The sequence below is a fragment of the Haemaphysalis longicornis genome, unplaced genomic scaffold, assembly GCF_048455015.1.
Source record: "Haemaphysalis longicornis isolate Haplotype H1 unplaced genomic scaffold, Haemaphysalis longicornis Haplotype H1 scaffold_1, whole genome shotgun sequence".
In the NCBI taxonomy this organism is placed as follows: domain Eukaryota; kingdom Metazoa; phylum Arthropoda; class Arachnida; order Ixodida; family Ixodidae; genus Haemaphysalis; species Haemaphysalis longicornis.
Window position 1 is genome coordinate 318,575,256 of NW_027526203.1, and position 121,896 is coordinate 318,697,151.

At 47.1% G+C, this 121,896-nt stretch overlaps 2 protein-coding genes across 3 annotated transcripts in view; one reads left to right on the plus strand and one right to left on the minus strand.

Annotated features, from left to right (window-relative positions):
- LOC144151235 (nose resistant to fluoxetine protein 6-like) overlaps positions 1-21,221 on the plus strand; it is a 78,100-nt gene extending 56,879 nt beyond the window's left edge. Inside the window, exons 9-15 of the mRNA XM_077682305.1 lie at positions 4,462-4,627; positions 4,742-4,821; positions 7,156-7,278; positions 11,758-11,878; positions 12,721-12,907; positions 14,965-15,107; positions 18,903-21,221. Coding sequence (XP_077538431.1) covers positions 4,462-4,627; positions 4,742-4,821; positions 7,156-7,278; positions 11,758-11,878; positions 12,721-12,907; positions 14,965-15,107; positions 18,903-19,139 — 1,057 coding nt within the window. The 3' untranslated portion in view covers positions 19,140-21,221. The remainder of the gene's footprint in view (positions 1-4,461; positions 4,628-4,741; positions 4,822-7,155; positions 7,279-11,757; positions 11,879-12,720; positions 12,908-14,964; positions 15,108-18,902) is intronic.
- Positions 21,222-36,352: 15,131 nt separating this feature from the next.
- Mle (dosage compensation regulator mle) lies at positions 36,353-120,923 on the minus strand. Of its 2 annotated transcripts, XM_077682303.1 has the most exons (27): positions 120,656-120,923; positions 120,398-120,541; positions 116,729-116,908; positions 116,336-116,475; positions 107,183-107,229; positions 105,442-105,578; positions 101,553-101,657; positions 96,094-96,258; positions 93,561-93,638; positions 88,875-88,994; positions 87,113-87,184; positions 80,655-80,796; positions 80,468-80,550; positions 76,746-76,902; positions 76,544-76,647; positions 71,096-71,194; positions 69,541-69,750; positions 65,419-65,492; positions 62,943-63,095; positions 60,746-60,906; positions 60,512-60,623; positions 54,368-54,620; positions 53,959-54,057; positions 43,831-44,004; positions 42,274-42,389; positions 38,756-38,968; positions 36,353-36,856 (listed from the first exon to the last, which is right to left on the minus strand). In XM_077682303.1, the coding sequence occupies exons 1-27, from the start codon at positions 120,767-120,769 to the stop codon at positions 36,469-36,471; spliced, it is 3,840 nt and encodes a 1,279-aa protein (XP_077538429.1). In that variant the 5' UTR covers positions 120,770-120,923; the 3' UTR covers positions 36,353-36,468. The 2 variants fall into 2 exon arrangements, with proteins under 2 accessions (XP_077538429.1, XP_077538430.1); XM_077682304.1 differs by lacking the exons at positions 116,336-116,475; positions 116,729-116,908; positions 120,398-120,541; positions 120,656-120,923 and adding an exon at positions 110,582-110,674.
- Positions 120,924-121,896: the final 973 nt, after the last annotated feature.

The window sequence follows — 121,896 nt, forward strand, 5'->3', positions numbered from 1 at the left end:
CACCAAGAGTACCAGCCCAACTAAACCCTTCTTGAGGCCTCCACAAGGTCCAGCCCCATTTCCTAGGCGAAGCTTCGGCGCGCCGAACTCCAATTTTCAAAGTAATTTTTGTCTCGTCCTTGTAATACGTTATATGGATTCGCGAGCAGTCGGCTAACGGCACGCAAGATAAAAGCTCACAAGCTCTGATCACGGCAAGGAATGCTGTCATCGGCATGTTGGCGCCTTAGAGCTGCCTGACGCCAAGAAGCCTTTCTGATTTCATTGCCGTACTGTTCGGATACAGGTTCGTTCAACAAATCATTGCTGTATTTTAGTAGCTGTCTGCAGTTACGTTTCCACCGTGACATTACTAAGAAAGCTTAAAAAAAGAAAGTATAACATTTTTGTAGACAAGTGCTTAATTAAGCCACCGGCCCTCGGTTCAAAGGGATAATTTACCAATGCTGCTAAACTAAGATTCGGAACTAACTGTCCAGTAACACGTGTGTCACAACTGTGATAATGTTAGGAATTAAGACCTTAATAATTTTCCCAGAAGTATAGAGTAATGTTAAAGCACTTAACAGCATTACAGTTGGCATATAAACAAACTCACGGTGTTTTATCCGCATAATTAAAGTGTCACATCAACGGTGCTCGGAAAAAAGCAATGCGAAGGGAAGCACAAGCAGCAGGCGTGTCACGCATGGTCGCGTGCGGGATACGCGTGTCTGGAATACACGCGGGGTGCGTGTTGGTGAGCGGCCGCGTAAGTAGGTTCAGGCGCCTTGCACAGCCGTCACCTTGGCCGCCGTAATGAAGTTCGAGAAAGCGTGACTCCGGGCGCTTCGGGAAAAGAAAAACGGCGCGCGAATGGGGGTGCCATTCAAGGTTGTTAGGAATTTCTAAAAGGATAAAAAAAACACATCGTGGAACGGCTCACAAATCGACGCCTCCAAGCCTGGGCTGCCCTCAATATACGACACAGCTCGGTATTGTCTATGCGCGCCCCCCTCGTCTTTGGTTGTTTGCTGGTATGCTGAAGACCTCTCCGCGTTCACTAGTAGATTACATCTTTATCGGTAGTGCAAAGGCAGGAGACCTAGGAAAAGTACCAGCGTGGGCCCCCGTTGGTTTTGTTATGACGCAGATTACGTGGCTTGGGTCACGACAGCCACCATCAATACCGCATGTTTGATATTTAAAACCTCGGAGAGCAGTGCTCACGTTGTCAAGCTATATTGTAAGCTAGTGAAGGTTCGGGGAAACAAGGTGCTAACCGTTGGGTAAGCACTGTGGATCGACACCTCATGTTTTAGAAGTCACTGACGACTTCGTAAAACCACCAGCGGCTGCAACAAGGCCCTGACAAAAACCCATTTTTACCGATTTCCCAATTCAACAACAACAAACAATGTCTGGCCAGGAACCATAAAGCTTTTCACGGTTTTGCGGAATTCCCGAATTCGCGAAATCGATTGCGGTTCCCGTCGACTTTGTGAAGCTGTGCTTTATGCATGTGCTTTATGTCAATTCTCGTTAAAGGGGCCATAAAAGCAAAATACAAGTTTGTTTTATTCGATAGATTTGGTGTTTCATAGTTCTCCCATCGCTTGTCCGGCGGCAGCGTTTATTCACTGAGAAATTAAACAATTAAAGCCAAATTTCCGATTATCTTGCCGTATCGTGTGTTTCGTGACGTCAGCATGACGACATATTCAGGGCAGGTACTGAAGCGAACGTAGTATGCTGACAAGGGCTGCAGCGAACAGCCAAATACCTTGTCTACCGGTCAGTCCTCCTAGATGGAGCCACAATACTGCTAAGGCCCGGTGTCCGCACTCGCTTTGTTTTTGACCAGATTTGTACCTGGCTAATTTTTGTTACAGTTGATAATAACTGTTTCGTGAAACATTGTATATTCTCTGCAAGAAGACTCACAAAATACAACGTCGCTTATGCCAATTGAACAGTTGACGCGCCGGAAGGCTGTGCAGCTGTGCGCGCAGTACACACTGGTGCTTCTATGTTTGCATGTGCGTTCGTAACTTCCACTGTTCACCCAACCATTCTTACTGCTATAAAAAGAATGTGCATTAAATTTAAGCGCAAGTAGCTCGTTCTGCAAGCTTATAAGCCCTGCCTAACTTGCGTTTGCTTTTGCTGGCATCAGCCAATCGCACGGTTGTGCATATGACGCCATATGTTATAGTGCGGGAAATGAACTAGTGAGTCGCATGGCCATTCCCTTTTTCCTAATTATGAAGCTTATTTGAGCGAAGTTTACGTTAAAAGTGGTGTCAGTGTGATTCTAACGAGGCAATCTTTCGAATGAACCAAACTTGTGTTTTGTCTGCATGGCACGAGCGAAAAGGACACGACACGAAAAGCATGAAGTGGCAGCCTCAGTGCAATGCCGACGTTTCGACAAGAACGCTTATGTAATTAGCACGCTCAGTTTACTGCTGTAGGACTCAGTATATGTGTCTGGCAGGGCCGTAGCCAGAATTTTTTTTTTTTTTTGATGGGGTAATGGGTTATCGGAAGGGAGGAGATTTGCCGAAAGGGACACTAAGTGTTGCTCACGAGCTGCCTGGAAAAAATTTCGGGGGGGTAAGGGGGGGGCTCGAACCTCCCAACCTCCACTCTGGCTACGTCCCTGGTGTCTGGTATAGGCCTGCACAGGTATACTCAGTATACACGGGTTTCTATGTCGAAGGCCGCATTGCATTCACTAGGTCCTTCTTTAATGAGCATCTGCTTGACTTGCATTCCGTACAGTCAGGGTTTCGTTGTCCCCTTGGCGAAAATTTGGTACCGGACTGCGAGTGCTCCTATGGGGAAACTAGTTACGATTCTTGCATAAATGTATTGCGCGTCAGAAAAGCCAACAGTCAAGAACGTCAATCAGGACAAAGCTGGAATAGTCTCTCTCTCTCTCTCTCTCTCTCTCTCTCTCTCTCTCTCTCTCTCTCTCTCTCTCTCTCTCTCTCTCTCTCTCTCTCTCTCTCTCTCTCTCTCTCTCTCTCTCTCTCTCTCTCTCTCTCTCTCTCTCTCTCTCTCTCTCTCTCTCTCTCTCTCTCTCAGGTGTGAAAATAGGAATTTGGCAACGGTACGAAAGAAACAAAGCGTGAAAAAATTCGCGCTCTGGGCGGGATCCAAACCTCCAAACCACAACCTTCCGATGAGACGTCCGATATTCTAGCAATTGAGCTACAGCAGCGACTGAGTTCTCCAATTTCTTGTGTACTTGTGTGCATATAAGTGTTTCCTGCGTTCAAGGATGGTAGCCAGTGCTGCTCTGACAACTGCGGAGTAAAAGGGACCTTCTTCTTACGCCCGCGGCAAGGTTCCCAGCACGCTTTCTTACCTGCCCGAGCGAACCCCAAAAACATGAAACAAAATAAAAGAAAAAAATATGTCATATGCGCATCACGACAGGTGTCTAGATGGGAAACAGGTTCGTTCTGCCTCGCTTCGATACCTACGCCTTGCGTTATCCCTCTTTGTACCCTCTTTCTTGGTTTCGTCCTCGCAGGAATATACCTGGGTACATTTAACAAAAATACCACAGGGTAATCCTTACTCGTTAAACTACATCGTTCATGAGGGATGCCTAGCCTTTATAAACGATAACTATTGTTACTACCCCCTGAGTGTCGTCATTACCTCATCGTTACTGAATTTCCTTAAAACTTTCTCGATCTACTATCTCGTATCCATCCTTACTTCACATTTTTACTTCACCAGATTTGTTCGTGTCACTGTTCAGTTGAAAAAAAAAACGTCCAGACGTAAAAAAGCAATGGCCAGCTTTAGAGACGACAGTAGAAACACGAAGTCTATGAAGCACAACTTTTTTTTTTCTTTTTTCTTCAAAGCTAACCAATGCGAGCGGATGTACTCATGTGTCCAGCCGACGCACGGGTATGCTTAGCACCTCCTCCTCTCAAGTAGTTTGTGAGGTTGTGTGGTTCCCGGCTTTTTTCGGCATGACCAAACGCGCTGAAACTTGTTCTGTACGCGGTTGGAGGCTTATCCAGTAGCACATTTGCATGCATATTTACAAGTTTTATAAATGTGTCTGCCTCGTGAGTGCCATAGGAAAGTCGAAAAAAAAACTCAACTGAGCGCACCTGCACCACAGTAAATGTTCCTGACGTAGACAAGTACGGCAACGTGAGGACGACGCTGAAGCCCGAAACATAATTTGGATTGAGCAGGCGACGCCCACTGTGACCAGGAAGGGACGCCAGTTGCGTCAGTGTCTCCTCTTTTTGATCGCGCCTGTCCAAAGCGTGTAGCATAGAGTGTAGACATACTGCGTGCGGCGGGTCTATTGCGTCGCTCTCGCGATCGTAACGGTCGGTGTACTCATGAAAATGCGCGCATGCACATTTGCATGAAGAAAAAGTGTTTGTTATTTATGAAAAATTAATGCATCCACGACTTTTGCTTTCTCTTATTTTCTGAACGCAGGTTAACACCGGCTTTCATTCTGGTGTCTCTGCTGATGATCCTGCTGCCGCTCACCGGAAGTGGGCCTGTCTGGAACGAAACCCTGCAACCATACGCTAAAGCGTGCGAGAAGAGGTGGTGGACCAACATCCTGTACATCGGCTCCTGGTTCCACAGAGAGGACATGGTAACAAGCCTCGCAACACACTCTTGAAAGCTTGTGGTGCCAAACGTCAACCCGCCTCGAAAAAGGGATGCTGGTGCCACCTTTAAACGTGCGTTTGTGCCTTTCCCTGTGCAGTGTTTGCCCCACGGCTGGTACCTGTCCTGCGACATGCACTACTATATCATCGCTCCCATCATATTCATCGCGATGTACAAGTAAGTGATGCCCGAAGTTCGTCACGCATGCGTAATTGTGGTCGCGGGTTGCTTTCATCTTGCTCAAAATTTAGTGCTTTCGCGAACGCCGTTAAAGTGGGGACCACAATATACTTACCTCCAGAAAGGTTGGAGTCGTATTCGCGGTGGTAACCTTTTATAGTGACCCTGAAATGATTTCGAACATAGGCACATGGTTAATAAATTTATTAACCCTGCAGCACGACTGGAACAACAGACTATGCCGGCTTCCTTTTAGTTCCAACGCTTCACTTAGGGTCAGTGTGAAAGAGTACTCCCTTCGACCGTGGTCTCGTCCTTGTAATCTGACGGACTGCGCATGCCCCGTCGGTGTCTGGCAGACAAGAGAATGGGATTTTGCTAACAGTTGCAAGCGGATTAATTTATAAGTATCGCGGCGGTATGACAGCCTGTTGCGACAGGGAGACACTTGCAACGTGGCACGCACTTCGCATGGTTTCGAATTGGCATCTGCATAAGGTTCTATTTCTATGAGGAAGGTAACTTAAATGCAATGCCAGAAGTGTCACGTGATGCAAGTGGTGATGTAGTGTATATGGCCCTGCTTGTGAGTCGTAATCGACAATCCTGTCCGCCACGTGGTGCCATAAAGCAGCGCAGGTAACTAGACCGCCAAGAAACACGGCGAAGATGCTGCAAGGTGACTTGTTCGATTATTAGCAAGGGACTGATGCAAATGTTTAAGGATATGCGGCGGCATTACCAGAAGGTACGTTTCCTCAAAAAAGTGACCTTACCACACGCAACCTCCGTACAGTGCTGCGGAATAAAAGTGTAGTGCATGTGCAGCTGGTGCACTCTACTGCTAAAGAGAGACTGAAACGGGAAAAGAGCTTCTCATTCAAGTTGTTTTTATTACTTAATCAGTTGTTTCAGTGGTCCGCAATTAGTACTTCGCGCACTTGAAAGGGTCCGCGAGAGCGTTAACAGGAGTATGAGAATATCAGCGCCAACTCCTGCACGCCCCTTTTGCTTTCCTAATTTTTGCAAAATCTTTCCGGCAACGTGAAGAAACGGCTTTGCCGCATAGCACTTTTGACTTCCCGCATAGTACGCGCTGTAGTCGGCTTTTTGCACAACAGTTCCGCTGTGCAAAAAAGCAAGACACACCCACGGCGAACACTAAATAGGCGTACGGGCGACTACTGCTGCAAGGGCAAATTATTTGACAATAGTATCACACGTATCAGCATATTTCGTGATGATGTCGCCCCCAATTATAGTATCCCACAAGAGAGTCCCGGCTCATTTATAATTGAGAACAAGGGAATAAATTAATCCAACACCATACAGCTTCACAAGCTTGGTCACAAAGCTTGTACAGTTAAACCTGGATGTAACAAACCTCTATGTAACGAATTCCCGGATTTAACGAAGTTTTTCGATTCCCCATTGCCAGCCCCAATGAAAACCATGTGTTTGCGACCTCTATGTAACGAAGGCGTTGCGACGGTTAACCTCGATGTAACGAATTTGCTACGCTGGTGTGGCATTGTTTTTTGAACTTTTTCTGAAAAATCAGATGGAGAAATGCACTAAATTAGCGATTTTCGCCCGCACCGCAAACTACGGTGCGTTTCCAGTGTCAATGCGGTGCCGATTAGGTGCTAGGCCTGCCTGTCGACGTGTAGTCGCGAGTCTCCACTGCTATATGTGGTGTCGGTTTGTTTGTGATGAGTTCTTCTGCTGGAAAATGAAAAGTTTTGTCTTTTCAAGACAAGCTCCGAATTTTAAATACCGTGCCCCCCGGCGAGAAAGAAGAACGTCGCCCCCGGGTACAATATCCCAGCTAGCACCCTCTCAACAATTATGAGTGCGGAAAAAGGCATCACGTTCCCGAAAAGGCGCCCTTTCAGCATAAGTTTAATGCTTGAAACGGGCTAAGGCACCGCAAAATTGTCAAAAGGCATAAGTGATACTTAAGCTACGTTTGTGCATACGGGGGTAAGTGACCTTGCTTCTTTGGAGGCCTGTGCAGTGACTAAGTTTGTGGGAAACCAGCAGGCTCAAATCACGTGATTTTTCATGGCGAAATAAATCCTTATGAGTTAGTTCACCATCACTGATGTGTAGCATTTTGGTTTTGTTTCTGCTTCACTCACGCGATCCTTAACTCGGTACCTGCATGTAACGAATACCTGGATGTAACGAAAAATTTCGAACTGTTGTCAACTTCGTTATATCCAGGTTTAACTCCACCTTTTTGCTCCTCTTTTTGCCGTTTGTTCGGTGAGTGGCGAAAGAAGGAATTGCGCTTGAGCGGTGCCCGTTCCGCTCACCCGGCGCTCGCAGGAAACCGTCGCTGAGCTTCACGCTGCTCGCCGGCATGGGCGCCGCCTCCATCGTCGCCGTGGGGGTGCTCACGTACATGTGGCAGTTCCCGCCCATCCCCATCTTCGTGGACCCTGATCCAGAGTGAGCACCCAAGTGTCTTTGCGGCCCTCTTGCTTGTCCAGTAACCTGGATCATACATGAGCGGGGCCTTAGGAGACGTGGCCTTAAAGGTCACATCGCTGTACTATTCAGTAGTGCAGGGGAACGATAGAGGGAGAGAAATAAACGAGGGGAGAGGAGGAGGGGGCTGTCACCACGTTTTCAGAAACCGACTGCAAGTTTTTGTTTTGTTTTTTTAAATCTGAGGCAACCGGAATGGCTGCAGGTTTGCTTGAATATTTGTTTGCCGCTTAGAAAGGCGCTGACGCCGCTGTTCGTTACATGTGAGGCAAATATTGGCATAATCCACATCCAGTTTTAGACATTGGTTTTTTTGATCCCCTATCTAAAACTTACCTGCATTGGCTTATGTGGGCTGTAGGAGTCGTTTTCTGAATATGGTCTCGGGAGACAGCTGGAACTCGGAACTCGTATGTATGTATACGTACGTACGTACGTACGTACGTACGTACGTACGTACGTACGTACGTATGTACGTATGTATGTATGTATGTATGTATGTATGTATGTATGTATGTATGTATGTATGTATGTATGTATGTATGTATGCATGCATGCATGCAGGTACGTGTACGTACGTACGTACGCATGCATGTGTGTATGTATTCATGCAGGTACGTGTACGTACGTACGTACGCATGCATGTGTGTATGTATGTGTGTGTATAAGACCGAAATAATGGTTTACAGTCTAGAAAACCAAGGAAAGCAAAGGGGAGAATGTGGTAGGTCATTGAAATAGACAAAGAATTTGGAAAGCCAGAAAGAAAGTGCATGCATAGCGAGGGCCTCTGTTCTGGCAGTCTTGGTGCCATAGGGAGCTTAAGAGGGTTCAAAGCTGGTCGATCACTGTCGGCATGTCGTAGACACTCGAGTCACGGCCCGGGAGTTAAAAAGAAGGTCCCCTCCACCCCGAGTAGCCCGATTGGCGCTGGCTATCACCCCCAAGCGCAGGAAACAAAAATACCTTAACATAAATACCCCAGAAAGTGGCGGGGAAAATAGCCCCGCCGGTAGCGTAGTGGTCATCGCACCAGACCGGTATTCTGGAGGTCGTGGGTTCGTATCTCACCCGGCGGGCATTTTTTCCTCCACTTTCTTTCTGGCTTTCCAAATTCTTTATCTCTTTCGATTACCTACCACATTCTCCCCTTCGCTTTCCTTGGTTTTCTAGACTGCCAACCATTATTTCTGTCTTATTTCAACGAGCCCCTCATTTCCTATTCTGTGTTTGTATATGTATGCATGTACGTGTACGTACGAACGTGTACGTACCTACGCACACATGCATGTGTGTATGCATGTATGTATGTATGTATGTATGTATGTATGTATGTATGTATGTATGTGCGTGTACATACATACGTGTATGTATCGTGTGTATACGTGTACGTACGTACGCACACATGCATGTGTGTATGTATGTATGTATGTATGTATGTATGTATGTATGTATGTATGTATGTATGTATGTATGTATGTATGTATGTATGTATGTATGTATGTACAGTGCTCACGGATTGAAACGCTACACTGCGAGCGCGTGGCCGCCGGTACATGCAGCGCCGCCCGTGGACGCCCGTGGAAGCTAGGTGTTGCATTGTGGTATACCGCGAGGATGAGAGCGTGTTGACCGTAGACTAACTGCTTCCGGTTGTCAATGAGCGGGACTGTGGTTCCCCGCAGCGACAGCGGGGCGCTGCGAGCCTGGAGCGCTGGAACGCCTTTGTGCGCCGACGATAGAAGCCCGGCTGTGCGCGCAGTCGATTTTGCGACATCGTGTGCGTGCGCTCTTGTTACGCGTGCCCTTCCGATGCGACACAGTAATGTTCATGTAATGCACGGTCACGCTTATCTGAATAAAACGAGCGTCTGCAAGAAGGAGAAGCAAACTTTATTCCAGGATGTAAACTAAAAAAAAAGGAAAGACGCCTTTGCAGGCATGTTCGCGTGTGGTGCGGTGTATTAGTACTTCGTCGGCTCTCCTCTTTTTTTAATTTATATCATGGAATAAAGTTGGCTGTTCCTTCGTGCAGACGCTCATTTTATTCAGATAAGCATGACCGTGCCTTACATGCACATTATCTGTGTCGCATCGGAAGGGCACGCGTAACAAGAGCGCGCGAGCAGACGATGTCGCGAAATTGGCTGCGCGGACCGCTGGTTGTAGCCGCCCGGCTTCTGCGCCGGGCGACTACAACCGGCGCAGAAACGCGCTCCTGCGCTTCAGGCTCGAAGCGCACCGCTGTCGCTGCAGGTAACCACAGCCCCGCATATTGGCAACCGGAAGCAGCAAGCCTACGGTCAAAGCACTCTCATCCTCGCGGTATACCACAATGCAACACCTAGCTTCCATGGGCGTCCACAGGCGGCGCTGCATGTACCGCAGGCCACGCGCTCTCAGTGTCGCGTTTCAATCCGTGAGCACTGTACGTGAGCGTACGTACGTGTACGTACGTACACATGTATGTGTGTATGTACGTTTATATGCGCGTGTGTATGTATGACATGCGGATCAGCGATGATGATGATGAGGTACTGATGAAGGAGAAGAATCTGCTAGCCCATAGAATAATGCTCATAGTGTATCGGACAATCGGTGTTGCGTAATCGGCCTCCGAGTATGACGTCACAGGAAGAGTAGTGTGAGAAGAGCTCGCTGATGGAAATGCCGTCATGGACGCTAATTCTTCTTGGTGAGGACACGTAGACGTGGGTGACAATGATCACGTGGAGGAAACAGCGAGCTACGACTTCACAGCTCTTCGCGGATGATAACGTATAAGAGCATGTAAGTCCGTGCCCACGTCCAAGTGAGTCGCCCAAGCACCTGGATGCAGTTGCAGAGACCGCAATCGGTCGAGGTGGGGCCAGGTCACCCGCGCATTGCTAACTTTAATTGGATTCTGGAAATCAAGAGCGTTTAATACTAGAGGTGTAATGTTTTTCAGATTGTGGCGCACCTTGTCGGTCTCAGACATGGTTTGGTCTACCCTGCGCTCACATTAATAGCTGCGCAAAAGACGAAACACGAAAAGTACATAAGACAGGTGCCTATGTACTTACTTGGGCGAGTTAGAGTACGCTCATCATAATAACTGCTGAAGAGACGAAACGTGCGAAGCAGTGTACAATCAAGACAGGCGCCCGTCTTGATTGTGTACTGCTTCTCACGTTTCGTCTTTTCCGCAGTTATTATGATGAACGTACGCTAACCCGCCCAACTATCTGTATTTCTACCCTTTGGCAAAGGGTGAGGGCATCATGGATGCAGGAAGCATACGTTTCTTGGAACTGTTGTAAGCAGGTATCTAGCTTCCTTATGGCACCACCCGAGCGAACGGCTGACGTGCCAGTGAGGCGGTCCAGTCAGTGATGATATCTTCGTGATTAGGCAACCTCATCTTGGCTACGCCTGCCAGGTACCACATGAGGTACCACACGAGGTACCACAAATTGAAAAGATCGTTCCACCTGTTAAATTTCATCTGCCAGTTTTGAGATGTGATTTTCAAACCCGATCAAATTTTCGGCATTAACGCGTTGTTTTTGCTCGATTTGAAACTGACAATTGTTCACTGTACCCTGTCTTTAAACCGTTGCTCTTTTCACTGTTTTTATCGTCTTCTTAGTAAATTAATAAATGAATAGGCACGCAGATGAAAGAATGCATGAATGCATGAATGAATGAATGAATGAATGAATGAATGAATGAACGAACGAACGAACGAACGAACGAACGAACGAACGAACGACAGACTGACTGACTGACTGACTGACTGACTGACTGACTGACTGAATGAATGAATGAATGAATGAATGAATGAATGAATGAATGAATGAATGAATGAATGAATGAATGAATGAATGAATGAATGAATTGAGTTCATCACTCGCAGTTCTCGCGATGTGACATTTCAAACTGTTTTCGTGAAAATTACCCTTCCTGTAAAATTTGAGCATAGACCATTAATAAATGGTCTATGCTTCCCATTTCGCCTTACGATCACACTTTGTCTTATGATCTCTTATATGTGATTTAGTTAAGCCTTTTTTTTCTTTATTTTCACTGCCACCCGTAGCGGGTAGAAAAGATCATGTTAACTCCTGTACTTTTCGCCGTGCCAACCTATAGCTCATTCTATATATGTACGAGTATGCGTTATAATGGCAAGTATCACTATCCATATTGTGATATCGGAAGTCTCGCTCCCGAGAAAATAGGATGGCAAGGTTTAGCATGACTGTCGCCTTTGAGCCAGGGACTTTCTGTTAAAACCTACGACATCCTCAAGCTATTTCAATGAAGGAACAGCTTTTACGAGGGCAAAACATTTTTAAAATGAAGGTCACTCCTTTCCAGTCTCCAAAGCAGCGGGTCTGTTTCTTTTCAATGCGACTAACTGCTGTTCCTCTCTTTTCCCACTTCCCTCGCAAAAAGTCACTTCAACGAGTTCATGAGCTTCATCGGATACCGGCCTTACACGCACCTCACAGCCTTCTGCATCGGTATGGCTACGGGCTACTTCCTCCACAAGAACAGAACGCTGCACATGAATAGGGTAAGGACAACAAGTAGTCGAGGATGAGTGGGTGATACTGAAAAAGAGGTGAGAAGTGTGTGGAAGCAGTGACTGTACGGGTACCACGGTAATTCCCCGAGAACGGGGTGCCGACGTGCGTGTACAACGGCAAAAAAACGAAAAGTAAACCGAAAGATGAACGCTCATACAGGCCAACTTCGCATTAAAGCTTCGGCTTTTCGTCAGTGATAACACCCGTTAATTATTTGATGTTTCGACCTTGTCAGTTAATGGTCCTCGCGCTTTGTTAACTCTTCTATAGCCCTGTCGGGGAACCAACCCTTGATATCGAGTTAATTGAGAAAAGACCCCGAAGGGCCATTGGGGAGATAGCACGGACTCAGCAGTGCTAGTACCGATCGCTTTTCAATTCAATTCAATGTGTTATATTGTTCACAATAAAACTTTTGTTCAGTGTTATATGTGGGAGGCGGAGAAATTGCAGATTCTTGCTTGAGCCATATATCATAAAAAATCGGAGCTAATTTGCCTTTGTATGGGTCAGAGCACAGAACGCGGTGACTGATCACTTTCTCAGGAACGCCGATACGTGCGCGAGGGGCAAGATTCACGAGAAACTTGTGCACCAGTGAACTACGTCCACAGTCTGCTATGCTTGTCGTGCTCGTCTCGTGACGTACGGCCAAATCTTTCGCTGGAACTGGGAGTACCCATTCTGTGATTAACCATATATCCGAGAGAGCAACCGTTTCGCCTGAATTCCTCCGTCCCTTTCGGAAGGACAATCCAGAGCAAAATGCCGCTAATGAGCGCCGCGAGAAAGTACCGAGACGTGAAGGCCCCGTGCTTGTAACACGTAGGTGGCTCGCCTGCTGGGCTGGATGGCGGCGGCGCTGGTGAACGCAACGGTGGTGTTCGGCGTCTACAACTGGAACGCGTACGAGGAACCTTCTCTAGGCGTGGCAGTGGCTTACGCAGCGCTCAGCCGTACTGCTTGGGCGCTCGGCATCGCATGGATGGTGGTCGCCTGTGCCACCGGAAACGGAGGTGAGCTCTAGTAACAGCCAGACACGTGCCATGTCGTTAACCGAGGAGCGCTTGACAACCTGAAGTAGAACTCCGTCAGCTCACAATGAGTCAATTAAAATTTTTGGTTACGTTGAAGGTTCCTGAAACCGTCAAATTAACCGCTACGGAAGTTGGAAAAAAAAAAAACGGATCACTGGATATCCCCAACGTGCAGGAGTAGTTGAGACTAAGCTAGTAGTCTCACCTACTTCTGCACGTTGAGCTCCAACAATTAATACAATCCCCTTGCCGCTACAAAAAACTTCGAAACGGGACAAATGATTCTTCCCCCGATAATAATTTGTGTGTGAATAAGCCTATGTGGTTTGCCTGCAGCAGCGGGCTGAACACCTTATGCAGCACACTTCAAAAACTAATGAACGACACCGAACAGTGGCAATATTTGTCGACTCGCCGTGGTGGCTCAGTGGCTAAGGCGTTGCGCTGCTGAGCACGAGGTCGCGGGTTCGATTCCCGGCCGAGACGGCCGTTTTTCTGATGGAGGCGAAAAGCAAAAACGCCCTTGTGTGCGAGATTTCGGCGCACGTTAAAGATCCCCAGGTGGTCAAAATAAATCCGCATCCCTCCACTACGCGCTCATCATCGTCTGCTTGGCGTCGGCGCGTTAAACCCTACAATCAATCAAATCAAGCAATACCTGTCGTGAGAAAACGTTCAAGAAATAGGAGATTTGGGTACACTTAAGTAAAAACATTATGGTGAGGCTAACAAAGGCTTGTTTAGGGGCTGGTTGGTACAGTCTTAAATTCAAATTTATCGTGTGCTACATACTTCTGCGAGGGACATGGACAGTAAAACAGACAAACCATGCGTTGGGTGAGTATTACGCATGAATGTATGTAAGTATGCAGCACGCGCTAAATTCAAATTCAGTTATAATAAGATCCGCTTAGTTCAATCTACAGTTGCACGAACAGAGCCAGTCACATATACTACTCCCTGCGTGCTGTGTTGTGCTCAAGACTATGTTATGTACCCGTGAGTGGATGGCTCTTTCCAAGTCTCGGTCGTCTTTTAGCACCACCCGTAGCCACAACCTGAAGAGTCGCCGTCGGTGATAGCGTGGCCGGAAGTAATTTAACTTCATGTTATGACGTCACAACTAACAGCTGTGACATCACCACCCGTAACGTCAGTGTGGTGCAGAGCGCAAGTACAGGAGATTCGGAGACCGAAAGGGGGAAACTAGAGCGAGCGGAGTTCCCACTCAAATCTTTGTAATTACCTAATCAACCACTCAATCTAATAAGCACGGCTTGCCTGGCTGTAGTTACAAGCCTTCGCCACAAGAGTTTCTGCCGATTTTCTTGGCATGATTGTTGGAGATGATAATTCCTTGGAACGCGTACACTGACATTTCGATAGATAATTGCTAATCTGTAGCTTCCTGATTTTCCAATTTGAAGCTAAAATCCCAAAAAGCGCGAAATATATTAGCATTCCACGTCATTTCACGCATCCGAATGCGCAAAATGTCGCGAAACGCTGCGGTATATATGCTGCGGTTTGCGTGTCGTGCTAGCAGCGACACTGCGTTAAAAGTGTTGAAAGTAATATTCAGAAAACTGTTTACTGAATACCACTGTTGACACTTGGGCAAAAATAGTAATGCGCGTGGAAAAAACTACCATTTTTTTACCGAAACAATTAATGTTCAGCGTCTTCGGGGGGCGCACTTTGGAGCCAATTGTCACACGGAGCAAGTGCTCTTATTTGGTACCTCGCAGTGCGGCGACCGATGCCCTGATGAGAACGCTAGCATCGTTAACCACATTCGACTTGACAAACACGGCACAGTAGACGCAATCATTAACTCCCACGTTACGCGCGGCGGAACGCGCTGCGAGCTGCTTCAGCGCTTTGACGAAAAGCTTTGGATTGACCTTGACTCGCTCCTGTACCTGCGGGAGCAGCCAGCAACGATGCTATAGACAGCTTTGCGTATCCACGTTGTGGGTGTGACGCGTGCGCCAACGCGCAAGTTGTGCTCAGTGACACGCGTGCACGGTTCGCAGGGTTCATCAACAAGGTGCTCTCGTGGCGAGCCTTCGTGCCGCTGAGCCGGCTCACGTACCTCGTGTACCTGGTGCACCCGCTGCTCATCCTCTGGCACACCGCCTACCTCAAGAAGCCCTTCTACACTACGCAGTTCTTCGTGGTAAGGCCGCCATTTTTACCCATAAAAAGTGCCTCTTTTTTTTATAAATGCATAAATTGGTTGAAAAGGGACACTTTGCTCTCGAATATGGCTTTGGCAGCAATGCTGAAAATAAAAGTACCTAGGCAAAAGCAGAGTCCTTCAAAAGCATTGAAGAAGTCTGGCAAAAGCTTCGATTTAGTGCATGGCACATTCGCGCGTTCAGTCAAATGCTCCGGGACACCGTGATTGTCGCCGTGAGCAGGAATATCCGCAAAGCTCCTTGGTTATCATTATCATAATCATCATCCTCTATACATCTTCTGCAGACGACGGCCTCCTCCGAACTGTTTTAATCGCGTGCCATCCTAGCTCATTCTTGCACCCCCCCTCCAAAAAAAAAAAAACTGTGGTTGATTCCTCTGTCATAGGAATCGGTAAAATACGAAAGTGAAATGTGCAGCGAAATCTCAGTTAAGCATGATTTGCGGGTCGGCGGCTGTCTTGTGGGTGTGCTTGGCGAGAGACGTCCTGCTGCCGGGTCGCTTTGGCAAAGGTGTATGGCGTCATTTCCGTGACGGATATGACGTCAGTGAAATTTTGGTGTATCCCGGCATAAAACACTTCCGTGTTAAAATATAAAACCCGAAAACGAACAACTCTAAGTATAACGTACTCTTTAGTACTAAAGGTTGCTTCCCCACAAGAAGACCCTGTGTGCAGGGGTGCACCCTTTACAGGCCGCTTGCTTCATTGTACTGGCGTCTTTTCCGTGACGGATATGACGTAAGTGAAATATTCGTGAATCCCGGAATAAAACACTTTAGTGTTAAAAAGGCTTACTTCATCCCTCCACAGAATTTTGCGCCTTCCACCCGTTCCTCCCCCCTTGGTGATCCCCTCCCCTTCACTTCTAAGAGATGTTACTGAGGACAACGCCTTCCCCAGCAATGTCGCTCTGGTAGAAATTTGCAAATCGATACCCGTATTAAACTATCGAAAGCAACACGATGAAGCTTTCGACAAAAGTGAGGTAAACAAAAATTCGAGGAAATAGAACGTATTAGTCTAAGTGGCTGGAAATCGTTGCAGATGCCTTTCTCCTGCAGTGGACATAAGCAATCCAGTGATGATGACGATACCTTCAACATTAGGTGCAACAGAAGCGCTGGACACATGTACGACTGGTGCACGCGATTTGCATGCGACTGATCGTTACGACTGTCGCCACGACTAGTCGTACGCGTGAATTTGAGACACATGACCCGATGCGCGCATGCGATGCGTCGTCGGCGTCGCTCCGCCCACTGTTTTTGCTCCATGGTCAACTACGACGATCGCTGAGCTGAATTAGTAGATTCCGCGGGTTTGTTCGCAAGAAATGGATAATGAAGCGTTTTCTGCCTTCGGAAACAGTCCGCGCACACGCCGGCCGCGCCTGCCAGCTCGGCACACTCAGCGGCTCGAACCGGTGCAGACCACGGTAGCGACCGCTTGTCGCTGCTCTTCCGAATCAATCGGATCGCTAAAAAGAAGTTCCACATGCGAGAAAGTTGGTGGTAGTGTGGTGAAAAATTGTGCTAGGGATTGTTGTCAGGGCTTATTTTAAAAGCGGCGATCAGATATCTGCCGCGATGCAAGCCTACGGTGACTGGCCGTGGATGCCGCGGCGCGCGGTGCGGCGAGCGGCCGAGAGATGGCGATACCTGCGCGGAAGCATCGAAACAGGCTACGCAGATGTCTTGGTCACCGATCGCTCAAACGGCAGTTATAGCTGAAATAAAGTTCGACATTCCAGAAAGGGGATGATAGTGTGGTGAAAAGTTGTGTTACGGGTTGTCATTCGCCGTTGCACAGATAGCGGCGATCAAATATCTGCCAGGATGCTAAGCCTAAAGTTCCCATCACCCGCGCCGACCCGAGCAACGCGAGCCGGTTGCGGGTGGTTGGGGCTCAGCGGGCTCTCATTAGCCGCGTTTACATGAATGCGACAGAATGCGATAGGAGCGCGTCACATTTCCTAGCGCATCGCGAGTAATGCGATGCGCTAGCGTTTACATGTAGCGCATTACCCCTGCTGCGATGGTGGCGCCATACGGTGTCGCACATCGAAGGTAAAGCAGCATTTCTGGCGCTTCCAAAGCTTCTGGCACGGCTGGTTCTTGTTCTTTTTTCACGACTCGCATTTTCCGGCGTCTTACACTTGATTTAGACGTTTTTAAATGCAAAGCTGCGTTTGCAGGGCTTACTTTTCTTGTCGGCATAATTCCCAATGCGATGCGCTCGCGTTTACATGCACTTCGAAAGTCGACTTACGCGTCTCAATCCACCCCTGTCGGGCGCATTAATGCGACGCGCTTTCCTAGCGCATTAGCCCCGTTTACATGGATGCGATGCGCTAGAAAGTTGATGCGATGCGATGCGCACTTGTCGCATTCATGTAAACGCGGCTATTGGCTGTGGCCTCACGACGATCGCAACGATGGCACGACCACGGGGCACGACTGCATCTGGCTTGCCAGTCGCACGTCGTGAGCCTCCTCCGACCAGCGACCGAGGCCAAAACAGGTCCTAACGATCAATCGTAACGATCAGTCGCATGCGAATCGCGTGGACCAATCGTACATGTGTCTAGCGCAAATCTTAAACCTGGTGCTTTGAATATGCTTGAGCATGGCGGTCACAATGCCAACGACCCACGTAGTGGCGGAACCCAGGTTGGGCGCTTTTTATCGTTAACTGAAACCCGATCAACATGCCGATGCACTGCGCATTCCAATTTCAAACCTACTGCCAACTACTAAACAAAAACTGAGGTCACCTGGAATTGGTATCAAACTCAGCATCGCTGCCACCTCCAGACAAAAGAGGTAGGTTTTGTTTCTTGGAATAAGGCGAAAAGCTAAAGCGTCTCCGCTTCTTCAGATATTTCGGAAAAATGACATCAGCGCGAACAGTTGTTCGGATTAGGCATCATTTCTCAATGGAACGGGCTCCCGTTTAAAGAAAAATATTTTCGAGGTGCCATTTTTGGCATTTTGAGGCATTTTGAGGCTTGCCCATGCTTGTTTCTAGTAGTAGGCAATTATTTCAACATGAACTAATCCAGCTCGTCTTTGAGAAAGTGGCAAAAATAACTTGAACAAACTTGTGAAGTGAAGGAAAGTGTCTAAGCATGCATGCGCTCGAACGAGTTTGCCTGTAGCGTTGGCGAACTGCAGTGTACAGTCCTCAAAAGGGTTAACAACAAAGAAGCGGGTGCCAGCCCATGCACAGAGCGGCAGCCACCGGTGCATTTTCGACGGCTTATAATCGACGCTCACGAGGCTGACCTTCTGCACTCGGGTGCTCCGGCGCAAGCGCACTACCTCGCTGATAACCCGGGCACCATCGTGAGCAGCCGCTCTGTGCATAGGCTGGAACCCGCTTCTTTGTTGTTGTTGTTGTTGTTGTTAACACTTTTGACGGCTGTACACGTACCCTACAGGATGACATGCCCAGTCCAGCGCAGAAAATATTAGTAGAGTGTATTTTAGCATGAGCAACCCGCTAGAAGTCCTCAGAGGGCGCTAACCTACGTTCTGTTAGCGATCGATTCCCGAAGCAGAGGACAGAACTGACACACGAAAAAAAGAGTTCGTGAAAATAGAAAAAAAAGAAGAAAATGAAAAATGGGTGATTGATCAGTGGGGCTGAGAAACAGTGAGGGACGGCCTATATACTGTGTGCGCGGCAACACGTATACAATGCACATGATTCGTATTCTCTCTTAGCCGGAGTATAAAAGCAAACGTTGCACTGGTGCTTCTCCTGCAGGGCTACGTGTACCTGGGGCACCTGTTCTCGGCCTACTGCCTCTCATTTTCACTGAGCTTGACCTTCGAGTCGCCTTTCATCCTGCTCGAGAGGATACTCATGGGCAAGCCGGTGCACAGCAACGGCATCAAGGAGCCCGAGAGGACGGAGAAGATCTCGGCGCGTGACTTCTCCAAAGGCCCCGACGCAGTGACGGCCAAGACGTTCGAGAACGGCTCCAGCAGCTGCGTGGTCTGAGCGCGTCCCCGCCGGCCTTTTCCTACGAAAGATGTGCGGGCTCCGCCCAGTGAGTGATGAGAGCCGCCGTGGCGCTCTTGGCCCAGGACGTGTGCTCAAGAAGCGCCCGTGAGGAACAGTCAGCCCTCGGACCGAAGCGGGCCAACCGTTTTTCTTCCTGACTGCTCGTTCGTGTTCCTGTGCAGCGTTTTTCACTTTGGGTGCACTGATTTCGTGCGGATGGTTTTACTCTGGGTGCACAAACACCGTCGAATATTGTTACCTTGGCCTCGACCGTGTGGTTGCGCTACTGGAAATGGATGCAAGCGTGACTGGTGCGGCTAGATACGCCTACTGCTGTCTTTGACAGTTACGTTGAGAGTTAACTCGGTTTAGTATCTGAACTCAAGCGCCTCTGCATAGCGGCAACACTGCAGCAGCTTCTGGATCCCGTTGTGTTTAGCCGAATAGTCGTTTAACACATAATAGATTTCTCACGCGGTCGCGGGTTCGATTCCCGGCCGCGGTGGCCGCTTTTCTGATGGAGGCGAAAAGCAAAAACGCCCGTGTGTACGAGATTTCGGCGCGCGTTAAAGATCCCCAGGTGGTCAAAATTAATCCGGAGCCCTCCACTACGGCGCGCCTCATCGCCTGCGTTGCGTCGGCGCGTTAAACCCTACAATCAATCAAATCAAGATTTCTCACGCGTGGAGGGCAGCAAAATTATTTCTTGGCTCAGAATACCCGACTTATAGCTGTAGATATGACCCAGCCTTCATTTTTATTTGCACGCCTTCACGCCTTAACGCAGTAGGCCCAAGTGATATAAAGCTATAGCTTTGGTATATTAATGCATTTTAACCAGGCTTTTTGCGCTGGGTCTAAGCTTTGGGGGCTCTTAAAAGTGTCAGTGACAGGGATGGTGATGGTAAACGGCACGCCAGGGACCAACGAGGCAACAAGCTTGCCAGCTACGCCCCTCGAACTGCCGCAACCATTAAGGGACCACAATGCTCGCCCGACAAATGTCAGCCACCGAGCGCTCTGGTGGTAGCTCACCCGCTGAAAAGATAGCCTTAATACAAGTGCCTTCCGTGTTAAAAGCCTGAAATGTTCACCCCAAGAAAATACCTAGCTCCCCTGAACCTTTTATTAGCGACTACCACTTCCAAGAGCGCAGGGACGAAGGCAAAGAATAACCTACACTCTTAAACACCTGTGGGTACGTTTCGCCGCAACGCAACTGAATGACCAATCCCTGCTATCAAAGCAGCAAGGTAGGCCAATGACGAGGTTCAATATACGATTTAACTCAAAAATGTGCTACGCGCTATGGTACTTGGAGTGCAAGCATGGCATTTTTGCATTGCGTGCTGTTAGAGTTCCTGTATATAGCTCCCCTGTAGGGAGCACATACCCAACGTGCGGTCACTGCACAGACCACATCTTTCGAGCCAAATCGTATGCTCTGCCTCGTTATTCATATAAATTTCTCCCTTCTACGTAACGATTTGTCGATGGTCGGTCAGATGAACTGCAGCGAAGCAGACTAAGTTTTTTTAGAGTAGAAAGCAATCCCCACCCACCCCAACCCCAACCCCTTTTTCTGTTAAAAAAAATATCATTATGACTCATTAGCATTGTTTCTTGAGTTAAAATGGTGAATTGTACGACGGGCACGAAGCAGGTCGGCGTGCTGTCATACAAGGGCCCTACCCTGTAGCAATGTTACAATAATCGGGGTGATGAAACCAGTCCAGACGTTCTAGATAACGAGGGTTTCTGCCTCGTCATTGGTGCGAAGTTTTTGCTCTTATAATACCCCCGAGTGGAATGGGATCACTACAACGAACTTACTCAATTTTTGTGCTTTTCTTATGATGCGATGTACGTCGTACGCCCGACAGTTTTGTAGTGATGCGTGTTGTCACAGCCGACTGCATACCTCGTCGGCAGGAACATGGCCCACAGGGCTACTCTCGTGCAATTAGAGAACTGTGCTCTTTCGTTAGCCTTCCCTGCAATAGTGACGTCGCCGAGTACAAGTCACTGTTTCGGCTGTGATCATTGATGAATGAATGAATGAAAATTGTCTTCACTGCGTCCGGTGACTGTCTCTTGTTCATGAACGCATCTAAGCTCTTCCCTTCCATGTCGCGCACACAAAATGTGGTATTTCACCTGTCTATAGCGCCTACTGTGTATTACCTTGTTTGCCACCACTTCGGCATCGACGCCGAGAGGAATCGCCACACGCCCGTAGTGGGCATGCGACGAGGTCATCTCACACTTCACGAGCTTTTCGGATCCCACGCTGTACGTATGCGCAGTTCGTAGTGGTGTCCGCAGGCCGCTCAACTGCACTTGATATTCTCCCTCACAGAGATCGAGGCGTTCAACCTGATCCAAGGTTTTCGTTGTCGTTGTTGTTGTTGGCAAACGAGTATACGCACATGTGAGATGTGAAGAACTAAGTTCATTGAAATCAAAAACACTACTCTGTTGTATGTCACTTACATGCACGAGGTTTGCCGTTAAGGGGGTTCAAAAAACATAATTCACTGAAGTCACTCGCATGCACTAAGGTCACTCGCATGCACTAAAGTCATATTCGGTTCGCTTGCACGTGCGCAGATGGCCGGTACTTTTGTGTACCGTTCATCGCAGCTGTACGACCTGAGCATACGCTAAAGTTACGTACGAATGTCGACAGAAGCTTACGGACGCAGCCTAATAAAACCCCAGTACGATAGGACAAAAATGGGGACTGGGGTACATAAAGGTGCATAAAGACTATGCGGACCAACCACGTGTATTCTTATATATCCTGCGCAGTTCTTAGCGCCTTATTGACACTATACATACAACGAACATTTTTACCACCTTTCAAGATTTCGCTAAAGAGTGAGCTCCACTGAATATTACAATTAAGAATCTGTGAAGAGGCTGACATTGATAGCGAAGTCGTTTCCAAGTAGGGCCTCAATTCACTGTCTGTAGACATCGACATCGTGATGACTTTTGGTGCCCAAAAAGCATTACTGGATAAAAAAGCATGGAGGCCCGGTAGGCGAGCTGTGCGGAACGACTTTTGACACGCAATCACATCATTGAAATGCGACACAATCTCCGATGTCCATGCCAATGTACGAGGCGCTTGCCGGGGCTACCGATGACGTCACACTGAACTCCTTGCTCGGCGCCACGGCATTAGCGCAAGAACGATGCTATTCTCCATAGGATCAAAAATTCGCAAAGTTTCCATCCCGGCAGAAAGAGTCGTTTCTCAGTCAATGTCAGAGGGCGCATCAGAGCCAATGAGAAGCGGTGTTTTTGGTTTTCTTTTTCTTCTTCTTTTGCCACGATCGTGTTTGACAAGATTTAGATTATCTCAGCAACAGAAACAAGGGGCTTCATTGTTAAGGTAACCACCCCAATTTCAGCCACAAAAGGTTTGCGCAAGCATGGCGCAAGTTCTAAAGGCGAGGCTGACAACTTAGGTAACAAAATCACAGAAGATCGCAGCGCAAGCGAAGAGATTTGGGAAAGCTATCTCCCGTCGAGTAACTCCTCCTATTGCTGCTTTTTCATCGCAAATGGTGACACTGTGGTTGGCACTCAACTATGTTTTACAAGGCGCACACCGGCAAATTTGCTTCGGAAAGCCAAACATCGGTGGGGCTGTAGCACATGAAGCATAATAGGGACACTCCTGGCTCCGCGTATCCGTATCGTATTCAATATATTCTCTGCATCTTCTTCCAAAATGAAGAGGACGAATTTACTCGTATGAAGAAGGACATCGATACGCTTAAATTCTCCATCTTCCCTCGAGGATATTTTAATACAACTCAAGTCCGACAACAGTGACCGCTTATCGTTCCCGCACACATACGCGCTGCATCCTCACTCTGGACATCAAGGGCGCTTTTGATAACGTCTCACACGCAGCAATACTACAATACACATCTCTCGGATGTGGATAACGCATAAATGACTACGTGAGGGTATTTCTAATGGATCGTGCTGTAACAATTGGTCTTGGCTATCCTCGATCATCCACTTTCAAGATACAAGCCAAAGGTGCCCCGCATGGTTCTGTCACCTCGCCGCTATGTTGCTACGAAGGACCTCCAGTCGAAGCTTCAATCATTTTTACAGATTAAACATGCTTTATACGCTCAGGAACCTACCGTATGGACACCCACTGGCTCCACTAGAGAGCAGCACGATGTCATGGAGCAAGTGATTACCGTTACTATTCACTATTCACTACATCTAGACACGAAGCCTCCAGTGCGCACCCGAAAAATTGGCTTTGCTGACACTTCCCTCCCAGAGTTCTCACAATTGCGCTCGAGGTATAGTTGAGCCTCAGCTAACCATTGCAGAACAGCCAGTCCAAAATGTCCCGCACCTGCATGTGTTGGGTCTCACAATACCCCAAACCGGCGCTGGACTGTACATGGATTCCCCGTTACATAAAACAATACCCCTTCTCCAACGCATCTCCCTTCTGCAATGCACCACGCCTGAGCATCCACATGTGTTAAGAAACACATTCAGCGGCACAATTGGCTGAGCGGGACTGGACATCCTTCTGCTCGATGTTGGACCAGGAAACCACTCACTGTGTTACGTGAGTAACATATGTAACATTCCGTGAGTGTGTAAGCGAGTGTGTAACAGCCTGGGACTATGTTACGTGAAGAAGATGAGGTTGCACAGTAGCACACACCTCCATGCCGCCAATGTATGAAGAAGACGATGTACACAGTGCCTCGCAGCCGTGTTCATGCAAAGATGGCGACCGCCCATCAAAAACTCATCTCGTTCACCTTCAGTCATGGTTCACGCCATTAGTCCTGCCGTTACGTAACACCTTATCCTGACCTATCTAATATCCCTAGATGACTAAATTTGCACATAGCGCTCCGGGAGCAATAGGCGAGTGCTCCGCATGAGGCTTCAGCGGGGAATACATGTGATCTCAGGGTTCCTAGCGGCACGTGGGCTTCAAATCTCCGCTACAAAATAAGCTGCCATCGCTTTTTTCCGGGGTGGCAACTTCCTGCTAGGCCGCATATGACTTGTGGGCTTCAAAATTTTGCAAAGTGTGCGCCAGCTCCCGGAAATTCACATCATCTAGACCTCCGGACACGAGTCCTTCAAGGGAAACGAGGCGGCCCGCGTTCATATCCACCGGGCCGTTTCTCAAGAGGGCGAAGACACTCAGTCCCTTCGCTCTCCCAAACCTATTCCTCTTTCATCAAGCACAGAAATCATAGCCTAGTACCGCCACGAACGACGACAGCTCCCGCCACCGCACCCACATCTATCCAACGCTGGGGCGACCGCCTTAAATTTCTCCGGCTTCAGACGAACTCCTACCCCGACGGCACTCTCCTCCATGCCTTGTACCCTGGCCTCTGCTACGCTACCTGTAATTTCTGTCCCCAACTTGGCGCCCTATACCACATGGTATGAGTGTCAGCAAACCCCATCCTTGTCCCTAATCATCACCCAACCCATAGCCCAAACTAAAAGCAGTGGGCGGGCTAGCTGGCCAGCGCCGATCGAGCGTAGCCTGGTGGAGAGGGCCTGGGCAGCGAGCGCGGTCCAGGGATTTCCGGACTAGGGGAGGTCCCTGACGGGGCGGCAGCCCAATCATCAGCGCCTGACGTTCATTGCAATAAAGTTTATTCACACTCACTCACTCACTCATTCGGGGTGGTGGTCAATTGTGGGTTAGGGGACAGAAAAGTTTTACCCAAAGGAACACTAGAACTCACATGCGCTGCCAGGAAAAAAAAATTCTAGGGGGGGGGGGGGGGGGGGGACCCCGAACCACCCACCCCCACTCCTGACTACGCCCCTGGCTTTCACAAAGCGTGACCTCACGCGTTACCAGTTCACCGCTATGTGATCCCAATACACCGCTATGTGTATTGGGATCACATACCCAAGATCACAACTTTCTCGGCGTTACATCGGCAGATATTTGACTTGGACACCACACAATAGCAGTTCGAAAGAAATCGTTTCATCAACATTAGGGAAGGTGTGCAAGTCTAGTCCCCCCATCTCTCACGCTCGTGTGGAATGAAAATTCTGCGTGTGGAACGAAAAATCAAGGACTTCTGTTCAGCAAAAATTCACATAAAAATAAACAGCGTCTTAGGGCCTCCATATTTTGATATATGTTGTCTAATGTTTCCCCTAGAAAAATGTCTTCGCAGCAATGCATTTTTGTTTAGTGGTGAAGCCGGCTTTAAGATCGATGTAAGCTTGGTTTTTGTAAGCTGGCTTTCCCACATTGTATGCTGCGCAGTGGGGCACGGCAATCTACGGGGGGAGTACGGTTACAGCCCCACTGTATACTCTTCTCCACCGCCGCAGCCTTTTCCCGAGTCGCGTATACTGCTCGCAGTGATGTGATTGCGTCGAGTCATTTTGGAGCAGCTTTTGGAGCAGCCAAAAGTAGGTTTTGGAGCAGCAAAATCGGCTTTTGGAGCAGCCAGAACGAGCATTAACCCTTTAACCCGCAGATCAATAATATTGCAGACCCAAGAAAAAACCCCTCCTGTTCGAAACGCGCGCCTAACGTAAGCTTATATCGCTAAGTTTAGCGGCAACAGGACACATGTTCTTCATTTTAGTTGGTGAATAAGATGAGGGCTCTAGTTGATGCCTTGTTGACAAAAATCCAGCGGTTTGTGGTTTGCTGACATTCTCCACCTTGACGGAATTCTGCCTCGGGTTCCCAGAGCTCCTACGAGGTAAGCACATCGAGATTTTTTAAACATGTAGAAGAAGGTATGAGAAACCCGCTATATGAATATCGTGGTGTTATTTAGCCGACACGCTGAGTAAGCAGCCCGTTACCGTGGTCCACAAAATTGTTGAGCTGCCAGGCAAGGGTTGAGGAACGCCGCGCGTGCCGTATGGAGGGTTTGGCTGCTGCATTCCTCGGTTCGCGTGCTTTTAGCATAGTAATTATTGGTGGCTGTAATATTTTTTATCGCAGATAAAGCCGGATAAGCTATTGCGCAGGCAGTCAGAGCCATAACTATCCAGCAGTTTTTCACCATAAAAACTTTGGGCCGCGAATAAGGTATGTTTGAGAGTGGAAAGACGCGAGTTGGTTTTCGTATAACTCAGCGATCTTTTTCTTTGCAGGGATGGACAGAGATCTATGGAAAGTGGGGAACGGAGAGGGGTGTTGCTCTTGTTGCAGCATCCAAGTGACTCTGAACCTGACTCTAATGATGATGATACAAGTGATGAAACTGTGCACGCGGATACCTCAGAAGTGGCACCAAGAAACGGCGTGACCAGTAGCCCTGATCGCTCGACGAAAACCAGCCTAGAGCGTTGGAAACAATAATTGTCGGCTAGTGGCTCCTGCCCTCCATCAAAGAAAGCAAAAGGCGGCAATCATGCCCTCGTGCCCATTTCGGACGATGATGATGATAGAAACAAAGGTGGCACTTTCCGCTTTTCGCGTATTCCTTGGCCGTTAGCATAGTAGACGCTCGGCTTCTCTGCAATGGGGACTGATTTGCCCTGAACGAAAAAATTATGCATCTGAAGGATTTTCGCGTGTCGGTTTGCAAATCGCTGAAATCAGCGACCCAAGTTCTTGAACCACGCCCAGTTGGAAGACCTCGCATGAAAGCCCTGCAGCTTTCTGTCCCCAAGAGGAAACACACAATGCATCCTGATGATGCCCGTTACGACAACGTCAGCCACTGGCCAGTTGAAGCTCTAGAAAGTGCCTTTGGTTCTCCGTCGCACGAAGGAAACCAGACAAGAGGTCGCTGCTCCATGTGCAACAAGGGCGTCTCTGGATTCAAGTGTGCTAAATGTGGCGTTTTCCTTTCCTGAAGAGCGGAAACAACTGCATTCTCACTTTTCAAACCCGCTAACAATTTTTTAAAAGTGATAAAAAATCACCAGAGTGAAGGCGTTAGAAAGCTCCATAAATAAAGTTTTTTAAGCCCCGCCTTTTTACCGTTAACTGGCAGATAGATCAACAAAATTGTTGACCTCTTCTATCTTTTTTAATTTTTTATGAAACATCATGAAACTTGTTCCGGTGGTTCTGTAGTTGCTCTAAAGAAGAAATAAACCAGCAAAAAAAATTTCCTGTTTTTTCTTATCTTGCCAGTTAAAGGGTTAAAGGAATACTGACACCAAATTTTGACGCCTAAAAAATGATATAATTGGCTTCAGTAGTTTGTACAGATGCCTCACAGAAATTTTTGCAGCGATCCGATGCCGGAATCACATCTAAAATCGATTTTCATTGTCCCGGCCGCGAGCTTCCACAAATCGGCAGCACTAGCGAAATCGCTTTCGGCGTGACGAAACATCGGCCTGCGTGTCTGGCCGGTTCAGGGTGACGTCATTTTCGGAACCGGAAACGATATCCTGCGCTGCTGTTGTCGGTGGTATTCGTTTGGGCAGGGGACGTGGGTGTACCTGTGTGAGCAATGCTTGTAAACTTCGCGCACTTTGCGTGTTCAACGTCTTTGCTCTTCAGTTCGTGGCCGGCGCATGGTGTTCCCTTGCACTGGTGCCGAAAACTGCACGGTGCCGGCACCGCGCGGTGCGCGGTGTCGACGCGCACCGCGGCTACTACTCGTGGAAGCCCGTCCGCGCAAATCGACGCCGACGCCAAGATGCATTATTTTCCGCGCGACGACATGCAGCACTAAACGTAGACTGAGTTAGTGCGCGGCGGCGGCCGCAAGAACTGTCGCCCAAGCCAGCGGGCTCGGCGTTCCTCGGGTCAGCGTGGGTGCTGGGAACTTTAGGCTTAGTATCGTGGCGAATATTTTACCACCGCTATCTGTACAACTGCGAATGACCATCCCTTACACAACTTTTCACCACACTATCATCCCCTTTTTTCGCATGTGGAGCTTTATTTTGGCGATAATTGCCGTTTCAGCGATCGGTGACCAAAACATCTGCCGTGGCCTGTTTTGATTCTAGCGCGCAGGTGGCGCCATCTTTCGGCCGCTCGCCGCACCGCGGTGCCGGCAGTGCTGGGTCAGAGCGCCGAACTTCCGCTGCCGGTCAGCGTTGGCTTACCGTCGCGGCAAATATCTGAACGCCGCTTTTAAATTCAGCGCTGATACCAACCCCTAGCACAATTTTTCACCACACTAACCTCTACTTTCTTGCATGTGGAACTTCTTTTTCGCGATCAGATTGATTACAAGAGTGGCGACAAGCTGCTGCTATCGCGGTTTGCGCCGGTTCGAGCCGCAGTGATATTACAAAACGGACGCAGGCGAAGACGTCGCCGGCCTAATCATCTGGCCAAATAAAGTTCTGTCTGTGTGTCTGACGATCCGAGTCTGACGATTCAGACATGTCGACTGCGCAGGCGAGTGCGGACAATGTGCAATCGTAGCAGACGATGCGGCAAACGTCCCTGACGTCACGGAAACCGTGACGTAAGATTCGCCGTCCTGCATTTGAACGGCTGTTTGGCGCGCGACGACCGAATTTGAAACTGATTGGAATAAATGCGTAAAAATTAATTCTACGCTGGCGTCTGACAGCTTTTGGTTCGATTTTTGTAATTACAGGACCACTAGGTATCCCTTACAGCATAAAAACCGAAAGGGAGAAATTTAGTGTCAGTACTCTTTTAAGATTTGGGAAATTTTTTAGAAGGGGAGCAAAACAACCGAGAGGAGCCCCAAAAGCAGCATCCTGGGCACACAGAAATGATTAAACAAGAAAAATTTCTTCGGTGCAGACGAGTTTCTGCCGCCCAGATGTCTTTTAGCAGTGACTATGAAATGCCTCAAGACAAGCACCAAAAGAGTTCGTGCGAGTGTGTACATGCATTCACTGCATGAGCCAACAGATCATGAAAGAACTTGAAGTGTTATTTTAAAAATGACTATCGGGGTAGCATTCCAATCGGTAGGCTGCAGAAAGTTTCGTAAAACCATAATGAACGGAACACAGTTACACATGACAGAATGTACTGAGTGCATTTTATGTAAAAGTTTCTAGCGCCCAGCCTGAATGTATGTTTCTCTCCGGGTTCCCAAGACGAAATCGCATGCTACATGTCCTCTCCGACTTCTACACTCGCTTTCCAATTTGCAGGGGACTAGCTTTGCAACAATGGCAACTCTCTGGCTTTTTTGAGCAGTAAGACTGTCTTCATGAAGCGCCCACCCAGCTTGTGAAAGAGGGTCACCTATGAAAAAAATAAGTGAAAACGTCGACCACATTCTTCACGAAGAGTAGCTTTGCAAATAAAGTTTCATCATAAAATGCTTTCCTGAAGCGCTCCTGTAGTGTTCCTCCTGAACGACATGTTGAGTCTAGCAAGATCACTTTCTTGGAAGCTCAAAACTGTTCAATGAACCGCGGCTTACAGCTGGTCCCAAATTAGGCCTTCTTGAACTTTCGTCCCTTTCCCCTTTCCCGCTAGCTACCCTTGCAATTCCCTCTCCATCTCTACCCGTCGGAGTTAGTCACATGAACTCCTGCCAAGCTTTCATCATCATCATCATCATCACCACCACCATCCTATCTACGGCCACTGCAGGGCAAAGGCCTCACCCATAAATCTCCAATTATCCCGGTCCCGTGCTAACTCGCCAAGATTTACTGCATAGCACATAGTAAAGCGTGATCCGCATGGCGCGCTTTTACACGCAATTCGTGCGCGTCGGCGTTGCGAGCGCGATATTTCCACGCCTGCATCGACGATATCGCGCCCGCGGCACCTTCTACCTCGGTAAGAACCTGACGCGCGACGCGCGCGACAGTGGCAGGAGCTTGCCGACTTGCCCCAATGGGGAGGCGCGCGCCTCATGGCGGAAGTTTCGAAGCGCTCAAGACAGCCAGCTGGCTCAGACAGAGAAGATGTTTAGGCTTACTACCCCGAAAGATATTGCATGGTCGCTTTCGCTAGCGGCGCGGATTATGGTTTATAGTACCGTTTTCACCCCCATTATAAGCTCTTTTACCGCACAAGCAACTTCGTGTGTGCCTTGAGCAGTCACTCAAGATCCCCACACCACTTCGCGGCCGAAGCCGCCGCCATGTTGCCGCCGCCGGCAGCGCGCCTGTGGCGTGCGCGGCGCGTTTTCGCGAGCAGAAAACACTCCAAGATTCCCTCCTCTTCAACGCTCGTGGCGTAAAGAGCACGCCACATCGAGGAAGCCCGGCGAAACGAAGCTTCGGCGCAAGATTGGCGCAGATTGCTTGAAATCAGTCCTTGTAGCAGGATGTAGCAGGATTTACCTCTCGGCGCAGTTAGGCGCAATTGTTGCTGCTATCACATCACTGTCCTCGCCAAGCACCGAGTCTACCTCCACGCTGTCATTTTTATGTGTGCGTTTGGGGGCGGGGGGTCCCAGATTTCAACGTGGACGTTTCACAGCCCGATGCGACCGGACTGCTGTCATTCGTGGTCGAGCGGTTTGGGTTGGTGTGTTGCACAGATGGCGAGATGCCTACGATGCGGGAGGGAAACAGACAGCCTCATGTTTGTCCCCTTTTATAGAGCAAAGCTGCAGTCCTTCCAAGTTTCACTCAGCTAAGAAGTATGCTCAACCACAAATTAGAAACGTTTGTTTTGGGCACTTCATGCACTGCACCCGGCTTTGCTATCATCGGGCACTGATTTTTAGCATCTTTCCCATGCTTTCTAGTAACACCAGTCCTGCACAGTTTATTTACTTCTCCGACTCTACGACGCGCACTGCGAAGGCGTATACCACGCTACAGCCTCCTGGCATTGCTGCCCCTCTCGGCAGCAAATCTCAGAGCATAGGACACATTGCAGGCGCAGATATTGCGAGAACATCGGCATCCATAAAACAACATCCACGGTGGGAGCTATGATGAAATGAGATTTTGACGCACGTTAAAGGGACACTGAAGTGAATTTGTCAAGCTCCCGTTTTTGCTTGCACTGTGTAGACTGGCTCAAATTAGCACACTTTTCATCGTTTATCCGGTTGACAAATCGGTAATTATTTTACAAAGCGCGAAAGAAGAAAAACTACCATGCGCGGTTTGCGGCGGCCGCACAAACTAAGCTGTGACGTTGGGAGGAGGAGGCGCCGTGATTGGACGATGCTTAAGGTTAGCAATCAAACAAGTTTCGGTTTCGGTCTGTAAAACAACATGTTTGAGATTCGATGGCGTCGTTGGATGGGCATTCTCAATATCCCAGTTATCGTAGTACCGCGCTTCTGCCATGTTGTCGGCTGTAAAATGCATAAGATAAGCCTCCCAGGACGGCTTGGAATCGTAGCATTCACTATCTGAGGCCTACGCAGTGCATGAACGCCCTCCGCGTCCCCGCAGACGCTCAAATGCATGCGCTTTTCCCCCATATTTGGAGCTTGCCTCGCTCATGCCTGTATCGTAAAAAGCGTGTTCGCACCAGGCCAAGGGTCTGTTGATTCTGGCCTGTGCCCACTGCCCGCAAGCAGTCGGTGCTTATGGCAACAGCACGCCAACGAGAACTCGCTAGCGCGGCAGTGCGAGCCTGCGCGAGTTCTGTGGACTAGTTCGTGGAGCAATGAACGTTGCGGCCCAAAAAAAGGTGAACTCAGTATAGAAAACATCGGCGAAAAACGAAAAAGTTAACTCATAAAAAAAAAAGCAGGAACCCGCGGCGATTCGAACTTGTGACTGGCAAAACACTTGCGGTGACATACCCAGCGCACCAGACGACTAGGCCACAAAGGGCCGCTGGCGGCAATGGAAAATATCAGGTATATAATGTATAACCAGTTTACACTTTTATTTAGTTTTAGTATTTCAAGCAGCTTAGGTGACTATTCGTTGTATTGCGCTCGTGCAGTAAGCGTCCCCCGAGTTTCCACAATAGCTCACGTCTAGCAATTGCATTTCTTAGACGGAAAAGCGTTCGCAGATGCGTAGTCGTGCTGCTGACCGCTGTGCTTGTTCGCCCAGCGCTAAAAAGTGCTTCCCGCACCCTAGTTTACGCTGTACGGTAAAAATATCACTTGATTTTATTTCCTTAGTACCTATATTGACTTCGCTCACTCTTCTCCCCCTTCAAGAGGCCTTATATTTTCCTACTGGCGTACCAGTCAGCGAAGCGTCGCATGTGCGCTTGTGCAGCGCTTGTGTGAAGCGACCTTGACTTGGAGCTAGCTACAGTGTACAAACTAACGAAGTAAAGAAAGGCGCATTCTTCCATTCCCAAACGTGTTGTGGCTTAGTTTCAACTGATCGAACGAATTGCGAAGAGCCGTCGGCGGCCGGCGGACTAAACGGTGCGCCGACTGACTCGGTCGCGGAAGGTCGGCGAGCCGTGCAGTAGCGCAGCCAATTGTCAGCTCCTCTCCTGCTGACGTCACACGAAAACGCCACAGAAAATGGGCGAGCGTAAAGAGAGGACAGCATTTTCGAATTGATTTTTCTACTAAATAAATTCGCGTAAACGCGCACAGAGTGGTCGAAACAGGGCCCAGGGACTCCGGACTACAGTTTGCGCTCGTAATCCCGCATTGTTTACAAATCACTTCAGTGTCCCTTTAAAGATCCCCAGGTGGTCAAAATTAATCTGGAGCAGCGTTGGCACGTTAAACCTCGCAATCAATGGGCCTGTTCGATTTACAGGCGTTCTGGCAGCCCGCGGGCTGCCAGAAGCTTGCTCTCGCGCAGGATGTTGCGTCATGATTACGTTGTTCAAGTGCTTCGGGATATACCGGAAGCCGGGACCGAGCCCAGCTGCGACGAGCGCTGCGGAGCAACTTTTTTTCCGGTCGTCTGCTACAGTTTCAGCGGCACAATGTCAGACGACGCAAGAAGTGCGCTCGCTGCTCTCCCCGACGCGTTGTTTGTGAACCGCCGTCATCTTTAAGATGAAGAGTACGATTGCGAAGCCGACGTTTTCAATGTGTGCGTCGTCCTCGCAATGGTTCAGCGGGAAGAACGGTACTGCATACCCCTCTACGTGGAGAACGCTGTGCCGACCTACCTGGAGTTCCAGTTCAGGAGACTGTTTCGCCTGTCGCGACGTACAGTGGCAGCCCTGGTCGCCGAATTTCAACACTCCGAATTCTACCCCGAAGGCCTGCGAGGACGCCCCGAAATGCCTGCCCAGAAGACAGTTCTGATTGCCCTGTCGTGCATTGGTACACAGTGAACCATGTACATGATCACGAATTCGATGCGACATGAGCGAGTCATCTGTTCATGCCGCAGTCTACCGAGTCATCTGATTTGTTTATTTCTATCAGCGGACGGGAAATATTCTGGCCTGACTGAGCAGTATTGGAGCTAAACAAGCGGGCGTTCCACACTTGTTCGTCGAGGAAGCGGAGGACTGCCGGACATGATCGGCGCGATTTATGGGTGCCGTATTTCTAGACCCTCGGAGTCCGAAGGGAGTTACTACAATCGCAAGAAGTTTTACTCCATCGTACTCCAGGTTATCTGCGGACTATAGTGTTCATTGACGTGTTCGCCGGCTTTCATGGCAGCGCCGACTACGCAAAGTGCTGCGGGAGAGCTTTTTTCATTTCTGAAGGAATAAAAAAACTTTCATTCATGAGGCGCGGACAACGAATGTACTCGCTTAGAACCCCTTACATGAAGTAATAAACAGAGACATGCCTTCATCTAGAATTGCGGCGCCGTCCTCGCCCACGAGCTGAAATAGGCCCTCCATGTCAGCCAGAAGACGCACCGCAAATGACCGTTTAGGGGCGAATCGTATGTCATCTCACTTCTCGTTCAAAAAAACGGGTGTTGCAATAAGAAAAATCAACTGAAATGTGGGCAAAAATGATTTTTCAGATCAAATAAGTAAACTCCAAACAATCAAACCCGAAATAACGAAAAATATTCGCAATTTTATTTTGAAACTGGCCGTGCCGCTCTCCAAGTAAACTCCAAACAATCAAACCCGAAATAACGAAAAATATTCGCAATTTTATTTTGAAACTGGCCGTGCCGCTCTCCTTTTGTCGTTTGCTAGCAGCGTCGTCTGCTATCTGCCAGATCGGTGCCCGCTCGCCGCCAGACCACGAACGCCCGGGCGGCTCGCGAGGAGCCAGAAGTTGCCGACCCAGAAAAATCGAAGACGTTCTGGCGCCGCCGGAAGTGACGTTTCGGGCTGCCCGAGAAAAACGAATGACCGGCTCTCGCCTCGGGCAGCCAGAAGTGGAAAATCGAACAGGCCCAATACCATTTAGGGCTCGCTTGAAATGGACACTTGGAATCAGACATGAAATGGACAAGCTTGAGAATTCCATCTCTGATGTCTGCAAAGTGCTGATCATAAAATGGACAAGCTTGAGAATTCCATCTCTGATGTCTGCAAAGTGCTGATGCTATGAAGCAACTGGTTTTATTTGCTTTATCTTTGTTACTTTCATACTGTCACTCATTGGCTTAATGAATTGTTTCCGTGAGGAATGCAAACGATACCTAGACACTTCGACCCTGCTGCTCCCCTGTTACCTGCCTCCAGGCAACTATGCCACTGTGAAAAGGGACTTCAGGAGGCATAAAAAAGCTTCACTTTCTCTCTGACAGCACACACAAGGCAAGTAAATATTCGTTTTCTAACACAGTAAAGGGGTCGTGAAGAGATTTTCAAAAAAACTGTGTTGTGTGTGCGCTTATAAAAGTGGAACCTTGATAAACAAACAATGCATACCCATTTCGTTGCCAGATATCGGCAAATAGGAAAACAAATGCAGTTACCTCCTCAACTCGTGAAGTGATGTTTTAGTAAGTCAGTAAGCAGCCAATCACAGTTCTCCCTCGTTCGCACACTATGTCGGCATAGAGCGGGTTTGCAAAGGGTCAGATAAAGCTACAACATCGGCGCCATGATGAAACCCGCCCTGCAACTGAACGGGCGATGTCTGATCTCTGATACGACCAAGGAGGTTAAAAAAAATTGCAATTTTAACCTCCTTGGATACGACTGATCAACATGGTCGAACTTTCAGTAAACAACGCCGGCGAGTGGCGTAGGCAGAAGTAACCACATTTAATCGAAGCTGGGCATTCGTAAGCTGTTTGCGCTGTTTTGCACGAGTCTAAACTCTGTCGTTTTGCTAGCCGATATTCTTGCACTAGTTTGCCGACGTCTGTCTCAAGTAGCTGTAATGTGATGATGATGATGGTTAGAGTTTTTTGGCGCAAGGCCAGCTGGGGCAAAGAGCGCCAAACAAAGGGTAGCTGTAATGTGAGTTGCGCGAACGTGAAACTTCTGACCTGACGAGATAAATGACTGAACGCTTAAAATGAGAGTTTATTACGTAAACACGTTTATCAAAGGAACTTCGAGTAGTCGGAACTTAAAACCCATCCATCATTCACTCATCAAGCGCAAAAATAACTAGCGAGAAGGAGCATTACAGTGCCGAGTCGCCGAGTCCCAACATCACGCAGTTCGACGATTGCTTTCCTGTTTCCTGCAATACACAATGCTGTTAAAGCTGTGTCGTTGATTGTATACGCTCCGCTTTGGCTTTCTCCAGAAGCGCTCAACAGTAAGTTGGCGGTTAAAGCTCTGGGTTGATCAGAATTTATGAAAACACGACAGACTTCTGGGTTACAAATGCGAAGAGGCTTTTATGCAGCAGTTTTTCGCCGCGCACGCTTCTCACGTTGATAGTGTAGTGGATAAAGTGTCCGACAGGCTGGCCGAACGTTGGTCTGGCCCGGAGGCCGCAAGTTCGAATCGCACAAGAGAACTGCTTTTTTTTTTTTTTTTTTTTTTTTTTGCTTGAGAGGTCTCGGGCCATTTCATACAAAAAAGGTAACATTTCGAAGAGAATTTGGCAAAAGAACGTGAAATTCCGCAGGGAAACGGGCTAGAAACTGTACAAACACCCAGTCTGAGTACTGCTGCAATGGTTGCCAGACAACTGAAGCGGTCCCGACACCACTCACGTGGATAGAAAACTGTTTTTTGGCAATGAATAAAGGATGCATTATTTTTAAAATGTCGGGTTTGCAGCTTTGCAGAACATTATACACAAACAACATTGAACCACGTTGAACTCTCAAATGTACTTGACGTGACGTCATTCTAGTTGCGCTGCCGACCGACGGTGCGCGCATGGTCGCTTGTGATGAGCCTCAAAACGAGAATTTCAACGGCGCCTCCTAATATCCAGAAGCAATGAATTGTGTAAATATTTGGGATTTATGTTCTTACAATTTCGCTCAAGCAGACAAAATAAAGCAAATACAAATGCATTCTCTCTTCACGACCCCTTTAATGAATCACTGGCATAGAGCGTAAACATGAAGCTCAAATGTCTTTATTGACTTTTGACAACACATCCAAACACATGCAGCCCTTTCAGAAATCGGGCATGTTAGGGTTGCCCCCCCACCCTCCACGGAAGCCTCCCCGCCCTCTTCCCCCACCCCACCCTGACTGTGGGCTGTAACCTCCACCCATGTAGCCACCCCTGTTGCCAAAGCCACCATAGCCTCCATGGCTGTAGCCACCATTGTTTCCATAACCAGGGCCGCCACCGTTGCCGTAGCCACGCCCACTGTTGTAGCCACCCCTGAATCCACCTCTGAAGTTGCCTCCGCCATCAGGCCCATAGCCACCCCCAAATCCACCTCGATAGCCTCCTCTGAAGCCACCAGGAGAGTTGTTCGAGAAATCTCTTCCAGAGCCAGGGCTTCCGCCAATGGTGCTCAGCCGAGGCATCTTTCGCATGGGTTGTGGGGTCCCGCTGCAGCAGAAAAAGAATGAGCTCAATGGCACACTGCCCAGACGAAAACCTGATCGGTAGGCTACTGTAATGAGAAACACAATGGAAACCACAAAGTGCACAAGAATGCCTCTGGTACGCTGCCGTAATATTACAGCACCTACTGAGGATTTGAATACCCCACTGTTTGAGCTCCACGGAATGCTTTCGATGTGCTGTCACCTCTCCGGAGTAGCGCAGACTTTGTTACATTGTGTCGCTACCTTCCAGGCTTAAAGGGAACTGATACTTAATGTGGTGCAGCTCTCAGCTCAGGCAGCGGCACACAGTAGCCACTACTACTCTGCGTTTGTTTATCTCTGGTTCACAGGGCTCCAGGAAAACGTGCACCATCTGCTCTCTCAGAGATTTTATCCTGGTTCGCGCACCGCGCAGTTTGCTAGCCATGAGCATGCTTCCTGTAATTTACATACGGCTGGTTTAAGTGGAGAGAGCTTAAATTCACAAGGGACCAACACACAATAAGAGAACCTGAATTGAGATATGGCTTTGCACAGCGGCAGGTAACTAGAACTGATATGATGGATCGGTCTTCTGTCTGTTTCCTGCCATTCATTCGCATGCAAGCTGTGGTTTCGGCATGCCTACGCATGGCATTTCCTCATACGTGGACACCTCAAGTGATGACTAGCAATCTTTGCAGAACGTTACCACAGATACACGTTCTTGAAGAAAAAAATTCAGCCCTCACAGGGTTGCCCACATCTGACGAATGCCATGACGGAATGAATAGTCATCACACGAACACAAAAGAAAAATGACTCTTCGTTACCTAAATTCAAGAACTAAACACACATCCTTTAAGAGTGGTTTAAACAAGAGGAGCTCTCGCAAAAATGCAATTCAAACTAAATGATATAATGCAATGATGAGCTGTTACCAGTCCTGCTTACCTAACACAAATAAAATGTGGCTGAGCAATGGACCCAGAAAGCAGTTTTGTAAAAGTCAAGGTATGTTTTCTGCATTTTACAGGGTCCCTAAATATGCAACATAACTGCTTTCTTGCTTCAAAATCACCTAGGGTCATGTGTTATACCACTGTCAAATCCCTTGTAGCCTGGACACCATTGTTATAACAGCTGCAGGCATAATACAAACACAGTATACAGGGTAACGCCAGGGTGAAAGCAACTTTGTTCATGCAATCACTTGCATTCAAGATCATTATCTCCAGAAAAAATATAAACCTTCCAGAGTCTGTGAAAAGCTGCCTTCTTCAGAATAGTAATCTAGGATCACAAGCTTTGTTGACCGCGGCCTCACAATGCTTTCATTATGCTGAAGAAGGCTGCTTCCACCAAAAAAAAAAGAAGCTTGCTCCTACCCTGGATTTTCATTGTACATACAAAAACCATTGTAGAAAATTCGTTTCATGTTTACACACTACACAAGATACACAGCTGTCCTCAGGTTGAAGCCATCAACCATCCTTTGGAAGAGCTGGCCGACACTTCCCTACTGAGATTTGCCTCCACTGCTGGCAACAGCAACTTGAAAAGCTTAATCAATGCTACCAAAAAGACATACAGGGTTAAGGTGCACTTTTATTGCCCTTTAGGCCACCACCACAAGTTTTTTTACGAACAAATCATGTTCAGTTTTCAGCCCCCTGAACATATGGCCAAAATTTACCTTGTGCGATGATCGTACCATCAACTCTGTGCCAGTTTTTTGTGGGGGAAGGGGTTTCATTATGCGAACAAATAGGTAGTGCCACTTAGCACGGCACAAAGAGCTGTACTCGTGAAGCATTCAGCATGGCACTTCTACTCCTGCAATCCCATGGGACTCTCCAGGCAGGCAAAACTGGCAGGATTACCTAGCACACAACTGCCTATGACGGCCAGTAGTGCTCACCAAAATGTCTCCGTGACATCCTTGCCCTCGGTGCCAACCTGGATGGAGTCAAAGCGGCAGAGCTTCTTGACAGTGCTCACCACCCTGGAAAACTCTTCCGAAGGTTGCGTCAGCAGCTCGGGGTCAGCCGCCACGTCAATGATGAGGTTGTCCACCGGCTGCTGCAGGGACAGCACATTTGCCACAACCTGGGGATCCATTTTCAGGTTGATCCTGGGGCAAACAAGGCGACAGTCAGGGCACCACAACCACCACCACAGGCTCACCACGTTTCTTGACAGCGTCGTTACCATGGTTACGCCCCCCTGACTCACGAGTGTGCGAAGAATGTATAAGGCACGTCCGCTGGCTTAAAATAAGAGCGCAAAATGGAATGCTCACATCAGTACATCATAGAACCCCGCGTGGAAAGAATAGGCAGGGAGCACACGCAAGCGCTCGAAGCGGGGCAATAGTGACTGCCTTCTATTACTACCGTACTTTTGTGATTCTAAGCACCCTCCCCAACTTTCAGGGAAAAAAAAAAAAAAAAGTTTGCATGCAAATCTAAGCAACCATCGCATGGTGGATTTCAGATGCGTGGAAGCGTGCCCGAGTTGACATTGTGGCCAAGTCATTTACGAGGTTTTCCATTACAAATTACTTCAATGGAACGGAAGATGACCTGCTGGGGTATGCTGAGAGCGGCAGCCCAAGTGGCACAACGGACTCAAATGGTAGTGAGGGTGACCGGGTATCAGACGTAAGCGGTGGGTTTAATGTGTGCAGCCAAATAAAACATTTTCCTTTGCGCCCGTCTTGTCGAGATACGGTCGCGAAAAAAAGTGGCAGCGGGGGGGGGGGGGGGGGGTAATTCAGGTTTTTCGAATCTAAGGCATCGCGGTTGTGAAAAAAAAAAAGGGGGGGTGCTTAGATTCGAGTAAATACGTATTTCTATTTGTTTATTCTCTTGCTTGAGTCTGTAATAAAGTTGTTATGCTTACTTTAAAGAATAATATAATAAAAATAATAAATAAACAAAAAAAATAAATGAAGCATTATCTGGGCTCACTTGGTCAATACAATGGCAAATGCACGAGCCCGGTCAATCGTGGGGCCCCCTACAGTATGGTCACATCTAGAAGCCTCGAATGTGACGACGTAGCCAGTGCTGCATTTGCTTGTAATTATAGATTCGAAAATTGAATAACTTTCTTATGTCTGCACCGGTCTTGACCCTTCTTTTTACATCTATCTCAGCATGACAGAAAGAAGAGACATATGTAATGCCTGAAAAGTGCCTTAAAAGAAAAGCATTGCAAAGGTCCTTTAACGAACACCTGTTTTACCCAGTCTTTGTGCTAACCAGCTTGCGCTGTCACAGCTAAATGTGTCAGCCACGCTCCAGAGCACAGAGCAGGAAAGAGAGAAAAGCACGAGACCTGTCTCCCTGGCTAAAAAAAAAAATGTCTGACAGTCCTTTCTCCAGCCTCCAGATACCACCACTATGCCGCAGCTACAAGCACTTGGTGTTATCTGTCTGCCAAAAAATAACGAGCTCCTGCTTCTGAAATGTTGTCGCTTCAAAAACAAGACACGCACCAGCAGAGCTTTTACTGCACCCATTCTGGAAATCTACCGTATTTACTCACGTAATGAACCCACTTGCGTAATGAACCCTCCCCCCACTTTTCTTCTTGAGAATTTACTTTTTTTGTCACATTGAATAAAAAATGCAGCAGGAGTTTGTTTTTATCTCGGCATGGTTGCTGATGCCATAAACCAGTGGTTCTCAAATGGGGGTTCGCGAAGCCATTTCTAGGATCCGCAAAACCCTCACCCGCTTTTTTTTTTTTCCAGACTTGCATACTTGAAAAGCAAATACCGAAACAGGTTGAATGTGGCTGCAGATATGCAACTCTGTTTAAGCGCGACTGTGCGTGGCACGTTTGTTTGATGTTTTTGGTAGCAATAAAAGGCACCTGTTTCACGCTCCAGTTGTGTTAATTTACCTACGTACCCTCCCTCCCCTCCGCTGCAAGGGGTCCCCATCACTTCCACCAGTCCACCCGACACATCCATGGCTGAGAACCACTGCCATAAACGATCGCAGTAACTTGATATCAAGCTACAGTACGGGCAGAAATGCTGAAAACGCATTCCAAAAAAGAAATCTCAACTGTAGCCAGAGATGTGAGCGCGAATGCCGTGGCTCACAATTCCAAAATTGCGCATTTGTAGAGCGCCACCTGCTGAACACAAAGCAAACCTTCTTGCGCCATAGAAACGTTGCGGCGTGCGAACAAAGCACAAAACGTACTCCACACTCTTTCCCTGCTTTTTGCTGTTTCGGCTGGTTTTGGCGGCGTGCGAACAAAGCACTAACCGTACTCTGCTCTTGCTGTTCCGTAACGTCACCATTACACTCCGTGTTTTGTTGTTCAGCTGCGTTCTGGTGCATGCCGTATGATGGGCCAGCAGATGAGCTACACAGCCAGTTTTAAACTGAAGGTGGTGGAGCATGCGTTGATGCACATGGAAACCGTGCGGCTGGGCGGCACTTCAGTGTTGGCCCACTGTGTGTACCCTACGGGTGAAAACTAGAGGTTTTTGGGTGGTGAACAGAGATTGCCGTGTGTTTCGTGAGGCCAAAGAAGGAAGTTTCCCAGTGTCGAAAAAGATATTTTGGAGTGCCTTTACAACACGGAAGACTGTGCGCTGTGGGCCGACAACAAATCTGAAGCCGCAAGCGACTTCAGCGAGGAGGACAGCTCTATCACTAGCATGTTGTGAATAAAAAAGAAATTTGATTAGATAATTACATACAGTAAAGCCCGCTTATATCAAACAGCGCGAGGATTGTAAAATCGTTCGATATAGCAAAAATTTGATATAGAAAGTGAAGCAAAAAAATACTTATATGAGAGCAATCTTGCCGACGGAGTCACGAGATAACGCTGAGCTCTTACCACCCTGATGTTCACTATTGATACGACACTTTCTCGGAAAGAAAACAATCAGTTATTGGGGCAAAAGAACTGCTTGAGTGTAGCCTGCTTCTTGGAGCACAACGCTTTGCTGGTGACTGCTTGCTCCACGGTATCTAAACAGCTGGCACGCACAAGACCGCTGCCCTCAATGGCACTGCAGTATCGCCATAGCAGGGCCACGGCAGCGACGGCTTCGCTCGTTCTCGGAAGCGGTACGGAGTCTTCGGCGTCTTCGACAGAGCGGAGACAAGCATGGATAAGCGAATAACGGCGAACCCAGCGAACTGAGCAAGTGCGGGCAGCGAGTGGCGCGGACGTGAAGTTCGGTGACACCGCATCCCGCGGCACCCAATGTGGCGGTACATGTTTTTACGAAAATGGTAAGGCTCTGACAGCGCTTCTTCTAGCTTTCAACTTTTAAATCTCTTGCAATTTTTTCCTGCATAATGAACCCTCCCTCCAAATTCATGCCGAATTTTCTAGAAAAAAAGTGGGTTCATTACGCGAGTTAATACGGTATAATGAACCATGCGTCACAGGCATACGCACCAGCCATCAATCTGGACCACTCCATTGACTAGTTCCACGCGCTTGCACCCAAACAGCAGGATATGGATCGGTGAGATCATGGTCATCTGCTTGCATGACACTGCCCGGGTGCGGATCTGTAACAAGCCATACAACACAAAATGCGTCTTCCCCATGCCACAACTTAGGCACGCGCGCGCACACACACGCAAACACGCGCGCGTTTGACATGGGCACTCAAAATGGTTCCTTGCCACTGCTGCCACCAAAGTTTAATGAGTTGTAAAATTAGTTCCAAGCAATGCATCAAAAAATTGCTTCGATTATTGCATTCACCAGGGTTCACAGTACTGGAAAATATAGAGATTACAGTTTTATGACCAACACTGTTTTGTCTATTGTTTGACCAAAAATGGCTAATTACCTCTTATTATCTTGGGAACTAATTGACGAACTGAAAAAATAATGGCATATTTGAAATCAGTGGGAAAAAAGCAGAATGACTGACAATTTTCACAAAGTTTACTTGAAAATTAAAAGAAGTTATTAAGACCAGTGTCCCCCCTCAAATGACACCCACAACAATTGCCCATGCGACGTCACTTGAATTCACACACGTGGCTCTACAAAGAGTGAAACCAGAGATTCTGCCAGCCGTTACCTGGAATTTGCGTCGGCAGTGTCCCGAACGCAGCAAAGTCGGCCACAACCGGGCTAGAGCAGCAGACGCCGCCACTGTAGCCCAGCCGTGCGTCGGCAGAAAGAAAACGAGAGGAGCGCCTTTCGAAGGGCGAGATAGCGGAACCTAGCCATCCTGATGTGCTAGCTCGGTGCTACACCACCGCGCGACACAAGTGCACACACCGAAACAATTTGGCATGTGACCTTAGTGATTCCCATTTATGCCGATTAAAACTAGTTAGTTTAGTAAGTTTGAGAATTTTGAGAAAGCTGAAAAAACTTTTATAATCGCTATTTATCAGAACCAGTTGCTCCTTTAGCCTTTTGTAATACCTTTTAAAAAAACACAACCGAATTGGTATTAACCAATTCAGAAAAGGAGTCCCATTCGTGGCAAGCTGCGCAAAAGGTAGTGTTTCTCTAGTGACCAGATGTCTGTATGCGGTCTCTACATTTTGTTTTCCCGTCCTGCAAACCAATCCTTAATGTATCTCTGCCGTACGACCACTTAATTCCGTCGGGTTTGGGTTACCCAGGAGGTGCTGTTGAACAGGTTAATAAATCCGTGTGAAGGAAGCGCGCAATGGACACGAAGCTGTGGCGAAACCGACCCAAAACAATTGTCGCTCAAGCAGACCACAAAGTCTTACTGCCGACACGGCACTTTCGCGCAGGGAACGCTGAATAAATTCGCCGTGCTATCTACAGTGTGCTCCGTAAATGACCCCCCCCCCCTCACCCCCCCCCCCCCCCCCTCCCGCCTCCGCCGCCGCGTTAGGTGTTTATTGTCCCGCACGCCGTGGGAGAACCATTGGCTGGCAAAGGTAGAAAGGTTTGCTTTAAAAAAAAAAAAAAAAACTCGGAAGGTCGGGGCAGCATGTTCAAAGGCGAACTCACCTTTTCCCCAAAGACGAAGAAGGGGCTGGGGAACTTGTTAGAGGCGGGCAGGTTAGTGCAGTTCACTGACGTCTTGTGGATGAGGGCCGACCGGTTCTCAGTGGTGAGCACCTTGCGCTTCTCCTTGTGGTAGCAAATGTTGGGGTAGTGGCCCAGCACCAGCAGAGCCACCATCTGTAGTGCACACACACGAACACATTCAGAATACACATACTATTACGGGGACCAAACAAGTAGCCTCCTGGACAAACCTGCTGTGTCAAAGAGACGGCATACTAAGATGTACCAGCCTCGAAAACATTTTTATTTTACTAACTCCTATGCATTTTAAAGTCCAAAAAGTGTTTCAGCCCTACTTTAACAGGTGCCGACAGCTGCTGTAATCCAATGGCATACACTGACACCCCGCACTGGAAAGTCCGCCACATCTTGTAAATTACCCGCCGCGGTGGCCCAGTGGCTATGGCATTGTGCTGCTGAGCACAAGGACGTGGGTTAAATTACCGGCCGCAGCAGCCGCTTTTCTGATGGAGGCAAAAAGCAAAAACGCCTGTGTGTTAGAGATTGCGGCGCACGTGAAAGATTCCCAGGTGGTCAAAATTAATCTAGAGCCCTCCACTACGGCGTGCCTTGTCGCCTGCATAGCGTTGGCGCATTAAACATTATAATCAATCAATCAAACAGTCTTGCAAATTTCAAGAAGTCACAGAACTGTGCAGGCTAGCTCAATAGTACAACCATTTATAATTAACAAATTAATTAACTTAACAAATTCACTCGTTTGCCCCAGTTTGCAATACAGCTAAACTTACAAAACAAAATCGAAGCAGTACCCTGATTCATTCATTATAACCACTATTTCATTATAGCCGTGGTGGACATTCATTGCAAGTGTTAACTAGGAGTGCTGCATCCACCCCAGGTAAACAGCTCTCATTTTCTTCCCGCCTGCTATCACATCATGTGCAACAGAGCATCGGCAATAGATTATTTGCTACCTAGGTTTACAGACAGCACACTTATCGAGATGTCAGTCATTTGCCACCTTGGTCGTCTTTGTGCCAGATGCGGCAGCGTTTGGCATACCGTATTTACTCGCGTAATGAACCCACTTTTTCTTCAGAAAATCCGCCTTTTTCAAGACGCCACAGTGCATGCGCGAAGCCCTAGCGGTGAACGCTAGAAACTGTTTGGGGGGCCACCGCACCATCCGTCTGCAGCGTCCACCGATACTCGGCTGAGACCCATGCATCGTCGGCAACGTGAACTGCAAATATCTAGCAACTTTTGTGTCGTTTGAATGCAATGCCGCTTTCGTGTGCTGCGTACAAGTGCACCTTTTGGGCCAAGGGTGACAAGAACAAACGTTTTTTGCGCTTCCAATCAGCTACGCGTGACAGGCAACGCGGAGAAGCCTGGATTAGGGCTGTGAGACGCCAGTCTGAAAATGGGAAGCGGAAGTAACCGCAGTCAAGTTTAACCGTGGTTACGAAACTTTAACTGCGGTTATTACAAACTGCGGTTTTGTCTGTTACATACGAAATTCCGATTGTGGTGACCGCGGTCACTTGGTTGTGAGCGTAACAAAAATAAATTACTGCACTTCTAACTTAAAGGGACACTGAAGTGATATGTAAACATTGCGGGATTACTAGCGCAAATTGTAGTCCGGAGTCCCCAGGCCATGTTTCGACCACTCTAGGCGCGTTTACGCGATTTTATTTAGTAGAAAAACTCATTCGAAAACGCTGTCCTCCTCTCTTTACGCTCGCCCATTTTCTGTGGCGTTTTCGTGTGACGTCAGAAGGGGATGAGCTGGCAATTGGCTGCGCCACGGCTGCGCTACTGCACGGCTCCCCGGCCGACAGAGTCAGTCGGCCCAGCGTTTCGTCCGCCGGCCGCCGGCGGGTCGTCGCAACCAAGGAGGTTAAAAAAAAAATTGCTTGGTCGCAATTCGTTCGCTTAGTTGAAACGAAGCCAGGGCACGTTTGTGAATGGAAGAATGTGCCTTTCTTTACTTGGTTTGTTTGTACACTGTATCTAGCTCCAAGTCAAGGTCGCTTCACACAAGCGCTGCACATGCGACGCTTCGCTGACTGGTACGCCAGTCGGAAAATATAAGGCCTCTTGAAGGTGGGAGAAGAGTCAGCGAAGTCAACATAGGTACTAAGCAAATAAAATCAACTGATATTTTTACCGTACAGCGTAAAACTAGGGCGCGGGAAGCACTTTTTTGCGCTGGGCGAACAAGCACAGCGGTCAGCAGCACGACTACGCATCTGCGAACGCTTTTCCGTCTACGAAATGCAATTGCTAGAAGTGAGCTACTGTGGAAACTCGGGCGACGCTTACTGCACGATCGCAGTACAACAAATAGTCACCTAAGCGGCTTGAAATGCCAAAACTAAATAAAAGTGTAAACCGGTTGTACAATATATACCATATATTAGCCAGGCATTCGCGTCCCGCTCCGTGGCCTAGCAGTCTGGGGCGCTAGGATTTCACCCCAAATGTTTTGCGAGTCACGAGTTCGAATCCCCGCGGGTACGTGCTTTTTTTTTTTGTAAGTTAACTTTTTTGTTTTCCGCCGATGTTTTCTATATTGAGTTCACCTTTTTTGAGGCCGCAACGTTCATGGCTACACGAACTAGTTCACAAAACGCGCGCAGGCTGGCACTGGCGCGCTAGCGAGTTCTCGTTGGCGTGCTGTTGCCATAAGCACCGACTGCTTGCAGGCAGTGGGCACAGGCCAGAATGAACAGACCCTTGGCCTGGTGCGAACACACTTTTTACGATACAGGCATGAGGGAGGCAAGCTCCAAATATGGGGGAAAAGCGCATGACATTTGGGCGTCTGCGGGTACGCGGAGGGCGTTCATGCACTGCGTAGGTCTCGGCTAGTGAATGCTACGACTACAAGCCGTCCTGGGAGGCTTATCTTGTGCATTTTACAGCCGACAACATGGCAGAAGCGCGGTACGATGATTACTGAGATATTGAGAATGCCCATCCAACAAAGCCATTGGTTATGTTTTACAGAACCGAAACCGAAACCGAAACTTATGTGATTGCTAACCTTGGGCATCGTCCAATCACGGCGCCCCTCCTCTCAACGTCACAGCCTTAGTTGGTGCGGCCGCCGCAAACCGCGCATGGTAGTTTTTCTTCTTTCGCGCTTTGTAAAATAATTACCGATTTGTCAACCGGATAAACGATGAAAAGTGTGCTAATTTGAGCCAGTCTACGCAGTGCAAGCAAAAACGGGAGCTTGACAAATTCACTTCAGTGTCCCTTTAACGAGGAAAAACAAAAGAGAAGCAGTGTAGACAAAACTAAATATCGTTAAAGCAGTCGCTTCAGACCCACACGTGACGCACTCGCGCGCGGCGAGAAGAGGGGCTTCTCCAACTGCTCGTCACCGGCTTGGGTTGCTCAGGTCTGCTCGGTGTTGGGAACTTTAGGCTTAGCATCGCGGTGGATATTTGACCGCCGCTATCTCTACAACTGCAAATTACAATCCATAGCACAATTTTTGACCGCACTAACATCCACTTTCTCGCATGTGGAAGTTCTTTTCCGCGATCAGATTGATTTCGACGAGCGGTGATAAGCTGTTGCTGCCGTGGTCTGGGCCGGTTCGAGCCGCTTGCAGTTCCGTGCGGGCAGGCGCGCCGGCGTGTTCACAGGTACGGCCAACGTGCGCGCCGATCGTTTCAGAGTGCTGAAAACGCATCATGATTGCCTGGTTTATCCATTTTTGTGGCGGACGACGTGCGTAATTTACAAATTTAGCACGGCTTTTGTCGTAGTTGATCGGGTGGATCGGGAAACGAGCCGCTGCTGACGAGTCGCGCTGCTTGTGAGAGCGACGCAAAGAACGCCAGCGCCTCTTGGGGGCAGCGTTGGGGCGCCCACTTTTTGAGAACCTTCGTCTCCTCTGAACGCCAGGTGATTTTTTTTTTTTTTTCGCCTTCACTGATGCGCCGCGCCACTTGCGTCCGAACTGACTTGCGCGATTTTGAGCACTGCGGCTGCGGGAACTGCGGTTAGCGCGACTGAACTGAGGTGACCGAGCTCAGTTTGCATTAACCATGGTTAGCGGGGTAACCACAGTTTCGTCTGCCGTGTAATGCAACAAACTGCGGTTTCGTCTAACCCCGGTTCACTTAACCGTGGTTAACTGCGCCCGTGTAACTAGGGTCGACCGGGCCAAGTCCGTCCAGCCGTTGGTAACGGCAAGAAAGCCTCCCGGTATGAATTTCTCCCCTGGCGATTGCATGCTGATGCAGTTGCAGTCGTCAGGGGAAGTATAAGATTAAAAAAAGAGCGACTAGGTGAGACGTAAAGCTACCTTCTCTTCGAGCGTCGAGAAACAACGCGCTCACGCCGAAGGCAACAACCACGACGCACCGAGCTAACCTTGACCTCCGATCTGCTTTCCGTCGCTACCTCAAGAGGGCACCACACCGCAGTGAAAAAGGCGGATTCGGCATAAATATGGGGGAGGGTTCATTACGTGGGAAAAAGTTTGCAACGGATTTTTAAACGTTGAAAATTTGTACAATAAAGATGCTAAGAGAAGCGCCGTTAAAGCGCGACTTTTCTAGCAAGAACACGTAGGTAATTATGTAATGAAATTTCTTTTTTATTCACAACATGCTAGTGGCCCCCTACTCGCCATCGGAGCTGTGCTCCTCGCTAAAGTCGCTCGCCACTTCACATTCCTTGTCGGGCCACAGCGCACCGTCTTTTGTGCCGTCAAGGCCTCCAAAACTTCTTTTCCCACATCGGGAAACTTCCCTTCTGTGGGCCCACGAAACACACGGCGACCCCCTGTCCACCGCCCAAACCTTGTTTTCGCCAGTAGCGTACAACCACTTGGTCAACACTGAAGTGCACCCTGCCGCGCGGCTTCCATGTGCATCAACGCATCCTCCACCACCTTGTGCTCGCCCATTGCACACCACGCACCAGGAGCACAAGAAAAGGTCGGAGCACGGCTGAACAAAACCATGGAGCACGATGGCGAAGTCATGGAACAGCACAGAGCAGGGAAGGAGTGCGGAGTACGTCTGGTGCTCTGTTCGCATGCCGCCGAAACCAGCCGGAACAGCCCAGAGCAGGAAAGGAGTAGTACATTTGGTGTTTTATTCGCACGCCGCAGCATTTTCTGGGCGCATGAAGGTTTGTTTTGTGTTCAGCATGTGGTGCTTCACAAGCGCGCAATTTTTGAATCGTGAGCTTTTGTCGGGGAGTCGAACTCGTCGCGGCATCTCCCTCGTGGACGCCGCGAACCTCTCTGGGGCATTTTGGATGGGTCATTTCCGGGCGTGGGGAAACACCCTGTATCCCACAACGGCCCGCTTGGGCCCATCTAGCCCACAAGCCACACAGATTACTGAAGAACTACAGCGCAACCCACCCAAATGAACAGACAATCCAAATGCCTGAATAAGACAATCGCGGATAAGCTGTCTATGTACATCGACATTGACCATAAGATAAGGAATGAAGTTCTTCCATAAGTCACGTTTGCATACAACACAGCTATCCAGGAAACCATGCAGATGAACCTGAGCCTGTCTACAAAGACAGCCGACTACAGTCGAATCCCGCTACAAAGAAATTGACGGGACGTGCAAAAAATTTCGTTGAAGCGAAAATTCGTTGAGGAGTAGTGTGCACCAACACAGCACGGAAGGGCAAGAAAAATAGCCCCGTATATTTCCGCATATTGGCAGCAAAATACAGTGTTTAGAAAAAGGAAGGACACGCAGTAACGTCGTGTTTATTCAGGTAACAAACATACCAGTGGTTATCTATTTTTTTACCAGCACACAAAGAGCGTGATACTGAGGAGAAGGGGAGAGGTGAAGAAATGAAGAAATGCAGGCACAAAGCGTATTGCTGTACAGCAAGGCGTTTCCACCGAGCTGATTACTTGCAGATAGCTGCTAGGCGGTTGTCTTTATCTTATCCTCTGACTAGGCACTGCAGCAACTGACCTTGGCAGGCAAGCCGCGCTTGCTTGCATTTATCGCGACCGCACGCTCGCGACTAAACACGATAACATTATTTATGCTTTTGACTGTGAAGAATTGTTGAAGGAAAACTGCAACAACAGCTGCTCACAACGCATACATGACGGTGCGGCGCCAAATGCAGAGCACATTCGCGCGATTTCAACTGGATACGGATTGGCTATAGCTCCGGCTAGGCGAACCAGGCTTGCGCCTCATGTAAAGACTGCCCGCCGCATCGTTATCACCATCAAACAATGGCGTCCACCTGGGTTTGTTTTTGTTTTGGGCTCTATGGTTGTGGGTGAGTGGGGGCGCACCGCGCATGTTTTCGGTGAAACTAAGCGTCCTGAATGTATAAAAAGTTACAGATAGCTGGCGCTATGCTTATTTTATTGTAAAATAATTGTTCAAACCCAGCCCAAATGATTAAAAATTTCGTTGAAGCGAAAGCAAGCCAGACAAATGGTTCGTTGTGGCGAGGACTTTGTTGCATTGACTTCTATGGCTAGCTGACGGGTAATTGGAAATATTTCGTTGAAGCGGAAATTTCGTTGAAGTGGACTTCGTTGTAGTGGAATTAGACTGTACCATGCTCTACGACATGCTGCCCAATGTAGAAGACGACGACCTCAACATTGACGTACAAGGATAACTTAAACATGCAGAGGAGGCCCGCCAGCTTGTCAAGTGCACACAACGAACCTGCAGCTCAAATTCCAGATGCTACAACCTTCAATGCTGAGACACCTAGTATCACCCAGGAGATCATATGTGGGTTGGGAGTCCAATTCAGTTCCCGTATGTTAACGCGAACGTCCTGACCTGACGAGATAAATGACCAATAGCTTTTAAAAATGGTAATTTATTGCACGAACATGTTTATCGAAGGAACTTCGAAAAGTCATAAATTAAAAACAACCAGTTTTGTGGTCTCCCAACGCAAAAATAATGAGTGAGAAGAAGCATCGCCGGGTCTCACCACATCACGCCATTTGATTGGTTTTCTGCATTAGAAAATACTTAACGCTGTTTCGACAGTTGGTGGTTAAAGCTCTGGGTGTTAGAACTTATGAAAACAGACCGCAGTGCTGGACTATAAATACGAACCAGCTCTTATGCCACATTTTTCAGCCACGCACGCTCTTCACGTCTGCGGTCAAGTGGCTACGGCATCTGACTCCCAATGCAAGCCAGCCCATAGCCGCAAGTTCAAATCGCGTGCAGCATCTTTTTTTTTTTGCATGAGTGGCTTTGGGCTGCTTGATACGACAAAGGTAAGATTCCAAAGAGAATTCGGCAAAAAAACGTGAAGTTCAGCAGGAAAACTGTGCAAACAGCCAGCAGGTTCTAGTTCTGCTACAATAGTTGGCAGACAACTGAAGCAGTCGCGCCACCGGCAAAGCACATAGAAACTGTTTATGGCAACAGATAAAGGATGCATTACTTTTAAAATATCAAGTTTACAGCTTTACACAAAAGGCGCTTAACTTTCTAATGTTCTTAACATGAAGTCACTGCTAGTTGCGCTGCCGACCGAGGGTATGGCATAATTGCTTGAGATGCACCTTCAAAATGAGCATTTCAAAAACGTCCCCTAAATTCGAGAGGCAATGAATTGTGAAAATATCTCAGATTAAAGTTATTCAAAGGTTGCTCAACCAGAACAAATCAAGCAAAGGCAAATACATTTTCTTTTCATGACCCCTTTAACAATGAAAACAAGAGGACTGTCGAAGATCCTACAGGCACTCTGCAAATGAGAGTGCAACTCCAAGCAAGAGGCACCATTCAGGAACAGTAAAAACATTAATGTTAGCAAGCGAAGTGAATTTAATACATTAGCAGCTTCAAAATAATTCTCACTTGCACAATGAACAAAACCTCCCTAAAGCCAATGCGCAACTGATAGTATATTTGCAATGCAAGACAAGCCTCATAGCATTTTTTTTTGTATTGACCAAGTAAAGTGCTCACGCCAGCAGACAAACTGCAGCTCTTAGATGGACGTCTTACAGCTATGCGAACTCCACACTGCTCCTGCTTGTGAGTACCAGCTAACACCATCACAAATGCCCGGGTGCAAACATCTAAAAACGAGCATGACAAGACTGGGCCAAAAGTTCACTATATTAGGTGCTCGAATATGTTCAGGGTGCTTCCAAAAATTGTGCACTGCAAACCGAGATGAAGATTTCTTCCCCTTTAGACCAGGTTTCCCTCCCCATAATTGTGCAGATTTATTAAATCACAGTTTTCCTGCGTTCAGTCTGTCACTTTTGCTCTTCTTGTTCCAAGGTCAGACACTGGCACACAGGAAGAGTAGAACTGACATACTGGCCTTGGAGATAACAGCCTATGCACCAAGTGTAGGAGGACACCCTTTTACATCATCATGCAGCTACCCGCTCGGCAGGTCGCAACACACATACTGCTGCATTTTTTGCCCAAATTTGAGTACAGTGTAGACCGCTTATAACGTATGTCGCGGGAGCCGCAAAAATCCGCACTATAAGCGGTACCGCACTATAACCAAAACATGAGAGAATTCAACCACATCGCCACCTATCTCTCAAGTCAACCTATATTTATCATCACTCAAACGCACAGCGCTTAAAAACGAAGGCACGGTCTATATTTCGTATTATTTTTAGTATCAGCCGCTGCTGCAGGGCAAAAGCGCAGTCTCAAAACGGCGAGTGCGGCTTTAACTTCCGTTGTGTTTGTTTTGAAAGACCATGGCTGCGTTTTTAGCGTCTATGAACAGATGCCGCAAGACGTGATAAGAACGCCAGCGGGAGTGTTTTTTTTTTTTTTTTTTTTTTTTACCCCACCTTGTGTTCACGATTGACGAAGGCGGCTGCTTATCAGCGCAACGTACTGGTGGTGGAAATCTTCGGCTATGCGCGGCTCGAATGTTCCGAAAGGGAAAGAGCGGTGGCTTATCTGCAACAACGTTCTAAAGCGTGAACCGAGTGGTAGATTTGGTATCGCGAAAACGTGCAGTGCACGCCAGCACGGATACAACTGGCGTGGTGTGGGCGGCGCGGTAAGGGGCGGCAACATGGCGTCGGCACTGGCCGTGAAGCGGTGCAGGCAGTTCCAGTAAGTTCCAGCGACCGCTTCTAACCGCTCGCTGAAATGCCGCACGGGGCGCAAGCGAAGATGCTCATGCAAGAAAAGAGCTAATAATGTGGGCGAAAACTGGAATATAAACTGCCATCCACGCTGCTTGTGAAAGCGCTCATCAAAAAATAGCGCGGTGGTAAGCCTAAACATCTCTGGCGCGGCTAGCCGGCTCGGAGCGCTTCGAATCTCCCGCCATTAGGTACGCGTCTCCCCACTGGTGCAAGTCGTCAGGCTCCTCCCACTGCCACGTGAAGAAGCCACCGCGAGCGCGGAATCGTCGATACGAGCACAAAAAAAAAAAAAAAAAAAAAAAAAAACACGCCCGACGCTGATGTGCACGATTCGTGCGCGAAAACGGGCCATGCGGTTCACGATTAATAAAATCAACGTGCCGCGCGCGGATCTTGTCTGTCGCTATCTTCCGAGGTGCATCAAGCAAGGTCAGATGTGGTTATCAGTCAGATACGCGCGAACTATAGGGTGCCTTTTTTTTTTTTTGGGGGGGGGGGGGGGGGGGTGTCTACGTTAGAGGAGGGCAAGGGGTGCACGCTGCGTCAGATGGCCGATTTCATCCTTTTTTTTTTTCTCTTGCTACCCTAAAACGATGCCTCAGCTGCGCCGGTCGATCAGCAGACCCGCCGAAAAACCGCACTATAAACGGTATTGTGCTTCGGCCAACCGCATCTTAATTAAGCGGTATGTTTATGCATTGAGTTCTATGGGAGGCAAACCGGTGGTCGCAAAAACCCGCGTTATATCCGGTCCCGCACTATAAGCGGTTACGTTATAAATGGTCTACACTGTATTTCAAAACAAGGCCCATGGCTATGCCGAAAATAAAATTAAAAGTCTGCCCAGTGCAAGTAGGCCAAGTAAATGCACTTAGGGCTAAGAAAGCAGAAAATAAGTACGACTTGGTCTACATTACCCTAGCTTGAAGCAGACTGTAGTACAAAGTATTCTTTCTATCCATACTCACCACATCGAGGTTAGGGTCAGCCCCATTGAAGTTGTATGCTTCAGGTGCCACTGCCATCTCAGGAAATCCAGCCCCCATCAAGAGTTCCTTGATCTGGTTCTAAAACAATGAATGAAATGCTTCAGTATGCCCAAAAAGACCGGCATAATATGGATCACCAAAATCAAAACACGCACACCACTGGCAGTGTATGCTTTCCACAATTTCCCGTGCACGACCGAGATTCACTGGCTGCAAAACTGAACGTTCTTGGAGCAAGGAATTCACATCAGGTGTCCTTTTTGGCGGAGGAGTGTAAAGGAGGAGAAGAGACTAAGAAATGTGCAGGTATGTGCAGGAATACGCTACACTTTATTCAATGCCCTGCCACAAGAAATGCTCCCCCAACCCCCCAAAAACAAGTACTCGCCTTGGCATCGTGGGTGATGCGCAGCGTGGGCATGGAGACGGAGAAGCGCTCGCAGAAGTTGGCCTCGGAGCACTCGCCCTGCATGCGGGCCTCCTCCCACTGGCCAAAGACGTTCAGCAGGGTGATGTGGTCGCTCCAGCGGCCCGCAAAGAAGCGCCGCTGCACAAAGGCTAGCCGCTTGGGGAACGGCGTGTCGAAGGGCTCCGGGAAGGTGCTGCTGTTGGCCGAGATGGTGCACAGCGCATCGCCCGCCCTGCACATGTATTGCCCGCCCGACAGGCACGTCAGCAAAGACTCAGGAGAATTTATAGACGCTCGTTTCAACTCCCCTTTATCACAACTTGTATCAGAGCCAACATGTATTGCCAGCAAATCCGCAAGCATCCTTGATCTCGTGCGAGAAATGACACACCGCACGAGGAGCGAAGAAAACGCTGCCTTGGAGAGATTTACTTCCCTGCTGGCATACAGAGAAATGACCCAACATCTACGCCTGGCGCGACGCACCCTTCCCCCACCCCACCGACACCTACCTATAGAGCAGGCACACCACTACCGTGCCTTGCAAACAAACACCTTTCCCCACCCAAAAAGAGTCTGCCACTACTCCGAACAAATTACGTCCCCTAGCTGCCCCTTCTGAGCAGCAGACTGCACTCTTTTTCACATGGTTGGTGGATGCCCCTCCCACCCTCTCCCCAAACCGAATCCTTCCAACTCTCCCGACCTCTGGAGGCGTGCCCTGTCCAGCTCATGCTTGTCCGACCAGCTTTGACTGGTGGAGCGGGCTGTAGCGGCTGGCAAGGCATATGGGGTCCTGGGCTGAAGACTTAACCTCCTGAAGAGCCCATGCAATATATGCCAACAATAAAGATGTTTATCCTCCTCCTCCTCATTCTAACCACCCATCCCTCCAGCTTATTGTCGATTACCTATCTTGAAGAAATTAGAGACCATAAAGTTATCCATGCGGATTTCTTCTTTTCCCCCGGAAAGACGTAAAATGCTAAACAAAGCAAATTGTTTATATGATAAAGGCAACTATGGAGAAATTAATGAACTCAAAAACTTCTTCCCACATTTCGAAGCCAACTTCCAAGCCGATCCGTTAATGACAATTGGGTAGTTCTTAAACAAAAGCTTAGTGAGCTAAAAAATAGGTTTATTCCTAAAGGCTACATTTCGTATCACCCAGCAAAAGCCCTGGTATACTAAAACATTAAAGCGACTAAGCAACAAGAAAAAGTGCCTTTTCCGTCAAGCAAAAACTAAAGGAGCTCCATGCACGTGGGATAAATACCACTCCGCCGCAAACGACTATCTTGCAGCAATTCACAACGCCAAGCACGCATTTTTTAACATGGACCTACCGAACATGCTAAGTGATAACGTAAAAAATTTTTTGGCAGGTCATCAATCTCAAGCCATCACGCACCATCAGTCTCACTAACGAATTGGGTGAAACGACCACAGATGCCAAGTGTGCCAACATTTTTAACACTGTATTTTCATTAGTGTTCACCAAAGAGCCTAGTATGCCTTTCGTTCCCACAACTAGTCTGATAGTGTCCAGCATGCCCGCGCTAGCATTTGCCACCGACGGCATTTCTTCTCCAGTACAAAACTAATATTAAACTTTCCTCATCATGCGGCATTGACGAAATTAATTCAAAACTGTTAAAAACCATCACCAACACAATTGTACCATATTTGCACCTCATATTCTCACAGTCACTCGCCACTGGGGACCTTGACAACTGGAAAATTGATAAGGTCATTCCAGTCTACAAAGCAGGTGACAGTAACTCCCCACTTAATTATCGTCCCATTTCATTAACAAGCATCCCATGCAAAATCATGGAACATGTCATGTATTCTTGTTATCAACTTCCTCGACTCCAATAGTTTTTTTCACCCCCGTCAGCATGGCTTCCGCAAGAGCTTTTCCTGTGAAACACAATTAGCACTCTTTCTTCCCGACCCACATACAAATCTTGACACAAACTTGCAGACTGAAGCCATTTTTCTTGACTATGCAAAAGCCTTTGATACAGTTCCACACAACAATCTAATACAGAAGTTATCCGGGCTAAACCTCAACACCAGGGTGTCTACCAAGTTGACATTTTCGAATTCCTTGAGTTTTCCAGGTTTTCTCAGAGTCCTTTTGCTAAATTCCCTGAGTGACACAGAAATTTATTTTAGGTCAAGATAGGCTGACACCTTGTTTCCAAATGGTATCACTCTCCAAAAAGCATGTTATCAAAAAAAAAACGACAATCCTTGCCACGTAACAATATAGTTAAAATGGTGACGAGAAACATTTTCTTAAAAACAAAACAGAACGGAGTGGTTAGTAAAATGCAGAAGGAATAAAATACCCCAAATAGAAATGTTAAAGGAGCCATGAAGAGAAAATGCAAGTTGGTTTTATTCGAAAGATTTCGTGTTTTATAGTGCCCCCAGCGCTTGTCCGGATACAAACGATGCTTTATTCACTGAGAAATTAAACAATTTAGGTTAAAATTTTGATTTTCCCGCTAAATCATTTGTTTTCGGGGTCTGCAATGACATCACAGGAACCGACCACTCTGCAGCCTAGAATACCTTCATTCACGCATCCGCCGTACAGGGTAGAGACACGTATACGCTGGCGCCGCCATTTTGGGTCGCTCGCTCACCGCCGAAGCAAGTCATTGTGTCAAAACCGCGCTAAAATTACCGCCGCAACGCGGTTTACTGAAGAAGTTTGAATCATATTGTCTGTTTCGCGTTGCTATGTCTCGTGGGAAACGAAAAGAACAACGCGTTGAGCACGTTGGCCCAATTGCGGCGGCACGGGACAGTTCAAAGGTTGTCTCCACCCTGTACAGCGGTGTTGGTTTGTTCCCGCGTTTCTTTACGTTACCCGAACCTAGATGGCGCCACCATACCGTGGCAAGCGTTTGGTTTGTTTTTGCCCGTATTTAAACCTGGCTTGTTTTTGTTCTGGGTGAAAATATTCGTTCCCTGAAACAGTGCTCGTTCGACAAATGTGGTCAGGTAAGACACCGTTGCTTGCGTCAGTCGGCCAGTGTCGTCTGAGACAACCCCAAGCCCCGTAGTGCTGTGCAGCTAAACCAAGCATGCTGTGCGCAATAAAAACAGCAGTACGCATCAGTACTTCTATGTTTACATGTGCTTTCGTAACTTCCACTGTTTGTCCCATCATTCTTATTGCTTTGTAAAGAATGTGCCCTAAATTTAAGCGCAAATTGCTCGTTCGGCTAGTTTGTAAGCTCTATCTAATTTGCGTCTGCTTCTGCCAGCCTCCGCCAATCGCAGAGCTGGCTCGAATGACATCATAGGTTCTGTTGCGGGAAATGAGCTGGTGGGTCGCATGGCCATTACCTTTTTTCCTAATTATGTAGCTTATTTGAGCGAAGTTTACGTTAGAAGTGGTGTCAGTATGATTCTAACGAGGCAATCTTTTGAATGAACCAAACTTGTGTTTTCTCTTCATGGCTCCTTTAAAACCGTACTGCCATGTTTTCAGCCCATGCACAATGCTTCAGTGCTGTATTTCACTACTTCAAACAGTTCATTCTGGTTCGGATGAGGGACACCTGCATCTCGGCATCAGCCAACACATTTTTTTTTTTTTTTTCAAAGCGGTGGCAGCGTGTTTCTTATTGTGTTGCGGGAGAGGCGGTAGTAGTCAGTAACACGATAACAAACCTGCTGCCACCGCTTTGAAAAAAAAAAAAAAAAAGTGTTGACTGATGCCGAGATGCAGGTGTCCCTCATCTGAACCAGAATGAACTGTTTGAAGCAGTGAAATACAGCACTGAAGCATTGTGCAAGGTGCCATCCCTAAACCCCCTCGGAGGAACAACGGAATCCAACCGGAATCGCTCCCCGACCGAGCCCTTCTTTAATTTGTGGACTGTGCTTTAGTTTAATTTAAAAATGAAGCATACTGCCTAAATCCACAACCAATCTTGTGCGCTCTTCACTACTGACGTATAAAGCGTCCAGAATTTCGCTGCTGACAACTAGCATTTATTACATTTTCATTTGCAGTGACTGCACAAATTAGTTTCAAAGGTCAGAACTTGCAAACAGTTTGAAGAAGCCCAGCTCATCAAAGTAAGGGTGATGTACATTGTATCATGGCCCAGCGCAGCTACAAATCAAACTTGAGCTTGACAGCAAGGACTTACCGTATAAACCGGTATATAGGTCGAGTTTTTTTCCAAAAAAATCCGCACAAAAGTCACCCCTTGTTTTATATAGCCGTCATTGGCAGAATGTAAATTGTCTGGCAACAATGTGCAAGCGTAGTCCGTCGCCATCGCGCTTTGTGTCAGACCGCTCTCTCGCACTACCAGGCCTTTATTTGCTTTTAGCTTTTCTCTAGTTTTTCGTCTTTTACTCGTCTTGTGTGTGTGTGCGTGCGTGCATTTCTGTACGTGTCTGCTCCAAGATGAGTGGCGGAAGTCGACACCAGTTCACCGCTGCGTTTAAGCTGAAGGCGATTGAGTCGCCGAGCAGAATGGGAATATGGCGGTGCAACACCAGTTTGGTGTTTCAGGGAACAGTGTGTGGTACTAGCGGAGCCAGAAAGCTAAGCTGTGCGCGTGCAACCCCCGGAACACATCGTTCCGTGGACGTCAAGCGGTGCACCCCGAGTTGGAGAACAAAGTGGCGGACTTCGTTCGGGAACTTCGCTCATGATCGCTGTCGGTTACAGCGGAGGCCATCCACGGACCGGCTCGGCGAGCTGCACAATGAGTGGATAGTTAGCGACAATGAAAAGGCACCTACAGGCTGGCTGCGGAGACCATCCCTCGCGACCATGTCAAGCTGGGTGTCCTTTTCTTGGCAGTCACTGCTCGACGACATGGTTGCACGAGCGTTGAGGAAGTGCTCTATCAGCAACGCGCTCCACGGCACTGAAGATGACAGTGAAAAACAGTCATCCTCGGATGACTCTGACAGCTCAGACGAGTGACTTCGGCAGGCATAGTGAGTGGTAATGAAGGGCGTCGAAAATAAATATAGACAATGTGTGTGCGCTTCTGTGCCGAATTATTTTTTTTGTCAACTTTCCCACCTGAAGGTAGGGGGTCAACCTATATACCGGGTCAACCTACATTCCGGTTTATACGGTAATTTTCTAGATGAAAAGTAGGCAGAATGCAGCTGTACGGCTTTCCCTTCAGGTTAGGCACAAATTTCGGCGCCATCGAAAGACAAAGTCGTAGAAAACGCGCCAACGCTCCTGTGACACAATGCATGTTTTTTCCGCAACGACTGCTGTGCGCTATGCTTGAGTAGCACTGGACACCACAAGCTCCCATGTTCCCTACAGTCGACTCTAGTTCCTTCCACCCTGGCGGAATCAAATAAAAGAGTCAATTGAATCAAGCTGAAATAGATGGATTTACAACTTAATGGGGAACACTAAATTCACTGAAATCTAGAGATGAATCAAAGTAATCATGATAGAATGAACATGATTAGACTTTATAGTTTGGCTGGCAAGCGGGCATGCTAAGGACGAAAGGCAATGGTACTCGCATGGTTCTTACGGGGTGCGTACAAACTGGCTAATATTGAACAGTATTAACAAAAGCAACAAAAGCTCTTAGACATCTTTTCTGAGTGGAATAAACAGCTTTTTTGGAGTCCCTTTAACAAATGCTGAACACTTAACTGCTGAATATGTATTTCACAATGTAAAGCCACTTGCCCAAACAAAAACAGCTGGATTGGCGCAACAAGTATTCTGATATGCCAAATACCATCGCCTGTTGTGCTATATAGAAGAGTGAAAATTCTCAAAACGCTAAACTACTTGTAATGGCCAATTTTTTTTTTCTTGGCTAACAAGTGAACACATATATATATGCTTTGGCAATGTGGTGCCATCGACATGCATACAAATGTATTTACATTAAAAGGAGATCAGTCTTGCTGACAAGGAGCACTGCTCTTGTGACGACACTGAATTCTTCCTACAAATGTAGGAAAAGCTCATACTGGGTGCAATTTCTTGTTTAACACCACAGCATGCTGTTCTAAAACACCCTTTATGGCGCTGTAAAAAGGCCTTTTCAGGCTGGAGAAGATGGGATTGGCAGCAAACTGAAGGCAACTCACCCAAAAATGAGCCCGAGGATGAGCATCTTGCCAAGCCGGGGTTCAATGGGCAGGCGAGCCAAGATCTTCCCCAGTGGCGTCAGTTCACCAGTGACGGTCAGGGCTCCCATCTCTACACCAAACACAGGGCACAGAGCATCAGGCTCCACTGTTCCAAAACCAAAGTCACACACACACACACACACACAAAAAAAAAACGTGCCGGCAACAAACTATAGTTGCACACGCGCTCACCCCGAAGCAACACCTCGGACTCGATGACAGCATCCATGGGCGGGGGTTCCAGTGCTTTGGCCAAGAACTTGGTGATATCACCAAGCCGCAGAAGCTTGATGGCCAGCGCCAGCTCATGAAGCGGAGTTCGGAATATCTCGGGAGTGGTGTAGTTGTCCAACCTAAGAGCAAGCGAACATTGCTACAGGCTTTGTGTAACTCCAAAGAAGTGCTTTCTTTTTAAGTGATGGCCCAGTAATTTTGCAGTGCGCAGTACACAACCCATGCAGGCAGTCTCGTTTATCTTGAGCCAGACATTTTTATCGCCGTAATTACATCATACATGGATTACTACACACCAAAGAAACATTTGGCGTATGAGGTTCATCACAAGTGCCTGCAGTTTTTTCATGTGCGTTTTTCCTTTCTCACACCAAAAAATGTACACCTCTATTAGACAATTTTCCATAATAAAGAAATGATTGGTAATTGTTGATTGGTCAGGGCGCAAAAGCACCTCATCATTATTTTTAGTTGTTTATTAATTAACAGGCCAGGACTGACTAACATTTTATAACCAATACACTAGATTTCTTTTAATGACAACAATGTGGCTAACCTAAAAAAGGTGCAAGCTCTGCAGAGTTTGCAGAAAAAATTCCCTTGGTGGGATGTGCCGAAAACTTTACAGAAAAATGGGAGGGCACAAAACTGGCCACAAGCGCACGGCATGATACAGTTAATAAGTAAGAGAGCATACCAGAACGTGCGCACACATGTCCTGGACACATAAGCGACACTTTGTAACAACTGCAGTTTTTATGAACTCGTGAAATCCAACAATGACCAATACATGCTAGAGGTTAAAGTCCGCTGGTGCAAAGTTTCACAGCCCCCGAACCCCACCTGGTGTAAACGTATCCGAAGCTCCTTTCAAAGTGTGCTTCACAGGCCAGGTGTCCTAAATGCCGCATTTTCTCGCGTAATGAAGCCATTCACGTAATGACCCGCCCACTTTTCTTCTTGAGAATTTACTTTCTTGTCACCCTGCATAAAAACTGCAGTGGGAATATGTTTCATCTCAGCATGGTTGCTGATGCCGCAGACGATTGCAATAAGTTGATATCACGCCACAGTACGCGCAGAAACACTAGAAAACCATTCTAACAAAAAAAAACTAAACAGTAGCCGGAGTCGTGAGCGCAAATGCCGTGGCTCTCAATATAAAGATTGCGTGCTTGCAAAGCTCCATTTGCTGAACACAAAACGAACCTTCTGGCACATAGCGCCGTGAAAGCGCTGCGGCGTGCAAACAAAGCACCAAACATACGCTGCACTCCTTCCCTGCTCTGTGCAGTTCCGCGACTTCATCATTACACTGCATGGTTTTATTCAGCTGTGTTCCGACTTCTTCTTTATTTCTTTTTTTTTTTTTGTGCTCCTGGTGCATGGCATATGATGGGTCAGTACATGAGCTACACAGGTGGTTTTAAACTGAAGGTGGTGGAGTATGCATTGAAGCATATGGAAGTTGCGTGGCAGGGGGTACTTGGGTGTTGACCTAGTGCATGTACGCTACTGGTGAAAACAAGGGGTATGCGTGATGAACAGGGATCACCACGTGTTTTGTGCGCCCAAAGAAGGGAAGTTTCCCGGTGTGGGAAAAGAAGTTTCGGAGTGCCTTGACAACGCGAAAGACGATGCGCTGCGAGCCGACAACAATTGTGAAGAGGCAAGCGACTTTACTAAGGAGGACAGCTCTGTGGCGAGGAGGAGGACAATGGTGAGAAGGGGCCACTAGCATGTTGTGAATTCAAAAAGTTTCATTACACAATTACCTACGAGTTTTTACAAGAAAGATAAGGTTTTGGCAACACTTCTCCAAGCATCGTTATTGTATAAAATTTCAACTTTTAAAAATCTGTTGCAACTTTTTCCCGCATAATGAATCCTCCCCCAAAATTCATGAGGAATTTTCTGGAAAAAAAAGAAAAGTGGGTTCATTACGCGAGTAATACGGTAAATAAACTTTTGGTGGAAACTACTCAATCGTGCATTTAAAAAAAATACCAGCTAGCTTCAACCAGATACACAATTTACCTCCTCGATTCATCTCAATTGGCTAAGCAATGATGCCAGGAAAACATTGTGAACAAGCCCCCCCCCCCCCCCCCCCACCCCCCCCCCCCTTCCCCTCCATGTTGTAGTCCCGACGTACTTTTCGTAGCGCGCCCTGCTGCACAGATGGTAGCAGTGGCCTGGCCGAACACGCCCTGCACGGCCCCTGCGCTGCTCCAGGTTGGTCTTGGAGGCAAACACGGTGGCATAGTTGGTCATGTTGTTGTGCGACGTGAACAGCTTCATCTTGGCCCTGGGCACAGAAGAGCGCAAGCATGCTCCGAATGGGGCGCAGATTTTCTGAGCGATGGATTTTCCCACACAAGGACATTGTTTCAGCGTTTATGCTGGTTTGTACGACAAGAAGTCCAGTGTCTGTGAGTAGATTTTCTAAATAAGAGCAAGGTGCAGGGCAAAATGGAGGCTTGAAATGATGAGAAATAATTGAAAAATGGAAACATTGCCGAAGCCAACATTTCAACAAGGGGACTTGTATGAAGACTAATCAACTTGCCAAAATGGTGGCTCCAGCAACATTTACTTCTTCGCCGATTTTGTAGAATTGTTTTTTAGAGTTCCGCGGATAAGCCCTTTCAGTGTGTAGCAAAATGCAATCTCTTAATTCCTTAAGAAGATCAACCAAACAACACTCACTCAGTTTTTACACAGACATGTTTTTAAAATTTAGGAATTTTGAATGGTTTGAGAAAATTCCAGAACTTTCAAGGTCTTGAAAACCAGCTTTTTAAATTCACAGGTTTTCAAGATTTCCAAGGACCCAGATGAGCCCTGTAGTTCTGCAATACTAACAAGATCTACTTAAAGGGACCATGTAGACAACATTTTACTTGGAAGAAGTAACCTTTGATAATTTGCTCAACTCTCTTCCAGTCTTGAAGGATGCTTTTTTTCACACACACACACATTAATCCCTAATATGAATATTACACTCTCATGCTTCCCGTTTGACGGCATAGAAGGGACATACCGAAAGCTAAGTACTAGTCAGTATGTTATTTACATGTTACCCTTCAAGCGCCACCATACAACAAACAGGAGGCAAAAATACAATGGCTCAATCACGTTTATTGGCATTAGCTTTTGTCAGTGACTACCAATTTCGCAAACTAGTCCCTGTGATACCAAAGGGCTAGTGAGCTGCCACTCCTTCATCTGTTCACCTTATCACCTAGCTTAATTGCTTGAAGTTTGCATTAAAATTAACGTGACAGTTATTCTGATGTGGCACAATTTCAAATCAACATATTTTCACGTCCAATTAATCTTAGTGTCCTGATAAGAGTGCAGCAAAACACAACAGCATACCTATGTAAGCTCATAGAGTTTCATGCTCTCCGATTGGAACACCGCTATATTTGTCTCAGTGATTCAGAAATCTAAGCAAAATCTTTTGTGTTACCTCTGCCACTCTGTTGCCAAAATAGCAACACCCAGCATCGTTTTCGTTGATGTTTAAACTAGTTGGAGCACTTGGTCACTGAGTTCGCCCTCGAACACAGGCAAGCACAGCAACCTCACCAGAGGTTGAGCTTCCCGACATCACTCATTGCATAATACGCCCTTGTGACAGCACAGCTAGGCTGCTGATACACTGTACCCCTGGCTACAACTCTTAACTACCCTTCGATAGCATGAACTTGCAATGTGCAGTCCAACCTGCCATGTCACAATTTTTGAACACATCTGTCAGGCTTTATAAGTGTTACAGAAGAAACTGCATAACAGCATGCTCTCTGTGACGTGTACGAGTTAGGGCAACATGTGCTGCATCTCAAATCGTGAAAAGCTGTGAACCCAATTCAACACGGCGAGGCCGGCAAGCTGTCTCCCCGGAGAGGTTCAAGAGCAGTGCCCCCGTTTGACTCCATGCGTGTGGGCATAGAGGATCCCGTAGTGTGGAAGGAGAGATGGGTTTTCGGCAGTGATGGGCATGCTAATGTTCATTTGACCGTACTCTTGCAGCCTCACTATGTGCCTCTGCCTCTAGTTCCTCCCAGTCAAATGCCATTGATTGTAACTGCCTTCAACCGCCTGGCTCGCATCTTTTGGGGAGCCTTGAAGGTTTGACTGCACTTGGGCACCCCTATTCTCTTCTTACTCGCACGCTGGGCTGCCATCAATGCAGTAACCATGTGGTGAGCACATCGGTAATTACAACGTCTAGAGAATGTGCTTCCATAGCCTCAACATCATATACTGTTTACACCTTCTTCTGGTTGCCTTGAACACTGTATTTTTGTTACAGGAAGCTCCCCCACTGAAAATCCGTTACAGGCACAAATGGCATACATACAAGTGGCTGCGCATCCCTATTATAGTCCTTGCAGTGTTTTAAAGTGAACCAGTAGTTTCGCTAGAGTAATTGCATGCGTCCCTGTGGGCTATTAACAATGTACAACAGTGACACATACTCAATGGTGATTACTATTTAACAATGTACAACAGTGACACATACTCAATGGTGATTACTATAAAATACCCGGGTGTCTCAGTTTAAACTTGATTAGATTATGGACATCAACAGAACTAGACAAGGCACACTTAAGCAAACTTACTTGCACGAATCGATGACGTACACCACATCATTGATGGTTATGCTTGTCTCGGCAATATTTGTAGAGAGGATCACCTTCAAGTTCAGAAAAAAATGTTCCGCATTATAAGCAGAAAGGTTTGAACTAAAATGTAAGCACAGCAGTAAAGCAACCAGAAGACACTAGGCAAATTAGACGCAGCACTACTTAAATGCTAGAGACAAACAAACATAAAAGACCACAAATCCTTGATAAGGGGCCATAAATAGGGCCCCTCACTTTTTGCGGCGAAACATTTCAAATTCTGCGATTCTAGATAGGGGAATCTGCAAAATTCCACGGCAACATTGAAACGGCATAAGGTACATGTAACAGTTAATTTATTAGACACTTCAGACTCCTAACATGCTAGATTTTATTTACAACTGAAGGAAGCTGTTGTGGCTGAGCATTTGGTGATGCTTTGTTCTTTCTTCACCAAGAGAATGGTGCTTGTGAGGCACGATGTCACCATAGCGACTGAATGACTTTTCTGCGTCAACAGAGTTGATTGGCACCGACGGGTATTTAAGGGCAATGGAAGAAAGTGTTGGAGTCAGGTGTTCCATCCCAGCCCAGAAAGCCAGGACATCAAAATCTTCATGTGGCTTTTCTTGTTTAGAAAAAAAATGTGCCACTAGAAATTGTGCCACTAGTCACTAGACTTGAGGTCTTATGCAGACTTCAGGACACTTGCCATTCAGCAGCTAGGGTTATAAATCCAGGAACGGCCCCAAACTCTGATCTCTTCTCTGAGAGACACCCAACTTGCTGGGGATCCAAGCACCTCACACTCTTGAAGAACTGCCAAGTTTCAGAGTTCTCCAAGTATACTAGCACCTTGCTAGCCGCTTTACTCATTCCACCCTTCATTTGTTTGCAATCTGATCGGCCTTGTCGTGTGCAATGTTCTCTTTCTGTGGCTATGGCTACGCCCCTTGATTCGGGTGGAGGCTGCACCACCTATCCATTTTTATTATTTGATAAGGTAGGAATACACAGATGCAAATTTAAATTTTCAACAGTAAAAACGTTGCAGACAATTAATAGAAACTATTTCGCTATTGCTAATAGAAAATACCACTTTTCCGCCACATTTCACTCAATACATCATTTTGGGGACGTAGCGCCACACTTTTAACGGTTTTTTTGGAATTCCGCGAAAACACTTCGATTCCGCGATTTTTCGCAGAATTGCAGAATCGCGGAAAGCTAGGGGCTCTAGCCATAATTTTCCCGGCATCACAAGGGACCTTTTGCTAGAACAGGAAAAAATGAAGTGATCTATGTTAGTTGCCAGCAGTTCTTGTTTGTGGAGAGTTCCATGCCCTGAGACACCCTACAGGGGTGGAACTGATACGGGGCTTCTTGCGAAAGCTTGTGGAGCCTCTAGAATGCAGTTTAGGGGGCATCTATTTTTTCCTTACTTCTGTCAGCCATAACTATTTGAAAAAAAAAAAAAAAAAATGCAGTACCTCAAAGTGCAATATCAAGGCAGTAATTTTTAAAAACAATGTAGTACAAAAGAAGCATAGAACAAAAGACTAAGCTTATTTTTCTAGAAAAAGACCAGGTTTGCAAGGGCAGGGGTGAGGCAACTGAATCAGATTTGGCAGCACTTTTTGGAGCAGCGAAATCTCGATTTTGAAGCAGAAGAACCTTGATTTGGAGCAGAATAACGACATTTATTATGTCACCTTAGGAGCATAAAAAATAAAATTTTTGGCATCTCGGTTGGGGGGGGGGGGGGGGGGTGAACTTTTTAATCGGTGTTGAATGTACATAACACTGAAACAGCCTTTCAATAAAGTTTTTTTTCTACCAGAGTATCACAAGGTACGAACTGCACTACCTTTTTACAAACCATTTTTAAATTCTTAGGCTCTATGCACAGATAGCGGGGAGCACCGTTGAAAATATCGAATTGAAAAATTAAGCAATCATAAGGCATTTTTATTATCATGTGAATGCTGAAATTATTATTTTTGTAATCCGATACTCGGCTTTACGCAGGTGTAGAGCCACGGCAAAAGTTGCGCAAAACGAGGTGACAGTCGTCGCACCCCGCCAGCCCTCCCATTTCAATCCCCAAGATGTACGATCATAATTTGAGTAACGGTATGTTTAGCCACCTCCCTTTTGGCATTAAATTTCACTTCAGGTAGATGAAACATTATTGCTAGCATGCAATAACGGCCCGTCCCGCTATCGGACACTGCTTGAACATTTTGCGGCGATGTGGCCTGCGCCGCCACTTCTGCAGTGTCGATCGTCCCATTCCCACAGCTCGCAAGCTCGCTGTCAAAGGCAGCAATAACTCAGCATTTTACAACACCGCAAAGAGTCCGAAATTTCGCTTCAAGCACGCACCGCGCCTCACACTCAAGGCCGAAACACGGCGAATCTGCCAGCACCATGTTGGTTTTGATGAACTCCAGTCTTTCGAGTCACTCAACTTCCTACAACAGATCAATACTAAATGTAAACCCAGCCACTCTCATAGCCAAAACCACGGTATAAATCGACGAAGAGCTCTCTGCCTGAACCACAAGCAACTGCTTCATGCGGCGGCCATGTTTTCCAATCTTCACCGCACCATGATGGCGGCGCCCTGTAATGTCGTTCCAGAGATACGGCGTTCCGAAAATTGCCATGACAAACTAATTGCACAATTAGTTTGTTGTCACATGAATATCTTTTCTACGGGACTTTGCAATAGTTTTCGATGGGAAAACTTTAAAAACTCACATATGCAACCCGACATTGTGACTTTCGAAAAAACTATCTCGGGGACAGTTTTATGTGGTTTTTTTATTGAATGATCAATCAATTAAACCTTTACAAACAGCATCACCTTGGAGTTGCTGGAAAATTATGCCATAAGTAAGCATTTTTCCTCATTTAAACTGACGAGAGCGTTGAAATCCTCAATTCTCAGAGTGTTTTGGAACAGTTTGGCGCATTTTTTTGCAATTTTCAAGCTTTTGGAGCAGCCTGGCGCAGGAAAACAAATTTGTATCAAAACTGCGCAATATGTGGAGCTGTCTCACCCCTGCAAGGGCTTCCAGAAGCCTTTGCTGGCCCTTTTTCAAAAGTCCTGGCAACATTAAAACCATTTTAATGCTTAGTATTGGTTTGTGCAAGGCCACCTGGTGCAGAGCCAATGGAAGAGGAGAAGAGGAGGCTCTAGAATAGTCGGCGCTTGGCCAGCTCATTTTTGATGGTCCCGACTGCATTTGTGTCCTGTCTGCTGCTCCACAGTTAGAGGTAACGATGGATGCCTTGCTTTCTACGCATGGTACGAGTCGTCTTGTGCGAGAATACAGACACAAGAAAAGCGAAGCTATGCAACAAAGGCATGCAGTCACAATGGATGAGAAAAGGTGAAGCGGTTTGGCAACACTTCGCACAAATGCTCATCTCAAACCTTTCATTAGTGCCCGCCTGATCATAATGTGTAGTGCAAAGAATGGCCTGCTGAGCCAAACCTACCTGCACTGTACAAAATGGGACATTTTTCATAGTCAATAGGGACTGTATTGAACTGCATTTCACATTCAGAACTGGTAGTTCAACTCAGGGGTGTGCATGTACAAACGCGACATTTAGTCTGAATTTGGGACAACTGGCATGCATGTTAATCCCACACAGGGGCGGTATTCCCGTAACTGTCCCTTTTGAAAACGTCCCTTTTGCGCCCCTTCCTCGTGACGTACTTCCGGTTAAGCAGTGAGCGTTGGCAGAAGGTTTGCCCCGCTTGCGTTACGTCACTTCCGGTTGTTTGCTTTTAGCCAATCAGGGCTTGCCAAAAGGGACACTTTTGAAAGGGACGCAAAAGGGACAAAACTCGAGAATACTGCCCCAGATGGAAACATCGAAAGATACTCTACGATTACAAGGCCCCGCCTTGCCCCCGTAATAATAAGACAGCCCGTGTGGCCCACACTGAAGCATGGCACCATGCTCGATACACCTAAAGATGGCTACCCTTTTCCCGAGTTGAAGTTGATTACCACCAGCCAGTGCGGCCTGTTATTTCACGCCCCCCTGACAGAAGCAAAAGGCTGAAAGCCCGCAAGCAGAAAGCGCACACACAATACGAACCTTGGTGACATCTTCGGGCACTGGCCTGAACACTTTATGCTGGTCTTCTCGAGGAATCTGCGAGTGCAGAGGCAAGATCTGATACTGCGAGGTGCCAAAGGTGGGGTGCTGCTGCAGGTGCTTCAGCAGGGCAAAGATCAGGTTCCACCCCGGCAGGAAGATCAGCACGGCACCTTTCTCCGGAAGGTTCCTGATGTGCAGCAACAGTGCCTGCAGCGAGACCAGCGGGAGTTGCACCCCCTCGCAACCAGCAGTACGAGCAGTCGAAAGTGGCTGCTCCCCAATGCTGCCACTTGTGATGCCTACAGCGTTTGAAATGGCTCCACCAAGCTACAGCACATTGACAGAAATGCCCATGAAGCAGCCATTACTACAGCCAACAGGTGGTAGTCACGTGAATCATCCCACAGGCAGGCACGCATGCAACTATAGAATTGCTCCCTACGTTCCATTAAACAACCAGTCCCCCGACCCCTGTTGAAAGGCAGCATGTGAACTTAATCAGTGCAAAAAAAAAAAAAAAAAAAAAAAATCAAGTTCTGTATTTGCTTATCCCTAATATTTAAAACATGCGAAAAAAAATTTTAGCATATCAGCCACACTATTGACCAACTAATGCATACTTTTATCTATGTAAAAAAATACCGGTCAACTACACCCTGCTCATCCAGATAACGAAGGTGCCAGTGTTAACTTTTTTTCGAGCCTAAACAGTGAGCTTACCAAAGAAAATGAACCCATGGGGGGGGGGAGGAGGGGACACCGCTGTATTGCATGCCATATCCAGGGAGCTGATTGCTTGCAGATTGCTGCTAGCTCAACAGCAGCCCCCCTCTAGGTTGTGCAGGGCAGCGGCTTCCATCTCACGCTGTTCTAACCTTTGGGATCCAGCCTTTCGAAAGGCAAGCACACTAGCGATAAGATAAAATGGCAAGGGTTTTAATGAACACTAAAGCCGTTTAATTCGTTGCCTTTGACAGAAGCAGAAAGTTGCGATGATGGCTGGTGAGGACACATGCTTCACCGCACTGCGTAAAGCTTTATTTCGAGACAAAGTCTGCAAAGTGCCCACACCCCAAGTTCGATCGCAAGTCCCGTGAAGCCGCACCGCCTCACGGAGATCAGGAGATTGTGACAAGTGACTCCGAGTCCTTTAAGGAGTCCATCACTGCATGCCACGTCGTTAATGACAGCTCAACAAATGTGTTCTTACTTCTTGCTCCCTGCGGAATGCGACTGACACTAAACATCATCTCGCTGTTGCCTCACATTTTGCGGCATCGCTCAGGAGCACTTCCAATGCAGCAATGCGTTTTGGAGCAGGATGGCACAGGAAAAGTGGACTGGTGCAGCCCCTCTACCCGTGTGTTAAGTACTGCTGTATATTTACGGCAGCAACTCTAGCAGGGTTAATTAAGCCCCTTGTGGGCAGAACACAGGTGCCATTTCAGGTTATCCGAAATCAAACAATCTATGCAATGCGAACAATTTAGGAACCAAGCTTTCCAGGTTGCCATGCATATAATATTACCATGCAGACACCGAATGTACTCACCTCTATCAGTTCAAAAGACAAAGTCTTTTCATCCAGTTGAGCCATGGCCGTCTTAGTGGAAGGCTTGTAACGAGGGTCTATCACCTTGTTCAAGTTCTCCTGAAAATAAAATTGAGGACACACAAGCAGAAAACAAAAAAATTTACTTCAGCGGTAACAGGAAGAAACTACGATGGTGGCCAGTATCTGACTGGCTGAAAAACATGCCATAAAACATTTCCGTAGCTCATTTTACATTTCACAGTAAGGTGATCTTTGGTAGCCCATAAAATAGATAAACTACAAGCACATATACCTGGCTGGTCATACTTTTGAACATTAAAAATGAAAGCGAGTTTTTGCTTCCCAAGGAATGTGTGAATGCAATGAAATCTCAGTTTTCCACTAAACTTCAAACTTACGGCTTACAAAAGCAAGGCACACAATTTTTAGGCACGAGGAATAGTGACTTTGGTAACTTCAAATTGAACGGTTTGAATATTAGTGCTTTTGTGAACCATGAACTGTAATCATTTTCTAGACAGTGAATACTAGACATAATCTTTACAGGGGCCATGAAGACAAAATGCAAGTTTGGCTCATTATAAAGATTGCCTCGTTAGAATAACACGCACATTACTTATAACGCAAACTTCACTAAAATGAGCTACAGTGTAGACCGCTTATAACGTATGTCGCGGGAGCCGCAAAAATCCGCACTATAAGCAGTACCGCACTATAACCAAAACGTGCGCGAATTCAGCCAAATTGCCACCTACCTCTCAAGTCATCCTAAATTTTTTATCACCCAAACGCACAGCACCTAAAAACGAAGGCAGGGTCCTTATTTCGTATTATTTTTAACATCAGCGGCTGCTGCAGGGTCTCACACATTGCAAAAGCGCGGTCTTACAAACGGCGAGTGCGGCTTTAACTTCCGTTGTGTTTGTGTTTTGAAAGACCATGGCTGCGTTTTCTGCGTCTATGAAGATGGCGCAGGACATGATAAGAAAGGCCAGCGGGATTTTTTTTTTTTTACCCCACCTTGTGTTCACGATGCCGAAGGCGGCTGCTTATCAGCGCAACGTACTGGTGGTGGAAATCTTCGCGCAGCTCGCTTGTTCGGAAAGAGCGGTGGCTTATCTGCACAACGTTGTAAAGCGTGAACCGCATGGAGCGATTTCTCGCGAAAACGTGCAGCGCACGCCGCAGGCGCGGCGACGTCGGCGCGGATACAACTGGCGTAATGTGTGCGGCGCGGTAAGAGGCGGCAACATGGCGTCGGCACTGGCCGTGAAGCGGTGCAGGCAGCTCCAGCGACCACTTCTAACCGCTCGCTGAAATGCCGCATGAGGCGCAAGCGAAGATGCTCATGCAAGAAAAGAGCTGATAATGTGACCGCACAAGCTGCTTGTGAAAGTGCCCATCAAAAAACACCTCTCATCAAAAACATCAAAAAACACCTAAACACCTCTGGTGCGGCTAGCCGGCTCTGAGCGCTTCGAATCTCCCGACATTAGGTGCGCGTCTTTCCATTGGTGCAAGTCGTCAGGCTCCTCCCACTGCCACGCGAAGAAGACACCGCGAGCTTGGAATCGTAGACGCGAGCATGAAAAAAAATGCACGCGCAACGCCGATGTGCACAATTCATGTGCGAAAACGGGCCATGCGGTTCACGATTAAGGGGGGACGAGGGTCTTAAAACTAACTTTTTTATTTATGAGTAGAAACTTATGAAAATTTGCACACTGATGTGCTTTTCTCTGTAGATTTCAAATATGCAATTATATTTGAGCTGGTGCTGTTAGTTCAAAAGTTATCATACAAAGTCGAAACCGCAATTAGGTAATTTCTTACGCAGCTTTAATGAACTTTCGCATTGCATTTTGTCGCTTTTAATTACATGAATGGATAGCCAGAGAGTTCCCATACCCGATGACATTCTTCGTTTTTCTCTAAAGTCACGGCATCCTAAAAAAATATGTCAAGTACAAAAAATGGCAGTATTGGATATTTTGGCTCATCAAAATAACTGCAAGTCATCATTTATGCGTAGCCTAAACAGAAAAACTAAGAATGTCATCGGCTGCCTCAGGCTGTACTGAAAAAAATGGTACCAAGATTGACCTTATGAAGCAAAAATAAGTTTCCAAAAAGCTGCGTAAGGCTGAGGGAAGTGACCAAAAATATGAAACTGAGAAAACTGCATTTGAAGTTTGGCCATGTGTTATGAGATGAACCATCAGTAGTGTAGCTTCAAAATTTCCCAGTAACAAAGACATGTTCTTCCCATTTTCAAATCTGTCTTTGGATTCCAAAAATGTCAACTAGAACTGGAGATACAAAAGGCCAAGTAACGGACCCCAACAGGAATTTAGCAAAATTTATCGACTTCGAATCTGTTGGCATTTTGTTAGCGTTGTGAAATCTGGTGGTGTCTTGCTGGCGTCGTGAAAACTGCAACAGTCCTTCGTGAAGTGCCATCATCTATTACAGTGCACTGTGGTACCCAGAATATTGTGTACGGCAAAAGTGTGAGGGTGAAACTTGCTTTAGGTGCCCCCCTTTTTTGTTCTTTGGTGAGGCTATTTCATTCGCGGTTTTTATGCTGGAAGTTTGAGAGGATACAGGGGTGGGACACTGCGCAGTGCGTTTTCCGCAAATGCATCATGTTGTTGGCCCTCAAAAGAGTCTTTTGGGGAAAATAAATGTAGCTGGAAGGCAAACTTTCTTGGCCTCAGGGGATAAACCCATAGACGCCTTTTTCCTTCAAGCCGTGCATGGTGCGGCTATCTCCATCGGACATCACGGTTGTGTACTGCAGCCCATTCTTGGAGAGCGAGCGCTTGAACATTATCAGGGCTGCCTCTACCTCCATGCGTCCTGCACCACAGTCAATGTTTCGCTGACACTCATGGTCTGCCAGCCAATCTTCGTAGCCCTCATCTGAAGCTTTGGGTCTGATGGTGCAACCTAAGCAAAAGTTATAGAGGACTACATGATCAATCACCAAGCCGGTGTACACTCCAATGATGTAGCCCACTCCAATGTGTGACAACCGTCCCTTTGTCATCCACGTGCCATCAAACATATCATCTATGTTGTTTGGCGGCTGACCAAGGTGTACAAGTCCTTGATGGCACGCACACTATCAGCTTCAGAGGCTGCTGCAGTGTCCTCGCAAACCTGAACCACTTTCCTCAAGTGCGCTTGGAATGTCTTGTGGTGCAGGCCTCTGTGGGACAAGTTCATACCAGCACAAAAATCTGAAAGAGCAGTCACCCCCTTCCCCATGCTTTGAATACTTTTCAAAGCCCTCATATTCACTTCAAAAAGAGTGATATTGCCAGATCCTTCGGTCCTTGGCGAGGAAAAACGTTCCACACGGTGTTCACAAATCGAGCACGTCACCTCGAGCTTCACGGCGAGGCCGTACTGCCGGTCAGGCTTCCTCAAATCCGGCGCCGCCAGCCCGCACTTGCCGCACCTGACGTGCGCGAAAAGGTCCTTCAGCATTGCAAAATCCACTAAGACAAAATCTGTGCCGGATTCTTCCTCTGAGTGCGCCAAATCCACTTCAAGGAGGTCGAATTTCCGCTGCGTTGCTGACTTAGTCTCCGTTCCGCGCTTGACCTCGTCCGCGTGTTCCGTACGCGCGGCGATCTCCTCCGCCGTGTAATACCTCGTGTCAAGCCGGCAGGACGTGCTTGGACCAGGTATGGATTCCGGAGGTGGTTGGTCAGGCGATGGGGCAGGCGAGGCAATACGAGGCGGCGAACGATTCTCATCCGGCGGAGTCGAGCGGCCCGAAGTCGCACCACGCGACCTTGGGATAGGCGGACGACGCTTTCGCTTCCCGTGCGCATGAAGGGTCGTCTTCTTCAAGCGTGCGTCTCCTGGCATCATTCACGAAAGTACGCGATGGAAGAATTAGAAGAAACTGTAAAAAAAAAACTGCTCTAAGCGAGCGCTGCGCCAGAAGAGCGGACTCCGTCAGACGCGCGTAGCAGACGCCATGATGGCGACCGCCATGACAGCAGTCGCGCCGACCAATGGGAGGGGTCGTATGGCGAACTCAAACCGCGCGCGCCCGCTCTAGCCAATCAGCGGCCGAGAAGGTGCCTTCGGAAAACTGGCAAGGCCGGTCGTTCTACTCAAGCGACGCCATTTTGAGATATCGCAAAATGCGCACAAAGAAACAAGCTTCAAAACAAGACCAAGATGGCGGCGATCGGTCGGCTGCTTCGCCCGCGGGGCGCGCGGGAATTTGAAGCAACTTTTGCCCAATTCTGGGCATTTCGTGGCCCTCGAGGCGTTTCAAAACATGATTTTAGAGTATTTCCCGATGGAATTTCGCGTTGATATTTTGAAGGCAGGTGCTTGAAGGTACAGTAATTCCAAAAATTGGATTTTCTCAAAATCGATATTTTGGCCATTTTTGACCATTCTAAGACCCGCATCCCCCCTTAATAGAAACAACTTGCCACGCGCGGACGGGGAGTCGGTCGCTATCTTTTGAGGTGCATCAAGCAAGGACAGCTGTGTTTATCACATACGCGCGAACTAAAGGGTGCCAATTTTTTTCTTCTTTGTCGAAGTTAGAGAAGAGCAAGGGGTGCGCGCTGCGTCAGATGGCCGATTTCATCGTTTTTTTTTTCTTTTGCTACCCTAAAACGATGCCCCAGCGGCACCGGTCAATCAGCAGACCCGCCGAAAAACCGCACTATAAACGGTATTGTGCTTCGGCCAACCGCATCTTAAGCGGTATGCTGATGCATTGAGTTCTATGGGAGGCAAACCGTTAGTCACAAAAACCCGCGTTATATCTGGTCCCGCACTATAAGCGGTTACGTTATAAATGGTCTACACTGTATATAAAATTTTGCTACACTGTGACTATTACATTCCCATTCTCGACGTTGATTGACTATTACATTCCCATTCTCGACGTTGATTGTGCTACTGTCTTTAACACGTTGTTTTCATCAGTTTTTATTAAGGAAGACTATTCCAACATTCCCCTTTTCGATGACCTTGATGCCCATATATGCAACTGATTTCCATTCCTGTCGAAGGTATTGAAGCGCTAATAAGCAACGAAAAAATATCTACATCCGCAAGAGTAGATAATATAAACTCAAAACTTCTAAAAAACACGAAATCAATTTCACGCATGATCTTATATCCCATATTCACACTGTCATTATCTTCTGGCCAGTTGCCTAGAGACTGCAAAATAGCTAAGTAGTGCCAATACATCAATCTGGAAATAAGAGCATGATGCATGCACGCCGACAAAATAGCCCCTCCAATGGTGTTTGCATGCACAGTTTGAATGCTACAAAGTGGCCTTCAAGGCTGAGCTGTGCTTATAATTGTCTCCGAAACCCAAGTTTCATTCTGTAGAACTAAGGATGTAGCACTCAGCTTCAGGTACTCTGTTGAGCCCCTAAATGGCCCAGAACTCACATCAGGTTCATCTGTGTCAATATCGTCATCATCCCTCTTGCGCTTCTTAGAGTTGGGAGGAGGCACAAAGTTGACTAGTTCAATGCAGTCTTCCAAGAAGTACTCTGTAACAGAAAACAGCCAACATTTGCAAAGTAAAGAACCAGTGAAACAAAAACACTGCCGAAAATAGAAGTAAAGCTCAATTCAATCATTCAATGACCTTGCACAGGGTGTGCCCGTCCTTCAACTTCAATGATGGGGCAGTCCACAAAGTACGATTGGAACAGTGACACGTCAATGGTGGCAGACATCAGTATGACTCGCAACTGGGGAAAGGCCTGCACCATGTCTCTGATCACCACCATTATGAAGTCAGTCTGTAACGAAAAAGAGGGGCCAAATGAAATCACGAATTCCCCACCAGTGTGAAATGGCATAATTTCAGGGGGCATCACTAATGTCCACTGAGGATGCAGTTTGCGTTTGCCCACTAAGAAGAGCAGGATGAAGTGAATGCCTGAACATTAGTGAAAGTGGTAAACCTGAATATGCTTGAAAACTTCCCAAAGCGACAGCCTTTTATACACTGTCCCTTTGTGCAGTGTCGGCAAAGCTATGACATACCCCGTCCCCACAGTCAGTCAACAGGGGAGAGGGCCTGCGACGTAACTGGCAATAAACCAATGAGGGAGGCAAACGTATTGAGGCACTGCATGTGCCCCTACATCACGTGCACTTGTGTGGTCTGCTGAATGAGCAGGAACCAGGTGACGCACGTTAGGACCATTTCCTTCTGTGCACTGTTGCAAATGCTCGTTAACACCCAGCAGGTTTAAAGGGGCCATGAAGACAAAATGCAAGCTTGGTTCATTCGAAACATTTCTTCGTTAGAATAGGCAGTTTTAGAACAGGGGAAGCCGGCGTTGGGGGCCCCCAAGAAGTTAGGGGAACCCAACCGCAGGGCGCTCGCGCGCGGAGAGTTTTAGGAGAGGGGCGCCCCCAACTGCCCGCAACCTGCTTGCGTTGCTCGGCTCGGGTGATAGGAACTTTAGGCTTAGCATCGTGGCGGATATTTCATCGCCGCTATCTGTGCAACTGTGAATGACAATCCGTGACACAACTTTTCACTACACTATCATCCCCTTTCTCGCATGTGGAACTTCATTTCAGCTACAATTGCCGTTTGAGCGATTGGTGACCATGACGTCTGCCGTAGCCATTTTGATGCTTGCGCGCAGGTAGCGCCGTCTTTCGGCCCCTCGGCGCACCACGTGCCGTGGTGCTGGTCGGACCGCCGAACCACCACGGCCGGTCAGTGTAGGCTTAGCATCGCAGCCTATATCTGATCGCCGCTTTGAAAATAACAATCCCTAGCACAATTTTTCACCCCACTAACACCTACTTTCTCGCATGTGGAACTTCTTTTTAGCAATGAGATTGATTGGAAGAGTGGCGACAAGCTGTTACTACCGTGGTCTGCGCCGGCTTGAGCTGCTTAGTGGGCCGAGCGAACAGGCGCGGCCGGCGTATGCACGGAATCTACAAATTCAGCTCAGCGATCGTCGTAGTTGGATTGAGTGGATTGAGAAACGAGCCGCAGGTTTCGCTTCAGCCATGGTTCCCCGCAGTCTCGCTGGCTGCGAGAGCGACGCAAGAACGCAAGCTCCAGCTTTGGGGCGCCTGCTATTTTGGCAAAATAGCATGTGCGCTAAACGCAAACCCAAAACCCCAAGGACGACTTGGGTTCTGCGCATGTGCAGTACGGCGCCCCAAGGCGCCTGGGGACCCCGGAGAGTTGGGGGCCCCTATTCTAAAACTCCCTAATATAACATTGACACCACTTTTAACGCAAGCTTCACTCAAATAAGCTGTATAATGAGGAAAACAGAGACCAGCCATGCGACTCACTAGCGACTTTTCCGCCCTGACCTGATGACACAGTCAAAACTCATTAAAACGAACTTCAAATGTAATAACAACCCCGATGTAATGAACCACATAATTTTTTTTAGCTTAAAGTGTACGCACAAATGTATTTTCAACCTCCGTGTAATGAAGCCTCGTTTGCGGAAATTTCAACGTAACGAAGTTTCATGGACAATTACGCATAAAATTTTGGTTTTAGAAGATTTTGGGAGACGCTAGCACTGAAACGGGGTCTCGATAAAACGTGAACGGCAACAGGGGCCGCCCACTGCCGCGAATGCACCGAGCCACGGAGTCCGTGAGCGAGCGTAGTGCCCACAAGCGCCATGCCTACAAGCTGCGTGGAGGAGTCTGCGAGTCTGGGAAGTATGCTTCACAGAATGGCCACTAGAGAACACCTGCGCCGCCGCCGCATGCTGTAGCGTTGTCCTTCATTCGTGTTCGCTTGTGCTTGTTGGGTTCCATTCCGTCATTCCAGTAGGCGCGCGGCGAAACATGTGTCGCCAGAGGTACCACCTCTTCTCAGCCGCTACAAATTATTGTTTAAAATCTCCCTGCAGACCCCGTGGAGCTGATCTGGACTCCTGCAATACAGGGCTGGAGGGCAACGTGCAGCCATCAAAGCAACTCAAGAACTCGCTATCCGAGCAGGCCCAGCCTCATCCCCTTACATAAAGCCCGATCAGCCCGACACAGCTTGCTTAGCTATCGGGGAAATAACTGCACATTACCACATTGCCTGCCGGCTCATCGTAACCTCTCTCACTCTGAACAACACTTATGGCGCCTTTGGGATCCAGCCTTTCGAAAGGCAAGCACACTAGCGATAGGCGCAAGCTGCACCTAATTCACCCCACCCTATATCAATCTACCAACTGTACCGCATATGGCTTGATGGACACCATCCTTCATACCATGTGGGCATGTAACAAACATCCTTTCCCATCAATCTGTATGACCGAGCAATGGGAGGTGGCACTGGGTAGCTCTAAGCACTATACAACCCCAAACCTTTAGAAGAAAACAAACTTGTATTTTGTAGTCATGGCCCCTTTAAAGGGACCCTGCAACACTCTTCGAGCAGTGCAAGTAAACCTGCGCGACGTTTAGATTACACTGCCAGGACTACCTGAGCCAAATATTACACGTGCACGTGAAGCGGTGAGTGCGCAAATCGCTGTGAAAGACGCGGAAAAACCAACCGCGCTCTCTTCAGTTCTCCTCATTATTCACCCCTGGCATGGCCTCTAAGCGACGTCACTGAGGCCATGGCTGCCCGATCGGCTGTCACTGGTCAACTTCGCGGCTAATTTCTCCCATTTCCGCCGTCGTCATCGCTGTGTACGAACCTCTTCTATGCCTAAACCTGTAGGCACAGTTTTGCCGTTTCTTTGGTGTTTTGAGTGCGCGCAGAGTTTGAGTGATGAGCTCAATACTTCCCTTTCAATGTGACCACTCGACTACAAACGTTTATTGCTTCAAAAACGCCCTACCAGCCCGAGCGCGCGCTTGCGAGCAGGCAGCTATGCCTGCTTTTTTGTGGCACCAGACCGGAAATAGGTGCTTCCACGTTGCGGAGAAAAGGAGAAAACTCCCCGGCCTGTGATATATCGAAGGCCGCCGAAGAGAACGCCGCGAGCCGCCCCCCTCTCCGGGAGAGAGCGCGCAGCTTTCGTCGCGTTGTCCGCGGTCGAGTAGAGAGGGAACTATTACGCGTGATTTCTTATCGCGCATAATTTCGGTGATAGTGAACGGATTTCGGGAGGAGATTGCTGGGACTTTACCCCAAAATACATTCCTAGCGGCCGCTGGTAACTGTAGCAGGGTCCCTTTAAAATGCTAAGTGCAACCGAGCATGCACACTATGATACAAGGTGTGCATAACCCAATGTATGCCTGGCTCTGAGCAGAAAACTGTGTGGTTTGAGCCCTGCAGTTCCTGGCTTATGCAGGCCATCATTTTTAAAGCCCCTTAGGGCCAAAATTCACAGTTAAATATTGCATCTCTAGACTTACGTTGACATCTCGTTCATGAATTTCGTCTATGATGACATGAGACACACCCCGGAGGCCAGCCTCCAGCTTTCTCAGCAGAACACCTGCGCACAAAGTAGCAACCAGGCATTTGGGACTAGGCTCATGTTGAAGAAGGCCAGTTGTGTAAAAAAAAATAAAGGAAAAACAGAGGCAGGGAACCACTCACCAACTGTGCAGAACATAATGGACCCATATGGGCGTGGAAGCACAGACTCAAATCTAACACTGTAGCCAGCACTCTGTCCGAGTTCTTCTGATCGCTCTTCGGCAATTCGTTCTGCCACTGATACCGCACTGATCCTCCGTGGCTGGAAAAAAAAACATAACCAACACTCTCAGTAAACAATATCTTGCCGAAATTTCCGGCATCCCAAAAACAAAGCATTCCTAAAATTTTTATTGCATGGTAAAACAAATCAAACCCCACAACAGTAAAATTTCCAATACCATGAAATATATTTGATTCCCTATCAGTTATATGAATTACTGCCCATCAATGCTTTTTAAAAACTAAGGATTGTATTTTTCCATTTATTTTAGAACTAAAATATGCAAAATTATGCATCAATGTCCTTGAAAATGTGGATACGTCAACATTAACAAAACAGTACTGCATTGTTTACCCTGAAACAGCTTCTAATGTCGCGAAACATACGGCAAAAGTTAATCAACCCAATGGCCCCTACAGTGACAATGCAGCTAGCTCAGGGGAGAACAAGTGAAAAAATGCATGTCAAAATACAGTACAGCTAGGGTTGTTCGTTTTCGGGTAAAACCCAATTTTACCAGATTTTCACACGCCGAACACGTTTCGGGAGAATTGGGTTAAACCGGATTTCTCCCCGAATGGAGCTTTTCAAAGTAAGCGGTCTCAACAATTGTGCACCGACAGTCCGTCGTTCTGAACCAGCACCTGCTGGAAGCAAGCCCCACAAGCACAGATCCCGAACTTTTTGAGTACTGGCCCGATTCTACTGCTCGCTACCTCAGGCTGGCAAATGCCTGCACTGACAGCCTAGCTGGTGCAAGCTGTGACGTCGAGAGAAGTTTCTCCCGGCTGAGATACGCTCGACGATCGGACTGGTCTCGAATGGAGACTGACACGTTGCGCATACAGACAATAATGTATGTAAACAAGGACGTTAAAAAAAAATCGATGACCACCTTTTCGTGAATAAAATGTTTCATTTCATACAAGTTATCAATGCTCTTTACTGTCATCATTATTGATTCATTTCCAAACAAACGCCAAATTTAGAAGAGCATTTGCTAGAAAACCCTGATGTCACCCCCGATTATCAACTTAAAACGAACACCAATTTTAACGCATTAGAGACAAGAAGCTCGTGATACCCTTAAAATAAATTGAGTATTACTCAGTACATCTGCAGATTTAACCCGACAAAAAAAAAATCGCAATGGTTTTATAAGAAACCTGATTTCTCCCCAATTATCAATGTAAAAAATAGCACACGATTTCTGCAACTTGATTTAAAAAAAATATAAATCCACAAAACGAACAACCCTAAGTATAGCCCACTTATAGCGAACCCGGTTTCAACGAAATCCAGGTTGTCACGAACAAATATTAATTTCACATTACCATCCGTATACTTGCAATGCAATTCAGTCCACTTTTAATTAATGAAAAATCCCGGGCCATCTCCACTAACGTGAGACCCGGAGAGGGGCGAAGCATGTAGTGTGTGCGCCGGTGTTTCCCACAGCAAAATCACTGCTAATGGGCAATTAGAGACAGAAGGCGATTTTGTTTAAACAATGTACATCAGTAAATTTATTATATGCAATCCTCAACGGCATAGCTAATCCCAGTCAATGTGCATAATGTATTTCTTGGGTTTTTCTCCCTCGTCCTAATGCTCCTGGTGTTGATGAGGCTCCTGCGCTTCCAAGTCGTTGATCGTGCCAAGTTCAGGTAGACGTATACAGCTTGGCTGTAGAAGTCTCGTGTCTTTGAAGCACGAAGCATTCTAGCACGAGGCGTTGGAAAATGAGTGTCCCGATATGTTCCTTTAGTACACGTTTTTGCCCACAGAGGTAAAATGTTCTAGCGCAAAGCGATGGAAAATGTGTCCCAGTGTGCTCTTTTAGTGCGCGTTACGTTCTAGCGCAAGGCGTTGGAAAATGAGTGTCCTGGCGTTTCAGTACTGTGACTACAGTTAAACCTGCGTATAACGAACCTCCATACAACGAATTCCTCTTTATTACGAAGTTTTGATATTCCCCGGCGCTACTGCATAGAGGCATGTGTATTTCTGACCTCTATGTAACAAACTAGCAGCGGCGGGCACCCTGGAAATAACAAATTTTTCCGCCAAATACCTCGCCATTTTGCACCTTTTTTTTTTTTTTTTTTTTTTTTTTTGCGTGATGGACAGCCGCATTCATCTGCTGCGCGGCTGCCCCGGCGCCGACAGCGCGAAACGATGTGATCGCGCACGGCGCGCACAAGCCGCGGCAACGGTCTCGCTGCTGAGCTCCCGCGGGGTGCCGCGGTGCCACCGGCGCCGGCGCAGCCAACACCCTTTCAGTAGAGAGGGTGTGGGTTGCGGAGAAAGAGGAGAGGGCTGCAGAACGCGTCTGCCACGCTCTCCCCTCTTTTTTCAAACTGCATTCTGTTGCTCCCTGGGCGGTGCTACCCGTGCTCGCGGGTCTTCAAAGGCTTTCGCGCCGGCTACCGGAGTCCTCTTCAATACGCTATCCCCGCACCACGTGACGCTAAAAGAAAAGCTCCATGGAGAAAAAAAAAAAAAGGAGGGGGGGGGGGGGGGGGGGGGGCATGGCGTCAGGCGGCCAGCTTTCGCAAGCGAACCTCCTCTGTCACCGCTTTCTCCTCTCTTCACGATCGTCCCGCGCTCTCTCTGTTCTGTGGCTGCGTACTGGAGAAAACACACGCCGCACTCGCTTTCCGCGCTTTCCGTTCTTTGCTCCCTTGTGCGTATCAGTACTCCTCCGGCATTTTTTTATTCGCGCGTGCGAGTCGGCTCTTGCGTCCTCGCATCTAGGAAGTGTGCGGTTGTAAAGATGAGTGCCTCGATAAAGAAACGAAAGACATTGACTCTTGAAGACAAGGTAGCCGTTTTGGACGCCGTTGCCGCAGGTGAAAAGAAGAAGGACGTCGCTGCAAGATTTGGCATCCCGGCCAGTAGCCTGTCGACCATTCTGAACGCCAAAGATTCGATTCGCAGTGCAGTGGAGGCTGGCACCAGCGGCAAGAAGAAGAAGCTGAAGCAGTCCACGTACGCCGACGTTGATAAGGCCGTGTATACGTGGTTTATGGATATGAGGGCTCGGAATGTCCCCATCAGCGGCGCCGTTTTGCAGCAGAAGGCAAAAGACTATGCTTGCATCTTGGGATGCGACGATTTGAAGGCGAGCAACGGGTGGCTGCAAGGCTTCAAGAACAGGTACGGGATCGTCGGCAGGATGATAAGCAGCGAGTCGTCCTCTGCGGACAGCGAGGGTGCTGCTGCTTGGGTTGAGCAGAAGCTGCCAGGAATTTTGGAGCGGTACGAGCCTCGCGACACGTACAACGCTGACGAGACGGCTCTATTTTATGAGATGCTCCCAAACCGCACCCTTACGCTGAAAGGAGACCTCTGCCACGGCGGCAAGCAAAGTAAACGTCGCCTCACTGTCCTCCTGTGCGTAAATTCAGACGGGAGTGACAAGCGGGTTCCGCTGGTCATTGGCAAGAGTGCCCGACCGCGGTGCTTCAAAGGGGCACCCAGAATGCCTGTCACATACGTGGCAAACGCCAAGGCATGGATGACGCGGCACATATTCAGCGACTGGCTGAAGGAGTTCGACGCGGACATGAAGAAGCAAGGACGCAGAATTTGTCTCTTCGTAGACAACTGTACAGCGCACCATGTCGAAGCCCTCCAGCTGACCAACATAGAACTGCAGTATCTGCCCGCGAACTGCACGTCGCTGATACAGCCCCTCGACAGAGGAATAATCAACAGCGTCAAGTGCTCCTACCGGCGGAGGCTAATTCAAAGGCTGCTTCTGGACCTTCGTTTCCAGCGGGAGACCAAAGTGGACATCTTCCGTGCGGTTGAAATGCTTGAGGCATCCTGGCGTGAGACGAGTGCGGACGTGGTCTTGAACTGCTTCAGAAAGGCCCGGATAACAAAAGAGGTTGAAACAGCTGAGGAATGTCCGGAAACTGGAGAGGAGGAGTGTTCAAGCCCGCCCGATCTCGCCGAAGCTTGGGTGTCACTGCGCGCAAACGGAGCAGTGCCGGGCGACGTGCAGCTGTGCGACTTTCTGCATGCCGACGACTGCGCCGTCACGACGGAAGAAATCTCCGACGAGGCGCTCGTCGAAAGTGTTCGAGATCAAGATGACGAGGACGGACCTTCGGAAGTCGAGGGATCACGTGACTTGCCGTCCGCGGCGGAAGTGTTAGATGCGATTGACGTTTTGCGCCGCGTCACGGGATCGCTGGACGATGGCGGGGCAACGTTGTGTGCGTTAATCTCATGCGAGCGTTCCGTGCTGCCGTCCCTCATGAACAAGCAGCAGAGCAAAATAACTGTTTTTTTCCGCCAAATAAATGTTCTAGATGATGCCGACCTCCAGTTATACTTTTGTTTCATTTGTGCATTTTCCCCCCAAATTTTTATACCGAAACTGCATATAACGAAAACCTCCTTATAGCGAAATTTTCCGAGAATTTGTCAGCTTTGTTATATCCAGGTTTAACTGTACACGCGACGATAACAGGGGACGCTTGAGCCCAAGCCCCTAAGGTGCTTCGCTCCTAAAATCTTGAAGGTCCAGCCCGGATACAACGAACAAAACTCGCCCAAAGAGTGCCAAATTCTGTGCAAAAAGGCCGTTAAAAACAGAAAATAAAACAGCTGCTGACCCACAGCTTGCGAACGGCACCTAATGTGAGTGTATAAAGCGGAGAAAAGCGTGCCAGTCACCATGTTCGCACTGCGGAGGAGCAGGATGCCTCACTGAAAGTCATGCTTCATGGGTAGCTCCAAGCAACGCCGCTGACCCACCATAGTGTTGACCATTGAGACCGGCTCCATAGCCACTATTCGCAGCGCTCACTGCTCTTCCAGCGTTTGCGTGCCCCTCGTCTTTTTACTGACATGGTGCTCCCCTGCTGGACAACCATGCCAAGAGCCGGCATATCAACCGTGAAAAAAATGTTTTATCTTTAAATGCGAAACGCGCCATTTTTGATGAAGTCCGGTGTAACGTTAAGAAGTCTGAAATAAGTGCAATAAGCAGTAAGTGCCTGCAGAAAACAAAATGTTACCACTTCATTGAGGCTGCGCCGCTCGTCGTGGTATGTACAAAATGCTTGAGAATAAAAGAATAAAAAATTGTCCGTGTATGCAGCGCCCCCGTTCCCACCGAGGCATAGCGTTCTTTGATTAATGTTGAATTCCAATGGCAGATCCGGAGCGGTCACCTCGCTCCACCGTGGAGCACGCCAACTCCGTGAAGAGCAGGTAATCCGAAGCTGCCTTTGGAACGCAGCCGCTCCCGCCAGAGCAAAGTGCCGAAATGTAACTGGAACAGGAAATCCTTAACATTTTTTGCGTCGCACATTCCTGAAATCGTCTAGTTCCCGCGGGCGTGTTCATCTCGCGCTGCGTGGCTGGGGGAGGCAGAGAAAGCGAGCACTGGCCGGAAGCGCAGACAACGGTGACGTTGGCGACGTCACGTGGCAAAAGTAAGCGCCCTAGTGAGTTCTGGCCGACTCCGCCGATTTCGGCGGAGCAACTTTTCTTGCTCCACAGAACGATCTCGGCTGCGACGGCACCCCCGATCTGCCATTGAAACAGGATTTGGTTGCTCCCGATCTGCCATTGGAACGCGTCTGCTCCAGACAGAGCAGAAAAGTTGCTCCGAAGTGCTCCGGATCTGCCAGTGGAATTCAACGTAAGCAACCTTGGCGCAGTGTGCTCGCTATCTTTGCTCCTTTCCCTTGATGTTTGTTGCTGTGGCCTTAGGGAGACCATAGTCATAGATTTGCAACGTGAACGCTCTCGGAATAAATCGAGAAAAGGAGTCGCATGAATGGTGGGGAGGACGAAGTGGTGCGTCCCGACAAGAGCTCATTACAAGACGTGCACAGTGTATATACTTTTAATTTCTGCCCAAAAATGTCAAGATTGTTATGATCGGGGGTGGAGTACAAGACGGGTAACGATGGTAAAACATCTGTCTGTAGCTAGCCCTTTTATAATCATTTGTAGTGTGTATTTATTTTACAGATATCGGGAAAAGCAAATATAAAAAACTGATTTGTTTCCCAATGTGTGTATAATGTTGCTGCGACTATGCAGGCCACAGTGTCAGGTTTGTTGTCCCCACAGCAACAACAAAAGACTTGAGTCCCTATGGCTTAGTGTGCGAGCAGAGCCCTTGTCTCCACCGTGAGCACCAATTGTACTGTTTTAGGGTGCACTACCTGTATTTACTGGCAATAATTAAACCCATGCCTGGGTCTTTGGTTTCTGCTTAAAGATTAGTATGGCTTGGTAGCTCTTACTCTAGTGTAGCTAGCCAAGGTATCCCCGCGATCCGTAGCTAGCCCACACAGCATACGTCAGAACAAAAAATGTAACCAACCTGAGTCACTACAATGCAGCATTCAGCCCCACGGCCTTGGTTTATGAAAGAGTCCAATATGTACTGCGGTACCTGGAACAATGGAAGACTTTGAAGCTCAATCCATACACAATGTTTAGACAAAAGTCCAAAGGTTACAGCACTAATAGCCATACGCAAAACAACTAACCATAGCACACAGTCCAACAGTGAAATTCTTTATAAAAATTCTGTGGCAAGAAGGTAGATGAAGGTAGATGTTGCTATGTCAGCTCATGCAAGCCATATGGGTTACTGAGAGGTCTTCTAGGATGTTTATCATAGGTAGCAAGTAGAGCACTGCACGGGCCTGATTTTAAGGCCTGAGCCCGGCCCGAGCCCGCTTCGCGAAGCCCGAGCCCGACCCGGGCCCGTAACACCTAGCCCGAGCCCGGTCCGGGCCTGGGCAATCATAAGTGAGCCTGGCCCGAGCCCTGCCCGGGCCCGCCATCTCAAACCCAGGCCCGGCCCAGTAATTTATTTTTTTGGCCTAGGGAGGGCCCGCCGTGTGTGACCAGGCCCGGTCTTTGATGCTGAATAAAGTTTGTTTATTATATTCCGGGCGATCAGATGGAGCATCTAGTCTGTACAAGCACGTCATGAACTAAAACGTCAAACATAAGGGTTTAAAAGTGCACGTAGTTTAGCTTTCACCATTTGCAGTTCACGCCACATTGGCGTAATAATAGCTCGTATTCTTACATGAGAGACACCATCACCTTTGATGACCAGACTCTTGGCAACTTCACGTCGTCGTTTGATTGATTGATTGTAGGGTTTTAACGCGCCGACGCAACGCAGGCGATGAGGCGCGCCGTAGTGGAGGTCTCCGGATTAATTTTGACCACCTGGGGATCTTTAACGTGCGCCGAAATCTCGTACACACGGGCGTTTTTGCTTTTCACCTCCATCAGAAAAGCGGCCGCCGCGGCCGGGAATCGAACCCGCGACCTCGTGCTCAGCAGCGCAACGCCTTAGCCACTGAGCCACCGCGGCGGGTAACTTCACGTCGTCGTGTCGGCCACAAGTTGGTATTGCTTAAATTTTTTTATCCGCATTTGAATCAATGAGTATGTACGCGCGTTGAAATACTTTACCTGCAGTGGTTGTTACGCGGTGGTGTTTCTGTGGCAACGAGTTTGATTCCCGAATACGGCAGCCACATTTTGATTAGTGCGACATCTAAAACACACGTGTACATACATAGACATAGGTGCACAGCTCCAGGATGTCTGAATTAATTCCTTTCCCTCTTGGGCATTCCTTGTAATTGCATCTTTGGTATGTTATACACCAAAATATAAAATCTTGATGCAGTACAAGAAATGTCATTAAAATTGCAGTATAGGGACCATCAGACCTGCAAACCACGTTTTTAAAACAATGCGGACAAATAACAGCAAGAAGCGCGCAAAAATAAACCAAAAATATTCATTTTAATGCTCTTTTCTACACTTCACGTCGGACCTATTAACAGCCGTGCCTATGAATTCAAGCGCGAGCCAGGCCCAGGCCCACGGTGTCGAGCCCGAGCCTGGCCCGGGCCCGCGGCATTGAGCCCGGGCCCGCCGATAATCGACTTCGGGCGGCCCGGCCCGGGCTCGCGCAGTGCTCTAGTAGCAAGTTCAAAGCCCTCATAAGGTATGATCTTAAGGGCACACGCCTGAGGTCTACTGCAAGTTGCTATTCCAAGGCAAACTGACCCTTCGCCACCTCAACATATGCATGCACACTTGCTATTTACCTGCGTCGTTTTCCCGCATCCAGTAGCACCTCGAATAATGACAACAGGTGAGAAGTTTATGGCATCCAGGATGGCGTCATATGAATTGTAGACCGGAAGTTGGTAGCGCTCATCCAACATCTAGAAGAAAAATTTGTGCTTAATTACAAGCTGCCCATAGATATTAACAAATGTGCTCAACTGGGGATGTTGCTTCTAGAACCATGCAAAAGATGAAGGCCATGTAAACCTGGATGTGGCATAAGCAAAACTTGCATTACCCATGTCATTTGCCTTTTTCATAGCGCAACGAGAACAGCAAAAAGCAAATTCCTTGCTGACTCCATGCCAAAAGCAAGCTGTACGGTTTAACAGGAACTCGTCCTGTGTTCCCTTTCCAAGCGCTCATTCCAAGTGCTCGTCCTGTGTTCCCTTTGTTCGTGTCGCGTTTTTCAGTGCTGTGCTTTCGGAAGGTTTCAAAATGAAAAAAGAAACTGGAAGTAGGCCTATTTCTAGTTAACCTAGTATATATAAAAATAGTAGGACACCTAAGGACACTGTATGACGTGAATACGAAAGCACTAGTATTCCATTGCCAAATGGATATACAGTTAAACCTTGATATAACGAAGTCGTACTTGGGGGCGCAAATTTCATTAAATTGAGAATTTCGTAAAATCGAGGTTTCGATTTTACAGTTCATTTAACCAATTACTGTTTAGCCAATGTTGTTCCAGTTTAAATTAGTGCAGTAGCGAAGTGACACAACAGTGTACAAAATTTATGCAGACATACAGCAGCTTAGATCATGTCCCTGTTCTTCACAAAGAGCAATGTGTGCATCTAACCACAGCTAATCACTTCAGCTTTTTAACCAAAATCTATTACACCATAAATCATTTCATAAACAGAAACTGACTAGCAGATTTCACGAAAATACTAGTGCTTTTATAGCACTAGTGAAATCTGTTAGTCAGTTTCTGTCAATTTAAACTTTGACAATCCAATTTTACAACTCAGTTCTATCAAATTTAAGGGGGGACGTGGCTTTCAAAATCAACTTTTTTATTTCTTTGTGGATTTTGATGAAAATTGGCACAGCAACTGGAAATGCTTCTGTGATAACACCATAAAAATTTGAAGTTAATATTTTGATAACTTTTTTTTGTATGAAATTTTCTTTCTGTTCCGCTTGTACCGAGCTTGAGCGGCTTATAAAACACGATAGAAAACTTGTTCAAAGTGCTTTGCATTCCCAAATGAATGGACGAGGTCGTGACAGTTTTAGAATTTTTTTTTTACAACACAGTGTTTTTTAGTTTTCATTTTTTTAGAGGTTAATGTGCAACAGGCATGTCAACTGTGAACGATTATTTGAATAAAAAAATCACAAAAAACAAATCTGGAAAACTAAGAGTGTCACGACCTGAATAGTTCATCAAGGAATGTAATGCAAGAAACGGAATGAAAATAGACCCAGCAGTCACGAAGAAATCCCTGGGACAAGCGACACAGGTGGCAAAAAAAACTGTTTTGAGAAAACGGCTTCCGAAGTTGCAACATAGGTTTCACATATCAAAAGTCGTCACGGTTGTAGCCTTTCATGTCCTTTTGAACATGGGGCTTCTGGAAGGCCTTGCCTTGAAATTGGAGTGCCTTTTCAGCCTTTCTCTTTCCAGAAAACATCATTTTCAGCTCCTCCGTGAAGAGTACCGTAAAAACCCGCGTATAATACGGACCCGCGTATAATACGAGGTGTCATTCTGCGACAGCAAAATCAGAAAAAAAGTTTTCATCCGCATATAATGCGAGGTAAAGACCGCAGAAAACATTTATTTGAACTGCAGTTACCGTACAGTCATTGTCAGTTTTCGCTGGCACTGTCTCCCGATGTCCGTTCAGTAATCGTCAGGTTCGCTGCCGCTGTTTCCTGAAGCCGCCTTGTCGGAAATGTCTTCCCACAGAAAGTGGTCCTTAGTGCCATCAAGGGCGTTCGAGATGCCACATTTCTTAAAAGAGCGACTAACGAGCTCCTCTGGGATGCTGGCGCACGCATCCGCGATCCAGCCACAAAGCACCGCTGGAGAAGCCCGCATCAGCCATCCGGTAGCTCTCACTTACTGGTCTCCTGACCTCATCCACTCTTGGTACCAGGACCTGATGCAGACTTTGAAAGGCTTGTTGATGCAAACGTCTAGCGGTTGCAGCTGGGATGTCATTCCTCCTGGAATGACAATCAGTTCGGTGCGGGGTCGCGCAACAACTTCTTCACGGAATCGGCCAGGTGGCAGCAAAAGGCATCCAACACGAGCACTGACGGGAACGCCCATGAGTGCTCCAGGCCGTCGACACCACACAGACTTTATCCAGTCAAGCACCAGTTGCTTTTTACACCCGCGAATGCTGCGTTCGGTGACGCCGAACAGCCGTCCTGCGGCGCAATTCCTGATGGTCTCGGCACATAAAATAACTTTTCTTTTACTTGCAGCCGAATACTGCCTTCGTGCACCCGACATCGTGATAGACTTGCGGTCAACGTGCCGATCCTTCGCGTGGTCAAAACAATCAAAATGGCGCCGGCAGAGAGAAGCAGCAGCCAGCTAACGCCACCGTAAGATGGCCGCGCACCCACCGCTGAAGCCGAAACTGAAAGTGCAAATTTGTGGCTGAAAACTTTGGGATCCACATATAATACGAGGCACAAATTTTACATAGTAAAATTTGGAAAAAAACCTCGTATTATACGCGGGTTTTTACGGTACATACCCCCCTTTGCAAACCAAACGGAGGGGAGATGGGTTTCAATGGGCTTTCAATGCAAAGTAGGTTAGTTGGTTGGCTGTATCGCACTGGACAACCTCCTTTTGCAGTGTTGTCACCATGGCAACAAGTTAAGCATTTTTTAAACTTAAATTTGAACATTTTTGGCTTTTTTTTCATGTTTTATCTTTCCTGGCACAGCAACTTAGTACTCATAGTGCAGGTGTTCATTGCCAAAAGTTTGCATACCACAAGGTTGAAAATGAGCTACTTTGAAGCTTGGTAGAGTATTCTGCATAACTCCCAACTTCAATGCAAGAGCATATTTTTTTTACTACTTTTGACATTCAAGGCATCCAATATTTCTCGCAGCACAGCCAGTATGCCCTGAGCAATGGTATCAATAATTTCCCTAAAAAAATCACTGTTAAATGCTGCCACAGTAACGTACATTTTTAACGCAGAGAGCATATTTTTATTCTTATATTACTAACTCAAACCTGTTTGCATGAAAATTACAAGTGCACGGGAAACGTTGCGCAAGAAAGGCGATATGGCTCGCGCGCATCGCAGCGCACGCTTACCGCGACATATCGAGCTTTGATTATACCTGATATGGCTGGTCAGGTCGCTTTTAAGATTAAAACTAACGTCGCAGGCATTAATTACAACTACTGGCGTTCAATCGTAACCGGTTGCCCAGTCATGTGATGCTACAATGCGCGTCGGCTATGCCGTGCGCGCCGCAGCGTTTGACGCGTCGACCGTTCCTTTCTCAAGGCTAGCGAGCCCACAGTCAAAACACAGCAATAACTAAGCGTGTAAACATCGCAAATCCGACTAAAAGTTCACTTCACGAACCGCTATCGCAAGCGCGCACACCGCGTCACCCTCCGGGGTCTGGCGACGGTGGAGTCACGCGCACCACGAAGCGTTCGATGACCTCCGCCTTTCGAGCCACACAACTTCCCGTAATCTGGCTCGTTATCTCTGGCATTCCCATCGCGATAACGTCCGTGTTGAATACCCCAGATTGAACAGAAACTCGGCCGAGCGAAGCGGCGAAAATGAACTCAATCCGCTCGCTACGCAGCTCAGGCGGCCGCCATCTTGCGTTGCGCCCGCGACATCCAATCAGGAGGGTTGTCGTTCTGCGCCCCGACCGGAGGACCAATAGCGCTTCAGCATCTATTTCTATCTTCGTTTGTGCGTCGTTTCTTTTCTGCCGTTTGTGCGTTTGTGAATGAACGAAGATAAAAGAGACGAGCGGAACCGGAAAGACGATCGCTCGGCCGATCTAACCATATCAAAACGGCCGCGCCCGGTGGCACCGTTGCGGAGATAGAGCGCTCCGAAAATTGCCGTTTTTTCGCCCTTTTGCGCTGATAGTTTGTCACCGCGCCTGACAAAAGTATTTTTTTATGCCACTTTGCGACGCTTTTCAGCGTAAAAACTTTGCAGACGCACAGAATAGGAAACATAGAAGCCGAACATGCGGGTTACAAAAAAACGATGTTTTGGTCATTTTTCCGAAGTTGAAAGCCGCGTCCCCCCTTAAAGGTTCTGTTACAGTATAAAGATACACATTTCGACTTTGCTTCATTCCATTTTTGTCTGCTTCAACCAAATTTGAGCCCTCCCAAGAGGGTGGAACTAGCATGTCAACATTTTCATCTGTGAGCTGAAACAATCCAGTTCCATCAACTAACTGCACCACCCATTCCATGAACTTTCTTTCAATGGCAACAAGAATGGCAAACTTGAAGAGGGCTCATAAAGTTATATCACTGAAGTAGATGATTTTACAATATCTAATTTCATTATTTACTTATACCAGAAATACTTTACTTCAACAATAAAAAAATGTTTTGCCCGTACCCTAAAATTCATTTTGCAAAAGTACAGAGCCAAATTTGACACATGGGCTTAGACTAAAGCCAGAAATACCTTCTTGAGCTTAGGGTCATGGTCCACCTGATGATTGTAACCGTTCAAGATGTCCTCACTGATTTCGGCAAGCGTTTTCTGGAAGGAAAAAAAAAAAAAAAACACTCAAAATATGCCGTGTTTACAGAAAGACGTGCTTTCAATTCAAAAACACAAGTTTGAACAAGGGCAAAAAAAAAAAAAAAAAAAACTGGGCAAAAGTATTTACTTATTGCATTCCGCCCCCTGGAACGCAATATTTCCCAAGTCAATATGTTTTATGATCAGCAAAAAGCCTCAGCCCATTTAAATATTTAAAGTCAGTGAGCAACGTGCCGTCACTCACTGACTACCAGGGCTGAAGTGCCGATCATGCTCCACAGCTGTAAACGTTTATGTTGTTATTCTTATTTAGTTACTTGGATAAGTGCCCACAAACAGCATGATGCCTTTAATTTTTGCAAGCAAATCAGCTCCAGGCGATCTGCATTGTGCACACTGAGTTGCAACGAAAGGGCTGGTAATGGAATGCACCACACTGTTCAGTGACGTGCACGCGCTTGGCTAGGTGAGAAAACCATGTTTTCGATCTTATCTACTCATATATCACGTCACCATACACAATGTGCACAGTACGAACATTTATCATTCTTAAAATCACTCATCTACAAATGGCAACCTGCTGACAAGGAAGCACGTGCTGCGATGCGGGCCGGCTCGCTGCAGCATCGTTGGTAACAGAATGAATACGCTTCCCTTGCGCCGTCGGCAAACAAGCTGCTCCATTTCATCATTTCTTTCTGTTTGCTGCTGATCTAAAGATAGACACACCCTAGTGTAGCCTCAGGCGTAATCATACCGCTAACGCTACCGTCTCAGCAGCCGGCGGGTGCACTAAGCCTACGTTCGTCCCGGCTTGGTACTTGCGATAAGTCGCTGCCAGACACAGAGAAAAACGTATTCTAGGCCCCTTTCTAATACTGCTCATTTCTTTCTTTTGGTTTTCAATAGATGTATTTACTTTGTTTTTACACTGTGTAGTGCTTTTGCGGGTTCTCCTATGAAAGCACATGCGTCATTACACTGTGATGAGGGTGCTGAGCAGACGACCCACAATGCCCAGCCAATCAGATTGCGCCCCTGCGGTCATGTGCAGCCACTAGCCAATTGGGTGGCCCGTTCCGTCTTTTTTCTACCCCGGCTTCACTCGCAACCAATGGACGAAACGAAGTGGTTCTGGTGGGAAATTGAAAACGAAAACATGCTCTTTTGAATGAGTCCAAGATGGACGCCATAGCGCATGTAGAACACGAGCGGCGAGTCAGAAAAAAATATATTTTCTCGTCAAATCTTCGTCGATTTAGGCAGTCGTCGGTGCTATAAACTAACATTACAGCTCAGATAAGTACTCTTCGGTCTGGATATTGGGCTGGCTAGAAGAAAAATAGCGCTACTTTCCAAAAATGACGATTTAATTCGCATTCTGCACTGCACAGAAAGTGCAGATTCTGTACCTATTGGGGATTCGACTGTCGCATTGCGCACAATGTTATTTTCATTGCTATGTGGGGTTTTCTTTTGTTTCATTATGTACAGGCTACACCTAGGCTATGAAAGGAGGGCTCCAGATTATTTTTTACAACCCAGGGATCTTTAACACGCCACAAAATTTCAATGCACAAGCGTTTTTTTTTTTTTTTTTTCACCTCAATTAAAAAAATGGTCGCCACTTCTCAGCAGTAGTCGCTCCTTGGGTTCAGCAGGAAAAAATAAAATATGCTATGTGCCAGAATACAGCAGCGTTGAACTACCACAGCATTTTCAGCTCAACTTCCCTTTGTAAGAAATTCTATCATATTTTCACTGAAACACTAAATACAGAAGACTCACGATAATTCAAACTATCAGCTCATTCAAACTTCAAAAGATTGGTTGGCCCACTATGCTTTCAATGTAGTTTAAAGCCTCTTAATTCAAACCACTCCGTTGGATAAATTTGGTTAATTCGTACTTTTTGCTTGTCCTTCCCGAAAAATATCTGCTGAAATGCCACTTCTAGCTGCACATTTGCATCCTTTCAGCACACTGCTGGGATCTGGAAGTTCTTGACAAGTGCAGAAAACTCTCGAAATAAACTGGCTGCCCTTGCTGGCATCAAAAACTGTTTTGAACTCTTGTGCAAAGACGAAGCAGTCATCCATTCGCGATTTTTTTCAGAGCGTGAATAGCACTTCAGTATTGTGTGTGAATCATTAAATATTTGTGAATGTTTCATTACAACACAAGTTGGTTATTGCTCCGAGTCATATTTATGAGAACTTCTGAAAAGTCAAACTTCTGATAATTCAAACAAAATCCTGGGGTCCCTTCAAGTTTGAATTATTGCGAGTCCACTGCATATAATACTCGCAATTGTACTGCCACAATGAGCAGCAGTGCATGATTCAGAAGCAATGCATGCAGACTGTGCTACCCCAATCACCCGCACTCCTCCTAAAGCAACACTGCTCCTCCCGCCTGCGTAAAACTGAGGGAAATGCAAAGCTCCCCATACCGTGGCCAAAGGACCCTCATCAATGTTGCACGAGGTCCAGGGGTTCCAATTCTGCTGCGGCGGGGACCAAGGCACCACTCCTCCTGGCATTGTTTGGGACACCACTTGCTCCGCTTCGAGGTGTCTCGGCACTTTCAGGGAGAAGGGCTCGCTCTTGGTGCCCTCCTAGGGAGGAGGCACGCATGTTAACAACGTGGAATGGGCTTTCCTTACTCTAACACTGGTACCCAAAAAGTGTTCAAATAGCAAGAAAAAACAAACAACAAGCTGCGCATGCCAACTCGATTGATTGATTGATTGAATCTAGGGTTTAACGTGCCGACGCAACACAGACGATGAGGCACGCCGTAGTGGAGGGCTCCGGATTAATTTTGACCACCTGGGGATCTTTAACGTGCGCCGAAATCTCGTACACACAGGTGTTTTTGCTTTCCGCATCCACCAGGAAAGTGGCTGCCACAGCCGCAAATCGAACTCGCGTCCTCGTGCTCAGCAGCACAACGCCTTAGCCACTGAGGCACCGCACCGAGTGTGCATGCCAGCTCGCTACATCAAATCAGTCTGCGAAAATGTGCAGGTAAATAATGATCTGCACATGAGGCTTGTCCCATTCTCCAGACCGCCAGCCACATTTAACAGATACGCAACTCCAACTTTTACCACACGCATCCTCAGTTTTCCAGAGTCAACTGGACGCAGACAATGCCCTTGGCGGGCAGCAGCTGTAACTCGGGCTTTTCTCCCTTGACTTCTTTGCACCTCGCTACCTTCCCACCTCAGCTTCACGCAGAACGTCTCCATGCACTTTCGGTGCTATACGTTGTATTTACTGGCGTGGAATGCATGCGGGCAACCATGTGAGTGCACCGTTACTGGTTACATCGGGCTCCGTGGGACGGCAGTACTTGTCCGTGCTAAGCACATGAAGTGTGCTGGACGTTCCAAACTCTACCCCACCGAACGCAAAGTATTGCCTCCAGTCCAATGTGAGTGCGATTAATAACATCCCTATTGACACCACTGTTGAGAATTGAGAATCGGGTTGAAACGGAGCAGACGACACATGCCAGTGTTTTTTGTTGTTTTTTTTCTGCGGTGTGCTGCCACTGTGGCACTAGCCGTGTCATGTCCGTCTGTGCGCTTCAGCCACGTCTGTGGCCGTTTCCAGTGTTGCCAAGCAAAGAAATTGACAGCTAAACTTCTCAGTGAATACCAGCTATAGCAATTCTGGCAAGTATGGTTCTAACAGCCATCAAAGCAGCCATGAAGTATTCTCTGCTTCTTCCTCTCACTGAACCACCTCATTAGTGTGAAGTCCTTACACAGGGTTCATACAGCCTTCAAAGGCAAGGGTTTTGAAGGGTTTTCAAGGACCCCATTTAATGTTTTATCTTGAATCATTAAAATACAACTTATTCAACCCAATGCAAAAGTTGTTTACTGCACAATACTCAAAAACATTAGTGCACACTACTTAAATAAGTGCTCGAGTTGCTGAAAGCTCCCTCAGCCTATTTTTAATTCTTTGTTGGTGTTTAGCAGTTCATTCCTTGTTTTTGCTACTTTTCTCAGGCAGTTTTATTTCACGATATAGGTTTTTTGTTGTTGTTTTTTTAGGTTTAACGCGCCGACGCTACACAGGCGATGAGGTGCACCGTAGTGGAGGGCTCCGGATTAATTTTGACCACCTGGGGATCAATCTGGGGATCAATGCGCTGAAATCTCGTACACACGGGTGTTTTTGCTTTCCACCTCCATCAGAAAAGCGGCTGCCACAGCCGGAAATCAAACCCACGTCCTTGGGCTCAGCAGCATGACACCTTAGCTCCTGAGCCACCGCGGCGGGTCTTTTTCGTTCACTCCTCGTTTTTTGTGCGCAAGTTAGTCATGACTTGATTTTCTTCGGTGCGTGTAAGTTTGCAATAAGGTGGGCTATTAGATATTCGGCTCATGATCACCGACTGTACGAGTCTTACCGTTTCTTCTCTCATTCCTGCTCTTCTCTTACTTAGCTAGGTGTGCAATAGTATGGCAATTGTTTAACAGTTTGCTCTTTTTAAGGGGGGAGGGGGGCGACTGGGATATCGCAGGAACACATGCTGGGGTGGTCCCGTTGTTCCCAGGCACCTTATCATCCATAATGCACTTTCGATGCTCAGCACTCAGCGTCTTAGGCCTTGGCGCCTTGCCGTTTTTACCCAATGAGATGAAACCGTTGGGGGGTAGAGGCATACAGCTTTGCTGTAAAAGTCTCTTGTCTTTGAAGCATGAAGCATTCCAGCACGAAGTGTTGACAAACGAGTGTCCTGGTGTCTCTTAGTACCGTGACTACATGACACGGCGCCAACAGCCAGAACCCCCTAAAATCCACTAAATGTGTCGTAATTTAGAGCAATACAATAAAGCTTGATTATTACAATCTTTTTTTGCATTATTAAATCTTAAAATCCGTGCTAAACAATTTAAATTCTTGTGAAAAAACCGAGCCACTGATTATCACATTGAAAATCAAGGGTTTTCAAGGACTGCTAAAAAATTTCAGGACTTTCAAGGCCTTGAAAATGACACTTCTATTCCAAGTGTTTCCCAGGACTTGTGCAAAGCCTCTTGAATGCAAGTACTTCAAACTTGGCTGCGCGTCCATGTGATGAACAATGTCACTCTTGATCGCAAGTACTTCAAACTTGGCTTGTTAGTTCTGTGCACTTATTACACATCCACACACAAAACGTTTTGGTGCAGGTTCAGCGCAGATTACTTGGAATGTAGCAGTATTTGTCTTTTGGTGCGGGAATCACATCACTGTGAGTGGCAAATATAAACAAGACAATGCTGCTGCTGATAGTGAAGTTAAATTAAATAGACCGTAACATACGGTCTTCCTGCAAGATTTGGGCAAAGTCCTGCAAACGTGTCGCTTGTACCTGAATGCAATAACTGCAATAATTAAATACCGTATTTGCACGAATATAACGAGAGTTTTTTTTTCGAAATTACGTGCTCCAAAACGCACCTCGCGTTATATTCGGAATTGAGTTCAGCCACGAGGCGCGCGAGTCTGGAGAAAGGGGAGAAAGCCATCCCAGTTGAAGGAAACGAGGAACGGGAACATCGCGCCAAGTGAAAGGAGGAAAACCGAATCTGGAAAGAACTCGTCGCCCTTCTGACGCACACGCAAAAACACGGCGCGAGAGAAGCGCGAGGGCGAGGCGCGAGCGGGATGAGGGAGAGGGCGAGAGTGAAGGTTACCCGGTCGCCCCTCGCCGCTGCCGCCGAGTTGAGGTGGTGTATCGTGTTCTGCACATCGTCAGCGTCACGCCAAATGGAACTCGAATTTCTTTGTTCCACGTCTGTTGAAGTGCTTTTTTCCCCCGTCTTCTCGTCTCGAGAGTCGTTCGCGTTTCGTGTGTTACGCGCACCCATGGACCTCACATGGAGAAGAGGACTCAGTACGACGCATCCTTTAAGAAGAAGGCAATCCTCCTGTCCGAAGACGTCGGCAACTTGTGTGCGGCGCGACGCCTCGGAGTGAACGAATCGACGATCCGGGGATGGAGGAAAAACTGCGATCGGATCTTCCGTGCCGCGCCTACTCAGAAGGCCTTCCGTGGACCGAAGCGCAGTAGTTACCCTGATCTAGAAAAGGGACTCGCAGAGTTCGTACCGGAACGTCGCGGCTAATTCTTGCCCGTGAATGCGGAAACGATTCAGTTGAAAGCGAGGGGGCTTGCACGAGAGGCTGGTCTCTCTCGTGACACCTTCAAGGCTAGTCGCTCTTGGGTCCAGAAGTTCATGCGTCGCGCTGGTTTTTCACTTCGTCGGAGAACCTCAATATGCCAAAAGCTCCCAGCCGACAACGAACAAAAGCTGATAGCATTCCAACGTCATGTGATCCGCTTACGCACAGCCCGCAAGTACCTGATCAGTCAGATCGGCAATGCCGACGAAACGTCAATCTTCTTGGATATGCCGTCCAACTACACCGTGGACGTTCGTGGCACGAAGGAGGTGCGCCTCCGTACAACGGGAAACGAGAAGACTCGGGTGACGGCGATGCTGGGGTGCACGGCTGACGGACACAAGCTGCCGCCCTTCCTCATCTTCAAAAGGAAGACAATCCCGAAGAATGAGATTTTCCCTCCCCGCATGCACATCAGGTGCAACGAGAAGGGCTGGATGGACAGTGCGATGATGCGCGAGTGGCTTCGCGTCGTGTGGGACCACCGCCCGGGTGCGGCGTTGGCGAAGATGTCCATGCTCGTGCTGGACGTCCTTCAAGTGTCCTTCAGGGGACACTTGACTGACGAAGTCAAGAACGCCATCAGGGAGGCCAAGAGCGACCTCGTGGTGATTCCCGGGGGCATGACTTCACAACTGCAGCCTCTCGATGTTTGCATCAACAAACCCTTCAAGGATGGCGTGCGAAGAGAGTACGAGGAGTGGCTGGCCGAGAATAACAAGGCGCTCACACCGACGGGACGCGTCAAGCGGGCGTCGATCTCACAAGTCGCCCAGTGGATCGCGAACGCAAGGGAGGCTATGCCGTGCTCAATTGTGTCGTGCGCCTTCCTCAAGTGTTGCATCACCAACAACATTGATGGCACGAACGACGACGCGATCTTCACGGACAGTGACAAGGAGATCAGCAGCGACGACGAGTAGAATAAAAACGAAAAACGTACGTCGACGTTCGGTCTCTTTCCACTTTTTTGTGTTCTCAAGAGTTCGCGTTATAATAGTAATAATATTTTTTTTCTTATTTATGCCATCAAAATCTACCCTCGCGTTATATTCGTGGTCGCGTTATATTCGTGCAAATACTATTTTGATGGGGAAACATTTGAAGCGAAAAAGTAATCATGAGGACTAGTAAAAACATTTGCATTTAAACGCTCCTGGTGCCAATGAGTAAATTTTAGCTAGCAAAAATGTTTTCAGGCCATGTGACACACCTACAGTTGTAATGACAAGTCAAAATGAAAGTGCAAATGTGGCACCCAATGTTGTCACATTTTCAATTCCACTACTTTCGATGGCAGATTAAAATTGTTTTTAATTTAACTGGGAATTTTTTAGGTGTCTTGTGATCCGCTTACGCACAGCCCGCAAGTACCTGATCAGTCAGATCGGCAATGCAGACGAAACGTCGATTGAAAATGCCAATTGTCATATGCACTAGCGAGTGTATGCTCGGGCAATTTCAGCTGTTGGTCCCTGTAGGTAGCCCCCCTCCGCTAGGTGACGGCGGCTGCAGATTCATTCCAGTGCCTTTTACTCGTTTGGTTCTTGACTTCACAATGCTAGAGAGTACCATGACAACTAACAATATCCAGTTTGCTACATATACTGTGCTACCTGCACAGCAAACTAACAACTCGACAGAAAAGAGCAGACTGGGGCTGCCGACACAGGGCTGCTTTCAAGTAGCTCTGAGCAGTTCAAAATGAGAAATAAGAGACCTTGACTTCTTCTGGGACAGTAACAGTCTCGATGTTCAAAGTCGTGATAGTATCCTTCAGCTCCTCTTGGATTTCTGGTTTCAGGGCAACCTCGTAAGGCTCCAACTGGAAGTGGGGGAGGATCAGTGATCATTTCCATGTTATTTTTAGCGCCTTCATAACACAGAAATAACAGCTTTAAATAGGACGGTCATTGTTCAGATTGAAGATCTAGAAACGCCAGGCGCTAAGGGCTAGAAATAAAATCGGCAATCAACAGCAGGTGTAAAGTGCTCACAGTAGCATCAGCACATGCGTGCACGCACAAAGAAAGAGACAGCACAAAGTTCAAATGGCTACAGCGAGTAAGCTCACTTTCCTACTTTTTCCGGGTCAAACAGTGCGCTGCCCTTTTCCCCTCCAAAATTAAACCCGCAAAAGTTTCAAGTGTTCCCGCTCCCGCAGCAAGCCACATACTAGGCCTCTGAAGAATAGGAGTCTGCACGCACTGATTTATTATCACTGGTGGGTTTGATGCACGTGCTGTACAGTGCATTACGGAGAGATAGCCCACCAAAGATCGAGAGCAAATCGAGAGAAAATATGACGTGGGCTAACTTTCGGCGTGCATTAAAAAAAAGTTGAGCAATGTATCGCAGCCAAACAACGAACACGCATTTATTAGCGCTGTATTCATTCGTCGTCAAAACCGTGGAACGAACAGTCGCTCTTTCGGTGTTTTTGAAAAAATGGAAAATCGTGCCAAAAACAGGGGTGGGTTATCTTTCAGTGGTGGGGCATCTCTCGGGATTTTTACGGTAGGTATCTTGGGCAAAGAATTGAAATTAAAAATATTAAATTTTTCTTCTGCACAAGTAAATAATTATTCAGGGTGGCATGGATCATCTCACACCATTATTGTCGTTTGGTTAGTCACAAATTACTTTAAAAATTGGGCCCATCTCCCCGCGAGGGGGACTCGAGTAAATGCGTCGCATAGGGGGTGGGTGTATTGCGTTAACGTTTAGTGTTTGGGGAGTTGGTGGTAGTGAATGCGTTGTATCAGCAGCTTCTTGACATAGTTTGAATGAGTCAAGGATATAAGGCGCATTCGTAGCCTCCCATTCTGTGTCGGCTTTGTGGCGCAGTGGGTAGAGCACCATGTACATTGCGTTCCGCCCGCAGGGTCGAGGGATCGAAACCAGGCGCCGGATAGTATTTTTTTTTATATAGTGTAGGGGGAGGGGTGCGGACTACGACTACGGACATCAACGCGGGTGACATCGTGAGTTACTGAAATGCTCTGCATTTAAAACAACTGACTTTGTAGAGAGATTCCAGCCAAACATGTTCAATTACAAACCTGCACAGCGTAAAAAGAAACAGAATGCAGCAGTTTCCATTAGGGGTGGGCGATTGGTCGATTAACCTTCCGATTAATCGATTAATGCTTAAGTCGCGATTAATTTTTTTAATCGGTTAATCGGTTGAAGTGTAGGGCGCCACGGGAGAAAGGCCTGCTGTCTTCAACCCTGCAGGCGACTCGGCGTTTTTTTGGTTTGTTTTGCGTTTTTACGTCTTATGTATTAGCCTTCTCCTTTCCATTAGCGGCCGCCACCCTCAACTACCGCGTTGCCTTTGTCCAGATCGTCACTGTCAGTTCCGCAGGCGAAGGGGGAACGCCGTGCTGTTCACGCCACACAGCTCTGGGAAGAAAATGCTGTTTGGGGGTTCGTTTAACCGAAACAACATGCTTCCGCATCGGGGAACCCTCGCAGTGGAAGTGATCGGCGGCGGCTGTACAGCACCATTGTACGCTGGCCAACAAGCCCTGCGTCCCAAGATGTTTTCCCAAAAAAACCGCCTGCGACGATCTCCGTCTCACAGCGAGAAAGCTGGGCGATGCGCTTGCGGACAACAGCACTCGCTAGTGGGGACTCGCATGTGTCGAGACGTCGCTATGCGCTGTAGATTGGTGCCTTTGAACTTTTTCGTGTCACGTGCTTTTACGCCTCGTCAATTACCCATGGACCTCCCGGGAACAGAGCTGCCTTTGATGCCTTCCGCGCATGCGCTTTCCTGGTTGCGCTCAGCTGCTGGTGTCATTCTCCTTTCGGTGTAAAAATGCTGCTGTGTGTTCCGGTAACTTCAACGCCATGCGAGCGTGTGTTCAGCACAGCCGCCGGGATGACTGTCAACAAGCAAAGAAACTCTCTGCTGCCTGAAAATGTTAACAAGCTTCTTTGTCTCCGCAACTGGGTGAATTATCACTGATTGTCTAAAACCATTTGTACAAACTAGCATCGACAACATGAAAATGAAAACAACCATAAAGAAAAACTGAACATTCCGTGTCTTTTAAGCCTTATTCACCTAAATGAACACATCCGATTAATCGATTAATTAACCGATTAAAGGAAGCCGGTTAATCGGATTAAAATTTTTGACCGATGCCCAGCCCTATTTTTCATAAAAATTTCATAAGCCTAATAGAAGACCTCGTCCCACTTCAACAAACAACATGCCCGATCCAAACCAGGGGCTGACGAAGTGCATGCTCAGCACACTGTCACATTTGACATTGTCATGGTGCAACACGCACACAGCCGCCATAAATATTTGCAGGAACATGAACTCTGGTAATCAGCGTATTGTTGCTCTACAACTCTGTATTCAAAATTTTCACCGAGGTTCACCGATTAGAGTCACGAGAAATCCGAAACTTGCTTGCTATAACCAAAATTTTGTTATATTTGTACCCTATAAAAGTAGGGTGCAAAAAATTTCACAGACATGCCAGAACTCCTCACATGTGGTACAGGTCATATTTCACCCCATGAATACATGTCCTCTGAATGCATCCGCCATGAGCTTCCGACAGCAGCTGCCCCTGCCACTGACCAATTCCCTCGAGTGGGTACGTAAGAATGGTGGGCAGGTATGTTGGCAATGCCACAAAACAAATGGATGAAGCGGCCGTGAGCTTCTGATGGCAGCTGTCATCACCACTGCCCAATCCACCTGGACGGGCATTTTGTTAAATCCACATTCAGCTTTTAGAGTGGGTAACCTTAACAATGAGCCGACTTGCCAAGTAGCGTCAAACTTTTTGTACATCAAGCTGCGGGTAGCGGTTGATTACGGTAGTCCCCAAAGCATAACATTAGGCCTAACATCAGGCCATCCCGCACCCATCAGGAATATTTTGCAGTAACCTCAATATTTTTCTTCCCTATATCCATGAGGGCTCCTTAATTTCCTTTGTTAAAACAAGACACACACAAGAATGTAAAATCGTAATTGCTTCACTGCAGTTGCTATTCATTATTAAAAACTTTGTTATAAGCAGTCTCCACAGTACTTTGGTGCTGAAAATTTTTAAATTTCTAATTCTCGGTCCAAGTCACTTGAAACACCTTGTAGATACACCGAGTGGGGATGCTGTGACGTGGCTGCTACACAACCTCCATTAATTTTTGCACTACCGCTGCCTAGAGTGTGAAGACTGGAACCACAAAGTATTTTACCCACACTGGTTGTAACAGTAGCACTGATTTTTGCAAAGAAATTAAGGCCAAGGCCAAGCTAGAAAAAAAATACATTTTCTTAGAAATCCAAAACAGCACAAATATTACAACAAATCAAAATTGGAATTGCCACAGAGCATGCTCTTAAAACTAGTTTTTTGCTGCAAGAAGCAACAGCTGTGAAAAAAAAAATGCAATTAACCAATTTAGAATTAAATCAGGGAACCCAAAATTCACCTGCACCTTTACACGCTGACAGCACGCTTGCAGTAACACTGCTTACACCACTCAGCACACTAGAATGGGCAACTCAAGCATCCAACCATGCTGCCAACACCGATACACACTTGGGCATAGCAGGTAGTACCCAAAATGCTTCAAACCTTGCTTTCAGTCTTTTTCTTGGCAACGCCCGTGTAGGCCTCAATGACCCCGAGGTGATACAGCTGGCGCACAAGAGACAAGGCGCACGACTTCGACGCCATCTGCTTGTTGGAGCCTTGCTCCTTTGCCATGATCTCTGAAAAAGTTACACACCAAACTCATCGCACCAGGGTTGAAATAAGTTTCAAAAAGCGCACAAAGTCTCTAATCCATTACATCTTCAGTCTACCTTTAAAGGGTCAAAACGCTTTTTACAATTCAAGTTGCAGATGCTTATGTTAACTCCTGCCGAGCTTAACGATTAAAAGGACTTTGGTTTTCTGAGTGGTTTACACGCGTGTGTTTATTTGAGTCAAGCTCTCTGAACCCGCACTAAGCTCAGTTGACCAGAAAAACTGATATAAGGAGCACTGTAAAGCTACCAAATGCACCCTTTCCTGCAGCAGTAATGGTGCAAAGGTAACCTTGCTGGACAATTGTTTTTTCTTCTTCTTTTCCTCTCTAAGCCCAAACGTCAGCCATAGGTAAGTGAACAACTGCACATCAGCACGAGTGCTTATATGCCATTGTAGAAACTTATCCCAGCACCTTTCTAACATATACGACATTAACGGGCCCGTTTTAATTAAGGTAGCTCAAGAAATTAATGCTTTCGGCCCATACACAAAGCAAGGAAAAGTTCGAGGCCAAGCTAGAATGAGTGACACGCTGCCAACCTGGTAATCTAGCCTAACTTCTGTGGCCCATGACTGCATGGCGTTACACACTGTGCCATGCATTAACTCAGCTAAGAGTTGTAGAGTAACAGTTAAACTCAGCGTCGTGCAGATTTAGCGGTGTAGGCATCAGCAGTTATGTCTAAGGTACAGGCAAAAAGAAGAAGCGAATGCATGGTGAAAGGCCCATTTTTAACTATTTACAATTAGTTCACGTCCTTGCCTTTATGAGATAATTTTAAGCAAGGCAAAAACGTGACAAGCAGAAACACTAACCCCCACTTCACCTGGGCGCAAATATAATTCGCAGTCTCTGAGGGGCAACCACAGTTGAGCAACGTGGTGCAAGATAGAAGTAGCCAATACCAAATTCATCTTACACTCTAGAATAATATATTTTAATCAAGCGTCACACTTGCTGACTGAGCATTTCCAAACCACAACAGAACTGATTGAAACACACCGTCAAAACTACCCGCAACTCCACTATGGAGGGATGTAGTTCTGAATGAAACAAGAGCAGCTCAGAGCTATGCATTAGGGGATGGCCATTACATCGTAAACACAAAGATCAGTAGCATGGTGTAAGACTACCTTACACAATCATCAGAAGCCAGTAATCAGGAGCCAGGCACAGGCACAGTGCAAATCTGCCTATCTGCAACCTTCACTCTTGCAGGTAAGCACATGTTATTAACCCCACTACAAAGCAGAGGAGGCGATACAGCAGCCTTCATTTTGTACAGAAATGGCTGCCTTTTGCACGTTATGTTTTTGCCATTTCTCGTTAAACTTTTCTTGGTCAGGTGGGGGCAATCTCTGAATGGTGGGTGTGAGCAAACAAAACTAGGGTGGGAAAAGTATAAAGGGTCACATCACACGCACACTCCAGTTCTATGTTTATTTTCCTTACTAGGGACGCCTGTCTTCAAGCACCTTTTTTTTTCTTAGCTTTCTCAAATGACATTTGGCACAATGTGTAGTAGCAGTTCCACCACTAAAATAGTAAAAACTTCCAACTCACTTTTGTTCAACTTGCGCACAAAAAATCCCATTTCTGCAAAAAATGTCCTGGAAACAAAAGTATTGCCACGATCACACAGTATACAGTAAAAAATCTCTCACTTAACTGCACATTCCCTTTTTGTGCTAACTTCATGCATGCCAGAGAGCCATGTGAAACTGCTAGCATTTGCAAACAAGCTAACAAGCTTCAGAAAGGAGGTACCTCCACTTTGGTGCAACTGAAGCATCATCGCTCTGGTCCTTCCCCGTCACCGTGTTTCCAGACTTTTGTGATCAGATCAAGAAAGCCCTAAATCCTTTCAGTTTTAATAATAAAAATAACCCTAATCCAGAACTGCCACGTCTCCCACGCAGTCAAATAAATACTCTGCAGTCCATTTCACTAGCCAACTGCACCCGTGAGTGAGCTGGCACTACTCGAAGGATAACCGAGTCGATCGTGCTTACCCATAAGGAGCACATGCAGTTGAAATGAGACCCTGCGGTGATAACCAAATTCTGTTCAGACATGAGCGTCCTTGTTCCCCCCTTTTTATCGGGATTTCGGCGCTTTGTGATAACTTACGTGTAGTATCACGTGAGGCACCTTGTCAGCACCTATATATTATGTACTGTTTTTTCAATAAAAGATTTAGTTCTGAAGCTGCGCTCTCTTGTGCCTCTCTCTTGTCCTCGTCCCAACACAGTTCAAAATTTCAAATCATGACTCGTTGAGATGACTTTTCTTTGCAGTTGTTTAGTAAGGCACGAAGTTTCTGCCTCCTATGTCATTGCCGGTAATCCGCACTGGCTATATTTCACTTTTCAGTGATAGAGGTAGCCTGTTATTTATTATATGAGAGTGTTTGGTGACCGCACCCCAGCCCATACCTATTTTGCATCAAATTTCCTTCTTATGATTAAGACCGGCGCTGACACCCTGACGAAAGCAGTTGTATTCATCTACATATTTCAACATTTCATTACCTAGGGTGAAGAGGGTGCTTTCTGCATGCCTATGTACCATTACTTGTGATTTATTCCTTTATCTTCAACCCTACAACCAAGATTCAGGGCATGAAGCAGGTCCTGAAGGGTGTTCATCGGACTCGCCGAACAAGGTTATGTTGCCAGTAAATCCCAAGGGGCTCAAATATATCCTATTCATCCATAATCCAATCTTACAAAGTGCACTGAACAAATATTTATTAGGTTCAAGCCCTTTTTGCTTTGGCTTTGTAACCAACAGTTGATCCCTTCAATGGATGACCACAAGTTAAGTGGGCTCACTGGTCTTAGACCAAAAAAGTTTATTTTTGCAGTTATGATGATGAAAATTGGGGGGCACATGTAGTTTCTCATTCTGATTGTAGATATAAAATTTGTTTTTGAGTAAAATGATAATATTCAAATTTATTTGAATTTTATATTCAATGTTTTGACAGCCTTTGTAAAAAAACTGCTGGAGGGATGCAGCTAAACAGGGAACCAGTGAACTGTGCACAAATCAAAGAGTGCAATAAGACTAACATTATCGTTCTATCTGGTCTGTAGCAGAAGTTACGACCATTTGAAGTTTGGGCTTGAAAGGTGGCAACCAGAAAAACCGGTTTTGCCTTCCAGGCCCAAACTTCAAATGGTCGTAACTTCTGCTACAGACCAGATAGAACGATAATGTTAGTCTTATTGCACTCTTTGATTTGTGCACAGTTCACTGGTTCCCTGTTTAGCTGCATCTCTCCAGCAGTTTTTTTACAAAGGCTGTCAAAAAATTGAATATAAAAATTGAAATAAATTTGAATATAATCATTTTACTCAAAAACAAATTTTATATCTACAATCAGAATGAGAAACTACATGTGCCCCCCAATTTTTATCATAATAACTGCAAAAATAAAGTTTTTGATCAAAGACCCATGTGCCCCCTTAAACCATAAATTAACAGCGACATTTCCGCTGGTTAGAACAGACATCATCATGCCGTATACTATGAAAATAGTTGGTGAAGACAACATGTTAAAAAAAAAAACACTGCAGGGCCCTTTTATAAGCACAAGTCACGTCTTTTACTGAAGGGCACATTCACACCTGCAAGTCGTGGAGGTTGCACAAAAGATTTCTCGTGTCTTTATTAATCAATCACTGATTGATGTTTCCAGCTATGCAAAAGCCACAAGCCAGGTAGCCGAACGTTGCCACTGCTTTGGTAGGTGTAGTATGCCGGCAATGGCTGCCCTGCCGGCACTTTTGGCCAAACCAGCCACTTGCCAAGGATGTTTGATGGTCCACACATAACCGACCAGATGGATGAATAGAATGATATTCAGGTAGTGTGAATATTTGGGCTGTATTGTGAAAGCAAGTAATTTTCATGGATATAAATATGAATGGCGACTCAGCACAGTGACTTCCCTGGCTTTTTTACACTTGCATTTGCACATACTCGACGAGGTCGTATACACCTAACAATTCAATGATGGCAAAAAAAAAAAAATGCTTCTATGCTCAAAACCTCACCCTGAAAACCATAACCAGCAAAGTCCTGTAGCATGGGTTTTATAGTGGTTTCTACTAGTTCATGTACCAGCATAAAACTTTTGACAATCAAGTGAAAATGGAAAGTTGAATGAGCATGGAAAGTTGAATGAGAATCGTCACACAGAAAGGCAACAACCAGGCTGCCGACTGTGAGCAGTAAACCCCATTTTATTGCGCAATGTAGCTCACTGGCAATCGCGTTACCTCCAAAACTCACAAAAGTGAACATGCCCTAAAACCCTGCAAGTTGCTGCGGCTGCCTGCTTACAAAAGTAGTCCCTATTTGCTTCTAATTCATCACTGTAGGGGGTTGGTAAATGAGTGCAAGAGAATAAGTTGAGTGTTTCCATGTTAGAGAAATTAAAGCAAGCTATCTTGAATACTCCTCACAAAATCACATACATATTCATGAGTGCACAAGCAGCAGCACATGAATAGGTAAAAGAGCGTACAAAGGTTGTTGAGGAGTCTTGTCTGCCCTCGTCTAGGTGGACTGTGCTTAGTCCATGTGAGACAGCCACGTTAAATGACCTACTCCCCAGTGTAAAAGCTTGGCAGCCTGCAACCATTGTGAGCCCCAGCAATAGCACTAACCCAATTTCATAGATGTTAACCTCCTCCAGCCATATATAACATCTAGGTGGGTTCTAAATTTTCTTCTGTACCACTGTTAAACCTGCCTCTCATGAGCTGGCCATAAACTTTGTTAAATAGCAAAAGGAAGCACTATGACAAGCTGCATTTGTTCCCAACCAAAACACTTCTACTTGGTTGGGCCAAATGCCAGCACGCTCAATGGAGCAGCAAGCTCCACTAGCCTACAGTTGTGCCACACCTGGAGCACAAGCATTGAGAAACAGAAACAAGAACCGCCGCATACCCAAACCAAGGCCCACCAGCTCTGAAACCACACTCTCAATGTCCAGCAGCCATGAACCGTGCAACAAGACGCTGCCTCCACATCTCAAGAGGCAGTACCAGCATCCAGCCACCTGTAGAACACAAACCAGCCCAGCAGTTTCAGTATTGTTCTGTGGTCATCAAAAAAAAAATGTCACGAGAAGCTGCTGGGCTGGTCTGTGTCTGGCCCCCTCCCAAGAGTTTGCGTCAGGTCAAAGAAGCTATGCCAGTACCAAGCAATCCTTTCAATAAACCCAGAGTAAGTCGCAGTAGCTATCAATCTTTGCACACTGAGGACAACTCTCGTCCCACCTCACTAACAGCTGTACGAGTGTGCAAAGTTAATTTCAAAAAATTGAAGAGAAGTTTCTTACGAACTGTACAATTATATTTATAGAGCAAATTTAAATGGCTTTTCCAAACAATATTACTTTCTTTGCAGCCACAGCCAACCTTCAAGTATGTCTACGAGCCACGCTACAAGAGTGTCTATAAGAACGGAATGCTCCGCAGCAGCAATCCGTGCCACCCCACTCATTCAAGTGCAGCTCGCCTAAACAACAGTGCCAAACTTCCTTTATACAGTGAAAGCCCGTTAATTCGAACTTCAATAATTTGAATTTATGGATCATTTGAACTGTACAAATGCTTCCGGTCAAGCCCCGTGGAAGCCTCTATATGAAAAAGCCTGTTAATTCGAACACGACTACGCTCCGCTACAGATAATTCGAACTAAATGCCACCACGCAGGCCCCTTTGTCCCTTTGTGCCTGGTACACAACCAGTGAAACGCACCCACTGCTTATTCAGGAGGCCATGTCGCCTCCGGGTCTGAGAGAAGAGTGGAGAGAGAGAAGGTAACATCAGGAAATCCAATCGAAAGACCCCATGGCAGGCAATTTGAAACACTTATTCTTTGCTGACTGCATCAATGTAGACGTGACGGCAGTAATGTGTGGTGCACCGACAGACAAGGACATCTTATCTCCGGTCAGAAGCGCAGAACCTGTCGCTGCCAGTGATGAGGAGGAGGAGGAGGAGGAGGAGTGCGAAGCACCAGTGCGGCCGTTTGCGGAAAACTCATGACCAGATTGCATACCACCCGTCTCTTCAGTTTTGAATAAGGGGGAGAGGAGGCCTGCCACTACATGCCCTAGTTAGAGTTAAAATTGCTTTAACTAGTGCTCTACCTTCAAGGACAAGAACGCCGACTGCAACCCCGGACTTCAAGAATTGTTTACATGCTTTACTGCTTCCATGTTGCAGTTTACTGTTGTCATTCTTCACTTCATTAGCTCGAACTTTTATTCATTCAAGCTGGGGTAATGTCCCCTCGTGGTTTGAATTAACAGGCTTTTACTGCAGAATGTGTTAGTGTGAAACTCTACGACTCCAACGTCTCGTGCTTCCTTTGGGCTGCCTACGGCTGTCAGCTGATTGTTCTACAAACAAGCGCCCTCAGCTGATGCAGGCCTTCGAAACAGGGCTCTAATTTTGTGCACCCAGCCTTTTAGCCATCGCAGGAGAAAGAAAGCCAACACAAGGTAGCGGCACAAAGTTGGCAGCTTTCTTGTCCCGAAACAGCTAGCACACACTTCAGTGGACACGAGAAGTAGTGCTAGTACAACCGTTCAGCCGCTGCTTGGCAGAACCACCATTACTGGCATTCTGCCAGATTATATTAAAGGTTTCGTGCACCAAGTTTCTCTAATAAAGGTGATTGCATTCTTCTGTGCAAGTCCGCAGCTGGCATGGTGAAATGCAGTCTGAGTGTGTTCTAGGAGGTTTCATTATCCGGCAAAGAGTTCCTTCAGGATTGAATTTGTAAGTTTTCCATTTCATAAGAATGTACGGGTGTAATCAAGTAATCAAGTTCACAGAATCCCAATTCATGAGGCTTAAACGTGCTGCCGTAGGCTTTGCTTCTACTTTCAACAACACTCTGCTATGCGCATCACATATAGGGTACTTTAGAAACAATCCCGTATTGCATGAATACATTAGTGTTGACAATAGTTACCCCAGCAACCTGAAACGAGCAAGGATTACCCAGTACTGGCATAACCCTAAAGCGTCTGCTATTATCTTCCTGACAATGTACAGCAGTGGAAAGCCCCCCGAGTTTTTTTCCTTTTTTTTCACAGAAAAAATCTCGTGTGGGCTTTTCAGCGCACAGAACACCACCCAGTACAGTGAGATGAAAGCCGTCTGCAGGGCTTCTACACCGCTGCCTCAGCCTTTCCATCAAAGACACACAGCAGCTCAAAAGCCAGAAAACTGAGCTGACATGTGACATGCACCAGAACTCGAAGGTCTTCCATACAGGTCATTAGGTAACTAATTACAAGCTGTTTTAGCTGACACACGTTGACCGAAAGGGCCATTTACTAAATTTCAACACCTTAAAAAATACCCAGTAGAATACACAAAACCACACACTTCTTTGCACTGCTGCATGATCCTTCTAAGGATGCCTTAAAGCACATTCATGTTCCTTAAAAGGACACTAAAGGCCAGAAGCAAGTTGATTTGTGTCAGCAGAAGAACACACCAAAATTACAAACACACTACCCTATCTTATAAGACTACCTTTTGCAGAATTGAAAACATCAAACAACAAATGGCGACAGGGGCCTGTTAACAGTCTCTGAATAAGAAAATTTTTTGTGTAGAACTGCGAACAGTTAAAAAATGCCCCCGGCATCATTCTGTAAGTGGCTATCTTACTCTTATCGGGCATAAACAAACTTGGTTCACCCTCAATGTCTCTTGATTTGAATTTTTCATACTGCACGACAAAAACTTGACAGAAAAAATAATTTAAACGACATCAAACTTTGCAGCCCTTCAATAACTACATCGTGAAATTTAGCTGCTACGTCAAACGACTCAACCAATCATGTCTTTTACGCCCATCTCAATGACACTTCACTAGTTGCACATAAACGAGGAAGGGGCAGTTTTCGCATCATTCTCAGCTGCACAGCTCTGCAATGTAGCAGGCACTGCACACAGAGCAGGCTTTTAAAAGAAAAGGGTCACCAATAGCAGAAACATGAACAAGAATAACTCCAGAAAGGGATCAGTGCAAAGAAGCATTGGTAGGGACAAGGACAAGCAGGACTACACGGTGCAACTACCCTGCAGAGAAGAGCAGGCCCAGGGGAAAATTTCCTGTGGAGCAGAACCGATAACAGGAATGCAGGCAGCCAAAATGTGAGACTGGGAATGGGATACGGACAGAAAGGCAAGCAAGAATAGAGGCAAGCTCAGTCACCACACAGAGCCGTCACTGCAAAGAAATGCTGCAGAGAATGGGGAACTTCGTGCACAGAGGAGTGAAAAACTCGGACAGTACCAGTACCACAAGTGAGATGGGGAGAGGGATTACGTGGTGCGGGTAAACGGGCTGCAGAGTAGAGTCACGGACCTCTAGCAATAAATTTCTTTACGCCAAGCTGACCCCCAAGAGCAGGAGGCGAAAATTCCAGTCATTGTGCATATGCAAAAAAATGCAGCATGGAAGGATCTTGAGGAAGGACAGTCAAATGGGGTGAACTTCCACATATGTTAAGTGCTATATGCTTTGTAGGACATTTCCATTCCTGCTCTATGGCAGCCTGCTCATGATTTTTCCAAAGTTCAAAAGGCACCCCAGAAAAATGTGGGGATCCCACAAATACGTGCAAAATGACAGCCTTTAATGACCTTTTCCTGATGGCGACCAAATGTACAACATTGTTACAGTAATCCCTCACTACTTGAAGTCCTAAAATCCACTGAAAATTCCGAGATAACAGGAGTTTCGAGTTAAAGGGGGCAAATACATGCCCCCCTAAGGAAGGCACGGGGAAAAAAAGTTTCGAATTGACCGATATTTCAAGATATCCGAGCTTGGGTTAACGAGGGATTACTGTACGTGTCCCAACCGTTTCAGTGACAATCCGCAAAATTTCTGCCAAAAACATATCTGCAGAAAGTTTCATGCCCCCTCCCACGCATGCGAGGGTTCAAGCTCCCTCGGCTATTTCCAAGCTCAATAGGAATATTTTAAATAACTTTAATGTCGCTTCATTCCAACTGCATAGAGAAATGAACTGAAGTAAGGGTCATTTTATCACGGTTAAACAAATTGCTTGGAGGGAAATTGACGTCATCAAGAGTGTGGTTTCAGAGAGGCACTAAAACATTTAGGAATTAAACCTCTAAAATATACTGAAGCAAAATGGAGAGACGAGCTAGTTGGTGAACATCCATGAGTGAAGCTTAAGCGCAAACTGACCCAGGGACGAGAATAAGTTGGTGTCGTTTCCCTTTCTCGTCCCTTTGTCAGTTTGCGCTTATGTTTCACTCTAAAATATGATTAAGTTCTCTGGCATTGTGACGAATTAGCCTGTCACTAGAAGTTCTTAATGCACGCAGCCTAACATGTAGGCCCATGATATTTTTATGACGCACAATTTCAAAGAGAAAAAAAAATGAGTACATGTAGCAAAACAGCACATCATGCAACACAATTTTTTGTTAAAAGAAAGATGCTCAGAACTGTCGTCTATGTTACTGCCAGTCCATTCAATAAGCACAAGAAAAACAGGTAAGAGCCCATGCATTCTTTGAGCTCCATCCTGAGCTCCAAACTTAAACAGTTCAGACCAGCAGTGCTGTCTCCTCTCATTAAATGCTACAATAAAAAGTTATATAAAAGGAACATGAAAAAAAAAAAAAACAGCAAAAGAAGATGTCTGGAGGTGCTCTTAATAAATTTCCTTCCACAACATTGGTTTCATGGCTGCCCCTTAACCTGAATGCATGTGAGCAGTTCTGAGGTCACAAGAACAGCTCGCACTGAACATCCGGAATCTAAACTGACAGAATTTCCAGCCCATATAGGTACACCGCATATGCATTATTATCCAAATAGCTGATCATAGGTTTTGGACACACAGAGGGCTGAAGCATCGGAAATCTTGAGGACAAGTTTTATGAATGCTTCAGCCCAGCTGCTGTTTCTCCAAAAGTGGCTATTTGCAACAACAATCCTGTGCATTAAATCCTACAATTACAGACAGATCAGAAAAGAGATAAACACAGCCAACAGGTGGCTTGCTCTAGATGTGAAATTTAATCATAAAAGAACACAGAGACCCATACCTCTAAAATATTGTAATGAAGGCACAGATATTAAGCACACTGCGCATTACAACACAGACTTTTACACTCTTCAAAGCATGGTTTCAAAATTGGCACTTTACTTGTGTGTCAAAGCTACGCCCGGGCTGCAAGGCACACCGTAATAAGGAGCTACACATTAATTTGGACCAATTCAGGTCTCCGATGTGCGCTGAAATCCTGTACCCGTGCGCCTTTTTGCCTCCGTCAAAAAGACAGCTGCTACTGCTGTGTATACTCGGAACGCAAGTGCAAAATGAGCCAGCATGACGATGTCACCGTGCCTCCTGTAGGCAGCTCTCTCCTACAGCTTTGTGGTACGCCTACCTGACTGCACCACACACTTTTCCAGGATCTGCCAGACACTTGCAACAATAGTGCAGTGCAGGTAGAAGCAAGTACCACATTTGGGTAAGCTGCTGTGACAAGTTGCTCCAAAAGGTTTGCATGTCGCAAGCATGCCATGATGCTTCAAGAATACACACCACCATTCATGTTAACAAAACACCCCGTCCTTCCACCCAGGTGACTTCCCGAACGAAGAGAAAAGAGGTGTCAACCATACTTGTTGTGGCTCGGCCCGACCTCGCTGTAGGCATAGTCGGTATTGATCTTGTTCATCTGCAAGAACTGGTGAAGCCGAGACTTTGCAGTGTCAATCGTCCAGTTACCATGAATGCCGGAGTTCATGTCCAGGTCCTCGGCCTGCAGACACACCAGCAAGGCCGCCACGTCCACATTTGTTCTTCCAACAGCACAACAGCATGTCGGGTGAACACACTGCCAGCAAGGGCATTCTGCTGCCCAGGGACCTTACCAACAGAACAAATACTGCACGAAAGACAAACTACGCTCTCGTCCTAATAAGCATGGCTATAGGAAGCAACCAAGGTTAGCTATTATATATAGATATATATTGCCCTGTACTAAGGCTTACAACAAGGGCCAAATGTCCTACCTCTTCAAGCCTTCGTTTTTCGGCTAGCCTATCCAGGTAGGAGACGGGAGGCCCTTGCTCATAGGGCAATATCGTCCTGGGTGGCTCAGACGCATTGCCACCAGCCTGTCCACCAGCAGTTTCACTGTTTTCAGCAACAGCAGGAGCAGCAGCAGCAGCAGCAGCGGCTGGTTCGCCAGTCTGCAAAGAAAACAAGTCCGAGAGACGCTGTGAAAACAAGGCAAGGCCTTGAAGCCACTTTGGATTTATTTGTGACTTCACGCACAAGCCATACTGCCCTGACAACACAATTATATTGAAGGACATGACGTCATGGGGACTAATTCGTACAATCGGTGACCACCGACAAAAAACTTGATTGTGCAATTATTGGTGCCTCTGGTTCCTTGATTGCACAACTTAAAAATGCTAGCATGGAGTTAGCATGCTAACAGCTTGTTATTACAAATCCATTACTAGCTCTCAGGCTAGTGAAACAACATTGGGTGAAACAACATTGTTCCTCTCGGCGGGAGAGGGATTGTGGTTTTATATCTCGAGAAGAGAGGAAGAACGACAATACGCAGAAGCCAGACGACCATCACCATGATTTTCTAATTGTTGCAATTCTCAAGCACTTGGTGCACTGGTAGTCCAACACAGGTCATAATTTTTCGTGACTGTTGTCATAAAGTAAAAGAAAAATAATCGAGGTGCACTCTTTCATTGTTAGCGAAGAGCTGATGACAGAGCACTTCTTTTATCAATACTGGCGAGAGAAATTGTGCCTGAAGTAGGTATTCAACAGCAGTATGGCATTACACCATCTAAGTTTAAAGCAAAACCCAATAAAAAAACAGCAGGCTCACCACAATGCCCTGAAAATTCAGAGGGCAAGGGTCAGTACTTCTCAGGATACTACGAGCACCCTGCACGCTGTCAGTCTCATCAGCGTGTCAAAAGCTACATGCCAGTTCCACCACGCAACATGCAATTACTGGCAACTTAAACTTGCAATACTAAAAGAACAATGTAATACGCACAACGTTGTGCACTCAGACAGGAAGTTGATATACACATAACGCGACTGTCGTACTGCCTGTTATACATGTTGGCGACTACAGCGCTCTTCATTTCCTCTCCTTCGACTCATTAAGCCGTGACGCGCCGATGACCACGGATCCAAGCATGATCAACTCCGCCTCGCGCGTTCGCCCAGACGGAATGAAAACAAGCCGACCAGACTTTGTAGCCATCTTCGTATTTTGGTGTAGAGGTCACGCCTTTGCTTAAGGACATTATAGTCGCAAGTTCCTATCTCGCCAAGACTTTTCTTAGCCGTGGCTAGCGTATCATGATTACAATTCAATTCACGCGGCAGGAGCAGTTGGTCTTAATATTCACCCAACCGGCCATACCACTGCCGCTCACTGAGGCCAAGGCAGACATAGTCATTGCTATAATTATGTCCGATCATTTGTAATTAATAGTGATCAATAATTAACAGTCATGCTGGCTATGCAGTGAGTGGAAGCGGTTCGACCGGTTGAGTAAAAACCAGGGAAGACTGCTCTCACTCATGGTGAAAAACAGAGCACAGAAACGGAAGCCCTTGTTTGAGCAGTGACATGTCCTTAAAGGGGCCCTGCAGACAAAACACAAGTTTGGTTCATTCGAAAGATTGCCACATTGGAATCATACTGACACCACTTTTAATGCACACTTCGCTCAAATAAGCTATATAATTAGAAAAAAGGGAATGGCCATGCGACCCACTAGCTCATTTCCCACAACAGAACCTATGATGCCATATGCCCAGCTCTGCGATTGGCTGAGGCCCGCAAAAGTAAATTAAACAAGGCTTATAAGCTTGCAGAACGAGCTGTTTGCACTCAAATGTGATGCATTTTCATTTTACAGCAGTAAGAATGGTGGGGTGAAACAATGGAAGTTACTAATGCACACGTAAACATAGTAGTACCGATATGCACTTCTGTTGGTACTGGGCGCACTATGCTTCTATTAGCTGCACAGCAGTCCGCCGCTTTGTAGTTGTCTTACACAACACTGGCCGATTGGCGTAAGCGACGTTGGCTTCCGTGACCCTGTTTGTCGAGCATATCCCATGTTTCACGAAACGATTACTTTTTACCGTAACAAAAACAAGCTAGGCGCAAATACGGTAAAAAAACAAAGCAACAGCGGACAACGGTCCACAGCTCCGTATGTATGGTAGCACCATCTGGTAGGACTGACAGTCCCCAAGGCTGCAGGGCCTCATGAAGCACTGGAATTTTGTTTGAATACCCGCCCTAGTGACTTCATGGCAGACGTTATGAAAGCACACGATTTGGCGGGAGAACCAAAATTTTAACCTAAACCGATTAATTTCTCGGTGAATACCACATCGATTGCTCCCGGACAAGCGCTGGGGGTACTATAAAGCACGAAATCTTTCGAATAAAACAAACTTGTATTTTGTCTGCATGGCACCTTTAGCGCTACAATGACCAAAGAACATGCAAGATTTATGAAACATTCTCAATGCATGCGTGAGCAGGCGCATGCGTGAGCAAGCCGTTTGTGGACTTTTCCCCAAGGAGAATTATTAAATTTTCTTTTTGTGTTCTTTCTGCCTTTTCTTATATTGCCTGTGTGCAATAAAATTCAGTCAATTGTTAGTCAGCACCCGTGATTGTTTCTTTGTCTTCTGCTCTGTTTTTCGCTCTAACTTAGTCCTGCTCTCACCACGAGTTGCATTTCCTCTGGACAGAAATTTCGTGACAGCTGCTGCTCCGTCTGGATGAAACTCATCACTTTTCACTCCGGGTTCCGTCAGGATGAAACTTTAGCATTCCCTATTGCTCCATCTGGGCAGAACGCTAGACACTGGCATATTTATAACCACAGACAACACGCGACGTGGCGGTGATCTGCTGTCATCGGCACATCACGGCTCAGCAGGTAGAAGGAGGGAAAAGGAATGGCACTGTAGTAGCCAGCACGTATGATAGGTGGCCCGGCGGTCGGGTCGTGCGTATATCAACTTCCGGTCCAAGTACACGGCGTCGTGCATATAACATTGTTGATACTAAAAACAATCTCCACATCTTGTGGTCATGGTGTGTGTGTGTGTCCATGCCCTTTGCGGCACAAGCCCAACATTTCACAGAAACTGACGTGAGAAGTTCCTACGCACATTTTGTACCGCCATGAGAGACACTTCCTAAAACATAGAAGCAGTCTATTGCACCTATAAAATCCCTCACCTCCAGTGTTTCAGAAAGGTACCAAATCATGTATCGTGTACTCTTTTTTGGAAATAAAATTCAATTCAGAAGAGTTTTTTTTTTTTTTGCTGTTACTATTGCTACTTGTACGCTTCGTGAATTACGGTGCAAACGTTTTCTTGATTCCGCCTGAAAATAAGCAGGGCTGCGCGTAATTTAGCAATTTCTTCACTTGAATGCTTGCGAAGTATAGCAGGGCGAGAAATTTGTAGGCTTGCACATTCTTTGATTGGGTGCTTTAGCAAATCCTTACTTTACTACCAATGATGGCTATCCGTGCCGGCATCCAAGAAAATTTCGCGCAGCATTTTGAGACTCCCAGCTTGTTTCTTCAAGCAAATATTCAGACCTCATAACTCTCAGAACATGTTCCAGTTCATAAATATAAAGTAGACCTCACCGGAATTTCCACAGGCACCTCTGACGCGGCAATGTGGCCGTTTCGAACCAGATACTGGAGGAAATCTCGGGCTGCATTTGTCTGGGCATCCTTCTTGTTGGTCGAATTTCCAGCCCCTACATAGCTGTATCCTTTAACACGAACCTAGAAGTAGCACAAGAAATCGGTGTCAAATGCGCAGCACTTTACTATTTCGCCACTTTAGAAGTATCAGTATCTTCAAGACAAAACGGACTCAATACGATCGCAGAATGTTACCTCGCAAAGAAACCTTTGGCGATGTCTCGGTCCCGCATTCTTGAATTCATATTCGGGCGTCAACTTCAGCTTACCACACCATGCGTAGAGAAAAGTCTTTGTCAAGTCCCCCATGTTCTCTCAGAGAACAAAGAGATTCGAAAACACCGACACCGGCACCCGGCACACGCAACGCTAATGGTTGCCCCGCAGAATAGGGTTGCCTGCGCAGCCGCGCGGCGCTGTGTCCACACTCGACGACTCCACTTGGCAACTTGGCAAGGAGGTCGAGGAGATCACGTGCTTATTCGATGGTTGAGAATATAGTTGGAAGTGTGTGGCTACAGCAACTACGGCTTCTGTGTGGATCCCAAGCATGGTCCACAGGGTGGCGCTGGCGATGGAAGAGCAGGGGTGCAGTCAAAACAATAAGGGGCAGTTAAAAAGCGAGTTAAGGAAACAGAAACGCTCACGTGGTCGGAGAGGTCTCCACATCTTGCTCCGTGGTCTCCACGATGGAAAAGAAGGGATCACTGGGAATCTATAAATCAAGCAAACAAGAGATCCGGAAAGAGAACTTTTATGACAACAATAAAGGTAGTGCGTTGCACTTTGAGGCGCGGGCTGGCTGCTTGAGAACTTGAGCTTGAGAACTCCCAGGATGAGACTAGTGTCAACCTTATTTAGTGACTCTAGATGAGACATGTGTGGGATGCGGCAGGGATAAAGAAACAATCAACCACGTAGTAATAGAATGCCAAAAGATTCAGCCGGCTAAAATTGGGGGGAAAGTCCTACTTCCTGAGGCACTGGGCTTCGCAGTTGATGGAAGTTAACTCGTTAACTGGTCAGCAGTCAGTAGTATTAACTCTATGAGTATCATACAGTTTCTTACAATATAACATTTATATCTCTATGATTGTATGAAACTCTATGATGAGTATTACTAAGCAGCGGCTAGAGCATAGAGTTTCATACTAGTTTCATGGGGAAGTCGCTGGGGAAGCAGGGAAGTCGATAAAGTGTCATCCCAGCCAGGGGTAGCGGCAGGGCAGAATTCGAAAGAAGTACGAGTTGACTGTTAACTAAATTTAAATTACTAAGATAGGCTTCTTCTAAGGCCTCTTCATTCCAGGGAGCCACTGGATTGGTTTGTTTTACCCATAGAGTTTCTTGTTTTACCTAGAGACCTGGTCTAGTGGTTCGTTTTACTGTGATCCGATACAGATGAGCTCAAACCCTCTCTCTCTAGGAGAAATTTG

Excerpts from the sequence above, each read along its gene's own strand:
- Mle (XM_077682303.1), bottom strand. The coding sequence starts at position 120,769 with ATGGGGGACTTGACAAAGACTTTTCTCTACGCATGGTGTGGTAAGCTG. Across the intron at positions 80,551-80,654 it reads CATTATGTTCTGCACAGTTG|GTGTTCTGCTGAGAAAGCTG; the intron begins GTGAGTGGTTCC and ends CTTTGTGCGCAG. Across the intron at positions 60,907-62,942 it reads AGCAGGGCGCGCTACGAAAA|GTTGGACAACTACACCACTC; the intron begins GTACGTCGGGAC and ends GCTTGCTCTTAG.